Source organism: Gavia stellata, chromosome 4, assembly GCF_030936135.1.
Source record: "Gavia stellata isolate bGavSte3 chromosome 4, bGavSte3.hap2, whole genome shotgun sequence".
Taxonomy (NCBI): domain Eukaryota; kingdom Metazoa; phylum Chordata; class Aves; order Gaviiformes; family Gaviidae; genus Gavia; species Gavia stellata.
The window spans coordinates 77,188,134-77,332,312 of NC_082597.1; the positions used below are offsets into that span (position 1 = coordinate 77,188,134).

General features: G+C 40.1%; 2 protein-coding genes across 2 annotated transcripts in view; one reads left to right on the forward strand and one right to left on the reverse strand.

Annotated features, from left to right (window-relative positions):
* Positions 1–8,609: 8,609 nt before the first annotated feature.
* On the forward strand, positions 8,610–56,867 carry MPPED1 (metallophosphoesterase domain containing 1). Its single transcript, XM_009818161.2, has 6 exons — positions 8,610–8,776; positions 13,941–14,122; positions 29,630–29,855; positions 47,964–48,079; positions 52,776–52,889; positions 56,749–56,867. Exons 1-6 carry the CDS (start codon positions 8,625–8,627, stop codon positions 56,865–56,867), a joined length of 909 nt encoding a protein of 302 aa, XP_009816463.1. The 5' UTR covers positions 8,610–8,624.
* A 19,410-nt stretch (positions 56,868–76,277) lies between these two features.
* Positions 76,278–144,179, reverse strand: part of EFCAB6 (EF-hand calcium binding domain 6) — a 113,510-nt gene continuing 45,608 nt past the window's right edge. Inside the window, 19 exon segments of the mRNA XM_059816720.1 lie at positions 76,278–76,400; positions 78,424–78,573; positions 81,087–81,271; positions 82,119–82,293; positions 83,902–84,129; positions 87,568–87,780; positions 97,007–97,195; positions 98,774–98,842; positions 100,013–100,208; positions 103,649–103,804; positions 113,436–113,663; positions 115,250–115,368; positions 116,393–116,489; positions 117,476–117,708; positions 118,959–119,165; positions 120,302–120,435; positions 123,360–123,474; positions 128,500–128,562; positions 141,278–141,393. Coding sequence (XP_059672703.1) covers positions 76,278–76,400; positions 78,424–78,573; positions 81,087–81,271; positions 82,119–82,293; positions 83,902–84,129; positions 87,568–87,780; positions 97,007–97,195; positions 98,774–98,842; positions 100,013–100,208; positions 103,649–103,804; positions 113,436–113,663; positions 115,250–115,368; positions 116,393–116,489; positions 117,476–117,708; positions 118,959–119,165; positions 120,302–120,435; positions 123,360–123,474; positions 128,500–128,562; positions 141,278–141,393 — 2,996 coding nt within the window.

Sequence of the window (144,179 nt, forward strand, 5' to 3'; positions counted from 1 at the left end):
TGTGTATGAAGCAGCAGCTCCCAGCTCCTGCTAGACTCCGAGCAGGGGGGTTGATGCTTCTGCTGCTGGCTGTTCCAGGGGTGCTGTGTGCCATTCACCTCCCTCCCGAGCCACCCTGGCACCTCTGCTGTACTTTGCCGACCCACAGGCTAACACTGCTGGTGACCACACCGATTTTGAATGCTTACGTGAAAACTACTTGAACTGTACTAAAAGAATCCTCTGCACAGTATTAGGCTTTGACATATTCTGATGTAATTTTGGCATCGGAGCAAACACACTAAACGAGATGGGATGTATTCTGCCCTCTGATATGCATGAATGATCAAATCGGTCAAACTCTGTGCATTTATACACAATTTCCATTGAAACTGGTTTGAATAAAGTATGCGTTGCAGGCAAGTGGGGCTTGACCCAGTGGGGCTTGTACAGAAGAAGACCAGGAAATGAGTGTGAGGCCAGTTGTTGCAAAAGGGTGAAGAAAAAGAACATTCTTCAGTTAAAAATTAAACCAAACTGTTTCTTAAATATATAATGCTTCAGGACTTACATAGTCTTCTTCTCAGTAAATAATATTGTAAGAGATTCAGGAGCTTAATCAGATGACATGCCCAAATTGCAGACTGAAATGTAGAATCAAATCCCTGCAACCCTAGTTTACTCCTGTTGGAATGTCCATTTTTGATCATTTGCCCACCTGCATTTTTAGCTGTTTTCCCTTAGAATGAGTATTATCATTTTGGGACTTGAAATTTGTTTTCTATGAATGTGTACTCATGATTTTCAGTAATGTAGATTTTGAAATACTACCAGAGATGAAGGCAAATTTTTTAGAGTGAGGAATCAGTTTTGTGGCTTTTAGATATTTATTTAAAATTTCCTTCCCTGGAGGTAATTACTTAAATAGATTAGCTACCTCTGCAGGTATTTTGGAATAAATACAGGTAATATTGAGCCAAACCAGTATATTTTTCAGGGACAAGATTTGGTTTTCCTTAAGAAAAATGTATCCATTTAAATATTTTATCCAAATATGATAATGTTTTATACATTCAGGCAAGATCGTATGTACGATTACAATAATGCATTGAGCCTTGACATGTTCAGTCTATTTGTAAATCTTAGAGTATTGCAGTATTTAAATCTAAAATATATTGGATATATTGTAAAGTGGAAGTTTAAGGTGAAAACAAAGCAATATTATTAGGTTGTGTTTATTTTTTAAATTGAATAAATGAACAGTTATTTGTATGGATGAGAATTTGAAAATGATACTGCTGATGAGCCAAAATAAAATCAAATCTTCATAAATGGAATATTCATTTACTGTAGTTTTGGGAACCTAGGTAGGGAAATGAGAAAAAGTAATTTAAAATCATACAATCATAATTCAAAGTAAGACTATCTAAGAAGGTTTATAAGTGGTAACTGCTTTAAATAAATAAAGAATTAGATTTCGTAGGCAAATGTGCAATTTTTGTGTTTTCTGAACTCATTCATCTCTCTCTTTCTCTGGATGCCAGGTCAGAACTTTAGCATATAGTAGGTACAGTATATTTTTGGAGGGAACTCTACAGAAGTGTATGTTAGGGCATAGTTCCAAAAGACAAATAATTTATCTTATTTCCTACTTGCTGTGTCTATATAATCTTTTTTGTGACAGTTAAAGCTAAGAAGTACATTAGTGTTCTTTCTAAATAAAGTAATGAGAGAAAGACGTACAGTATTTGTGTTTGAGAGCAAAGAAAGAAAGCTAATTTGAAAAAAAAAGTAACTTCAGTGAAGAATTTTGTCATACTGTATTTGACAGGTCATTATAATCAGCAAAGGAGAACAATGATGTGTGTTTGAGCATGGTGAGAAATATCTTGGGGGATTTTGGTTTTTTTCTAATGCAGGTTAAGGTAATTGTAATTACAGAGAAATAAGAGGATTTATTTAAGTTGCTGAATTTTTTTCACGTTAGAAAACAGATCGCTCAGCGCCCTGTAGATCTGCAGTTAACAAATATGTGATCTATATGATGAGGCACTGAAGTATTCATTGATAAGTGAAATAGGAGATGCTAAGCAGAAGAGGATAGATCTTTCATTTCTTCTCGTTGAAGTCAGTAGGATTTTGAGGCATACGAGTAACTCAGAATTATGCCCCCTGGTTTTAGTTATATGGGTGGGAATAGCTCTGACTTCCGGGGAAAAGATATGTCACAGAACTGAGTATTATTTGACTGGTAACAGTTAACAAATTTAGATTCCCTGGCACAGAAAACTGTCTCAGACATGTTTTAAAAAGACCACCCAAAGAGTCCCCTTAATAAATCATGGGGATGGTGTAACTTCTTTCAGCAGAAGCCACTGAAGAGAGCAGAGACTGAAAAACGGGATGTGTAAGATCTCTTTCAATTAACGATACGCCATCGGCAAAGGTTTTTGAAAATACCATAGTGGGTATATGTGCTGTAGTTACCAGATGAGGATTGTGGAATCCAGGGTAAGAGCCATGGTAAAGAGGCATATGTAAAGGTTTTATTCCAATTTTTGACCTTAAGACAGCTTTACAAACTCGCACAGCAATATAACTACATGTTATGCCCCGAGGAGCAGATGGAGCACTCTATGTTGCCACCTCACGGTACTCAAAGAATGGATCGGTGAGCGCGTTCCGTTTTTTTTTTGCGGAGGTAAACCGGCATTCCAAAACTCACCCTCATTCGTACATTTATTTGCTGCTTAAAACTGGGGATTTCTTAGCCTGTGTGGATGTGAAGTTAGAGCTGCCCTTCAGCGGTGGTCTCTGCAGCGGAGGCCCAAGGGCGGGCTGGGGCAGCACGCCAAGCCTGGCGCGGGTGCCAGCCCCTCTGTGCTGGGGATGGAGGGCTGCAGGCTTGAAGGCTGTCACCCTGGCACGTTTCACCACCGCTAAACTGGCATTTAGAAAAACTAACGCTTTCAAATGCCGTACTGCTTCTGTAGCTGAAGTAGGGTTAGGTTTCCTGGCGGGATTTCTAGCTCGCTGCGTTCATCGTGAAGAACTCTGGGAGGTTTGTAAGGGTGGTAAACGCCTTAAATGGCACCACAGGTTATGAGATTGTAACTCAGATATCCTCGAGGAGGATGTTTGTTTTTTAACGCTGCTGTTTAGTTCTCGTTGACACAAATTGCAGGTACATAAAGTGTTTGCTTTGGCAAAAGGGCTTATAAGTGCGTATTTCATTTCAATACATTGCAGTTCTGTTTATTTTTTAAATGCAATGGGAAATGTTTCTGTCTATGACAAATCATATTCATTTAGAAAGCTTAATGATTCCATCTATAGAAATGTGCATGATGGACCTTAAAATCTACAACTGTCTCAATGACATTTGATTATGCTGCCTTCACTTTAAAGTCCTCATTTGTCAAGTGAGTCCAAACCAGTCTGCTAAGGGGAGACTTGGTGGTTTTGGTTTGCCAGGACTTGCGTCCTGTTTCAGAAAATGAAGAGGAGGAATAGGAGATTGTATCTCTTTGGAAAAGCTTCCATATGCAGAGTCATTTGCCCGGCTCATCCTTTCCCACAGAATAATGTCTTTTTAGGATTATTTCAGTATTAACTTCCCAATGGCAGAACTGAAGATAGCAGACTAATTCCATTGATTGGCTTCTATCTAGAGTATCGGAAATGGGTATTTTAGACGGCAAAAAACTTGCAGCATTTTCAGCCTATTTCTCATAGAAAGTGATTGCTTTACTGGTTCCAGTATGTTCGCTTATTGCTGGTCAGTCTGTAACAAGCTTTTTGGGGGGGAGGGGGTTAAAACAAAAATGGTAATTTGTGATAATGAAGCCAATCGCTAGTGGTTAATAGGAATGTTACTATGACAATTGGGACCATTGCTGCAGAACACTCTGTAGCACTTTTTTTGGGTTTAAATAAAGGGTCTGCTTCCCCGTGTAAAGGATGACCTGACAGTTCATGAAGAGCATTGTAGTGCAGTATAGGGGAAGACCTGAACCCTTGATGAAGCTCTTGGAAGGGTTTCTGGTTAAGAGTATCCAAGATTTGCACAAGAAGCAAGTGTGTCACTATGTGGTCTATCACAAATTCTCCCACGCTTCTTTAAGGTATTTTACTGCTGTTGTCTTACTGGCTTTCCCTGAAAAAATACGGCTTTGATGTTTTATAGTTGCATGAAAATGCCTTTTTTTTTTTTTTTTTTTTGATACTACGTTTCGGTTCTTCATTGCCTCCCCAAATCCCAGCTTGTCAGACTCTCTGAACAAAACTAACATGTTTTCTGTAGCTACCTCTTTGCCACTGATCTTGGTACTGCCTAGAGTCCCAGCTTCCTCTTCTTTCTTTATGTTATCTCACTGTTATTAGTGCAAAATCTGGCAGCTGCCCCTCTTCAACTTTTGCCGGGGTGTGCTATAGCCATGTTGTGCTTCTTGACCTCCAAATTTTCTGTAACAGCAAAGTTCATTGCTCAGCAGATAACTCCTTCACAGTTTTCTCTCTTAAGTGATAACTTCTTTTTTATTATCATTATCATTATCATCATTATTATTTTATCTTGGTTTCTAATTATTACTTCAGTGACATCTGCTTGAGCCATGTTGTTTTCAAGTCTAGATTCATATTTTATGTTGCTGGAATAATTTTCGAGAAGTCTCAATGTTGTTTTTAGGCTTGAGACAAAGGGTAGATGATGGTGGTAACAGTGGGAACAATAGAACGAGATATGGCGAGAGACAGTGGACGTGAGAGTGAATTGAAGGGTGAACACAGAATAAAGCAGAATCTGTGAGTGAAGAAGTGAGATTAAAATAAAACATTGGCTTGAAATGGAAAAAAAGAGAAATAGGATGCATAAAAAGGCTGGAAAATTCATGTGAAAGAGGGAAATAATTATGCCAGCTATACAAGAAGGCTGTGAGATGAAAATACCAGAAATTTCAGGCTGAAAAAGTAAAAAAAAACTTAAAGTTTTGTTTGAGGACCTCATCAAAGGACTTAAATATACATCTGGGTTCAAGCACCTGCCTAGTCCAGTAATTCCTCAGGAGAGATGTTGCAATACACATAGTTTATGGCCTGATGCAAAGCCTTCTGAAGATGATGGAGCAGTGTCCGTTGTACACAGTGGGCTTTGGGACAGAGCTCTGTGAACATTTAAACATGTGGTGGAGAAAGCAGCAGAAAAATAATGTGTGGAGAACATTCCTTCCATCAGTAAGAAGATGGCTTAGCTGATTTAATAGCTTTTTCTCAGTCTGTGATTCTAACAGTCAGGTTTGTGATATTTATTTTAGTATGCATGTTCTTGCAGTCCTTTTTACATTTCTCTGTTTTTCCCTGGCACACATCCCGCAGCTCCATAAGTCTGGGGGAAGAGGATGGTTAGCATGTTGTTGCTGTGGGGATTTGAGTCTTAATGCTCTGTGTTGGTAATGCTGGACATATAATTTTAAAACTTGCATGCTATAGAAGCAGATAATTATTTCGTTACTGCATTTTATACTCTGGTTTGGGAAAGGAAGAAATTTCAGAATATTAAAAGAAAGAGAAAGTTACAATTTGGGGGACTATTGGAAATGGAAACAGAGAGAGGGGAGTAATGGATGTCAGTCTGGTTATCAGTCAAGCTGGAAAGAGACAGCTTGTTCTGTCGAACACCAAGAATGTTAGTAGTCAGCCAACCACTTATGCAGGAAGAAAACCCTAGACTGAAAGGTAAGGTTCAAAGACATCTGTGTATGTTTCTGAAATGAGCTTGGATTAAGCTTGCTATTGAATTATGCTTACTGATTATGTGTGTTACATATCTCATTTTTGTTTAGCACAGGCTGTTCATATGATTGCTAGTTATTTTATTTTTATTGCAGAATCTGGCTCTTTCTTTTTTCTCCAGTCTTGGACGCTTTTTATGTGTCCAGGGTTGACGTTGGGTGGCTGTCATTTGGCAGAAGGCTTAGCAGTGTGGTGGCATCTCTTTCTTTTTTTTTTCCATAAGTGAAATATGTTGTCTTCTCGTTTTCTGCATGTTTGTATGGTGAACTTCTGGCTGAATGTCTGTGGCTAGCATCCTCTCAAGCTGGCCTAATAGTGCAATTCACACACTCTCCCATGTGCAAGGATTGATTCCCTGCCTAAAAGAACTCTTCAGCACTGAAGGGTGTATCAGCGGTGTGCTGGCTGTGGTTTGTTTCTGTTTGCAAACAAATTTGTTCTTTTGAGTTGGTTTGTGTTGCTAAGTGCTATTTTTCACTTACCCAGAAAGAGGAAGCAGAGCTTAAGAGCAGATATTGGGGTACCTGCATACATCTGCTGTTTCTGCAGCACATTTGATGTATAACTTGAGAGAAGCATAAAAGACAGGACCCAAAGAAAAGCCTGACAGAAGCCGTTTTCTCAGCTGCTGTGAGCTCCTGAGAACTTAGTAAGGCCAAAGGGAGATTCTAGGTCCCTAAGGCAGTGCCTTAACTCCTTTGTAACTGCAGTTCAGTTGTGTGTAAAGCGGCCATAATCCCTGAATTATAAAATAAAGACTGTGTTTTTCAGGTGGTTTGAAATCCTTATGTAAAGCTGTGGAATCATAAATTATTAATCTTACTGGAGAATATTTCTGGAGGTCACCAGTTCTAATAGTTTCTTTCAAACAGAAGTAGGTTCACTTAGAACAGTTTGCCCCCTATAAAATCTCTGACCTTGCCTATTCAAACTTCTTTACAAATGCATCATTTAATACAGGAAGCTCCTCAGGGAGGGTTCTTCACATCTGCCATCATAATTTCTTATTTTCTAAATGCAGCAATTTGTACTTGATTATTCTTACAAGGATCGTGCCTCCCTTCCCTCCCCCTGCTCTGGCACATTCCTTTGTGCTGCTGCTTGTTCCGTAGCCTGAACACGGCATCTGAGAGTGTTTAAAATCCAAAATTTTCTTTGTTGTTATTCTACCATTTCCTTACCACTCAATTCTAGGGGAGGGCATGAAGGAATCTGCTGTTTTATTCTCAGACTGTTTTCCTGCGGGTTGTTAGTGACAGCAAGTTGTCATCATTTTACAGCCATTCAGCAAGTAACAAAACTGAGCCGAATCTCTCATTTCAGTTTCCTAAGGACAAGATTTCCCAAAACAAAAATACATACCACTTCTTGGAGCACTTAACATCTGTAGTAGTTAAGCAAAGGACTGATGCCCAGATTTTTAAAGATGCTTAGGTGCTTGACTGCCACTAGAACTGAATTGGACCTAAGTACCTGTAAATAGCTTTAAAAATTTGAGTGACTATGAAGACCTCCCTCATCTATCACTCTTGGCAGTGGTCCCTTCAGAATGGAAGTAAGGCACATCAGCAAGGTCACATAAAATACTTGTAGTCCTCCTTTCCAGAAACTGCACATATTAAGTGAATTGCTGCATTCTAGCGTGGCTTTTCATGAAATATATCTTCTGAAGCACATTACTTATATTCCCTAGAAGAAAAGAGCCCTTGCTCGCATGAAAGTAAATATTTAAGACAGACAACTTTTAAAAAGGATGCAAAATTATACTGTAAAAACACCCACCTTTATAGCTTATAATCCATTTTTTATTAAAACTCAGAAATAAAAGTAAAATTCACATTTAAATTACTTTCTGCTGTTTCTAGGGGATACTCTTTGCATTCCAGTCGGTTTTGCTTTGCTGTTTCTCTACCCATTTTCAGTGCTGCTGTTCTAGACTTGCATAACCTTCAGGGAAAAATTTATTCCCAAACATAAAACCTGTATGGATTTTACTTTTTTTAATATTTAAGAATATTTAACTGTGTGTTAGCCTTTGAATCACTTTCTTTTCCAGTGAATCCAGAAAGTTGGGCTGGTGCTGACTGAGAAGAGAATGTGTTTGAAGGGGGAGCCCTTCATATCTGTGTCAGGATATGTGTCAGTATCTTCAGTGATACTATAAAACCAGGAGCATTTGCACAGAAGGCCATTTGCTCTGTTCCTTAGGATGTAAAGAAACAACCCCTTGCAATGCTTCCCCATAATAAATGGCGCAGACTTTCTGAAGAATTGGTTAAACTGATTCTTGTTTAATTAACTTGCATTTTAGTTGTGCACGGTTGTGTATTCAGTTTCAGGTTTGGTGGTTTTTTTTGTGAAGGAGGATGGGGAATAAACGTTGAGCAATGCAGTAAAAAAAGAAAGGCGAGTAAATGATCGTGTTGAAGAAACATTATTATTTGACGCACCATTCTGAAGAATGACTGCCTTGTCTTTTAGGTTTGTATTAAATGCCTGAAATATTTGAGCAAGTTGCCCCGGTGTTCTTTAGCAAGTTTACTTCCACTTCCTGCTTCCCACCCCCAACTAAAGTATGTTCATCAAATTGCTGAGTTGCAAAGTTTTGTGACGAGTTCTTTGAGCTGTGTGTCTTCGTCCCTCCATATCCCCCCTTCATCTTCATCTCATATTAAAAAAAGCAAATTCCAAACAGATTAACTGTCAAACAGTTACGCTTCATCTCTTCAATCTGCTTTTAGGTTTTTCGAAGAGGAGTGTGCTGATTAGGTAAGGAGATGTCATGGTCTTCTTCCATCGATGTAGGAAGATAGCAGATATGATTGCCTGAAAAAGCCGAGCTACACAGTGCAAGCATGGCTTTCGCCCAGTCGCACATTATGGCAGCTAGAAGGCATCAGCACAGTAGACTCATAATTGAAGTGGATGAGTACAGCTCCAACCCCACACAGGCTTTCACGTTCTACAACATTAACCAGGGACGTTTTCAGCCCCCACATGTGCAAATGTAAGTATTATAGTTTTGTTACTGCTCTAGCACAGCATTCTGAATTGTTATTGCCTTGTCGATGTGGTATTTGATGGACCAGTCAAAAAGAATTCAAAGAACACTGTTTTGCTGCCTTTCTAATAATAATTACTATAATGATACAAAATCAGTCCATTTGGAAGGTACAAGTACTTTGTTAAAAGATGGGAGAAAGATCACTCCACTAGCATAACTTTAATACATAATACTTAAGTATTAAAAAGAGAAATAAACAACAAGCAGTGGCAATAAGAGATGCTACAAGGATGATACTTTCTGCAGTCTTAATAACGTTTGTTTGCATTGTGCACTTGCTTATTGATGTAAATAGTTGTTGAAAATACCAAGCCTGAATCTATACAACACATACTGTTTGGATAGCTATATTACAGCTACATACAAGGGAAAAATCACATCAATAAATAAAATAGTGTGGGCACCCATCCGACAACTTACTTTCATACCGATGTGCTGAAGATGCCAAGTGCTTAAAGAGTAATTAAAATAATGTGTTTGTTTCTGACTTCTTATATAATGACAACATCAGTAAAATTAACTGCTCTAAATGATTTACTTGTAATGTAAAGTGGAGAATTATAATTACAAAATGAAACCTGCCATAAAGTTTAAAGCCAGAAGGAAGAGCAAAACAGTAAAGCTATTACGAATAAATTAAGTATAAAATTCTACTGTAAAATATTTTTATAGGGAATAAAAATGTCTGCACCATTTTATTGTGTTTATTAAAGAGAGAAGCAGCCTTATCTTTAGATCAGAAGGCTGGTTTTCAATTTTTAAAAGGAAACTTTTGTTCCTTTAGGAAGACTGAATAAATAATCACCTCATTCCCATTTTTGGTATTCAATATGATTTGGTAATTTACAAACATAGGCCATGATTTCTGCAGTTAAAAAACTCAGCAATTATGACTGGTTGAATGCTATGTGTATATTTAGTGAATGCTTACATACATTCTTTGGCATAAATTAGGTATTATTTTAACAAAAATCTGAAGACTAACAGATATACCAGGGTGGTGAGCAAACACTCAGTTTTTGGGGGCAGTGTATTAGCTTATGGTCTGTGTTGGGGGTTTCTGGGTACTATTGAAATGCAAACAGTAAAATGACTTGAGCGTTAGCACTGGGAAACATCTTTTGTTTATAGAGCTGGCAAATGGTAGCAAAAGTACAAACAAACAAATGTGGGTTCAGAAATACTTTTACAAATGAAAATGCCAAATGCAGGTTGCTTTATTTGTCGAGGCTTAGCCATTCTTCGAGAATATTCAGACAGTTCCTGAGCACTCATGAATTTGTTCACTGGTCTTAAAAACTGAATGTTTTTTAGTGGGCTGAAAAGAAGTTATTTATTAGTATCCACTTGGTACTCAACAATATGTTGTTTAAACTTCTTAGCAGTAACAAATCATATTACTAGACTGCTTAGACAATCAACTGCATGATAGGAGTTAAGCACCTAAGTAAGTAGTTGAAAGTAAGCTATCCTTAGAAAATGGTTCCTCAGAAGAGTTTAGCAATCTTTCATGAATGATTAATACTACTGAAAAAGCTTGTGCAAATAGAAAAACAGGCTAAATCAATTGAAACATTTGCCACAATCTGACCTACTCTTTCTCTTGGTACAGAAGTTGTAAATAATGTTTCTGAATACCAGCAGGATTGCTTTTACCTCCTACTAATGAATAGAATAGTAACAAAGAAGGGAAAAGTAGACATAAAAAGTGTAACAAAAGCACCTTTTATTTACATGATTGTTATGGGGGAAATCCTAGCCCTGCTTTAGTCCATGAAAGTTTTGTCGTTAACTTCAGGGAGGTAAGGGCTTTGCCTTGGCTTTGTGTATAGTTCAAAATAGCTAGATTAGTGATGTTGCAGGCAATCATAAACAGGTTTCACATAGACCTGTTAACATTTGAACTTGTAGTAAACTACTTTAATCACAGGGGTTTTTTTGTGCTCCTTCTGTATTAAATCTTGCAGCTCTTCCTTGGTCCTCCATTCAGTTTTGTATTTCTTGTTTCACTTTTTAGCATCCATAACATGCTGACAGCCCTTTCCTAGCCCCGTCTTAGTCTGTCATCCCTGTGCTTGTGAGATGACTGAGTTGCCACTGACAAGAAGGGTTATAAATTCTGACAGCGTTTTCAAGTCCATCAGTAGTTTCTGGGAAGTTCCTGTCTTGCTCCTTTGTGAAACCACTGAAATCTAGTGTATAAACTAACCTCTGGTATGGTTTTGCTCTGAGATTTTTTAACTTGCTTTTCAATTTCTCGGCAAGTTTTCATACTGGTTTAAAGAAAACCAAAAGCATTTGCACAAAAATAATCAGCAGATCTTTATTCCTCTGCTCACGCTGCAAGCAGTGCATTGGGTGTTGGTGTGACAGCTGCTGTGGGAATGCGTTACACAAGAATATGAGGATGGAGCATTCAGAAATTATTTCCAGTAATACAACTTAGATGTGTTTGTGAAACTTGACATATGTTTTTACCTATATCCGGCCTCAGTGTGTGCATATCACTTCAACGTGAAAATCTGCATCTCATTTATTTTGTTTTTTTGTATTGATGCCTTTTTCCCATGAAGATTCTCTGGCCCATTGCACAGGATTTAAAAGTTACACATACCTCAGCAACCAGGAAAATGCTGTCCACATCTTCCCCGTCCCTATCCAAACTATAAGAAAAAGCATATGTATTATGTGCTGTCTGGGTTGCCATGGTAAGTCTGTTGTTTCTTCCATTCAGCTTCAGAGGAGCAACATGTGAAATGCATGCTACTCCCCAACACCCAACTTACTGCTGTGCTGAGCTCTAAAAGATCTCTGAAGGAGAAGCAGCACCTGCTTTAAAGGCTACTCTACCATGAAAAGTCAAAAAGTGGTGTTTTAGACCAGTCCATATCCTTATGTTGTGCCAGGGTAGTATGCATAATTTAAACCTCGCTTACTAATATGACCTGTAACTCACTTTGGGAAGTGCTGGGCAGGGAGACCAATAATCAGAAATCTGTTTACTGAATTGATGTTTAATCTACTTATCTTAAATGGCTACAATGATAGCCAGGGTCAGCTCTGCCTCATTTTTATCCAGCCATCCCGGTTCATTTTGAGGAGGAAGTCCATGAACTGAATGCATTGCCCTTCACACAGCTCGCACCTTATGACAAGCTGCACTCACTAGTCTAAACCCCACCATTCACCATTCATATTCCTTTGCACCCATGCTACCTCCACTCGCCACCCATGGAGCTCTCTCTGTGGCAGCTGTCTTCCCTCCAAAACAGAGGCATTTTTAACATGCAATGGCAGGCATGCAGCTGCATTGTTTGAGGTTGTGACCTCCTATGCCTAACTTCCCCTGCATCTACCTCTTTCTTTTCGTCTGCCCTTCTACATGTGCCAGTGGTCCTCTCGCAACAGACACGCTCCCTCAGCCCTACACACACAGCTGCTGTCTCTCAGGGTCCAGACGTTCCACTCTTTGTCAGCCAAGTTATACAATTTTCAGTACGTGCTTGCTTACATATCCCACTAGCGTGTACATACTGCTGGGTATTCATTAGGTATGATTTGATCACAGCTGGTTTTACTCCTTACCTCATGTTTAGTTACTTTCTGCTCAAAAACGAACTTCAGAAAGACGACTACAAGGTACTTACTTATACTAAAAGGCTGTTTCTCCAGTACTGCTGTAAAAACCCCAACGTTTCTTCTTACTAAAAAGGTATAGGAAAGACGGGTACAAACTGTTTTGTTCATCCTCCAGTTTTGTAGTTACATTGTAGAAAATGCTAAGAACTTTTACTGTATTTAACAAGATTTGAATGTTTTCGGTTTATTCCTCACTCTCACTAATCTTGTGAAGTTGTCAAAACGACCTCAGTTTACCCACCTATAAATTTCATAGAATTCTTCTTTAACTTAAAGAAAAGATTGCATGATTAAAGATAATTATTGTATGTCTTTCAAGCAATAAAATTTCTGAAAATTTACCCAGTAAACAGGGGTAGTATTATTAATAGCAAAGATTTCTAACTTTTTTCCTGAGTTTATTTGTATAAAAGTAAGCTCCTGAATTGAAGCACAACCAGCAAGGGATAGAAATATATATTATATACTGTAACAGTGAACAAAACTAATTTTATTTGTCCTTTCAGAATAAATGTTGTAAAAGTAAAATAATTCATAACAATTCTGTGTATCTCTCTGGTTTCTGGTGACATAAATAAAACTCTTGCATCTCTGGCTACTCCACCAGAATTCCCTAACTGGAATAGCAGATACAGTATAGCTGCATATAGATACATTTGCTTCTCTATATTCTAACAAAATATGGATTGAGGGTAAAAAGATTGAGTTGAAAATAAGTATTCCTCATATAGCAGAGAGGTGTTCTCTGCTTTCCTCTTCTAAATCATAAGTAAGTCTCATCAAACTGGGTCAGATCTTTTTGTTTCCTCAGTTTTGAGTATTGAGATTGGGCTCTGAACAATGCAGCCTCACCCCTCACAGCATCTGATTTCATTTAGTATAATTAAGCCCAGAAAGTTGCCACATTTGTCCTGACAATAGTCAGGCTTGAACGTACATTTACAGCTGTTGTCAGGAGACTTCTTATCTTACTTTGCATTAACACACTGAAACATATCTCCAAAATGTGTTAATTAAATTTGCTGGAATTATATAACTTGCAGAAAAAAGTTATAATTAGAAAAAATGCATTTAAATGTATTTATGTATCTAAAAGAAATCTTTTCCCTGTGTACCGTGTAATTATATTTAAACAATGAAACGGGGTAGTACTGTTCCTTTGAAACTGCCAATGCGTTTGATTTATTTGTATTTGTTTCGGAGTTACTGCCATAGTTCAATCTCTTTTCCTTAATCTCTTTAAATTAATCCATCTACCCAACAAATACTGAAAATGTTGTGATGTGAACATCAAGAATTTTTACACCTCCCATTAGTGTTAGGTTTGTTTTAATAAATCCCTTCCATCAGACAGATCTAGAAGTCTGTGTAATCTTTTGTAAAGGTAAAAAAGAGTATTAGAATTGCAAAGTAGACACTAAGAAGTACATAAGTACTTTATAACCTTGTTATGATGCATTTCCTGCAGGGTTGATCCAGTGCCCCATGATGCTCCCAAACCTCCAGGATATACAAGATTTGTCTGTATTTCTGATACTCACTCAAGAACTGATCCCATCCAAATGCCATATGGAGATGTGTTAATACATGCTGGTGATTTTACTGAGCTGGGACTTCCTAGTGAAGTAAAAAAATTCAACGAGTGGCTAGGTAGGTATTGAATTCTGTGTGGATTTGAAAATAAATTTGTTTACTGATTGTGTCTGCCCCTTCTGCCTCCCAATATAAACCATCATGCACTCAGAAATGATGAATATTAATTTGACTTTTAAATTTGAATGGCAATGAGCAGGAATCAGATTTTTTTCCCTTTTCTTTTTTTTACAAATATTTTTGCATTTTTCCAACTGAGCAAATAAGATTTGTGAGACTATTCATCTGTTCTGCCTTCACACTCTCAAGTGTACATTAAGCAACTTCTTGGTGTTAGCAACAATTTAAGTCAGTAGGCCTTTAATGATTTACATAAAACCTCTTACATACATTGTTATGGCTTTGCTTCCCAGCAAAAAAAGTTGTTGTGACTGAAAACATTTGTCTGTTTAACCCCGGAGGCTCATAGTTTTTTTATCTGAGGCTCAGCTGCACCACAGTGATGAATTCCAAACAAAGCAAAACGTGTGCCTGTGGTTGCTGTCTTGGATGTAGCAGACCAGATGTAGATGCCTTCTGTAGGCAACTGTTGGCATTGGTAACTGAAATTCTGTTCCACTGGGCAAGACAGTGGTGATTTACATGTCCTTCTGCAACGTTTTGTATATGCTAAAAAAAAAAGACAGTGAAAATTGGAAAGCATACACTGTATCCAGACAAAAACCCTGATCGGTATTGTTCCTGCAGCAGTGTGGATACCTTAATTTAGAATAAAAATGGATTCTGGATTCTGATACTTTATCAAACAAAGGGTGAGAGGAAATGAAGAAGGAGGAGAGAGAAAGGACACAGTTTAAGGGTGATGGATTTCAGTTTTTAGGTTGATTTTCTTTCCTGTAGTTGATATTTTTGCATTTTTCCTGTCTTTTTTTGCTACATATTACAGCATTCCACACTGGAAAGGCACAGAGCAGACAGATGCATGTAGGCTGAAATGGAATACAAAAAAAAGTCAGGACTTCACAATTTAAACAAATATTTACTAGCAAATAATTATCAGCAAGGCTGATAAATATTTATTTAAGCTTGGTAACCCAATAATGTGCCCCACATGGACCAATTGCATTGTTCTATGAGTGTTAAGGTCGGGACAGCATGTGGAAGTAACATACTCTGTTATAGTGCTCTCACCTCTGTCTCTGTACACAAATGGAACAGGTTGGTTGTAAAACAGAAAGCAAATTTTAATCCTATTTCGTAGGTCTCTAACATGTGTGGTAATAATATACTGAAAATAGCATATAAAGATTATACAAACCATATGGTTATCCCTTCTAAATAATGCCCATTTTACTTATCTGCTAGTGTGGGAAGAAAAGTGCTTTGGGATATTGCTAGCAAGCAAGGATGGGGGCTACACACATTACTTGCTACACAGTTTTTGTCTCCCTGGTTCTCCATCTGCCTCCCGGCTGGTCACAGCTGTACAGTGTTCTGAGGAAGTCCTTAAGCTGAAAGCCTCTCAGTATGGTAGGGAGATTTCCCAAGGCATTTCTGTGATGGTCTTTTCATCATTTTTATTCCAAGAGAAGGCTTAATTTTCTGACTTTTCAGGCATGCTTCCAATGTCATGGTATTGTACGGTTTGGGAAAAGGTGATCTTTGTGGTTTGAGTTATATTTTTGCAAGAGCACCTGTGAGATATGCAAATTTAGCAAGTTAAATTTTTTTTTTAGTTTCTTGGCAATTTGAAAAAATGCAAAATTTCACTTAATTTTTTAATTCATACTGGAAAATCCAATAGAAAAATAATTTGGGGTCACTACATAGGTTTTATTCAGCTATCCTGTAAAGTTTTGTTCCAGTTCAAAATCAATGAGATTGCAAAATGGAAACTTCAGCTTTTTTTGAAAGTTTTTTTTTGTTTTAAATTAACAATTTATCAACTCTTGAATACCTTGAGTGTTTGCAAAATCTATAGTAAATGGTAGAATGGTTAAAAGTGTTCTCTTTGAGAAGAAGAAATTTCAGAAGTTTTTGCTGGTTGTCCATTTTGTTGTGAAAGGCATTGGTCTCCAACAGTTCTGATTTTTCTAGATAGCTGCTTCCAGTACCTGCCATGATTTTCCAACCGCCACAGCCTACCCAACCTTCTCCTTCTTCCTTGTCTTAACATTTTACTAGTTTCTTGAGAAAGTAATTGACAGACTCTGGAATGGACTTTTACCTTCACCATCATTCTTACTTGCTGCCACCAAATTTCCCTCTCCCTTCATCCCATAGCAGAGGGCTCACCTTCCCACTTTGTTCTGTGTCATATCTATGTCTTCTTCCATTATCAGACTTTAACTTTGTTTATGCCTTGGAATAAACACTAGAATATTTGTTTGTTACACCTTCCCTTGATCTCAGCTTCCTTTTAGGTACTAGATACATATCCTACTCCTGCTTTTGCACCGTATCTTTATGTGCTTTTTAGCCTTCTGTTCTGTCACATCCTCTTGGGTCTGTGCCACTCTGGTTTATCGGCCTATTTCATCTTTTCAGGAGGCCCTTCGGCAAGTTCAGATTTTATCTTTCTGCTCTACATAAAATTTCTGTGCCTGTCTGGTGCAAAGTATATTTTACATTAACATCATTAACTTCCATGGACCTTATGGTTATATCAAGCACATGCTCAAGTGTTGTGCTAATAGAGGCACGTTGGCTTGCTGAGTCATACCCTAAAATATGTTCTCTCTTTTTTAGGCTGACTGTATGAGGGTACACAGGAAGGCCTGTACCAGCTCCGATAATATGTCTCTCTAGCCCAGTATCGTCTTTGACTGTGGCTAGCAGCCAAGGTGCTCTGCTTTGTTTGCCCCTTAGTCACCTAGCTTTGTACTTTTTATCCTCTGACCCCTAAAGCCCTCCACTTCATTTCATTTCACTTCATTCTTTTTGGTAATTAGTTGTTTTCTTTCACTTTTCTTTTTCTCAAAGCCCTGTCCCCGCTTCCCGTTGAGGGATTTGGGGTTTTACTAGGGCTAGGTTGATGCTGGTGATAACTGGCTGTTAACTGAAAGCTCTCAGCTTTCTCTGGTAGGCAGTCCAAGAACTTCCTGAGCCACAGCATTACGTTGTATTTGATATATAGGTTTTTCTTCTCTGAGTTTTTTAACTGACTTTTGGATCTATGCAAATTTTGAGTGCCGACACAATCTTGCATCAGAGTTCCACAATGTGATACGGATTGTGTGAAGAACTTTGCTTATTTTGAACCTGTCACCTACTAGTTTCATTTAGTATTTCCTAATACTGGAAGAGGCAAATGAACAATTTCATTCTTCATTCTGCTTAAGAATTTATAGGCTCTTCCCATATCTGCCCTTAAGATGTTTTTCAGGCTGAAGACTCTAGAAGTCCTTAAATGCCTTTGATCATCTATGTCACTCTTTGTACCTCTTTGTTCTATGTCCGTTTAAAAATGGTGAGACCAAAACTGCACATGATCTGAGAACACCACCGATTTATCCCCTGGCATAATGAAATTTCCTAGTTTGTTCGCTTTTCCTTCCTAGTGTTGTGGATTATTCTGTTTTTATTTTTGACTGTGACTGAACAATGAGATGGCATTTTCTTAAAATTGCCTGTTATAACTCTATGAACTCTTTCCTGAATGGTATTATCTAGTTCAGAACCCATCAATGTGTATCTATAGTTGGTATATTTTTTCAAGCACTTGAATTATTCTGCATAAATTTATATTCAGTTTCATCTGTCCTTTTATTGCCCAGTCATGCAGTATCATCATGTACTTTTGCAAGTCAGATTTCTATTTTGCTACCTTTATTCAGGGTAGCTTAGAAAAAGAGGGAAAAAGGGATGAATAGTTAGTTTACAAAGCTTGCCAATGGTGCTAACCTGGTCATTTCCGTCCCTTCTTTTCCCGAATTGACCTTTCTCCTGTTTTTATATTTCGTCTTTTCCTTTTTCAACCTAGTTTCTTCTCTGACTGTATTTTTCTTCCAAATTTGAAAATCCAATTTTGGAGAACCAGGAAAAATGAAGTACAAAATATGTATTATGGTAAATGGAAGGCCATGAGGCCAGTGAAACTTTCTAATAACATTATAAGGATGCATGGTATGACGGCTTTGAACATATGCTAATTTTCCATTATGTCCAGGAGATTTTAATGACATCACTTTAAACGGACAAAAATAATTCAGGGAAATTGTTTCTAAATACATGGACCTGTTAGAGTAGGTCCAGAGGAGGGCCATGAAAACGATCTGAGGGATGGAACACCTGTGAAGAAAGACAGGGAGAGTTGGGGTTCAGCCTGGAGAAGAGAAGGCTCCGGGGAGACCTTATTGCAGCCTTTCAATATATAAAGGGGGCTTATAAAAAAGATGAAGAAAGACTTTTTACCAGGGCCTGTAGTGACAGGACAAGGGGCAGTGGTTTTAAACTGAAAGAGGGTAGATTTAGGTTGGATATAAGGAAATAATTTTTTACAATGAGGGTGGTGAGACACGGAACAGGTTGCCCAGAGAGGTTATGGATGTCCCATCATTGAAAATGTTCAAAGTCAGGTTGGATGAGTTTTTGAGCAACCTGCTCTAGTGAAAAATGTCCGTGCCTATGGCAGGGGGGTTGGACTAGATGATCTTTAAATACCCCTTCCAACTCAAATCATTCTGTGATTCTATGTAATCAAGGCTAGATAAGGTAGATTATATCATAAGATATATCAAACTCACTAAGCACTGTAGCTGTCCTTGTCCTCAGCTTTTTAATTTTTTTGTTATTTATTCCCTACCTGCATATAAATCAAATGTGTTGTAGGACAAATACAAAGACACATATCCTGCCTTAGTGCACTCATCAAATAATGACTCCAAAACCATCTCTATTTTTTATCTCCCTTATTGTTGGCACTGGAAATTGCCTGCTTGGCTCAGTTGCTCTTGTAATTCCCCTTGCTTAAGTCTGTAATAGCATTTCCAAATTGTGTATGCTCCAGGACCCACTGTCACTTTGAGCTTGTGGGTTACTTTCCTGGAAACTTAACTAAATAACCGATCTGTGATATAAGCTGCAACACATACTTCCATATTCTCTCTGAGAATTCTCTTCTGTGCATGGATTGGAAAGATTACTTAAACTAACACATTTTCTAATATCCATTGTTTCAGTGTGTTTGCTTGAGATTTTCCAATGTCAAAGACAGTCTTCCTGTTTGAAATTCAAGTTCAAGCTAAATTTGAAATAAAAAAATAGAAGGTGGCTTTGCATGGTAGTGGAAAACAATAATTAGCTCTTCAGAGCATTTTCCTGCAAATGTTAATCTTACTTGCATATCGTACACCCACACAAAAAAAAATGGATAAAATTATTTGACATGCACTTCAGGAATTGACCTGGCCACATTCAGCTCAAAGGATAATATTTTTATTTCAGACTAAAAAGTATTTTAGAGTGACAATGCCTTCCCAGCTATAGTAACCAGCACTACTAGAATTACCTGTTTCTAGTATTAGATTGTAGAACAAAATCAGCTAATTTTGGTTACTAAACATCATCCCTACTTTTAAGTTCTTGATAAAAAATAAAAGATCTTCAGAAAAGCCTGAAACACTAGGCTTAGCTTTACTTTTGCTTTACTGTTCAATCTTGCAAAATGATGGTAGGTAGTTATTTTTCTTCCTCTCTTAACAGGTATTTTATATTTTTAGGTTCAATAATACTCACATTTAAAACAGATTAAAATTGTGTTGAAGAAGAAAGAAAATCAGCTTCAGAGCAGCAAAAGAAATTAGAATTTATAAATTGTAGTCATGCCATTTTGACCATCGGTAATTACACTATTTTTATGTTAATGTAGAAACCCCTTGAAAGAAGTATTTAAGCACTAATTATCTATTTACAAAAGAATGGCTTTGGAAACGCAGTGAAAAACATTGAGTTGTGTAGGGATTTAGAACAGATGTCATTTTTAAAAGACTGGGCATACTAAAAAAAGTGTTGGTTTTTATTGCATTTCTTAAATGTGTGATGGCTCATATCCATTTGTACATCTAAGGCTCAGACAGTACAGCACAGAAAAGTGCACTGTAACACACTCTTCCAGTATTTGTCCAGTTCTTGGGTGTTAGTATGTCCTGAAGACTTCTGAGCGTTAAACTGACTGCCAGGAGTCTCAGGGAATATTTAAGCTACATCCCTGTATTGGGAAGATGATCCAGAAAAACTGCTTTCCAGGTATTCCTCCCGTGCTCGTCGTGAGAAGCTGTAGAAGCTATAAGAGCAGTAGGTGCTAAAGGATTTTTCCTTCATTCCCTCCTTCCAAACACATGTGTGCTTTTGGGGATTTCTTGTACTTTGTACTAATACTGAGGTTGCTTCTTTCCACTGATGGAGTGGAAAGTAGCCAGACTTCAAGATTCTGAGTCTCTGACTCACCTAAAAACATCCTATGATTTTCATAAATATTGAGAACCTTGACCCCCAAAATAAGCAAGTGAGTAATACCCAGCCTTACTCCAGACTAGAAGAAAAATGTAGCTTTAGGAAAACAGTGTGGTCCAGAAGTGCAGAGATATTTGAAAGAGCCTGAGGAAGACAGGCAACCAAATTCTAGTTAGTCCTCTTCAGATTTGACAGCCTCTTTATTGTTCCCCCTTGCAAAATTGCGAAAATGATGCTTGATCCACCTACCACATGAATGTGTTGGAGGATTAATTATTCTCAGTACAGCACTTTGAACACCTATTGCAAAGCACTATACACAAACATTAAACATTGTTATTAGTGCTGTGCACCCTCGCCCGCTGACACGACACACAGCTCTTTGTAGTCTTCCCTTCTAGCAGGTGACAGCTGGAAGATACTGAAAGCACCTTTGTGGGACCTGAAGATCTGAACAGGAATCTGTATCAGTGTGCAGAGATATCCATGTAGGAAGTCTAAAATATTTTTTAATTGTTACTTTTTAATACAGTTCTCTATCTCCTTTGCTTTCATTGTCCCCTGATACGTGTTGTAAACCAAAACTAGAATATTCTAAAGGGCAGAAAAGCTGTTGTAGAAATTTATCTCCTCAGAAAGGTGTATTATTTAAGACTATAACTATTCCAGGAAGTAAAAAAGAAAAACTATTTATTAAAATGGACCCTATGGCTTACGTAGTTGGGGATTCTCAAACCATTAATTGCCATAATCTAAGGGTACATATCAAAGGAAGGTTCAATCTAGGCAAACCTTGCAGTTGTACAATTTTCTTGGCGTCTGTTACTGACCACTAGTGGAGAGAAGGTACAGAGCTACATAATCTTTTAGTTTGACTCACTACAGCTACTCTAATGGCCTAGTTTGCAGCATGCATTGGGTTGGTTCTGCATAATTACAGGGTAATTAAATAAACCAGGGTGAAAGAAACCCACTTTTCCTTAGAAGTAATTTGGGCCAATTATTATACATTTGTGTGGGTGCGTATAAAACATGATATCAAAGAGCCTAAGTTGGACTGTTATAAGATATTTTTTAGTTTGATTTGCCTTTATCTATTTATTTTTAAAAAATCCTGTTTTGCAAATGTGAGTAGTATTGTATGTGTTTGCTGTTTTAGTGTTTGATATAATTACTGGCTTTTACAATGCAAGAATGTCTAGAGCTAGCAGGTTACAGATGACTTAGGAGGGAGTGTTCATTTACAATGTTATTCCAGATTACACACCATACAAAAAGTATGTTAATGTGAATTTCCCAGACATCAGCCCCAGTGTTTAAACACAGAACTGTCAAGGAGATGCTAAAAAAGCAATCTGAGACAGTTACGCAGTCTTTTTACTATATCACTCACTGCTGTATTCTAAAAGGTTGAAATGAGAGGGAAAAAGCATTAAGTGGGCACTTACATGATTGTCACTGCTTTTAATGAATACTGAAAATTCTGCTCAGTACAATACCAGGAGAGAAGCAAAGCACATCTGCTTCTACAAGTTTGCATTTATCTTGGTGAAGTTGCAAGTTGATAACAATTGTAAGCTGCAAAGGAGGTCACTGGTCGATAAAGATGACTAACATCTTAGTACAAGAGGAGCCTGGAGTATAAACATCATGCATTTGCTTTTGAATTATTTGCAGTGTCGATCTAGTTTACGGAGGAGAAGACTTGCTGATAGAACGGGATGAACCTTTAAGCACACAGAATTTTACTTTGAACAAACTCAGATGCAGAGAAAATAAAAGGCACATTGTTCAGTGCTTTGCATGATGCAGTTTGTAGTTCAACAAATGGTTCCCCAGCATTTCAAGTTATTTTGTAAAAATTATGTTCACCATAAAAAGGACCTACTATAGTTTAGAAGTTAAGAATTGCTGTAATTATTTTGTAATTGGTGCATAAACATGCAAAAAATTAGATGTTCAGTTGATTTTCTTAATTAGCAATCTACAGTAATGAAAGGAATAAACAAAGATGTTACTAGCTAAACAATATATATATACTCTTATACACATTATATTACCAGAACTACTAGCAGATTCTTACACTAAGCAAACAAAGGCTAAGAAACTTTTGAGGAGGGCTTGCCACAACTGACAAAAACTCCATGTATCTAGTTAAAGAATTTAGTAAGATGATAATATCATCTGGCTATATATTATCTAAATATGATATTCTAGGCTTCTTGATGGTAAAATAATCTCAAAGAATAATAAATTACCTTGATTTAGGAGATTTAGGGCAGAATTTTTTGTGTGATGAGTTGTTATGGGAGCAGAACCACTGCTGCCTGACTTCTTGGATTTTGTCTTGTTAGACCTTCTGTGGGTTCTTAGGTGTCTCATTCCTTTGAAGCCTCTTCTTCAGACTGGGCATTAGTCGTCTTAGACACTTTCAGGAAATTCAAAGGAACATAATTATCTTTGGGGCCTTTACTCGTCTGCTGAATATAGTAAATGACTTTTGAATCTGTTGGACATTTTCAGAGGGATATGGAGAGACAAGCCTACAGAAGTGTAAAGCATCGTACTTCTACAAGTTTTGTTTCTGTGAGAAAAAGATACTCTTTGCTAAAACTGCTAAATTAAGTGCAATATAATGTGTCTCCAGCATTTTTCTGCATACAGGGGGAGACTACAAAAAGGAAAGGAGAGGGAAAAATGAGGCTGGAAAGGTGAAGAACCATGTAGCAGAGAAGAAGGAAAAGGAAGGGAAAAGTCTTCTCATCCCATATTAAGATAGAGGCTGAAAGAGTGGATGGTGGCTTGGAGCCCCATTCCAAATTGGCAGAAGGCAAAAGCTGGATGCAGCCTGAAAGAGAAAGCCCTGAAGCCTGGGACAGAATTGGAGCCAGTGTGTTTCTGACAGAATTTTGATGTGTAAACATTTCTGTTGATTTCAAATCCAAATAGGATGAAGTAGCTAGAGGTTGGTTATGGAGGAAAATAATTTTAATTTCTTGCAAGTTATATATTATGGGAGGAGAAAAAAATTTTGCTTAGAAATGAAATTTTTATTCACCCCAAAATATTTTAAACTGACACTTTGCTTCATTTTGTTTCCTTGGTAATGTCAGAATCACTACATGAATTTCCAAATATATCCCATTCCATCCAAGTGGTATTTTAATAATTTTAATACAGAAAACTGTTTAGGTAAAATTTTTCCAACCAATTCTAGTTGTAGTTCATCTCCGGGTTATAAGGATGTTTTAGCAGAAACTTTTAAGGTGCCGTGAACGGGGGCATCCCTGGTCTTTGGGCAAAAACACTTGTCTTGTTATGGCTAGTCAAAATAAGGATTCAGAAAAAACCCCAAAACTTTCCCCCAAATTCAAAACTTTTCCTTTTTTTAGTTTGAAAATATATCTTTGACTCCCATAGCATATGTTCTTGTATGTGTTTCTTGGCACTCCTGAAGGGCAGATCTATTTCTTACGTGCTTGCTGCCTTAATTTTACTGGGGAATTAATTTTGTCCTGGGTATGTGTGCAGAATTCCTGTGACAGCCATAAATTTTCTTTAGTATCTTTGTATACATAGAGCTTCTGTATTAATACTAAGTTTGCTACCTGCCCACCAGCAGAGCCATATGCTAGCATCAAATGTTAATTGGCTATCAGTTGGGTATTTAGTCCTACTCATCTGCTAAATGGGTAGTATGAGAAACTTATACCAAAGTTAATGGAACATAATCTCTAGTCCTGTTAAATTGCTTGTCTACCATAGATTTGTTCCATTAGAATCAGAACACAAGATGAGTTTTTAATTTTTTTCAGCATTGCAGGCTTTTAAAAATTCTTGTTTGTTTTCCAGTGCAGACTTGCAGAAACACAGGATGGAGGGGACCTCTGGAGGTCATTGAGTCCAACCTCCTGTTCAAAGCAGGTCTAGTTAGAGCAGGCTGCTCAGAACCTTGTCCAGTTGAATTTTGAGTACCTCCAAGAATGGAGATTTCACAGCTGCTCTGGGCACCTATTGCACTTTTTGACCATCCTCATGGTAAAATTCTTCCCTTATACCATGTTCCCACTTGGCGTCTGTTGCCTCTTGTCGTATCTGTGTGCACCTTTGAGAAGAACCTAGCTCTGCCTTCTCTTTGTCCTGAGATCAGGTAGTTGCAGACAGCAGTAAAGATCTTCTCTTCATCTTCTTGAAGCTGAACAGACTCAGATCTCAGCCGCTCCCCATATTCCATGTTCCCCAACCATCATGGCAGCCCTCTGCTGGACTTGCTTCAGTTTGTCAGTATTTTTCTTGTACTGAGGAGCCCAGAACTGGTCACCACACTCCAGATGCAGTCTCAACAAGTGCTAGACAGAGGAGGAAGATCACTCACCTTGTTCAGCTGGTTTCGCTGTTACTAATACCGGCCAGCTGTGGTCAAAGACACACTGCTGAGTCTTGTTGGATGAAGTTACTCCATCCTAGGTGCAGGAGTTTGCATTTGCTTTTGATGAAGTTTATGAGGTTCCTGTCAGCCCATTTTTCCAGCCTTTGGAGGTTCCTCTGAATAGCAGGCGTGCCCTCCAGAGTGAGTCGGCAGATCCCCACCCCTAATTTGGTGTTGTCTGCAAACTTGCTGAAAGTGCATTCCATCAGATCATCCAGACTGATAGTAAAGATGGGAAGCAGTATTGGCCCCAACATCACGAGCTGAGGGATACCTCTAGTGACTGACTGACAGATGGACTTTGTACCACAGATTCTAGCCCTTTGAGCTCAGTATTCCAGGCAATATTCGACCCGCTTTATCATCTATTCTTATCTCATCAGTTTGGCTATAAGGATACTATGGGAGATTGTGTCAAAGGCTAAAATCAAGGCAAACAACATCCAGTATTCTCCCTTATCCACAAAGCCATTCATCTCCTCATAGAAGGCAACTGCATTAGGCAGGTATGATTTACCCAAGTTAAATCAATGATGGTTGTTCCAAATCACTTTCCTGACCTTCACGTGCTTGGAAAATTACTTTGTGGGAGATTTGTTCCATAATTTTCCCAGGCCTGATGTGAGGCTTGATGGCCTGTAGTTCCCCAGATTCCCCTTCTTGCCTTTCTTAAGGACGGATGGGGCATTTGCCTTGTTCCATCCATTGGGAACTTCTCCAATCCTTTTCAAAGGTGATAGACCTGTGATAGACAGGTGATAGGCCTGCATTCATTCATTGCAGCACTCCAGTCAGGTGAGCTATCCCACCATGTCTCCATAATCTCAGAGATGTCACAGCTCTCCACTGTGCATGGACTTCTCCTTCCTCCTGGTTGTACACCACGCTGTGCTTGTGTGCATACAGGTACCTGAAAGGAGCCCCATTGAGGCTGCTTTTACAATGCAAGAGCCTTCATCATCCTATTGTCCCCTAGCTGCTTCCTCACTGCCTCCATGCTGGCGCTTCACTTCACAGCATGACAATCCTTCCCCAACACACCTAATGTAAAACTCTTGCCACTGTATTAGTGAACCTGTTGGCAAAGACACTCTTGCCCCAGGTTGCCAGGGGAGTGCCATCCCTGCACAACAGTCCCTGTTCTTCACAAAGGGTCCTGTGGTCATAGAAGTTGGAGCCCTGCTTGCAGCACCAGCCACGCAGCATCGTGTTGACGGTGGGATGCATCCACTCCCACCTGAGCTGTGAGCCCCATCACTGGGAGAACTGAGGAGGTACCACCAGGGTCGCATCCCCCTCACTGTTATCTCAGGGCTGTCAGTCACCCTTGATATGATCAAGGTTGCTGTAGCGGTACCATTGGTGCCCACATCGATGAGCAGTCCGGGAACTTAATGTTTAGCATATGACTATTTTGGAAAAGAAGAAGAAATAAAAAAAAGGAAAACAGCTTAGCAAATGAAAATGTTAGCCAGTGCCTTTACTAAGGCTTGTTTTCGTGGAGTTTGTAAATGGAAGACAAAAGGAACCCACTGCAATGGGTACATTGTAGCCACTGCTGTCTTTGGTAGGAATATTTCTTAGGAAAATGCAATTGTTATAAGAAGTCATGAAAACCTGCATGAGTGGGAATTCGACATTCTTAGCTCAGTTTGTTTAAGAAGGGACAGGAAATGTGCCTGATGTCTTTTCTATGCAGCTTGTCCTTAGCACCCACTAGCAGGTGTGGGAATAAACTGGTCAACCTGGAAGTGTTTGAATTATCTCTGATCAAAAGCCGGTGCCACAAAAAATAATGGATGGAAAAGTGGTTGTTCTAAAGCTATGGACACATGTAGAAACACAGTCATACAACAGCTATTAGGCTATGTGCTCTTGGGGAGGTCTTAGCCCTATCCAGCAACCGAGCCAGGGCTACAAATTGTGCAGTATGTGCCTAGGGATGGAAAACCATGTATTTGTGTTGGAATGACATAATGGAATAAGAAAATACAGAATAATTCTAATAATAACATATAAAAAGGAAAAGTAAGGAGTTGGAGGTCAGAAGTAGGAAAGAGTTGCTACTTTAAGGTAGTTTTCAGGTAAATATTGATTAAATATTGCGGTTTGGTGGATCTTAGTGCTATAAAAGGCACTTGAAACATTCAGCATTTCTCAGGATTGTGCTGACACGCCATGTTGGACTGTGGTCCTGCTGCAGTAAGGTGGTGTTTGTCCCTCTGAGGTCAGTGGTAGGAGGACCATCCCTTTAGTGCAAAGAGATGTTTAGCATTCAGTGTTGACTTCTGCATGAGGACTAGAGTGAGCATTGGTAAGTATGGATCATACTGGAAGCAGGAAAGATGGGGAAATGTGTAATCAATGTTGTGGTCTGATAGCTGAGGGTCCTCATCTGCAGCCACTCAGCTGGCATCTTATATATATAGTTCATGACAGTGGTGCCCAGCCAAGAACAAAGTTTCCAAGATTTATACCTAAGGTTGACTTTGCACTTTGAGAGCACTTGGGGTAAAAAGTGAAGCATGTTCATAAGTCTTCTAAGAAACAAAGTTTAAACAAAATATTGTTAAATTTGTGTATAAGCAACGAAAAATGCCTGTGTTAGACAAAAAAATAAGATTTAAAGGGTAAAGAGGACTTGTGGAGACAAAGAGAGGGAAATAGGTTTAGCAAGTTGCCGCCTGAATGAAAGGAAAAAAACCTGAGCTGCAAACTCATCAAAAACACAGTTGTTAATTGAAAAGCTGACAGACCTGTAACTACAGCAGCGCTTCTGGCCGCCACTATAATAAATGTAACTGTACATTTAGAGTAATTTGCTAATTTGCCTAAGTAACACCCACAGACAGCAACATGACATAAATACATTAGTGGAAGCAACAACTATAACCAGCTCATACAGTTTCTTGGCTGCTGGATGGATGGATCAGATGAGCTGGAAAAGATTTACAAAACAAAATAGAAATGGAATTGTTAACAATATTGCGGTATACAGGATTTCTTTATTTTCCTGTTTCCCAAGAATGCTTTAAGGCCTGTAGGTGCCTGTACATATTGTAGCATGTAAGTAACATTTTTAACTTGCGTGTGCATGTGTGAACACACCTGGAAAACTTGCAGAGGTGGAGTACGCATCTGCAAAATGCTAAGCATTTCAGAAGCAAAAATGACAAAATTTACATTTCCAGTAGTCTTTCAGGTAAATAATTGAATCTCCAAGACTCAATGTGTAATTATAAATATCTGAAAAGAGTTTCTGTCAATAAATATTCTAAAGGCACATATGCATTGGGTCCACAGGAGAGAGTGGAACCTGTACGATTATTTTTCCTAATACAGGTGTTACAAGTGTCTGAAATTTATACTTCAGAGTTATCCAGATCTTTTCATTTGGCAAATAATGAGTTCAGCCATGTGGCACCTCTTCTGGGCTAGCACTGTTGTCTGTCTCCTGTTGCCGTAACTCTGAATCATGCTGTTGCATTTTATTCTGAAGTCCTACTCATGCCAACTTTTGCCACTGCATATTGACTGGTGTTTCATGTTCTCTAAACACCCTACCTCTAGGTTAGGCTTGAGATCATCACTAAAGATTTCTATGTCATTAACAATACATTTTTAAAATAAAAAATGACAAGATTGCTGCTCTGCAAGGTGGGTCTCATTTTCAATAAAATACTTGTATTTCCTCCCAATCTCCTGTTCTGACTGTCTTCATCCTGATGCAGATTAAGAGTGCAGAAGCAAAGCTAATGAATGCAGCTTTACACAGTTTCTGTCTTTGTTTCCTCTCAGATATACTTAGAAGGTTTCTGTTGAGTTTTTTGAGACAGGTGATGCCTGCTTTCAAGGGCAGAATCCAGTTGATAACTGAATGTGGAGTCAGGTGGAAAGTTTCTGTTGCAGTGCTGCTCTCAGGAAGAACCCATGTGTGTGGGCATATATATTCTTGCCTTCAGCAGGAGGCTGTTGTAAGGTTTTTCACTAAATACGGGTTGTAAAATATTCTTGAACATGAGTCACTTTAAATTATAGTCCATGGATCTAAGGAAGTCACTGAGAAAATGGAGCAGGATAAAACATGGGATAGAGGCAAACAGTGAGACTTCTCTGTGGAATGTGGAGTTTTGACAGCTAAACCCAATCCCTGTCTTGCTTGAAGGCTTGATCTTAATGTCAGGGCGAAGAGGGCAGCAGACCCCTCTGGCTGACCCAAGTCCTGACTCTGTAAGACCTCCTCAGTACAAGCTGATAAAGACCACAGCTCTGCGAGAAGAGAGCTGACACTATTTTATGAAGTGTTACGGCCAGTCGTCTTTGAACCCTAATTTCTGTCAGAGAGTTATCATCACTGTCACAGTAAGTGATACTTGCAGCACAAATGGCGATTAACTGGAAGTAAATAGTAGAGCAGAAGTCTGCAGACTGGTTTTTAAGGTTGATGAGTTGAAAGTAGTTTCAACACATTAATGCTAAGCATGCTAAATCATAGTGTGCCCTGAAAAAGACAGTAATGTCATTCACCCGAAATCACCAGGAATTACAGTAACGTGTAGTAGTTCGGTTGGTTCAAATGTGTGAGCATATTATAGGCATTGATAATAGTTTGTGAGTCTGTCTGTTCTCTTTTATCAGATTTTCCATAAAACAAGTAATTTGTTTGTTTTTCACTGTTTTAGGTAGCCTGCCCTATGAATACAAGATTGTGATAGCAGGAAATCATGAATTGACCTTTGACCAGGAATTCATGGCTGACTTAATCAAGCAGGACTTTTACTATTTCCCCTCTGTTTCTAAGCTGAAGCCAGAGAGCTATGAAAATGTACAGTCTCTTCTAACAAACTGCATCTATCTTCAAGACTCTGAAGTGACGGTGAGGGGATTCAGAATATATGGCTCCCCTTGGTAAGCCGGTTCTTAAGCATACATAAAAAAAATATTGTTGATTGCTATCACATCAGCCATTTCGTATGCATCAGCTATATTTGGATTGCTGTGTTAGGAATAAAAGTAATACTCGGTTTGATAAAGTTTTTTTATTTTCTTGTAATGAATTATTCCTGTGACAAAATAATGTACTTGTACTATGGGTATTGTTAACCAAATAATGATGGGAAAAAGGTAGTGTGCTCTTTAAACTCTCAGCCAGAAGCAGTTCTCTAACATAGTCCACGTAGGGGGTTTTTGTGTCCTAAAATATGTTTTCTATACTTAGTGAGTTTGTATAATTACAGGTTAATTTTATTGCAAGGATACATTCTTTTGACAATTTCCGTCCTACAGATAATACTTAAGGTTCATTAGTGTATACAGTAGTCATTTAACTCAGCAAGCTTGTTTCAGTATTTGTTTAGGCAATTTTTTTTATTATCCCTCAGAATCTTACTTTCTTTTATACAGTAATAGCTTTCCTCAAGGTATAGTTGAGCTTCTAAAGTCAACAAATCAGTGGCAACCTAGTATTTCATGGATTTTGCTCTACTGCATAGAGTGAACACTTAGAACTCCTTGACAGTACTGGAGACAGATGGGTTTTGGCTTCCTGACCTCCACCTTGGACCTCGTATGTGCTGCTTCTGTGTCTCTTACTTATGTTACTTTGTTATTTCCGCTAACAGGACTGTAAATTGGGTCTTTTATGATCATTCGGTATACATGTAAAATCAGTAAAAATTTATTTTAAAAGGCAGGTTTTTAAGGGAATCTGTTATTCTTCCTTTTAAAATCACATCAGGCTGGAATGTAGCAAACAAGTTGTCAAACCTGGTGTATATACCCCAATGTGAATTTTCAGTGTGAATAAACTGTGAAATCTCTTGGAATTTTTTTTTAATGAAAATTGGCATTTTCCCATTTGGTTACTTGAGATGGGTGTTAATTTTGTCTGAGCTTATTATTCTACATTTGTCTACATTAAATAGCTTCCCTCTTAAATGCACCCTTCTCTCTCTCCCTCTTAGATCTCCAGTTCTTCCTGGGTATTTTCAACCTACCCACCTGCTGTGTTGTAGTTCATCTTCCTCTTGTGTCTACTGTGTATTCAATCAAAGTACAATTTACTTCATTTTCCAAATTATTAGGGAAGATATTAGATGGTATCAGTCCCAATATTAACTTCTGAGAAATGCCACTTGGCATCTCTTCCCATTTTGATGTTCAACTGTAAATACTGTAATTATGCTCTGTTTACAATATGTCTGGCAACTTCATATCTTCATTGCAATATTCGTAACCAGGCACCATATTTCCAGTGTCAGTAATAATTTTCTAGGCAATAAAGTACCAAAAGTCTCATTAAAGCCTAGATAAATTAAATTAAAGCAAAACACTATCTATAAAGTAGCACTAAGTAGAGGCTAAAGGAAACCATTTGAACTTTCTGTGTATGATTAGATCTGTAAAAATCTGTTGAGAGAACTTTTGTCCACCCACTAACCCATAAATAATGTTTCTGTAAAATCAGATCTGCTGCATTCCCTTTATGCGCTAATCCTGTCATTTTGCACAAGTTGTCTAAGCTATCTGGCATGACCTATTCTTCATGAAAAAAGATTGCTTTCCATCTTTTACGCATCTTCAGGTTATATCTAAACTTCCACACTACATGTTTCACAGTGTTGCTGACTCATTTCCCACCCCTTTATGGTCCTGGAAGATGAGTGTTGTAGGGTCCTTTGAAGATCTTTGCTTACTCCATATGGGAAAAAGTCTTGATGAAAGTCTTCCAACCAAACTGTTTTTTTTCCTTGTTATTATGCAATGCTGAATGAAGTTTCCATGCTAATTGATGTCATGTCCAGTGGAAACAGCAACAACAACAGTAGCAATAATAAGTCGCTCTTCATTAGTTTATCAGAAGACCAGATGCAGAAGGAACAAAGTCACATCAGCCAGCCCACCAGTCAGAAAACTCAGGAAGAGAAACAGCTATTTTGTGTGGGTTAAACTAGCTGCCTGCTAGATGGAAGGCTGTAGTACAAGTCTGTGCCTACTGATCACCACTGTTCTTTAACATTTATTTTTGTTTCTATACTTCATTCACCCTGAAAAGAGAGGTTTGTCATAGCCTCTCTGGGAAATCAATCTCAGTTTCTTTGTACATCGTAGTAATGTAATCTCTAAAAACCTACAGAACTTTGGTGAACTTTCCATGGTGAATCTTTTTTTGCCCTTGCATCATGAAGCCAGTCCTTTAGAAAATGCTTATGAACCTAGTCAAGACTTCAAGATTTAGAGTTCTTTAAGATCTCAGAACTCAATGAGAAAGCTAAATTTCATGCAGTTGCTTGTTTAGTGTCCTAAAATAATTTTCTCTTCCAGCCTTGAAAATAGGCATCTAGCTTTTTGAAGGGACTTGTTTAATTGGAGAACTACCAATTATGCTTATGTTTGTTGTCCATACATGGCTCTATTTAATGAGAAGGTGAGCTATCTAGAAATTAAAAGACTGGGGCCCCAGATCCTACCTTTCCATTTCTGGTTACAGCCCTGCCCTTCTGTCTTACTTCACCTTTTGTAAAAATAAGCGCAAGCTAGAGATATCCCTCCTTTATAAAACAAGTTAATCAATAGTTGCAAAGTACTTAGAGAATGCTGGAGTAAGGTCTGAGTGAATGCCAACCAGTATTAACGTAGTGTGTTTACCTGTAGCCATCTGCATTTTTATTTATGACCTGTACACAATTAGATTGTACTTCCGCTTAAGATGTTTTAGTTGCAAAGTAAACCATGAGAGCTTGATCGGTTTGCGTAACATGCCAGTCTCTAAGGCCTTTTAAATATGTACCATTTGTGTGTGGTTAAATATTTTCAATAGCACTTGGGTATTTTGACCTCTATTATTATCTAGAACTCAGTGGTTATTTTGAATTACATAGAAGAAATGGGACACTGTTTTGTCTCAGAAACCCATGCTCTAACTCTCCTGGGCTCCAAGGGCAAGATTTCAAGAGCCAAGTTGAGCCTCTACTCACTAACAAAAATTTAACTGCCTTAAATGTTAATTACACTGGTATTATCATCAAGCAGGGAGCATCCATTTTGAAATGCAAGCTGCAAAGCACAGAAGCTGCTATTTAGGAATTAGTATTTGCAACACCGGTATCTTGGACCATGGATTATCAGTATAGATGATGAGGGAGAGGAGTAGAAAAACATTAGGTGCTTCATGAGAAATTTGGGAATACCAAGATGTTAAATGTGTCCAGAGCAATCTTGAATTTTAAGGGTGGCTGTGTTTGGCCTGGGGGGCTGATGCTTTTGACAGTGCACCATACGGTGTTGGTTGCCAGATCTGGATGAGCAGGGCATCAGTGAGAATGCAACGTACTTCCTTCTAGTGTAGCCCAGACACTGGGAACCATTGGGGGTTTTTTCCATATAAAGGCTGGACACCGTGATTTTTTTCATAAAAAGCTAGGCACAGGAAGATGCACTCTGGTTTCACCCCAGCAAAACCCTGGACATGGCCAGAACATATTCACAGTCCTGGAAGCAATCTTGTGTAAAGAATAGCCATAGTTGCTATGAATGTAAAACAAAGACCTTGGTTCCTCAATAGCATTTATTGTAAATTGGAAAGCTTCTGGATGGAAAGTACTTTTAAACACCCCAATTTATTCTGGGCTGCTATGAGAAAAGTCAAACTGGCAGATAGAATAACCCAAATAATTCTTTATAATGATTCTATATAATGTACTTTTGACTGCTAAGCCTCCCCAAAGATGAAGCCATTTTCCAGAGGGGTTTAATTTGTTTTTCAGTAACATACAAAATCATAACATAGAAGTAAAAATACAGCAAGCAAGAACAGCAGAGGGGTGTCAGAGAATCCATCCTTAGATGTTTTCAAGACTTGGCTAGACAGTCGTGACTGACCAGATCTACTGGTGGTGAGTGGTAGGGAGTGGTAGGTTGGACTAAAGATCTCCAAAGGTCCTTTTCGAGCAATGCTTCTGTGATTCTGTCAGTCCCAATATGGAGCTAGAGCTAGGTGTCAGTGTTGGTACCTGAAATGAACAGGTATCAACGAAGTCCCTACAATAGGGAGCTCTGCTGTTGATATCAAACTCCCTACAAGCAGTAGATGGTCCCGATAGGTGGTTTGGAAGTCAGGAAGCTGGGATAATAGTGGAAATTTGAATTTGGATTTGAAGGAGAAGGTCTTTTCTGTGTCATCAGACTGGATATTATCTCTATGATGACATCATTCATGCAACGATTTTAATAAATAATTAGTGAGTGTTTCAGTTATAGATTTTCAGCCTTCTATTATAGTTCATTACCCCCACAATGTGTTATTATTTTTCAGGTAAGAGTTTTAGTGTTCGCTACAGCTGGAATGAAGATAGGCTATACAGTCCACTTGTGCCTCTGCACTGCTAAAGATTTTAATTGCACAATTACACACTGTGTTTGCACAAAAACCCCTGATGCATTCAGTGAGTAAGATCTGCTGTGCTTGCTGAATGAGTCAACTATATATTATTCCTTTTATAGTCATTATTCAGAATTGCCATGTAGAAATAAACGCCTATAAAGGTGCATGTACATTTTTGTATCAACATGAGAACACCTCTCTGAGGTTCATACTTGCATGTATGATCCTGAGTGTTGCTACATCTGCTTTTCTGCTGCACAAGGTTCCAATAATGGACTCTGCCCTACTACGTGTTTTTTCCACTGAGATTTTTACAACTCAAGGAGTAAGTTGGCCCTCTGTTCTCCTGTTGCATGCAATAACTAACGATAAGACCTGAAGACTAGTGAATTGACCCCTGATGAATAATCAGAAGCTGTTTGTGTCTGGCAAATGTTATACTGGCTGTTCCCCCAATGTCTAATGTTGCACCCCTGCCTCAAATTTATAGAAAAGATGTGCATCTGCAGAAGAACAGGTATTCTGTGTTATCCTCTGATCTTGTGGAAAATGGCAGGAATTCCAGTGGCATTTTCTATTAAAAGGTGGATTATTGTGCATTAATGGCATGGTAAGAGTACACATTTTACTTGACATAGCGAGAGAAACGCAAGTGGCAGAAGGAAAACATCTTCTCCATAGCCACTGAATTTCCATAATGCTTCTAAGCAGCTGTACACAACTGCAAGAGAAACTTTAGTCCTCCTGCTTTCAAACAGGCATACAAGGTGGCAGGAGAGCATTTTATCTCTTTCAGTGCTTTTTTTCATTTTCCACAATGTGGGAAAGGAAGGGACAATCAAAGCCCTCTTGCCAAACTTATGACAATTTCATTATTCTAAATGACGTATTGGCCTGGATAGCTTAAAGAAGCCCTTTAGTATGAGATTGCCTCCAGACTCATTACCCAGAGACTGGCTTTTTGCTTGGCTTTGATTATCTGGAGGGATCTATTCCTGTGAAACAGAACCTCATTTTTCTTTTTGCAGAATCACAGGTTTTTCTAGTGTCTATGTATTCTCATTTCCGCCTTCATTCTTTTGTTATAGGCCATCTGGAACTTAGAAACTTTCATTTCCCAGTCAGGGAAAATGGGAGAGCAAAGATTAATATCAGCCTAGAAAGACATTTGTGACCATTTTTCCTGAAGTGACAGATGCCCAGACTGGACTCCTGGGTTTTTGTAGCTTTTCTCCAATGGAATGTTGATTAGATGTGGCGCCCGCATGTTTACACACGGGCCAACAGCTCTCGTACAACACTGTTGTTTAGATAATGGGAACTGAGTGAAGAAAGTTAGGGGTGTGTATGTGGGGAATGTTTTTTTTCTGTTCAAGTATTGTTTTTACTGATCAGCTTTCTGGGTCAGGGCCATTCAGTGAGCTCTGGCTATGTCAGAGAAGATGGTGGAATTCCTTCTGGTGTAAGACATCAACCTGTAGGTTGCATTAGTGAGTATCAGCCACCAGCTCAGCCCAAAGCAACCTTGACAGGGGGCTTATTCTCCAAATCATCATCCCACTTTGGTGTGAGGGCTGGAAATTTGTTTGAACCTATTGGCCCTTTTCCTGGTGCACTGCAGCTACCTGTACTGTTCCAGTATGCAGCCAAGTGTCTTCACTTCAGCTGCATAGTCCAGTGTGATCAGTAGTGCTTAGCTATCGGTGTGTAACTCTCATCTGATTTGTTATTTTCTTGTCTGATTTCTTTTTTCATCACAAAGTAGGTGACTGTGTTATGCTCCTTCGCAAATGTTCTCTCTCTCATGTGTGTGCGCACGCACACATGTGTGTACTTTGGATAGAAAGACTGGTAACTTCCATGTGTAATTGAGGTAGTTTCAAAGAGCACGCAAAGGGCAAAATGAGGCAGACTTAATTTTTGTTTCACACTGACTCTAGGCCACCCATATCCTAGGTCTCCGTTTCAGTGCCTTCCTCCTCCATCTTTTCAAGAACAGCTATAATAGTCTCTTTCATTCCTCACTGAACTCAGTTTCCATCAGTAAAATAATGTAACAAAGATTTATAGATTCATTTCATGAGAGGGACACGCTTTCATTTTGCCAGTGATGAATCATCTAATGTTTACTTTCCCAGACCTTGTACAAATCTTTACAGTCATTGAGGTGAACATCAATTAAAATGAAATTGTATTAAAATAAAGTATTGACTTCATTTAACATAATATACCTCCCAAGTTGGGAGTGTGGCTTCCAGATAGAGCAGAGCAGTAGCAGCAGTGCAAGATGTTGTATTGCAGGTTTCATTCCCTGTAAAATTCTGCCTCAGAGTGACCACTCTGATTCTTAGTTCTTATGCCCCCTTTCAAATCTGAAAAAAAACTATTCAGTACCTTGCACATGACTAAAATAATAGGAACTCAAAAATTTACGTTACTGGACAAAACCATACTAGACGTTTTTCTAAGTAAAATAGCTGATCCTGCTGTGTTCTCTTCTTTCTGCACCCTCACTTCGTCAAAATATAAAAATACAAATAATTAAAGTGCAATTGCTTCTGTACTGTTTTCTAAAGCATAAAATACCACTCTAAAATTCTTGCAAACCTCAGATTAAGTAGAGTTTTGAGCAGGTGGCTCGTTTTCATGTCTAGCTCTGTCAGTGCTACAGTTTTGTGTGGATGGATGTGGAAATGCTGGATGTGGATATATCACAGAGTGCTGGGCTTTGGTTGCTCAGAAATATGTTTTAAAAATGGTAGATGTTCCCTGATTTTTAAAGTTGGGCACTATTTGAATTTTTTTTGATTAGTGACTTTGAGGCAGGCAACATAAACGAGTAATTTAGGTAGACTGGCATGGTTCTTGAAGAAAATGAAAATCATCAGTGGGAGTAATAGACTCCACTCATTATTTAGAATTGAGGCATCTCAAGTTTCAGAAATTTTGGGGAGAAGGTTGGCATCTAAGCCTACCTGATGTGGCTGCATTACTATGGTTAGAATGCTAAAGATGTTTTATTTCAGGCATTCAGTAAAAGGTAGGTAAGATGTGACAGATGTGTGAGAAATAGCATGTGTTTAGAAGAGAGAAAGCAAAATTCATCATCCTGTTAAAATACATTAATTAACAGTCTGAGGCACATAGATACAGGCTTACTTGTATTTTAGTAGAATGCTGGAGTGATATTTTTATTTTCTCTTCCATACTTATCAGAAACTATTTCCCATTTTGGAAAGTGCTGCTTCTAAAAACACTTAAACCCACAATACACTGTAGTTTAGTTTGCAGCATACGGAAGATCGTAAGAATGGTTTTTCCTGCAAAATTATTTTGATCTATTAAATTCAGCTGTTCAGGGAAGGTGGTGGGGAGAAATGTAAGATACTGAACTCCTGAAGTGTGAAAGGTTTTCCAGTGGCAGAAAGCGAGACTAAAGAGTGCATTCTGGCTGTTCTAACATCAGAAACAGATCACTGGGTCGTTTTTCTCCTCATTTTTTCTTTTTTTTTTACTGATGACACTTTGCTAAAATTGGTGCATTTCGTGTGATAAACATGTCTTGGAAAGCGTTTTTTTTACATGACTTGGAAATACAGGAAATGTGAGTCTCATTCAGTAGGCACTAGGTATACAGGTGCTATTGCTCCTGTGAGCAATCACAGTGAATTCAGGAGAGGTCTTTTTAATGAGAACTGCAGTACAAATTAAGTGACTGAAATGAATTAGCAAGAATTATTAACATTGCTGAAAAAAATGTGTATGGAACAAAATAAAAATTTCACAGACTCCAAGAATTTTCTATAGCATGTTAATGGAATGTAGTTGTTATTAACTAATTAAACTCTGCAATAGGGCGAATGAAAATGTAAACTGAACTACACCTAGTGTAGCCCATAAATATCATCAAAGTCAGACCAATGTGATAAATTCTAGTTATTATGTGCTCCTGAGAAATTTTATTTTTCCTGCTCCTGTGAAATTTTATTTTTCCATTTCCTACAAGATTTTTTTAAAGTCACAGCAGTTTAGAATATCCCTTTTTTCTTTTCTTGTTAACAAACGTTCCAGAAGATGTTTTCTCTCAAATAAAATTCCTTCCCAGCATTGCCCAGGGCTGAGAAGTCCGGAACAGTTCAATCCTAGAATAGTCACAATAGAGGAAAACCAGTAAGTCAAACAGCTTTGCATGCTACTTAGTTGTACGTGTTTGCATTTTAGGGATATGGATCAATTCTCTAACACATTTCACAGTGACCTCTTGCAGAGTGAGCTTAATCAGTTCCTGAAGCCAAAGATGCTTTGCATCCACTTTGCAGTTGTGTTCCTCCACTGTGTCTGTACAACTGTGCAGGACATTACACTGCCCATGTGTGCGTGTACGCTCAATATAGACCAGAAGTTATGTTGATTTCACATAACATTTTTGGGCAGGTTCTGTTACTTGTAATGTCTGAACACATTGTGTGGCTTTATATTTCTGTATCTGAGTGGGGATTTGCATTTGCTTGTTTTGTTGCAAATGTTTCTGGCTTTAGTTAAATTTGAGAGCTGTCGAAAAATACATTGCTTTAGTTTAATTAGCTTGGTAGAAAAAAGTCCTTTCTCGGGCAGTAATTATTAGTTGTATATTATTAAAAGGAAGTAGTTCACATTCAGTTACTTAGCAGAAATAATTGAATCTTCTGATCCAGTAAACTAGCTCACTTTGGATTCAGCTGGTTTTTAATTTAAGACCTATAGAAGAGGAGACCTGTAATCTCACTACAGGGAATTGGCTTCACTTTCCTGCAGTTCATAAACCACAAGAGTGAAATTGCAATCCCCCACAGCAGTTTTCTCTTTATTTTTCACATTTGCTTGAAAGTTTAATTTTATGAGACAGAGCTGATTTTAAAGTTTAAAGTGCTTTTTTTTGTTGTTTTGGTGCATTTTTCCCATTTTTTTCTTGAACAAAAGGACTACCAGCTCTATCTGTAGTCTGGGCTGTAGTCTCAGACAGCAGCAATTTCAGGATGTTTCAAAGATGTAAACACAGTTGGGTACTGCAATGAGCCCTTTGGCGATATTCCAAGAGAAACACAAATAGCTAACTAGTTTGGAGCGGATCTACAAGGAGCTGATTCTCAGCTGGAGTAAACTGGCAGAGCTCCACTGGCTTTTGAGCCCTTTACACCTGGTGAGAATCAGCCTCCCTACTTCACAGTAGCTTGTGTGTATGCATTTTCCCTCGGTTTTTACATGGGAGACGGGTTACTACATCAAGAAGTAGATGGTGACTTTACATTATGCTCTATGTGAAGAACTGTAAGTAGAGCCACCACCACAGGAACTAATTGTAACACAGTTATCTAAGTTCTTTCTCTTTTCCCAGACCAGATTTTGAGGGGAAAAGTAATTTACCACTTGTTGTGAAGCTGTTTAACATCAGAACACTTCCTTTGGATTTGTTGTTCATAAATTAATTTTATTTAATAAATTAGCATCGTTTAATATGAATTAATATGGGGATTTTCTTCCCCAGTAAGAAATGAGAATAAATTGGAACCAATATTAAAACAGAGGGCTGCACCTGTGTGTATCAAATATTTCTAATTACATCATTTACAACAGATAAGTATATGATTGTTTTTAAGGTTATCTCAGAATTCCTAGCTAGCTGGATGAGCATCCAGGTGTTAAAGCTGTACCTTTTTGGTATAGAAAGTTATATTGCAGCAGTTGGTTTCCACCACTGCACTGTGGGGTGAATTTAGGACTGCAGGAAAACAGGAATTTGGAATTTAGGATTGCTTGGATGTTGTTTGCTTCAGGTAGAAACATGGCATATGAAGTATCAGTATGTGCTTTTCTAAACAAGAAGTGAGTTCATCTGTTGCTAAATTGAAAATGTTAAAAATAATACACTTCATGCATATATGCACACATGCTGTATTAATTTATTAGTTTTGGAAGCATTTTTATACTTGTTTAACTCAAAATGGCTTTGAATTTTCTAAGGAAAAGAAGGTAAAAAAACAAAAAGGAAAGGAAAAGGAAAGAACTGGCAGACAGTTAGTCCATATGGCCTAATTACTCCTGGTATTTGGAGTAAAGAATGTAAACCTGGTGAGTTACTAAACTGAGAAGTGGCTACTATGAGGGCCTTTTTTATCGATTCTCCGTGCACCTATTACACATCCTACATATTTTAGTCACGTTTCATCTGGGAGAGTCCCTCCAGGAGCTGCATCATAAAAAACCCCAGAAGTATAGCGTCTCCATTTGAAGGGATATTCCGTCTCCTCAGTTAGCAAACTTCTGCAAAGTCTTAGAGGACTACAGTAAGCACTAACTAGCTGGATATGTGGACGAACATTCTTTTTCTTTAGCTGTCTGGTCATCTGATAGTGAAAAACTGTGAAGATGCCATGCGTAGATGGGCCTCAAGTTATTTTTCCTTACTGATTGGCCCATTCATGGCAAGTTTCACATTTAAAATGAGATGATGACTGTACTGTGGACAGAGGGGCTGTTAACTCCTCCTCCCTGTTAACCCTTCTTTCTGTGACTATCAGCTCTCAGTATCTGAAGTACAGTCTGGATAACCTATTTTTACATATTGAGAATCAGAGAGACTGAGGGAACAGGCTCACACATCAGGATCTCAAGACCTTAGCCTTGCATTAAATTCATAAGACTGTACTGAAAGTCTGTACCCTCAGTATTGAATCTCTTGGCTAATTATTCCAAATTAGCTTGTACGTTTGTTTGTTGGGTTTATTTTATTATTTTAAAAAAAATATCAGATGGGATATTATCATTTGGCTCCCAGCAGAATGAAATAAACTGTTTGCATTTGGTGTTAGCATGTTTTAAATTCAGTCTTTCATTAATTTTTCTCCTTACCTGTTATCTTCTGTTTTCTTCTTATGAAGATTAAGTAATTTAATTTTATTTTTCATTGTTTTATAACAGATTAATATTTAGAAATGATCGGTTCCTGTTAGTCGCAGCTCATTCTTTCTTCTTTCCAGTCAGAGATGTATGAAATCCTTTACTAAATAAAAGAGGAATGATTTCATGTGTAACTCATATTGCAAAAGAAATAGTTACTGACAAACGGCCATATTCTGATTTTCACCCTCCTTTCCCTTTGTGAAAACAATAATTTAATTTGGTTCAGAGTTTCAAGGATGACAACCTTGGGTGCAAAGCAAGTAAGGCAAACAAAGAAGAGCACAGCAAACTTGCCCATGGAAGAAATGTTGTCTGTTGTGGCCAACAGACTCATAAAAGATCTGAGTTCAATTTGCTGCTCAGTACAGCCTCCTGAACTAACGCTGTGTAAGCCATCTCGTGTCCTAGCACCTACATTCCCTTCCCTTCTGCTTTCTCCTTTCCACCTGCTGAGCTCTACTTCGTGGCCGTGTGTTCCAAGGGATAATCTTATATGAGATTAACCATCATTTGCATTTATTAGTTTTAAGTATAAGGCCTTAGCTTTCATTAAAAAAGCCCTGGTTCCTATATTATGAATGAGTGAATCTAAGTTTCTTTTTTGCGTAATTTAATTCTTTTTGTATACTGCTTTTATACCTCTTCTCTAAAATTATACCACCCTGTCTCTCTCGCATGGAAGTTAGTCATAAGTCTCCTCATACTCCTCAAAATTTCTGAAACCTGTTTTTCTTTAAATCTCAGTTGTGCTGTTACAATCCTCAGATGCCAAGATGTTGAACTGTATTTCAAAGCCTGTAAACAAACAGTGCCCTGCCAGTCCTTCTTGGCACTAATGGCCTAATAGCTAGTTTCCTGCCTGCTTTGGATAGTCCTCTTGAATGAGAGGAAGAAAAGACAGAAAGATGAGTATTACTTCACAACTGCTTTAGATATAGAAACAGCCAATACCTCACAAAAAAAAAAAAAAAAAGGTGAACTTTTATGAATCCTTCCTTGGAGAGAAAATTGAGTGAAAAGCAGTAGAAATACTCAGTGAACCGGGTAGTTACTTACTGAGGAAAGGCTAAAAAGGCAATTACAGAGATTGAGTAAATTTGACTAATGCACTGATGGGGAATGTAAAAATATGAACACCCGAAGGATGTGAACACCAGGCAGACAAGGAAGGTGTACAGTGTATATAGTACTGTATACCCATGCTCACAGGACTGTAGCTAGTTATAATAGTAAGATTAAATCAATACCAGGAAAAATTAGACTTAAATGTCCAACAGTGAGATTTCTTGGGCTGTGAATCAGGATGTGTTGGAGTTTTGCCTGTGATTGCCAGTGCTGAACCTAACTGCTTTTTGGTGCTCCATGGCCCTCGACCGCTCACTTGTACCAGTATGGCTTTCAGCATGCACAGTCCAATCTTCTAAATATTGAATATGTGCAGCTCTGCGATTGTCAGGAAGGAGAGCAGGAATGAGAAGACTGATACGGTCCCTTCTTTTCCCACAGAGCTTCTTTACAGGCACCGGCCAATATCTGTTTAATTTCTGGGAGGAGAAAAATGGCAGCTGTTGTGGAGGAAAGACTGGAGCAAGTTATGTGTGTTTGTGAACCTTTGAAATTTATTTTGTAAGCAAAGGAATTCTAGTAGGAGAACCTGCCTTTCAGCTGCAAAAAAGATTTCTTTAGGAAACTTTCTAGAAATGAGGAGGTACAATGATCTCTGCATTGTGTTTTAGTTCTGTATTTTTTGCTACTAAGGTGTTTGCAAGATGCTGCCCACCAATCCCTTTGATACGCTAATGGCTATTCAGTCAGTTACCACCCATAGCTCTCCGCGGGTATTGGACTGTGCGAGGGAGTTTTCCCTTGAAGTCAAAGAGAGTAATTGCGTGCCTACTGGTGGCAGGATTTGTCTTATTCAACTGGACAACCCAGATGCAGCTGATGCAGTAAATCTCGCAGTCCTGAAGTTCTTGTGGTAGCTGACACCCCACAAGCACTACGGGCAGTGCTGTGGTGGGAATATTTCTTTGCCTGCCTGCTGGCTGCCTGCCGTGTTCATCTATAGCCGATGACCAACTACTGTGGAGGGTCCCCTTGAGCTGGTAAGTATTCAGAGAGGAAGGAATCCGTTCTTTAAGTTAAAAAATTTAAATTGAACCAAGGTAATGGAGAATCAGATTTCACTCTCTCATTGCTTGTAATAGAAAAATCCATGCACATGGATGGTTTTCCCTAGTCAAGCATCCTGTTTTTTTGTGTCCCCTTTTTGTATGTCTGCTGAGCAGATTGAGATGTGTACCAGTGGTTTGAAAATTTGAAACCAGTGGTTTGAAAAACCTTCGATTTTCACATAAATTACAGGTCAAATCTGTGTAGTGCATCACCACCCTTTACAGTAAATCACACGTAAAACTAAGTTATGCCCCATTTAAATGACAAAAGAATTCTTGGACTACATGGTAGCTCTTTGCAGTAGTAGCCGAATAAAAGAAGAAAAACTAATAAATAATTAAGGTGGTAATATGTTTGACCACTTTTTTTTTTAGCATGACTTTTTTCTGTTATTATTGTAACAGAAATGCTCCTTTCAAAGACAACTAAGGCACTAATGATAGCTAAGAAGGTCATTCCTAGGAGGTTAAACTGGTTTAATTAGAATTTATGAGAAGGTTACTATAAGAGTGCAGAAAGATGTTAAGGGGTTAACCTATAAGAGATTACATTGTAGTCAGTGTTCTGTTAAAGTTTGAATTAATTTTTCCCATGGGTTTTTCACATTCTAATTTTCAACTAAATGAGACATCTGTTTCAGAAAAGGAAAATTTGCTATGGTTGTCATAGCAACTATCATTCTGTAAGAAAATTATTCCAATGGTTACTTTAGAACAGAAAGACAGAAATTCAGTACATAAAGCAACATCCGATTGCTAGCACAAATTCTGATAATTCAGCCCTTTTTGTATGGTAGATTATTTGACCTGCAAAACTTGTTCATATGTTTTTAACATAAGGTTAATTGTGCTGTAAACAAATTCACTTCCAATATATTTTCCCCCTAGAGTCTTATATGTAGACAATCATTATTCTTACCATAATAATAATACCGTTGAATTTCAGTAGTATGTGGAGAGACTCAAACTGTTCGCTTTAAGAAGATAAGACTTAAATCAAAGTACATTTCTACACATGAGCGCTTCACTTCAGAGGTGAAATACATTCATGATGTATGTCTTTAATTGCCAAATAAATTTTTCTTGGGTTTTTTTTTGAGAACAGCAGATTTTTCTCTTCTAGAACATACATGACAGTATTTTCTTTGTAAAACCATAAAATATTATTGAAAAGTAATTTACAAAAAAAATTTACACTTTTCCTGAGCAAGCAGTAACTGGGGATCCAGAAATTTGGTGCTTGATATGAAGACTTTAACTTTGCTTTCAGGTTCCATTGTAAATGGAAATTTTAGTCAAAGTTGTCTTTGCATGATATCCATGTTACAGACTTGATAGTGGGTATTAGAGAAGGGTTTTTTTTCCCTACTTGGGAACTTTGATGGCTGTTTTGCAATAAATTTTCAGAAGAAGGGACTTGGGGATTTATAAAATCCCTGTGTGCTTATAAAGACGGTTTTGCTTTGGGGGTGGGGGCACTGAAGTGTATGATTTGTCTTTCTTCTCTCAGATGTAAAGCACACCAACATCCTCCGCGGAATCCTTTCTTGGACTTCAGATTTTTTTTTGCCAGAAATATTCCAGACATTTCTTTCGATCTCGGGATTGTCACAAAAGACAGCATAATGGCAAATCACACAAGTTGTAACATCTCCCCTTCACAAAAGAACAGCTCCAGCATGCATAACTTACCAGCCCTGCGCTCAGGCAGCTATGCGCTGCAGTCACCACAAAGGGAGGGAGGGAGGGAGGGAGGGACGGGGAAAGTGCTTCTTGTCTTAATACGCAGATCATGCCTATTCATAAGGGGAAACGGGCTTTTTAAGAAGTGGCCACTTACAGGCTAGCCCTCGTAGAGGCAGGCAGAGACTCTCACAGCTGCATATGTCATCCGTGGTCATTTGGATTTCAGCAGGATTAAGCTGACTTCTGGCGAGACCTGTGACAGTCACGATTATTTCTCTTTATAAATGCTTCCTTGTATCCTTAAAATAATTATTCCATACATTTTTGACCTTTTCTTCTTGGACAAATACTGATCTTGCCCCTCGGTTTCTTTCTCGGGGCACGGAGTGACCGTGGCCCATTCTGCTGTGTCTGGCACACCTGCAGGGTGCAGGATGGCTCCTTGCCTCGCTTCCCACCAGGAACATGGGGACAATCCTGTCCATGCCCAGCAGCACCGGGGCGAGCGACGGGTGGCAGCAGGGGCCTGTATTCACTGTATCTGTTGGTGTCTTTAAAAGCGTGGTTTACTATGTCTACACTTCATTTGCCTCCTAGTTGCCCTTGCAAATATTTTTGTTGGGGAGATTTTGTTCCTGGAAAACTTGCTCTGGGCCTAAAGACAATTTGCCCAACAGTTGAATATTTTCATCTTGGTGAAGAAGGATACTTGGCATGTAAGGTGTGGAACGTAATCCCAAGGCAGGGTTGGATGGAGCATTTAGAAAAAGCCTAACCTCTATATTTTTATAAAGCCTCCCACTTCTGTAATATTTGAGCACCTCACAGACTTCAGTTTATTTATTCTCAGGGCATTCCTGTGAGATAAAAATACTCCCATTCTGTCAATGGTGAGCTGAACATAAAGACGGGCTGATCAAACTCCACAGGCTGTGGTTTGGTTCCGCGTGACAGTGTTACACAGGAACGTCTCTGCTAGTTTACCGAAAAATAAGCCAGTAACTAGACCGTGAGTTAACCACCCCAGCGGCAGGAAGGTGAGAAGTCATGTACTTGTGAGCCAAGTGCTGTTCTTCCTGTGAGGAAAGGCTGCTAGGAGATGAACAGGTAACCAGAAAAGCGTGATTTCATATCCCTGATATAGGGATAGGTCTTTTTCTCAGCCAGCTGCCCTGGTCTGAGCAACCTGACTCAGAACCAGGTTTCTACTTCATTGCTACGGCTGTTAGCATCTCTTCTTCACCCACCTTTTTCACCTCCCTCATCACAGCTTCTGGAGGCTGGGTTGTATTTCTGGTCCCAGTGGCAGATGTACAAAGTTTCACCTTTTTTTTTTTTCCCCTGGGACACCTGTTTATCCGGACCCTGGTTATCCAGGGCACTGTGTGAAGAAGAGCTAGGAGATGAGCTCTTAGCTGTAGACACAGAAAGTCCTTCAGTCATCTGTCGAGAAAAGTTGAGGGTTTTTTTACCTGTGGAAGAAAGGCAGGAAACATTCTGCAAAGCCCCCTTCTTCTTTTCCTTGTAGCAGAATTTTCTTTTCTTCCCTCAGGTAAGCCACATCCCTTTATATTTTAGCAAGCTCTATTTTTTAAGCTGTTTTCAATAGACATGTGCTTTACAGCATTTCGAAAGGAAAAGTGGGAAATACATCATCATGAAGATTGCAGACGTGCTAATTTTTGAAATGTTAGTCAAGCATCAGTAATGGAAGAGGGTGAATAATAACTTTATGGGCATTTTCTTTTGTCTTTGCCATACATGATGTAAAGTAAAGTTCAGAGAATTTGTTTGAAAGAATTCTTTCTGTCTTTTGATGCAGTGAGGGAGTGTAAAGCTTTTCTCAACAAAGTAACATCTCAAAGGGAACTCTGGTTGATGTGTACGTATTTATAAACACTAAGGCTGCAATTATCATAAACCTTATTAAATCACAGCAGCCTATTTGTTGTTCTCCAAGTATGGATATGGCCAGAACACATCAGTCAAAAAATTATAAAAAAATTCCAACCTAAAACTAACCCCTCGATTTTATGACCTAGAATTAGAGCATAGTCAGCAAGACATAATTTACCACTGTGATATAATTGCTGTGAAATGTAGTTTTTAATCAATGGGATAGCGAGATACGGATAAATTGTGTTCTGACTGGCAGTGTTACAGTCCCACTGCTCCATGATGAGCTGCTCCATAAATATGTTTTAAAAAATGTAAATGCCCGTCTGATAAGAAATCCTGAATATGGAAAGCCTTAACATAAAAGCAAGTCAACACACCAGAGGACAGAAGAAAATTACATGTAAGAAAAGAAGCAGTATTCTTGTTCTGATGGGATGCTTCCAGTTAGGGAAACAAAACAGCATAGATGATGTCTCCAACTTTGGAGTGGGATCTGTCGTTGTGCCAGGGTCTGTCCTTGCCCAGCTGGTCATAGGCTAAGGGCCAAAAGTGACGGGAGCCAACGTGAAATATATATCCACACCTAGGTATCTGAGACGGGTGTTCTTCTAGATGTGGGAGTCCAGCATGCTAATCCACACACGGAGATCTTGGTATCCAGGTCTTGTAAGAGTTACTTTTCACCTAGTTAGAGAAATACTATGAATGTTTTACTGTATGCTGCCAGCTGAAGGTCGTAAGGACTGCACTGATTTGCCACACAAGTTAAATAACACTGGTTGTATGGAAAGAGGGTTTTACTGTGCACACAAAGAAGAAAATGAATGCTATTTGTGTTTCCAAATTCCATGCTAGTAGAGAGTCAAGCTCCGTATTTTAATTAGATAACCAGTACATGGAAGTAGCACTGAAGACATTCTCCTCCTCTCTTGGCAGGCAACCTTGGTTTTATGGCTGGGGCTTTAATCTTCCACGAGGCCAAGCACTATTAGAGAAATGGAACCTTATTCCAGATGGAATAGATATTCTTATAACACATGGACCACCTCTCGGTAAGAAAATACTAGTGCTCTTAGCTGTGTATTTCAGATGATTATACAGTAACTGATGGCTCTCCTTAGACAGTGCAATCCGGACTTATAAAAGTCGAAAGTAACATCTGTACTGATTTCAGCAGCACCAGGACTTCAGCTCAGGTTTATGTTTCGTGGTTACCTATGCTCAATGGTAGGGAATTAAATAATGGCTTAAAAAATAAAGCCTTAACACATAAAGCATTAATAGGCTTTATAAATAAGCCAGGTCTAGTTTTCCTATGCATCCATCCACTCTGCCACTGGTGAAATTAGTAGATTTAAAGCATGGAGCCTGCTTGAAGAGAAATGCAGGATTGGGGTCTTACTTTTTTAGCACTGTCTTTCTCCTTCACTTGCAGTAGCATTCCCCTACCAACAAGTACCCAGAGTCTGTATTGTTCCTCGACGTGCTGACCTGGTGCATCTTCTGCCTTACAAACCCAAGTGCTGCCATTGTTTGCTTGTTCTTTGGACAGCATGGGTGAATTGCTTATCTTTAATACAATCTGGCAACACTAACAGACCAACAAGAGATAGTTTTGCATTTGTGTTTTACAAATATTAATATACATGATATAAAAACCAGGAGAGATTTCTTTTATTCCTAGATAATAGTGAAATTATCTGTGTTACGGAAATAATATAATGGCAGAAACTTGTCCAGATTCACTAAAGGCTTACGGCTTTTAACATGTTTTTCAACGTATTGGACGTATAGCAAGCTATATTTAATGCAACCATGTGTTTAATTCTCGCTAATTTAATAAATGGACACAATCGTGAAGCATGTATTTAAGTGTTCTGCTGAGTCTTACTGCGGAGGAGTGCTTTGTGTGAAATGAAGGCAGTTGGTTTCTTTAAATCTTTAGATTCCCCAATTTCCTGAAGCTAAAACCCTCTTGTCTTCCACCCTTTCTTCTCCTCTTTCAGAGCTTGGAGGAGAAAGTATATAAAGGGTTTGTGTTTTGTTGTTTTCTTTAGAAAGACATATTTGCATTCCACTGCTCATTAATCTTGGGGGAAATGGCTTCTTTGTGAGCATGGTTCCTCACAGTGAGGGCGTGTGTTTTGATACTTCACCTAAGTGGAGTCTCATGCCGTGCCGTAGACTGATTTTAATATGGACCTGTATTGTAAAAGTTGATGGCAGAAATTAATTGTTTAGACCTTGAGATACCAGCTCCAAACGGTTAGTACGGGGGATAATCGCTGTTAGGATCCAAGGCATGATGCTGGGTCTTTGAGACAGTTTTGTTTATAAGTCATATTTAAAACTTTTTCAGAAGTTTTTTCAGCACTTTTAAGGCCATTTTTAAAAACAGCTGATCAGCTGTAAAGAAATCCAACCTTCAGCTGATCCAAAGAATATCCCTGTATCTAGCACTTGAAATCCAGTGTTGGAAGGTGGGAGAGAGAGGTTTGCACCACCCAGCTTCTGTCACCTTCCTAACTGAGCCACCGGGCCCCTCCAGGCAGCCTCTGGGATCAGCAGAGGGAGGAGAACCTCTAGAGAGCACTGCAGAGCTGGCACTCAACAGGCATGCTTTCATAATAAATTTAACAGTAAATGTAATAATTGAGAAGTAGTTTAATAATTGTAGTAATTCTGAGGAAGAGCCGCCCATCTCCACTGACTGTAATGGGATAACGTGTATTCCCCCCATCTCCATGTCTCAGTATTTGTTCGCTTTTTTTTTAATTCTTAAGCTTCAACTGTCCTCCAAGGATTTTCTTTTTTAAAAGTTCCCGTTTCTTTGTCTTTTTCTTATTGATGCATTAATAGATGGCACAGGCACAGAACCCTCTGCCTGAGGGCATCAGCTGTTGGTCTCTGTGACACCCGTGGCAACAAATATATGACACTTCAAAAGAAATGAGCACTCTGCCTAACTTACAGAACCTCCTTATTGTGTATCTCTGTCCACAGACATTTTGGGAGACAGGATCCTCCTTGACCCTCCCAGGCAATTATTTTAACCAGAAAGCTGATTACTGTTGTTCTGATCTTGGACAGCATCACTAGAGCTGTTCCTAATGATCATAAATAGCAATCAGTGCTCTTGCAAATTCCTCTTTTTTCTCCAGCATGGCTGCCTAAATTCTGTCCATCATCCATTTTCTGTGCTGCTTTCTCATTCCCTCACTTCAAAAGAGTGCACATCCTCCTAAACTAATTAATACTACATTATTAGATAGATTTAAAATTGCCTGCATGATCTAGATGCAGAAGCACCATTAGGAGTTAATGGACTTTGTGTTTCTAAGTCAGTTAGGCACGTAAGAAAAATCTGAGTAATTTTTTTTTCTGTTCTAGAGTAGTGCTTTGGGATGAAACCAGGGCAGGGATACACAGGAGGTTTACACAGGATGAGAAAACAAAGGTTAAAACAGCTATTATTGACCATTTTATTAGTAACCTGTTTATTATTAATAAAAACATGCCATATATTTCATAGCTTATGAAATACAGTATTCATGATTATGGGATCAGTGCTAATGCTCATTTCTATATGGGCATATTTTTGTTACTTTTATGTATAGTATAACTTTTAAACTCTTTTCCTGATTCCTAAAGATCTGCATTTATGATTCTTCTATTTCTCTTCAAAAAGTTCACTGTTCTTTTCTTTGTTTGTTTTTAATTTAATTTCACCTTTAAGTCTTCATTTGTAGCTGTCTGCTTGATTGTCTATGACAAAGATTTATACTTTCCTGACAGCTGCAGAAACCTGTTTCAAGTAACCAAACATTAAAAAACCCCTAAGATGAACTCTAATTGTTAGCTAGGTGTAATCAATTATTCTTAGTTTGTGTAGTCAGGTGTACATAATAAGCTGCAAACATATGGGAAAGCTTCAGAAGGGTGATAATGCATGTAAACAAAAACATGTTCAACATAAATAATGCTTAATTTAATGGAGAAGTTAATTTTATGGATTTTTGTTTGTGAAGTTTTTGAAGTGGAAATACTTTTGGCTTTATGTTCACCACAGACATTTTGACAATTAACTGTTTCAAATCATTAAAGTAACAAAACCTATGGTTATAACACGTTTGCTCTGAAAAAAGCATGACTGGATTCCAGAGGAGTTGCTGGCCGCACTTTGACATCTTAAATATGTATTTCCTACAGTGAATTTTGACCTGCGTCGGGTACCAAGAGCGGCTGGTAAAATCAATGACCAGAACTGAGCATTGCTCTGCTCTGTCTGTAATTCAGCGGGGCTTTCTCTTTGTACATCCCCCCGACAGGAGCCAAGCAGTGTCTTCAGAGGCGTCTGAATGAATTAGGAGTCTATGGCCATTATCAGAACTTCCTCTTTTTGATGCTTCGGATGCCACATTCCCAACTCATCTCTGAAAATTGGACTTCGCTCTCAGAGTAACCATGATACAAGGGCAAATTTTTACTGTTTTCATAAATCCCCACAGTATACTGAGCCCAGTTTTCAAGCGCTGGCATCTAAAGGGGTATTTCTCAATGTGTGAATCTACCCTGAAGCTCTAGCAAATCTGAGAGCTTTTCCAAGAGCTTGAATACCACAGTTCTGGTCTTTTAAGCCAGTTGGTTAGCTGCTATTTAGCCATGCTTGAGTGGACATCAAAAGTAAACATATGAAAACTAGGTCCAGTCTCTGTACCTCTCTGGCTGACTACCGTTTTCTCAAAGGCACAATATATTCACTCTGTTGCAGCCATCTAAGAGATGCAAAGCTATGACAGGCACACAGTGAAAGTACCAGAACAACTAAAGAAAACCAGAATGATTATATCTTTTAGGTTTCCAAATTTGAGCCTGATGAAAATGGCAGAACAGTAGAAAGAAAACAAGATTGGTTATTGCACACCCTCTAATACAACAACATCCTCCTTACACTACTACTTTGAAGAAAACACGAGATTCAGTTGGCAGTAAGCATCCCCCTGCAGTATGTTTTTAGACATATAAGCAAGTTGGTGTACATTTTTGTCTGTATTCATAAAAAATGCATTTTTATACAAATTTCATGCAAGTAAATATAGCACTTACTTAAAAATATCTACTGTGGGCTGAGTTTCTCTTCCTATCTGAGGACCATAGATTTCGGCTAGTGGGGCTTGCTGGGTCATGAAGTGCTTAAACCAGTTTTACTTGAGGATGTTGTTTTTAGGCATGCTGTGGGTTCCTCACCTGAGTTCCACTACTGTAAGATTCAATGCAATAACAATATAGTTTTATTATTAGCAACACAGATTCCATTGCATCAGATAAAGTGTGCAATTTTAAAAAATAGATCCCAGGACTAGAATGAAATGTTGATTTAGATTCTTTGGACATAGTGCTCTTTACACCTCTCTCTCTTAAAGGAAGAAGAACAGATGAAGCATTGAGTTTTCCCATTAACAGCAGTGCAAAAATGTTTTAATTGCAGTGATTTTTTTTTCCTTGGACAAACAACTGGCAAGAGTTATCATAGTCCTTTTTCTTTGGATGAGCTTTTATTGTTTTTCTCAAGTATTTTTTCCTTCCTTCCTCTTCTACTTACCAAGGCAAACACTGTTTTTTCCATGTCAATTCTTCTATGGCTGCTTATGAAAAGCCACGAGACATGAAATCTCAGAAATAACTGTATAGCAGTACAGCTTTGCAGATAACCTGTCTTCTTTTAAAGGTTTCCTTTCTTTTCCAAAGGTTTTCTAGACTGGGTTCCTAAGAAAATGCAGCGGGTAGGATGTGTTGAGCTGCTGAACACAGTCCAGAGACGAATACAGCCAAGGCTTCATGTTTTTGGACATATCCATGAAGGTCAGAACACATTTCTTTCTATATATATTTAAAAACCACAAACACAGAAGTTGTCTGGTTTAACTAGCATTTTCAAACTTGAATGTCTGAAATGAAGCACTTATGGAATTCAGATACTTATTCAGCCACGTATATAGAGATGAAAATGGCTGATAACTCACGTTTTAATATTTGTACTTCAGCTTCTCTTTCAGTTTCTACATCTATAAAACACGGTGATGCCTCCTTCACAGAGAGGATTACTGTGAATTTTAAAATAAGAACATGAGTCCAGTAGTTACAGAAAGTAACTAAATATTAGGATTGATGGATTGTATTTTCCTCTGCTGAATCTTTGTGACTTAAGATAATTCAATAGGACAAGAGGAAATGGCCGCAAGTTGCAAGACTGGGTATTAGGAAAAACTTCACTGAAAGGATTGTCAGACATTAGAACAGGCTGCCCAGGAAGGTGGTTGAGTCACCATCCCTGGAGGTATTTAAAAGACGTGTGGATAAGGCGCTTAGGGACATGGTTTAGTGGTGGACTTAGCATGGTTAGGTTTATGGTTGGACTTGGTGATCTTAAATTTTCCAACCTAAATGATTCTATGATTTTATGTAAGCTCTTTGCGTCTCAGTTTCTGTGTTTGTAAAATGGGTAAGAATGCTTTGGGCGTTGCTTCTAAGGCTTAATCTTCAAGATTGTACAATAAAGGTTCTCTCCCCATCATTGCATATATGAAGTTAAAATCAAGAGGGATGTCACGACTGACTTGTGTGGAAGTTCAAGATACTTATTCATGTATTTATTTGCTTTGGCAAGGGAAAAATTTTGTACCCAGACAAAACAAAGCGATTCTTTTGACTATTTGATTTTTAACTGGAAAAACATTAGTTCCTTTCACATAAATCAGTAAATGGTGACAAATACGCTCCACTGAACTCAGTGACAGTAGGATTTCATCTCCAGGCAAAGGGAAAGGTAGATGCTGTCTGCTATAGAGAAGTCTCTCCTGTTCACATATGGCAGCAAGACTTCAAGCAGTGCCCCTACCAAAAGAAACCACTGGGCTGTGCCGAAATGTACCATTGGCATGTAAGCGTGTATTATCAGCTGCTTAGTTCTTGGCAATGTTAACTTACTGGCAGGAAAAAGTGCTCCACAACGGCCAGTTTTCTGCTTCTGGGACTGCTCCAGCCTTCGAAGGGTATCTGTGGGTCTCACCAGTGTAGAAATGAACAAATGGAAAAACTGGAGTAGCTGGCACTCAGATATTTCTGTTTTGGTGAAGAATTATTACCCTTCCCAAGAAATCCCACTCTGACTTGCTGCTGGGCGCTTTCACCATGCTAGGTTAGGAGTGACATTGGTGAGAGGGGTGCTGGTGTAAAATCGATGGAGAAGACATTCAGATCATTATTTTACATCTCAGGGATTAAGTCCAATCTCCTCATGCGGCTCATCTGCATTGACCTGTTAATGCCTAGTTAATGTCCAAGGTGCTACTACATCACAGAGTAAACAAACAACTCATAGACAGCATTTTTTCCTAACCCTTTGCTATTATAGCAGTCTTTAAGATTCCATACAAGAGAGCTGGTGAATACAGTTCAAACTCACTGTCTTTTCAGAAATCATAAGCCAAGTGGGTTGTGGGGGATACAAGCAAACACTTAGCAAGCCGTGAACCTTCAGGCAGGTAAAAAAAATCACATCTGCTAAGACCAAGCCCAACTTTGGCTCCCAAGGGAAAAGAATGGCACCTCCACAGAATGGTAAATCTTGTGAATTCATACAGTTGGCACAGTAGGTATCAGAACACAGAAACAAGGTACTCTTCTTGTTAACTATCATAATTTAGAGAAAACAAATGGGGAACTGCATAGCCTGTTTTGCAGTGGGATGCTAAATCTCTGCAGAGGAGAATTCCCATTGCAGACAGCCTGTGCAAATGAAGCTGCTCTTTGTAGAGAGAATGCATGATTTGAACAGATGAGTTCCTCCCCTGACTGAGCATAGCTACATCTGCAGCAGTCATTTACTGAACATCCGGGAGGAAGAGATGCTTAGAAGAGATGTTTCTTCCCTATTCCCCCTCTGCACTGCTGTCTCTGCCAAAAAATACCTCTACACATGGGCTTGCTGCTGATCGACCCATGGAAGTGACAAGCAGCATGGCAGGGACTCCAGCTAAAATCCTGATTTGCCCATTACAGCCAGTACTTGGCTGAGGTCGTGGCCCAGAAAACTCTGTTGGCAGTAGGGTAGGAGTGAAAACTGTAGCATTAGGCATCTTCCAGCAAAAAGAGCGTATTAGCAAGCTGATTCTGTTCTCTCCAAACGTGTAGCTGAGGAGACAGAAAGTCCCAGCAGCAATGCTTACTGTCCTCTGTGCAGTTTGTGTTTTACACAGAACAATTGTTCTGTGGCAAACAGCAAATGATTTAAAGAAATGTCTGTGACAGGAACCTGACAGAGTTTTCTTCCCTCCCTAGTCCCTAATTATAGTGTGGTTTTTCCATGGGGAGTCCAGGAGGCCCTGCATTATTCAGGGTATTTTAAGGAACAAAAAAGAAAGGAATTTAGCTACTGTTTCTTTGTTTGTAAATTATGCAACTATCAATGCTTCTGTAAGACATGAAATTGCACTCAGAAAAATTGTGGGATCCTAGGTCTCTAGCATTTGAATAGCTGGAATTCAGTGTATGTAGCAACGAATAGGTTTCGCTATTAAATTCATTAATGGTGAGATTGAATCTTAGTACAAATGCTTTCTACTGGGTGATTTCCCCCAAATCATATGTTTCTGGTTGTGAATGCATTTCTTCATATTGATCATAATATTTCAATGCAAGTTTCCATCATTAAGCTTTTAGTTTTAGTGTAATCAAGCTTATTTTTTTCCTAGTCATTCATGAAAAGATTTTTGACAATGGAGAGTGTGTCTACTTTTTCATAACACTAGGGCAGTTAGAGGGCTTCTTCACTCTCTGAAACAGCATTTCACTGTATTTCTAGAGGCATTAAAGCAGGAAGTTTGATTTTATGCAGATTTACTTCTGGAATTGTTTGGCTTGGGTGTCTAGTCAGACATGAGATGTAGTTAAAGCTTTTTTGCCACTGGTGAGTCATACAGAAGGGTGTTTTCTTCCATGGAAATACTGCGGTGTCTTAGGGTGTGAATTCACCTTGTCTGTCAGGGAATGCATTAATAAAGCCATTTCTTCTCTGCCTGGCCAGGCATTTTAGTGTCTTTCCCTCAAATTTGATTGAAATTGGTCAACATGTTCAAACACATGGGAAGAAGAGGTTCCTATTAGACAAATCCCGCCCACGTGCAAATGCACACATACTCCCCGTAGTCAGGCAATGCTTTTTCTTCATTGGGTGCTTAAAAGATATACAACCCAGGACAAAAAAAGAGGTGGAAAGATGAAAATTGCCTAAAGTTTGCTGCACTGATGACTGCAAACCTAAATGATCAGAAGTATGGTTTTTTCAATGCTGTAATTGCCTAAGCTCTGTCTTCTCATCCTTTCCAAAACTGAGAAGGTTTTAAGAAAAAAGCTTTGCAGAGAAAAATGTCTGTCTTTCCAAGGAGGTTTGGCTAGCTGGCTGCCAGAGATTATAGCCACTAGCTAGTAAATAAGGGTCCATTTTGCTTTTCTTAGACAATTGAAAAGATGACAAAAAGTTCTGCTGTAGGACAAAGATGGTATTAATTCAGGAGACCTTTAAGTTTTGCACGAAAGGAATTTTTAAATTCCTTCTGCATAATAAATGTGGCACTTATCGTTGTGTGATAAAGGTGAATGATTAAAAAAAAAAGACAATAATAATGAATAATGAGAGTAACCAGTTTTTCTTTCTTCGTAGGTTATGGTGTCATGGCTGATGGAACGACTACCTATGTGAATGCATCTGTGTGCACTGTGAATTACCAGCCACTTAATCCACCTATAGTTATTGACTTACCTACTCCAAGGAACACATGATTATAATGAGGATTTAAAGTTGTGCCCAACATATTAGCAACTTTATATTGCTGTCTGAGAATCCCAATAGGGAACCATTCAACAAAAAAGCAAAAACCTTCTTCTTTTTTCCCTGCTAGCTCTTCACAGATAAATTTTGAGTGACAAAAGTGGATGAGGAACAAAGACATTTTGGTGCCAGAAACAGATTAAAGACTTCAACATTTCACCATTAAAATATTTGTGAACACAGAAAAGTGAATGCATTCCACATATATATATATACATATACATATATATATCTCTCAAGTAGGGACTTTTGTATATACCGTACATTATATTGAACTTCTTATTAAAAGAACAATGTCTTTCAAAGGAGTGTTTCTTTAAGAAAGTTTGCAGTTTAAACTTAAGTGTTTAGACTAGGATTTCCTCATTTCAGATGTTTCCCAGTGAGCTCTTGGTAAAAGAAAAATGATGGTAAAGATGTTTTCCCTTAATTAACATGGCAAATATAAAAGACGGTGCATGAATGACCAGTCACAGGAGGAAAGCTATTACTTCAAGTCCTCCAGGTCTAAGTCTTTGCATCTATTCAAAACCAATGCAATAGAGGCCCTAATTCACTGTACTGAAATGAAGTTTTACTACATCTGGCATTACAGATGGTAAGGGAAATGGTGCATATTGCCAGCATGCTGTAAACGACTCAACATTCAAGAAGGGAGACTGTGTTAAGTGCAGTATAAACTCAGGAATTTGTAACCTGGCCTCGCCTGTGAAAAAAAGGATGACATTTCCCTTAAAAAAAAAAAAGAAGAAAAAATATAACTGTTTTCATATGGTAAGGCGATATGTGATTGTATGTAAAAAGCAAAAAAAAACCCACAAAAACCCCACCCAATGTTCAGTAGTGGTATTTTAAATAAAACCCACTGGAACTATTTGTTTAGAACCTGTTAATGGGACATGCAGCCAATGATGAGATCACTGGTTTGAATTTGGCCCAAGTCAGAAGTGATTAAATGTCATTGTGATAATTTTGTCCTTGGGGAACGCTATGAATGTCAAGGGGAAGGGGTCGTTGTCCCAAGGTGGAGTTTGGGCATTCACTTTTGGGTAGCTATGTAGTAGCGTAAGTGCGATGAGTGACGAGTACACGCCAATGAGTACAGAGCAGGGTCACCTCAAAAAACCTGTCCTCGTTGTTTGCCCGTTCATGGACACTGCTGTGAGAGGCCCAAGACAAATCCATCAACCGAGTTGAAATCCATCTGTCGTGTTGCATGTGACGCCAGGCAAAGCAGGGGACGTGTCAGGAGCTGGTTGGGATGGCCAACGCTAGTACTACCCATGCAGCTTTCCTGCAGGTTCACAGGTGTTGGAAGCTGCTGGGATTTCCGTCCCGTCCTAGGCAGAAGCTTGAGAATTGATTACAAACCCACCAAAAAAAAAGTGCTTCAAACGTGCCCTACAAGAAAAGGGTTTCTGCCTTGAACTAATAAACTTCTCCATGCTCAAAGAGCAGCCTTTTTGCCTTGATGGAGATAATGTAACTGCTGTATTCTGAACGTGGAGATCCTGAATTTGGGGCTGATGGCATCTAGACATTAATGTTGTTCGCACACATTGGGCAGATCATCGCACTACCCATACAGGGTTGTGAGCAGGTCTGTGCATAGCCCACATCTGCACATACGCAGTGGATAATTGTGTATGTTACTTTTTGCCTGATACATGGATGTAAATGTGAGCTTCACGTAGCGGCTGCATGTACATTATATGCATACACAATTTAAAATACCTGTGTCGCAAAACCAGGCTGTGTCAGCCTCAGCCTCAACTCTAAGCGAGGTAGGCAGAAACATTGCATTTCACTGGCTTCCCACGGGCAGCAGCTCTTCCAACTGCTGCTGGGAGCAGTGATATTCGAGTCCAGTCACTAACTTGTGCTGGGGACCCACCAGAAACCACCAGACCACCAGAAAACATGACAAGTCACGGCTGTGTCATTTCTTGTAAGCTGTTGGGTGACTTGAGTCTAAACTAATGTGCTGCTTTTTCCTGAAATGAAACCCAGAACAATTGTCAGTGTCCTGCAACTGTTTTTTGGGTGAGTAGTTGGCAAGCTCATGAGCATTCTGCCATGCATTCAGATGGGGCCAGAAATTGCAGTATCAGCTCCTAAATCAGCAAGTACTGAAATTCGTAGTTGAATATGAACTCCCGCCATCACTGGGAAGATGAGCAATAGAGTGTCGTTAGAATAAAAGTGTCGTAGCTAGTCACAATTCAAGTGGTTTGAAACAAATGGGGCAGGAAATTGGCTGTATGTTAAAGAAGTCCAAAATGTTTACATTCACTCATGGCACTGAAGAGACTAAAATATTAAAGTGGGGGGAAGAGGTCCTTTTATTAGCCTCAACAAAATTTCTATGTCGACCATAAACTATTCTCTTAAAAATAATTTTTCCTAAGGTATCTTCAAAATACTGTGTATTTTTATGTGAAAAGGATACGAAAGCAGCTGTTACTTCAAAATATCATTTAAAGTACTTGAGGTATGAAAGCCTAAAGGTTATTTAATCATTTTGGCATAACTTGATTGTTGTTGTAATTTTTGGTCAAGCATGTTAGACAAATAAAGTCTTAAAAAAAAAACAACAAAAAATTAAGGCCTCTTTATATCCACCTCATGCATTCAGCTCCGTGTGGGAAAGGCTGCCTGTCTTCTCCAGGTGTAGGAGCCAGCCTGTGGGACATGGAAGTTGTTACCGTGACGGGCTGCGGATCGGCTGGGGGGGCAGCTGGCAGAGGCGCGGGGGGCGATGGGCAGAAGGTGCCCTGCTCCCTCTGCTAGCTTCAGGCCGCCACATCTCCTGCAGAAGGTAGCAAGCTGGAAGTTGAGGTTGCAGAGGGGAAAACGGCAACCACTTCCTCTAACTGATGGGTTTTGGTGGGGGAATACGCCAGATGTGCCTGCGAGGCAGGGAAAAGCTAACGTGAGCGAGTGCTGCAACGGAGCTGTGAAGCAGTTGGGAACTGGGACGCCATCCTCTGGGAATGGGCAGCAGTCGGGGGAAGGATGGTTCGTGCTCTGAGTTGAGTGTAAGGACACGAACTTCACAGAGAGGGAGATGAAGGTGAGGTGACTCTTATTTTTATTTTAACTTTGTGGCCACAGTCAAGGCCTGGGCTTCTTGCCTCAAATCTGATCTAACTCAGATTAGGGAGGCCACAAAAAGGAAGGTTTCCACAAATGCGGTTTTGCAATTGTCGGCTCTGTTTAAATTCACGGATGCTCTCTCAAGTCATTTCCCGCCCCACCTCCCCACTGCTGACCTTCACTGATATTTATCCAGGTAGCATCGCTCCCGAAGGTGTACTGATGTGTATCACTAATACGTGCGTTCCCATCACCAGGCAGAACTGTTACCGAGATTAATTTCAGTTCATTTCGATGACGAATAGGGGAGATATCCCTGCATGTCAATGAAAAAAAAGACAAGATTTTACTTCCCTCAGTCACATATGGCTGAGGATGTGAGATGTTCCTTGGCTACAAGGAACGAGCGAGCTGGGACTCGGTACTCGCCTGAGCAGCTGCCTTTTCCCAGGCAGCCCCCACCCACCGCAGCTGCACCCCGGCCTGCGGAACGGGGTTTAGGCTTTCAGACTATGCTATTTGGTAGCCCCTGAAGCCGGAGACCCCAAAACTACGACAGTCTTCAAGGAGGTCGCTGCAGGGAGCGAGGCTGGTGGCAGCAGCATGCCCTGCCGGGTGCTCCGCCAGCGAGGTGGCTGTGGGGAGGGAAGGTGAAAGTCCCCATCTCGGGGCGATGCACAGGGACAGAGCGGGTGGGAAGGTGCTCGGGCCATGCTGCGGGAGGGAGCCAGAGGGGATCAGGAGAAGCAGTTCGTCTTCTTCAGTCGCTGATTGGCACCAATAGTTGATGTAAATGCTTCAGAGGAAGGAGGAATAAGACATTCCCTGAAAGGCAATTTTTGGACTAATCTGCCCATGGGGATCTTTGCCCCCCTCCCATTTATTCTTGCTTGTATGAGAATTTCTCTCTTAAAACCCCATATTATTGCTCACTGCTAATGTAACTCACATATAGCAAATATAACCGCAAATGTTCTTTTCTTTCAGGTACATTCCTGCCCCTTTCTTGAAAGTCTCTCTGCATCTGCGGTTTTAGCGATATTTTGGAACAGTGAGCTCCCCGGGTGATTGTGCACAGTGCATTAGAACAACAGCATTTCGCTTATCCTTGTACGTGTGCTGCCGTTCGGGTTTATTGACTGTCCCTTTGTTCTCTTTTTATGCAAAAAGTATAAATAGGAGTACTTATATGTACCTTCCTTGTGCCATTTGTTATTTTGTATACTGCCATTATGTTGCTTTTTACTCACTTTGTCTAGAAATTAAAATAATTTAAATTCTAGCTAGACACTACTTCTAACCCTCTTAGTCTTCCATCTCAGAAACACTCCCCTCCTCTCTTTTTAATGTGTCCTTTAGGAGTTGGTGAGAGGCAGCGATGCCAGAAGAGGACCTCCTCTTCCTTCCTGTCTGAGCATTTGGACACAGTTCCCTGCGACTCTCTCTCCTGATCTTTATCCAATTCTGTTCTTCGTTTGTTTAGGATTTTGGGGGTAATAACGTATATATGCAGCCCTCGGAGGAGGACTATGGTGAGCTGCCCATGGCTCTAGCTGGGTTTTCTCTTTGAGAGGTGACAGCTGATCTGGACTTCCCTGGTTTTCACAACCATCACCCCCTTCCTCCCAGGGAGCCCTGCCCAGGCTGCATCCATGGGGGAAGAATCCTTTTCCCCCGCTCTGGCCTGTTCCCCCGGCTTTGGTGGTGCTCTTGGCAATCCTTGTCACCCCCAATCAGGTTGTGCTGTCGGGGGCACCTCGTCTGCCATGTGTGGTGAGCAGCCCCAGAGCTGGGGGTGCTGCTGGGTGGGGTATGGAGCCATGTGGCATTTGCCTGGTCCTCATCCTGCTTTTGGGGCTTTTGTTTCTTGGCTAGTGCCTAACCCACGACCCTTCTTTGCCTCTCCAGAATAGCTCTCTCACAAAGGTCTTTATCAAAACCTTTGCAAGTGTCCACACCAATTATATCGGAGTATCTTTTCTTGCCAGGACTTTGATGTACAAAAAGATTTCAAACAGATTAAAGGAACAGGCTTTTCTCTTCCACAAACCGGTCGGCTTTGTTTCCCCCCCGCCCAGTGAAGTGTATTGCCCCTCTAGAGCACGATGGGCTAAAACCGAGCAGAGTAATTAATCTCGTTACCTGCCACCAGGCCAGCGCACAACATGCACTCGGAATCTTGCCGTTTGCTCCGACTCAGTGCAATCCGGGCCTGATTAGCAGACAAATCACTTCCCGCCACCGGAGAAGAGAGCTGGAGCGAACCCAGTAGTGTGGCTGCTTCTTCCGTGGTTTTGCCCGGGGAGCACCGCTGCACGGTGAGGTTGTGCTGCCGGCTCGCAGCAAGCCTCAGGGGAGCGGGGGGACAGCCATAGGCAACAACGACCCAGACGGGTTTCCCTTTTCGCTTATTCTCATTACACTTTTCTTTTAATGCTTTCTGCTTTCTGGATGGGATGAGCAGCTTGGGGAGGGCCAGATGGGAAAATGCTGGATGCTATAAACATGCTGCAATGGCTTACGGTAGCGTTAAACTGCAAAATCAGGGTAAGGAAAATGCTCTGCCCCACCAGCTGAGCCACCCAATACCCAGGAAAGGCAGGGCAGAGTCGAAGGTGACATTGAAGTGCCCTCCCACCAGCTCAGCCCCAACTCCCCCTTTCCCACCACCATTGGAGCCAGGGCGCGGGCTCACTGCCGGTCCGGGCTGGACGCGGGGCTGGTCCCACTCCCTGATGAGTGCAGATAGGGAATATAAGAGGCTCTTGGGGTTGGTGGTACGACCCTTTCCACAGAGGCCTCCGGAGCGGTGGGAAGGAGTCACAGAGGGTCCTGGGGTACCTTCCCCCAACAAGTGCCCCCTTGTTTGTGGGGGAACAGCTGGGGACACCGCAGCGTGTGCCCCGGCAGGGACTCTTCTTGCAGGTGCATGGGGACCGAAGCCAATGGCGTGGGATAGGTGACTCCGTCTGCACCTCTGCACGGCGCAGAGCTAGGTGGCCCCAGTGACGTGTGCTGTGGATTTCGGAGAGAGGCTTGCCCCTGTCCTTTTGGGTTTCCATTTCAGCCTGCCCCTCCACCGAGACACAAGGGACGTGAAGAAGCGATGGTCGGGTTCCCAGCTGCACGGTGCTGCGCCTCGCCTCCATCGTGCTGACGGAGGGCTTTGTGCAGGCAGAAATACTCTCATCTGCGTGGTGTAATAACCCACCCTGGCAGGCTGCTGCTGCTGCTGCAGTGGGAAATTCCATAGCCTCCTCCAAACTTTACCTCCCACCATAATCGCCTGGGCCAAATTTTCTAGAAATAATGAAGTTATGCAGGATAAAGCAATTTAAGTGGAGTGGGCAATTAAACCCGTATTTATATTTCTTCTACTGTTTTATAAGGCTGTTGCACAGTACAGCCATTCTGATTGCATCTGTTACCTGCTATTTTAAAATGAAGGGAGAGCTGCTTCACACAGACGTGTGTCGGCTGCCGATTACCTTTCCTTTGTCACTGACTCCTCCGCTTCCTACAGTCGGTCCTGTCAGTCCCTGCCACTTCATGCCACTCGTGGTGGGGCTCCCAGAGCAGCTTCTTGCCATGGGCACCCCCACTCTGGATACCTCTATGGTCTCCCCAGGGATGATGTGTGAGCCTTAACCCATCCTGGTCTTGGTTTTGAGCCCACAGACAAATCCCACTGCCTTCCCCAGCAGCGCCAGTTCCAAGGACCTGCAACAAGCCGAGAGCGGTGTAGGACATGGGGGCAGGTCCTTCTGCTTGGGGTGAGCCTAGGGACATCTCCCAGCATCACCCTGAGTCTCTCCAGGTGAGTGGGTACCCCGCTACGGGGCGGGTTCACTCTGTGGCAAGGGAAGAGCCCTGCTCCGTTGGGTACAAATGCCAACACCAGACAGAGCAAAGGCGGCTCCTCACCAGGGCAGCCAAGCTGAAGCACAGCAGAGCAGGGCAGGCTTCCAGAGATGTGTGCCCAGCAGGGTTCCCCAGCCTCCCGGCACTGGGATCCCGTCCGATTGGGAAAGTGCAAAGGTTTGGCACCACCGTAATCTCATGGTCTGCCCGTGACACTCTGATGGGGATTTCCACCCCTCATTCACGTGCCATGCAGCACCTCTGCCCTAGCTTGCAGTCCTCTGTAGCCACGTACACAGGAAAAACAAAGCCGCTGTGAAGCTACCAAGGAGTCAAGTGAAGTAACTGCTTCGAACATGCCGCCCCATCGTTTCAGCCGATGCCCTCTGGGTTTTGTGCTGGGCAAGCTGGAGAGCGATGGTTTACCCACACACATTCAAAAGCACCTTCTTTCCCCACCTGTTATGCTTGTAACACAGTGTGTTCATAATTATGTTTATTGCTTGTTCAGAAAGAAATAATAGCTCCGAAGTGTTACCTATTGGGTTCGTTTCTGCGGCTGCCCATAACAATAATTAATCATACGTACTAACATGCGGTCAAGAGACTTGTCAAAACTGGAGCTCTCGAGCAGTAAACAGAGCTCACGCAATTAGCAGTCCCTGCTCTGAAAACGCTTGGATTGATTCATTGTTCCTCCCAACACCTAAGAAAGTCAGGGAAGTGATAAATCATGAAAATACAGACAAGGCACTCAGCAAACTATGATGAAGACACTTCATCAGCTGCCTTCAGCTCTGTGTCAGTGCGTTGCGCTAGAGTTGACGCTGGCTGAGCGGGGTGCACGGCAGCTGTAACCAGTGAGCGCCCACTAACACTGCACTAAACTTGAAAATACTATGCTCTCTTCTAAGTTAAAAGTAGAGGATTTCTTAATTGCTTTTAATTCACCTGCTACCGAGCATATGCCATCTCTTAAAATAAAGATATATGAATTTTTAGTGCACAGATTTTAATCTAAAGTGTAGGACCTTCTCTGCTGAGCCCCCAAGGTTGGGTAGACCAGAGGGGCAAAGGGTGCAGCTGCCTTTGCTGGTCAGGAAAGGGTCCTTCCACCCCTCCACGAGCTCAGGATGCTGCAGCGTGAGACACTCGGCTCTCCTGGATCCTGGGCGTGCTTTGTTAAAGCAGCTCCTTTTAACTTGCAAAGAAAAATCAACATTTGCTAAAGGAATAAAAGAAAAAAGGACAACAGCAGCAGAAGAGGAACGGTTTCTCCAACCTTTGAAGCTGGTGTTATCTATTAAAAACAACAAAAGGAACTCAAAGCCAGGAGATGGGAAGCAACAAAATGTATAAAAGCAAATGACTTGAATGGGGCTCTCAGAAGTGATGGTGATGTTTCGTCCTCCCTATTGGCTTCATTTCTGTTTCTGAGCAAAAAAGGAGAGTGTCCTTTAAAGAACAGTGTTGTCTTGGTAGTCTCCGCACTGGTGTTAATAACAGCAGTTGTGTTCTGCAATTGTGCTGTTGGTCTAAAAATCGTCAGGAAATCACAGCTCACATGTAGAGTTGAAATAGGAAGGCGGTATGTTGCTTTTTAATTTTTTTATTTTTAAATAAAGGAAAAAAAGACAGCTTTTACTCTTTAGAAATTCCTTATAGATGTAAAAGGCAGTTACTTCTCTTGCCTCCTCGGTGGCTTCACAGTGTCTTTTCCTTTCCTGCGTACGTGGCTACAGAGGACTGCAAAGCCGTTCCCACAAGAAGAGGGTGCTGATACCAGTGGGAGTGCAGAGCTGAGCTGAATCCGTGCAAGACTGTGCCAGAAGCCCAAGGTCCGTTGAATCTGGAAACCAACTTACTCTGTGAGGAGCAAAATGACCCAAGTCTGGTTTCCGAGTCGCTCAGGTTGGAGGAATTCTGGCGGTACCCAGCCCAACCTCCCGCTCGGAGCCTGTCCAGGCAGGTGGGCTGCTCAGGGCTCCGCCGGCCGAGTTTTGAGTCTCTCCAAAGATGGAGAGCTCATCACCCCTCTGGGCATCTGTGCAGGTGCTTGACCACACACATGGTGTAAAAAGCTCCTCCTTACGGAAGGGAAAGCTCGTGTTCTGCGTTCCTAAGGGAACCCACCTGCACTGCTCCCCGTCCCCAGTGCCTCCCAGCCCACGTGGCCATGCAGTGATGTCTTTCTCGGTGACATCCTGTGCGGTGGCTGGCTCAGAGCTGGCACGTGGCCTCCAGGCAGCCGGCACGTCCGTCTGGCTGCCCCAGCCACTCCAAAACATAATGTACGTGGGGAGCCACAGCAAAACCCTGGAGCCTCCTGCTTTTCTTTCTTGTGCTCTGATGTCTTCAGTGCAACAACTTGATTTGCTTCGGTTGTTTTGGGAGAGTAGAAAGCAAACCTGCTCTGAAGAAATACGTGCTGGAAAATGTCTTGGTCCTATTGAAGTCAGCAGAAGTATGAGCACTGACCTCAGCAAAATGAGCATCTAAATAAGTTTGAGCCAAGAGCATCCTAATATGACCACACCCTAAGGCTTATGCAGTTTTTCAGAACGTTTTCAAGAGCAGCCATGTTTATCTCCGCACGGTGCCCTTTTCTAGCTGAGCTGGAGTCAGTGAGAAAGATACCCTCCGTGCTGGACCTTCACTTCACCTGGCCACATGAGAGCAGCCTCCTTTCCAGGGGAAGCACTCTGATCGGGTTTTGATGAAAGATTGTGCTCATTATGCCTGAATTTACAACCCACTTGCACTTTATTTTTGTGACTGTTTTCCAAGGGATATTTCAGCTTTTCAAGGGAATACATCTGCAAAGCAGAACAGCTCATCAGCAGGGCGCAGATACATGCCCCGGCATCACTGCAGTTTTATCCCTGTAGGAGTCAGACACTTGGCGTGCCGGGCTATGCAGTTATTTGCAAACTGTGGGGGTTTGGTTCAGGTTTAGCTGGGATATGAGACTTCAAATGCAGGAACTTGAGCTATAGCAAGCAAGAAGGTTTGTGCTTTGGGGAAGGATTTTTCTTTAGAAGTTTTTCAACTGATGATTGTCTTTGATAAGTAAATATGGTGCACAGCCTTTACTATTTTCACAAGACAAGTCTAAGAAATTTTGTATACTGGGACAGTGAAATGCAGAGAGCATCCCTGCACTGGGTACCGGGAAGAAGCAGAAAAGGACAAAATGAGGGAGGCAGATTGACTCCCGTTGCATGGAGAAGAGGAAGAAGCATTCTCCAAGGGAAAGGCTGACACCAGAGTGATGAACTGACACAAAGAGTCACAGCACAAAGGATGACACTTCATGAAATCAGAAGTCACTGCTGCACTGATTCATGATCCAGCTTAGTAAAAATTACATTCCAAAAGGTGCTGAGGGAGAGGGATGTCTGAGGTATCCTCTTGGAGGAAAATGAAGGAAATCAGAAGATGCAAGGACCTGACAGTGAAAATGCTGCTTAACTAGGAGGTATAAGTTGAAGAATTTGGGCTTCTAGGATACCAGAACAACTGCACAGTTTGGAAGAGCTCCGCTTCTGCAGAAGACCAGGCTGGCTGGAGCTGTAAGGAGGGGTTTCAATTAACAGAAGTGTGTGAAAAGAAGGGACCACCAAACCCTCAGACCGTACAAAATCTTTGTGTTGGCAATGTATAGCAGAGACAAAGACTGTGCTGTGCAGAAATTCCTAAATTGATTATGTATCAAGATTAGAAACCCAGGTAATAAATGCAAGAAATAGAAATTGCTTGTTTAGAAACATGCGTTTGAACTAGCTGATATTAATGAACCCTAATAGGATGACACATGACAGGAATGTTGATTAAGTTGTTTATAATTTCTTTCGAAAAGATCAACTTGGAAAAAGGGAAATAAAAGTGGCTTACAGTATAAAATGGTGAAGCTGGCAAATATGAAGTCAGTCAGCTGGAATATTTATTCATCCACTGGACCTAAGAAGTAAAGCTTGTGGTGTCCCTCCAGGTGATAATCACTTGACACTATAAAATTCAATTGAGCTTTATGAGTCATCCCCACAGAGGATGACTACTACTTAAACACGTATCAATAGTGTTTGCAACATACTTCACAATCATCGTCGTGAGGCAGTTCATTCTGAATGGTATAAATTGGAGATTTCTGTCTTCCAGAATTTCTAAAGTCCCCAAACGACAATTTTCTGACAAAAAGGCTACCTCCAGCAGGAACAACATCTATATCACATCTCATCTTGATGGACGAGGAGAACTGGTTCACGGAACGAGGATGCTGAAGCAGCCTGAGGTATCAGCAACCTTGACTTCAATCACATCCACTGTGTGAACGTAAAATAGGGAGATAGAACAAGTCAGATAAACTCTTTGTCTTTCAAAAAAGGGGAATTTCACAAAGCCGAAAAGTAACACATCAGTTGGGAGGAAAAAACATTTAAACAGGAAAACATAGATGGTATTTGCAAACTGTTTAAGAAAGTTTGCCAAAGAACAATCCCAGAATCCAGGAAGACCCAAACTGGTTTTAAAAAAACCGCACCCTGTTTTTCAGGGTAAATAAAAGCAGACTAAAAAAAACAAAGATGTATAACAAACTGATGAAGGAAGAAATCTGTGTTAAAAAATGATGAGGAAAGCAAACATGCGCAGGGAGTATCAATGGCTTGAAATGGTAATGATAAGAATACAAAAGCAAATGGGAATGGGAGATTCATCAACAGTATTATTAAAAAGGTGGAATTTTTAAGTAAATATCTTTGCTGTGTGCAGACAGAAAGGCCAGGTGGTAGCGGGACATTACACAGTGGTGGTGACCAAGTACTTTTCAGCCCAGCAGTCCTTAAACAGCATGTTAAACAGCAATTGCCAAATTTTTTGAATGGGGAACCTTGTACCTGAGAATTCAGCTGAGGAGCTTTTTAAACCGCTAATAATGAATTTTCAGACATGTTAGGACATGAGAAAAGTCTCAGCAGTCCAGAGAGAGCTGAATTTGTGCCAATATTTTTAAAAGGGAAAGAGGATGGCCAAAGTGAGAAAGTGTTAGCCTGACTTTGATCCCCGGAAAAAAGCAGCGATGGGATTGATTGCGCAAGGCTTAAGTAATAAAGAATTAGAGGGGCTAATAAAATTAAATGCTAATCAAGGTGGGTTTAAGTAAAATGGATCTTCTCAAACTAATTTGATATCTTTTTATGAGATTACAAGTTTGGATGACAAATGAAATAGTGTTAAGGTAATAGACTTCTGTAAGGCACATGACTTGGCACCATTGCCTAGTATTTTGAGGAGGAAACGGGAATGATATAATTTCAACATGGCACACGTTAAATGAATTAAAAACCACCTGACCGATGTAATTAAATGAGGAATCACCTTTAAGAGGCTATATGTTTTGTAGGGTCCTCCAGGCAGTGGTTCCTGTCCCGACATGATTTAACTGCTAGATCTTGACCTGGAAACCTTCCTCTCCCCCCAAAAAAGGTGTTACTGAAACTTTTTCTTGATGAACCAAGTGTTGGACTGCAGGAAATACTGAATAGGACGGCTCAGAGGTACACTCTGATACAGATTTTTTTTTAGAAAATGAGGTACAGCAAATTGGTCTACATTTCAGTATGGCCACGTATAAAGTTGTATCCATAAACACAAGGACATGGGCCAGAGTGACTTTGCCTCAGGGAGAAAAGCTCTAAAAAAAAGGACTCGGCTATGGGTCTGGCTGGCAGAAAGCACCTGGTGTACCCAGCCAGTGCCGCGGCCAGAAGAGCAAATACAGCAGTCGAGTGGGCAAAGCCGGCAGAAGGAGATTACATGTCCTCTGCGCTTGGCATCTCTACGGCTGAGATTTGAAAATGTCCCAGTTCGGACATCTCTGACTCTAGCATGGTCTTGGGAAGTTGGCATCGACACCAGGAGGACCTGTGGAAATGGGAAAAAGATGGGAAAATTTGCCCTAAGAGGTGTAAATCTGGGGAGCTTACTCTGTCTTGCTGAAAAAAGAAGAGTTTCAGGATGATTTCATCGTGACCTTTGTGTAACTGCAGGGTGCACAAGCTGGACGCTGCACAGAGGCAAATTCATAACTGAAATAACATAATCTTAAAAATACATATATATGTATTCATATGGTGTTTTCTTTACAAAGAGAGTAATTAGCCACTAAAACAACCTTCAAATGATTGCACTGATTCTTTGCAATTGGCAATTTTAAAATCAAGATCTGATGTGTACCTTCAGAAAGAAATTAATTATGGGAGTCCCATTCATTAAAAATAAATAAACAAACACCCACGTGAACCCTTTCAGCCTAACTTATTGGGCTTTGGATCAGGCCCTGCCTTAATTATGGGGAATGCTGCGAAATGACCAGTGGCCAGGGTGCCCCCGTCGCCTTGCTGGGACTGTGCAAACCACTGGAACTAAGAAAAACGCTCCTTTACCCAGACATGTCATTTCACACCCTGGCAGGCAATTAAAATGCAAATTAAAAATGTTAATTAGAACTGTTTCAACATCTATTCTAATGCACAGGATGGGAATTCTGTACCGTGTATGGAGAAGGATGCATTGTTCCTCAGGCAAAACCCTCCCACCACTCTTGCCCTGGAATGAGCAGAAATAGCTGCTACTTTTTTGAAAACCTGATTGCAGGGGAAAAAAAAAAAAGAAAAGAAAGTGCCAAGGTCTGATCCTGTTCTCAAATGCTGGGATAAATCCATCAAAGCCAGGGGAGTCGTGGTATGTTATTGATTTAACAAGATCAGATTCAAGCCCTGTAAAAATACTTACACTGAAAGAAGGTGCAAAAGGATATCCACCCCACAATGAAACGCCTGTGTTATACTGTTTTTACTATTTCCCACCCCCTTTTTTTTTAAATCACAGCCAATTTACGTGTAGTGATAAAGACAGACACTAGCTAACGTAAGGCTCAAACGCACTGGACGGCAGCTTGGGGACAACCTGGTTTCGGTGGGGGTTTGGGAGGGAAGGAGGAGCTCAGCCTCCGTGGCACTCAGCCCCCATAGCTCTGCCTGCACAGTACCAGAACCGTGTTTTTATAACGACAACAGCTCTGTAAATGCGTGCCGGCAGGTCTCCTTTCCACGTTAAATATGCAGTTGCTCCACTAGGGCTCATCCCAATACACCCTGATGTTTAAGACAACTTTCTTCCCCTTCCTACTTAAAATCTACCTACATCAAAGATGAAATCTGGATGCTCCCAGAGCTGTGATGAGGTTGTTTTTACAGCTATTTGAGCAGCATGTTATACCTGCTTATTTGAAGATGATGATATTTGTATTGTTGCTAAGAATTCATGCCAAGCATAATTTTGGGGCGTTGTGAAGATATCATATTTGCATATTTTAAGTATTGATACAATACAAAATTCTTTTTATGACTCTTTTCACAGCATAATAATGCTCTTTCCATTGCATGACAGCCTTTAGCATAGAAAAATTCAAAAACAGAAGAAAATTATTTTTTAGAAAATGGATTTTTTTTCAATCTGATTTTCATTTTCCCATGTTTGGAGCATCCCTTACTGCTCATGACCTGCTGCATATCATCCAGATAAAAACAGTAATTGCATAGAGATATAGGCACTTCACACAGTAATGCCTTAATCAAACAAATGACTGCATTCTGAAGAAGTTAAGGATTTTTTTTCTAAAGTGCACTCTATTTCTAGCCTTGCAGGCTTTATGCCAGTTGCCGATGCAGAGGATGGCCCATATGAATCTCTTCCTTCTTTTCTTTCTCTTCTGTCCCTTTGCCTAGCCTCAGCCCTCTCTCTGCCCTTCCCTACTTCTTCATCCTTTGAGCACAGACTCTATTTCTGCTCTCGCAGGCTCCACGCAAAGCCCTAGGACAGAAATAGCTGGTACAGAGTCTACAAACCTCTTCTTCCTTCCCTCCTCTGACTGATTCCCATCTTTCATTTCCCTCGTCCTGCTTCCTCATGCTTATAGCAAACACCTTTTGTGCCTTAGCCTGTCTGCCCTGCTCCAAAAGGGCTCTCCCGGAGCTGCCCCCTCCCCGAAACCAGCCCTTGCTTCTCGGCAGTAGCAGCTAGCTGGCCTCAGAGCAGGGGATTTGGAGAGGCCAAGTAGCTCAGGTGGGCTTGAGGATGTGCTAATGAGCAGCACATGTTACTGATGAGCGCCCATATTTACAGGGGCTTCGAAGTGAGAAAAACCTGAGAGGGGGAGGAAGAAAACCCAGTGAAAGACATGATCTCCTTTTTTGTGGTCTGCTTATACACGGAATTCACCTTCTGTACGGTGAGCAGTATTTATATTGTATTTTAATTGCCTGGAAGCCTTGGCTGGTGTGAGCTTTCCTGCCGTGCAGGCTCATGCTGGGGGTGACCTGTTCCTCTGGGCCCACTGCTGCTCTGAGGGGCTTCTCCCCGTGCTGGTGACCAGTATGTCTTTGTGGTGTTTTCTTTCTGTAAATGACTTTCTGAACAGTCAGGGCATGTGATTTGGCAGCGGCGCGCTGGAGAGGCCTGCTCACCAGCCCCCTGATAGAGGTGCCATGTGTGAGCAGCTGCTTTGCTGAGGGACGTAGCAATGAGCAAAACTTGGAGGTGCAGGTGGGGAAACGAGGGGCCCGGTGGGTGGGTGACCTGGCAGCTTTGTGAGGCTCCTGTGCAGCAGCAGACTTGTTAGTGACTTCAGTCTCTTTCAATTAGCTTATTCTGCCCTGGCCTGAAGGAAACCAAACCTGTAACGATGTTAAAGCACTGCTGAAGGACCCACTTTCCTTTAGCCGCAGCAAACCTTTTGTCTCCAGCCCAGAAGAGGCACATAAGCAGTCACAGGGACTGCTGGTTTCAGGGACAGGGCAGCAGGGAAATGCTGAGGGTGGCTGGAGGGGCCTGGTGCTGCTCTGGAAGGGAGCAGGTTGTTGCCCACAGCTGAGTTAACCCCTGGGGATCCTCGTCTGCTGTTCTCCAGGCTTTGCTGGAGAGGCTGCTGAAGGTGGATGTTTCCCCTGGTTACGGGGTGTCCTTGGCCTCCCTTCACGCCCCGCGGGATACCTGACAGCATTAAGCTTGATTAGCCCGGTCAGGTGCTTGATGGCAGCCCACTGCAAAGCCAAGTGCAAGGGCCGGGCTGCAGCCAGGAGGCCATGCCTCAGCTCCTGTGCGCGAGGGCCAACGCTTCCCTTCCCAACACCCGCGGTAGGACCCTCGGGGAGGGCTGGGAGAGACCTTGCTTAAGGGCTTTGCTCTACCGAGCCCATAAGAGGCGTATCTGGAGGGAACGGCCAGCAATGGCTCCCTACTGTTTGATGGCTGGCGAGGGGCAGGGATGAGGCCGTCACTTGCTGCTGCTGCCTTTCGGGGGTAGCAGATGCCGCCTCTCGGGGAGCGCTGGCAGGGACCCGTGCTGCCAAAATCCCTCCGAGGCCCTGCGCTCCTCCGCTCCCGCCCCAGGCGGCAGCCCTGCGGGTTGAGGGCAGCGCGGTGGCAGCCAGGCCGGTGTCCCTGTGCCCACGCTGCTGCTCTAGGGACGGCAGAGAAAATGGCCACCCTGAGCAGGCACGGGATCAATGTCCTCTGTTGGAAATGAAATTTCTTAGCTTTGCATTGATGTTTTTATTTTCATAACCACCTCAGCTTTGCCGCAGCGTTTACATACAGCAGCGGGAGACCATTACCCTGGGATAATGCTCAATCCCACTGACATTACCTGCCTGGCAGCGGGATCTCTGCCAGCCCCTCCTGGCTGACCCTTGGCTAGGGGCAATGGCTGCAAAAATATAAAGCCCTCTTCTGTTACAAAGTTTATCCATCCAGCAGTTTTTGATTTTTAATATGAAAAAATACCTTGGTTATTTCAAAATGCTGGCAGTTGAAATTCAGGTTGGGGGGTTTTTTGAGGTTGGATAAACAGTTGTTAAGTGCCATCCCTGCCTTTAAGAACTCACTAAAAAAACCAGCATGATTTGATTTGTTTGTACAGAGAAAAGATTGTTCTTTAATCCCTTTGGAGTTGTTGGATTTGATACTCCTGCCAGTCGAACTAATGAAAAATCCTCTGGCAGGATGTGTCAGGAAACCCAGCGATGCCCCCTCGCCTCTCCTGAAGACAGTGGGTATCTTGAAAATGGCGGAGCAAGGGACACAGCTCCTGCATCCCTTTGTGAAACACAGGAGCCACGCTCCATGCCAGAAAGCAGCATGGGAATGGAGGTTTTACTGTATTTGATATAAAATTGGACCCAATTATCAAACAGGAGGTATAGGGGATTTTGGAAAAAAAAAAAAACCCACCACAACCAAAAAACCCCAAAACACCAGACAAAAAAACCGAACAACACTGCACAACAATCACTTAAGTAGTTTATTTTTTTCTCCTTGGTTAGATCAGTACAGTGAAATCCAATATTTTAAAAATAATTAATGTAATATTTGTGTTATAATAGTAGGTATTCCAAATAATCATTCATATCCATTAAAGAATTAATTACTAATTCAGTACATAAACTGTATGAAGTAACAGAAATTATATCAGGCATGTTGCATCTGGCTGGGGAGGAGGAAAGAAGTTGCGATTAAGGAAGAGAGCAGTTTGAGGCTTCACACCAGTTACAAGGATAAAATTGGACAAAAAGAGGCTAATTGGATCTTAAGGGGGGTAAACTGAACCCCTCTTGGGCTCAGCTCAGTTGCTGAAGCACTGCAGTTTGAGACGGCTTCTGACGCTGGAGACGTCACCATGGGGCTGGATGGTTTTAACACAGGACCTACTGGGGAGGCCAGGTGGGGATAGCTAACTCACGCCTGTGTTTTGTTAATGAAACTAGGAATTTTTGTATTGATTAAGGATAGAAGAATATCCTTAAATACCAGTAGTTTCAGTGTCCTCTGTTAAACAAATAGCTAAGCAGCAATTTCAGGGACTTGCAGATAGCCATCAGTTTTGGAAAAAAGTCTAGCAAGCATTTTTTTGTTACTATTTCAAATATATCCAATTCCAAACGTATTTATTTTATAGTAGAGTATATATTACACAAATCTTTGAAGCTAAAAGAGAAATAATAGAGACCATCCAACCTGAAACCTCCCCAATGCTTTTTACTCAGTATTCAAAATATCTCCTGAAAAGCTCTAAATGCAAAGATACGCTTTCTCAGAAAAAACATGCGTTAGTGTTCTGCACTGGGAATCTTTCAGATTCACCGCAATGGTTCACACATTCACTAGAAATAATAAGAAAAACAGGATTATGTTCCTCTACCCTTTCCCATTCCAAAGATTTCCCCTGAGATATGTATGTGTGTGTGTGCATGTGTGTTTGTACACCCATAACTTGCTCTTTTTTTGTTTTATTAACTTTTGTTGACTTATCTTTGTATGTTACTTGGGAGAAAGAAAGATACCAAATAATTTCAGGTGGTGTGGACAGGGCTCTTCAGTGTACTGATGAAAACTAATTCAGGAACCTGATGGTGAAATACCTGCTCTGAAGAATTGTTAGATATGTAAGTGTTTAATTGTTGATATAATCCCAGAAAGCAGGCTCAGATGATTGTATTATCCTTTAATTATCACAGGAGTTCAACAGTCCAACAATTATCTTTTGATTTCCTTACAAGATCCAAGTACCTCACAAGATGTTCAAACAGAATTTTTCTAGACCTGGGAAATCTAACCAGAGGTTTTACTTGCAGTTTACTGTATTAAAAAAAAAAAAAAAAAATCCTTAAAAAAATAAACCTCATGGCTAACACTGGGAATATTTCTCTGCAGTTAAGAAGCCAATGATTATTGGTAAAGTAGCTTCTCTTCTAAACTGTGCTGGAGGACGCAGAAGAACAGTTTTAACAGAGAAAAGTGTGGTGTCCACACACAGCTGGCATCTGCTCAGATTTCAATGGCCAGTCCATATTAATCTGCCTTTCACAGTACACATATGGCACTGCAAGTAGAGGAAAAAAATGCACCGAGAAATGGGATTATTTTTTTGAATAATGAAGGCTAATATATTAAAAGTAATAGATCTGGAAAATGACAATTGAGGAAATTCAATAGTATGTCTTGTAAACCTTTTTACTAAAGTTAAGAGTATGTCATGAATAAAATGCGTAAAAATTTTAAAAATAATTTCCTTAAATGAATTGCTTTTGGAGATGTCTTAGGAAGCATTATTTTGACAATGTTAATTGTTGTCTTTTTCTTTTTTGATAAATGGATTATGCAAAATTAATTCCCTCACTATGTAGATTCAATACACAACACAGGACCACTGTCAGAATTTAAAAGTATTTTGAGTTTCCTAATGAATAGATACAAAAAAGCCATACTCAATTAATTTATTAGTTTGAAATTTGAAATTATAAATCAGTCACTGTCTTTATCTACAGTTTCCTGCATTTGACCAAATCCTACTGTATGAACGCACGGAGAAAATCATTATAGGATATTTTTGAAGACAAAGTTTTATCGTAATATTCCAAAATGTTGAATAACTCCTCTTCAGTTAGGTCAATGCTGTACTCATGAAGAACCTACAAAAGACAGAGACAACTTTGAAATTATTCAAGTGCTTTGGGTGAGCAAGAAGTAAAAACATTACTTTATCTTGCTGAAATTTCTTTACAAAATAACTTGATGATTCAGCTCCACTCTGTCTTAGCTTTCTCAGATTAGAAAATCAAACTGTGCCTTATTATCTCTTACTCTTCCCATGCCAATACTGGCTCCCTGGGATGCACATCTGAAAACCTGCATACGCAGGGGTTTGTCCACTAGCCCAACTAACGCTTGCCTGAGGGAGCATTGGGAAATGGGTAGCACCCATGTGCGTAGAAGCTGATTTACAAAAAGTACGTGTTTAAAAGACTTTCGCTGCTATCTGGAGATGAGATGAAGAGGTGGAATATCTTCTTTTCTATCCTCCTGGGGTGATCTGCAGCCTTTGCATAATCCGGTCACTCAAACTGTGAAAACCCCTATGTATATAATAATGCCCATGATGCACTCAGTGCTTTTAATTTCCATGGAACAAATGCTCAGCCTGTAAGCATGCCTTCCTAACACTTCAGTGAGAACCCAACTTGAACAGGATGCATCTGTTTCACCTGATGCTAAAAGCCACCTTAGATGCCTGCATCTTTCAAATATTTCACCCAGTGCATTTTTTCAGCACTTCAACAGCTTTAAATGTTCTCAATGTCCTAACATGAAAGAAAATAATGCATTAATTTCTAAGGATTACATCTGGTTTTAGATGCACTTGGGAATTTAAACCCTGAAAGTGACCAGCAACATGGTGTGTCCTTGTGTGCTATGCCCGTTGTCATCAGTTTTCTGGCGAACTCAGATTAGTCTGCCCCATTCCCTCTTAACAGCTCAGCATCAGAAATCGCTAATGACCCCTTGCAGATAGTGTAGCCATAAATAGTACTGTTACTGAAGTTAGTAGAGAGCTAATTTCCCTGTCCATAAATAGTAGTGTTACTGAAGCTAGTACAGAGCTCATTTCTCTGTTTCAGTAAACTAAGTTACCTAGGACATAAAGGGATCTGTACCTCCACAAACAGCAGATTAACACCTTTGTAGCAGGATTTTGGAATCGGGGATTGCTTCTTGATCTAGATCCACGAGGAGTTAGGTTTTTTGGTTGTGGGTTTGTTGGTGTTTGTGGGGTTTTTTTGGTTGTGTGGTTTTCTTTTTTTTTTTTTTTTTTTTGCTTAGCTTATATCATGATTTGAAAGTTGTTGACATTGCTTTAACTATAAATGGTAATCATCACATGTCCTAGAGGAACATGACAGATTAAAATCAAATGCAAAGGAGTCTGATCTTCACTCCTTCTCTCTTGAGCCTGGTCTGCTGAGGCAGTGCCCAGGCAGTCAGAAAGCTGCAGTGATAGACAGGGAGCTTCAGGGATGACGTACATACAGCCCAATTGATACATCTTGCTCCTCAGCCTTTGTAGAGGAGCAGGCAGGGACTTAGGTTTCAGCTACATGGCAGTGCCAGAACATATCACATTCCCACCAGTCCTAAATCAGTAAAGATTTAAAAGAGCACTTCTGTGACTGGTATAATCGACCAGGTTTATAGTCTACCAGGCAAGAAGCTGGCTTTCTGCAGCTCCAGGGGAAGGGGAGCATCAGAAGCACACCTTTTCGTTGCTTATTGCAGCCCAGAATTTGCCTACTGTGATTAAGCAACTCATCCCCTAGTTGATCACTTCTTTGAAGCAGTAGTGATACCAAGGGGTGTCCTAATATCTATTTCCTTCCCACATGTTTGTGAAAGATACATATTTAAACTTTGTATAGGGGCTATAGTTTTTCTCTCTTTTGTCTATTCAGGACCCCACTAAGACCTCAGACCTCAAGCAAGTGTAATCACATGTGGAGAAAGATTACCATGAGTAATGGTCAGAGCTAAAGTCACAAAGAGGGGCCAGGATGAGTTTATGCATTCTGGTTCAGCACCATTTTTCAGAAAACTTTCAGTCAGGAAGCTCAGATCAGACTGCTGTAATTTTCTGACTATTAATTGCTATATGCAACTTACTTGTCTGAAATCTGCAATATGTAACAGTCCAGTATGACTTTCATCATAGGATTTAAAAGTTCGCTTCATTGGTCTCCAGCAGTACAAGATCTGGGGCTGAATTCTCAGCATTGCGCAGAAGAACGGTGTGGTTTGTGGTCCAGGACTCATCTAACAAAGTTGGATGAGAAGGACTCGCATTTACTAATATCATTGTGAACACAACTGGGCACAACTATAATGCAGAATGAAAAGGTGTTGGACTGTAGTGCTGCCTTAATCTGTGACTGGCTGCTTAATACTTGCTTACAAATTATTGCAAGATACTGTTTACACAAGATTATTTTAACCTACAACATTTTGATATTCTTGGGAAGTGCAGATGGTATATTTACTTAATCCCTGTCAAAGCCCTAACTTTTTATTATTTGAAACTGATTCTGAAGTCAGTGTTACTTCTGCTCAGATCTCAGTGTTTTCACATGTATTATGCTTGTCCTTGTTTCAACTCCCTCTTTCAGTCATTTTTAATTCTCTGCAGTGTTCATTTTTCAGAGTGAAATTTTTGCTTAAGTGACTGAATGCATAAGCCAACTGTGTGAGCAGTACAATATTTAAGAAAAAACAAAACCCTACTGTACACTTTTCCTAGTACATAAAATACCTTGTAACCAGCTTTTGAAGCTTTCTGCAGTTCAACAGCTGGACCATAGGGTTAATTTTCCTTGGGACATGTTGTAGCCTGTTGTTTTAGCCTGGCTAAACTTGTTCCATTGGTGTACCCTGAACACATGTGAACTGCAGAACTATTCATTAAGGCAAAAATAATTTCACTTGTACAAATCTTTAACGCTGGAGTAGTGAGTAAGGGACTTTAGGAGAAGTCAGCAAGCCCCAATCCACATGTAGGGTGTGGATCTGCTCTACTAATTTCTTAAAATACAGCTCCATCTCAGCTTTCCCCTACACTCTTCTGGTATTTATTATTGTAATTGGGTAAGTCGATAGTGCCCTGTTTGTGCCAGTTGCACATGCCACTGGAGTCTCTACAAGCATCTCCTTGTGAAGGAAGTGCATGGTTGGCTTTGTACATCTACTATGTGGACCTGGAGGCTGTGCTGCACCTAGACGAGTTGTAAGGGGCCTGGGGGGGGGCAGCTGCACCTTCTTTCTGTGCTCTTGGGGTATTATTCCTCCTTCAGACTATGTAGCTGAGGAAAGGGTGCGTACATGAATAATGCAGTTTCCAACGCAAAGTACTGAGTATCTTTGTGGGCTGAAGGGAGGGAAGGGGCACTTTACAATTACTTCAACTTGGGTTGTTTTCATTGCTCAGAGCCTGGGTGCTTCCATGAAGCCCTAGGCCATTGATTCTCTCAGGCTTTTGAGAAAGAGAAGGAATTGTGCCTGCCACAAAAAAAAAGGTTTTATTTGTTTTTTTATTTTTCCTTTTGATGTGTATCTGTATGTACACTTACTAGGTGGAATGGGCTGAGAAATCTATGAGGAAATTTCACTTTGAATATTACTTTATATAAAGGTGATCAGAACATAGACTGAGACCTTTGTTATTCTTTCTGAATAGAATAAATAAAAATTATTTGAGACAACTACATAGGCACTTAAAAATTACTACTTCATCCATTCCGGAATACTGTGATGGAATTTTACAGCATAAAATTTGTGTATAAAAGAAACCTTATGTAAGATAATGAAGTTCTTTGATGCAAACCTTAATAGTTTTACCTTACTCTCCCTAGTGGTAGTGAATACTTGATAATTCCTAATGATACTCTCTGCATACTTTGGTAACAATCTGTTCCTTCCACATCTGAAAACAGTTCGGTAATGTAATTTCTCTATAAAATGCTGCCACTAACCATATCTAAACTAATTAGGCACAGTGAGAAACAGCCTAAAAATGTAGCAGGCTCGCTGAATGAGCAGATTTGGAATTTGGCACTCTTCCTACTACATAACTTGATTGGGATGCTATTACTGATGCCTTCCTTTCTGGGCCACAAGAGCCAGATTTCTGTGTCTCTTCTGATCTTTTCTGCCCTAGAGCAGTACTGTGGGCAGAGGGGAACAGCCCGTGTGTAGCTGCCTTGCTGGGACTCTTTTACCTCTTCACCACAGCTTGGGAAGCAGGTATGTGTGGCAAGGAGAGCTGCAGGGGCAAAATGTGTGCTGACCAGTCCTGCCTACTAGAAGTTCTTAGTGACTATTAACAGCAGTGCAAGTGAGAGCTTCCTCTGGGCTTTTCTTACAGTGCTGGGTGTGGAGCAGAGGCACAGCTTGCTGACAAGATCTCTAGTCAGGGCCACCCTAAGACATATCCAATGCACTTTTTATTTGTAGCTTGATTTTTATTTTGTTCAACAAAAGTTCTTAAACTGTCAGCTCCCGTGTCTTCTATTTGGAATTATTATCTGAGTTTTAGCAAATTTAGCCAATTTACCATATCACCTGGATACATAGAGCATGATCCCAAGGAGTTAAATCCTCCGACTGAAGGAGATACTAAATGAATACTGGGCAATTAACATCATGGAATTAAATAAGAGAATGCTGGAAAGTACCTGCATAAAGTGACTATAGAAACAGGCCATGAAATATCCTGTCCATACAGCAGAAACTGAAAAGAAGATAGTAATCTTAATCTTTATAAGCTTTGTACCTACTGGCTTTTGTGGCTTCTGTATAATTATCCTCTGTAGCAGTGAGCTTTCCTGTGGTTTTAACAACAAGATACAACTCTGAAGGAAGTCATAGTATGCAAATCTTCCATTTTTCTTTAAATCATATTTTGTTGTTATTTGGTTAATTTCCCCTTTACTTAAATCCAAACTGAACTTCTCTGCTATATCTGAAATGCAAAGTAAGAATATTCATTTTGTCATTCTTATAAATAGCCAATCGTTGTCCTGTGTTCACAAGTTTTAACAGGGATATGTTGACAGGCCATCAGTTGCAGTGACTGCTGCATAAGTGCGTTATGCAGTTCTTGCTATATGCAGATATATGCATATGCCTATACTTATGGGGTGGCAGTTTGCATTTTACAGGGTTTCAAGGGACTGATAGCATGTCATTTTGATTTTAAATGCACAAGAAGTACTCCTTGACATTACCTGAGGTAAAAGATCTGATAAGCTAACATGTTCTTATAGCCAGGACTTTACATTCAATTATACAGCTGCACACTGTCTTATCACACATGCAAATGTCCTAACAAAGGCACAGAAAATCTTTTCTCCAGAAGAGAACTCAACAGAAGAGCAGCATAGCTCAGCTCTTCTAAGAGTAAAATTCAGGGTCCTTTCAAATCAGCAGGCATTCAGCCATCATGACCCAGTGCAACCAGAAGCACACACAAGGAAAAGACTGGTGAATCTATTTATTCAAATATCCCCAGGCACAGAAAGGGTGGTGTATTGGGAAGGTGACGAGAAACTTGTGTACATGCTGTAAGTACCCATAAGCAAAGCCACATGCTTCTTTTCGAAGGAGCAGCTAATTCTGAATAGGGATGTGAATGTATTGCACCCAAGGCTACTGTAAGCTACTCTGCTTTGCAATAGCAGGGTGGTACCTGGAGCAATCATGCAGTGGATACCACTTACTTGAGGCTAGGTGTTCCTATGGCTGGGACACCAGAAAGAAAACAGAATGCATCTGAGCATGAATAAAGCACTTTTCAGATGGTAACAAACCTAGGAAGTCTGACACTGGGATTTCTCCTAGCTTGTTGACATCCTTCTCTTGGCACACTTTCAGTATGCCTCTCCAGGAATGTTGGATGTTCTTTCTCATCTTATTTTCTATTGCTTCACAGTTAAGGATAGGTGCAGAACAAGTTGTTGTCTGAGGATGACTGGATGTTGATATCTAAAAGCAAGATATAATAGTAATTTGTTTCTACTGAGTTTTACTGCTTGTGTAGACAAACCACTAGATGACAAACCCAGTTTCTGGTCTCCCAGACCTGAGGTTAATGTACCATTTGAGCCACTTCTAAGTCTGATTTGAATTGTGTCTGCAAAACTGTAGGTAAAAATGTGAGAACACTCTTAGTGTCAAAATGTTGCTATTCATTTAATGGGCCTTGAGCACTTTTTCTTTATTTGGCTTAATTTGTAAATAATTTATAGTTTCTCCAAACTGTTTGCTATTAAAGGACAGATACCGTGTTCAAAACAAATCTATGTAGTGCCATCTTAGAACAAAGAAACAAACCAGTGCAAAGACACTGAATTATGAAATAACATTGCTTTGATTTGTTACTGGGAGAACTCCTGGTTCTATGCAGAGCCACAGAAGCAGTAATGTGAGAGGATCCCAGTGCTCAGTGTCTTTTTGATTGCTGCTTCAGCAGTACCGTGGGTGAGCTGGAAGCAAAGTCTCAGCCTACCACTGTACAATACGTGCACAAGCAGTGTTTATGCTTCTAGATCCGATGTATAATCTCATATTCAGTGAGATTTCCCAGAGCTCACTTGAGGGTCTCGCTGGTGCAGACTTGTTGAGGCCTCGCACACATTTCCATGCAATGAACGCTGCAGGAACATTCATCCTGATCAGTGTTCAGGCTAGTTGGGCTCTTTCCAACAGCCGTAAGTTTGGGGAGACTTAAGTTCCCTTCCTATTGTCTTATATTGCCCAATTTAGCATTCACAGACAGTAACGAGGAATTTTCCATCGCTTTCTCTGGGAACTGGATCAAAGCATGAAGGATGCATGTAGCTAATTGTCTGGGCTTTTCAAGAAATAACCTATAGCTAATGCAATAATTGAGCTAGCAGTGGGCCAATGTTTAGGTTTACCAGCCCTGACAAGTTGTTTGCATCTATAATTTGCTCAATCTGTTATTTCTTTTTCAGTAGCTAAACATCTCCATGTAGAAGTAGTCAGAAAATCCAAGCATGTTCCAAGGCACTGAATAATTCTAAATAGTTTATTTTTCTGTTGTAGGTTTGGTTGTAGCCAAAGAACATAGAATAGGTAGGTGCAGCTCCACAAGCGGGATATTTAATTTTTCTGCCTGTAATGATTTCCTCACCTTTCTGTGAACTCTAGCACTAGGGTAAGAGGCCAGCATGGCAGTGGAGAGGACCAAAGTGCATTATTGACATGAAGTTTAGGTATGGATGCAAAAATGAAGCAAAACTACTGCATTCCTAATCCACCTCTCTTAACTCTCTCAGATCACTGGCCTTCATGGCAAGTCAGTCAGACTATCTGGCATTAACAGCTGTAATTTGGCATCTACCAGAATGCAGGCAAGGCCACCAGAATGTTTTTGGATAGGCCAGCAAACACCAGTTAGAAAAGTGCAGCTGTCAATCCTGCCTAGCTTTGTCAGATGACCACAGATAAGCCATCTGTCTCATTTCATGGGCAATCAATAGGAATACCTTCACTGAGTTCTACCAGTATTATTTTCAGCCTATGCACAGAAATGAAAATCCAGAAAATGCATAAAACAACCACACTTACACTCTTTTGCCCTACTAGAGAAGATGATGTCTTGGGACATTCAGGCTGAGAAGACACACGTGGCTCCAGCACAGCACGGGTAGCTGGCTTGGTAGAAGTTGCAGAACTAATTGCACTGGGAGTGCTTGATGGCATTGTTACAAGTTCTGAGCTGAACTTCTTCAAAAAGTCCTGATACCCCAACTGTCCACCGGTGCTGATATCCACTGTGTTCCAAAGATTTCCAAACTAATGAAAAAGCAAAAGATGACTTTTGTAAATGCTAGTTTTACGACAACAGAATCCCCTTATGTACTAAGGATATCACAAAATGTATCAAAAAGAAAGGGAGAGGATGTCTTGTAATAGAAGGAATCCTAGGGCCCATCTTATTAAAAAAAAAAAACCAAACCAAAACAAAAAACCACAGCTTCTCTGCAGAAGCCTGCAGAGAAGGCTGGGAAAACAATGAAAAAAGGATTTCGGCAGGACATTTTTTAATTGAATTGGATCCTTAGTGTGCTGTTTAAACTACTAAACCCTGTGATTAGACACAGTGATTGAGCTGAGGTATAGAAGACTAATGCTTTAGCATGAGATGTAAATCAAATGCATGGTGCACTTGCATCCTGGCTAAGTACCATTGAGGTGAATTTCTCATGCTATCAGGTGCACCTAAGTTATACCACCATCTCAGGAGGCCATTAAGGTTCCTCAGTTATTGTATTTGCATCAACAAGTTATTTCACCCTGAGAGCAAAAATGAATCAGCACAAAAGAACATAGCAGAAAATCTTTACAACTTTTAGAATTACATAGTTACAATGTATGGCCAGGACCTGTTCCTCTACAATACAGAAGTATTCTTCTGCACCCTGCAGCAGACCTGGGTGCAGCTGCTGCTAGCCTTGTTTCTGCTGCCTGTGGAGGTCTGTGTGGCTTCTTGGCCCAACATAGGGCAGGTAGCTCACCCTCTGGGCTACGTATGGAATTGTAAGGATGAGGCTGAGCTGATTTGCCACTGAACAGCACTTTATTCAGTAAGTAGCTGCACTAAATTAAATGGGACTACTCATGATATAAGCTACTAATCAAAGCAAGGATTATCACAGCCTGCCCTTAAAAAAGCTGCACTCATTTTGCGAGTGTTTCAAGAGTCATCAGTATGCCTTTTTAGGGTCTTCATTATTGATTTTTAATAGAAATCGAATTGGGAACCTCAGATTGCTTTTGATTTGATCTTTTTTGGCAGAGACTTAAACCCTAAAGGAAACTAGTCACCTCTTTGATGCATGTGCCAAGTTGCAGTCAAACTTCAAAGGCCAAAGGATACGTTTTGAATTTCCTTTCAACTTTCCCCCATTGGCCTGGCTGCTACCATATTATGAATTATAAACAATTCTATTTTGCGCTTGTGATTATACTTCACACTTCATACGAGGATCTCAAAGTGTATTACAAACTTCAATTAAATAGAACAATACCCTGATGAGCTGGGTTAGCTATAGTTAGCAACTATTTCAACACCCAATGAAGTTCAGCCATTTGGGGGATTGCAGACAGTTCAAGCAAGTCAAGGGAGCTCAAGCAGAGAGGAGAAAAGCGCCTGTGATAAAAAGGGGGATGTCAGTCAGCAAGATATTAATCAACACCTTGCTTGCAGCATGTTTATCATCCTTAGCCTTTTATGAAAAAGGTCACAGCATCAGAAATTCAGAAGACCAAGAAGCCAAATTTCAGGAAGAAATTCTTCATCCACTACTCGATACAGATTCCAGCTGAGCCTTGCTAATAGCAAACAGTAAGAGGCCATCATCCAGAAAAGGATAAAAGAAGACATTTTCTGTGAAGTCATCCAGACTATGACTATTAGTAACACTTCTGTAACAACTCTGAGCAGCAATAACAGCCTGAACGACAGGGGTTTGGATTAGCCATGGCAAACCCTGTACCCAGATTGGAAGGCTCTCCTGGGGTATCTTCATATAGATATATGTAGGCATATCTTTGAGAGGCCTGCCAAAATTAAAATATCTCTGGAGATACAGGGTTTGAGTCTCACTCACACAGAGGCTGCTGCTTATATAAATGAGGCTCCTCAGGCCTGCTTCTCGTTGCTATTATGGATGACAGTTTCTATCAAGATTTTTTTTCTTCACTTGTCTGAAGTTCTTTAAAGTATAAAATAGCTCCTGTGTCCCTTCACCACTTCTGGAGTGTAAAGTAGACAGGATCTAGTCTGGAGGACTCTTCAGCTGGAGATGCTTGCCTTACTGCTTTTGAAAAAAGAAAAAAACCAAGAGTTTTTTCACAGCTCAGGAAGGTGTGCCTTCTCCTGCCTTGGTCAGGGCTCAGCTGCGAGCTCACCTCAGTGCTTCTGCTCAGCGGTTCACAGGAATAAGGAAGGAGTATCACCACGTTTTCACTTTCGCTTTCACCTGGTGTTGAGGCACTTGTACTTTGTACCTCACCAGATTGTGGCTACTAGGAGTAGAGCGCAAAGGCCATTGGGGTGTTTTCTGCTATTTTCTGAGGGGAAGTGGAAAATATTTCGATTTTTTTCAGTGCTTTCATCTGCAACTTTACACATGCATAGCAGCACCTGATAACACGGCAAACTGTGCAATATCTTTGCTGTAATTACAAGCAGGCCCCACTCCTGTCTGCAATTTATAGTCAGAAATGTTGATGGGAGGTACAAGGCCAAGAAATCAGAGGATATGTCTGACTAAGCAAAGTACCAAAATAATTTTTTGTAGCGCAGACATGCATACGAGTTTGGAGGCTCTGCATCTTGTCTTTCAGTTTGCTGCCAAATGGCATTGAAGCATTCATGAGCATGAAGGTTAGAGTGCTGTTAAGTAAAATCTGAAATCTTTTAGTGAAGGTTCCCGCTGTTTTCTTATTCACCTAGTATTTGGACTAGGAAAAATCACATTGAACCAGCATTAGCAAAGATAAAAAATGGCTTTTTTCATTTTAAGTTCAGCAGAAGCAGAATCTTATGAAAGACTGGCCTTTCAGGTTCCCCTGAGATTAGCACAGGGCTAATCGGATGGTTTGTACTGCCAGATACATGCTATGACTTCAGTCACTCAAGCTAAATTCAAGGTTACATAAACTCTGCTGATGTTAATCTGGGGGAATCTTTAACCCAGAAAAGTATCTGAGAGGTGGCCGGGAAATGTCAAATGCTTGCCCCTTTCTTTGTCCAAAGCGGGCAGGACAAAATAGCTGCTGAGAAAAAGGAATTTGCATTAGCTCCCCATGGAAGTATTTTTCATTCCATGCTGAGAAGGGTTTTTTTCCCCCGTCAACTGGGGGACTTAAAACTGAAAAAAGAAACTTTTAAAATAGCAAATATACAGTTAAAGAGCTACTGAAAGAGAACTGCTATGCTTTAAATTCACACCTTCACTATTAGCAATAGCATCTCTGTGACTTTGCTTTAGAAAGCCTACGATTATTATAGTTCATAACCATACTCAGAGATAAGGAAAGAAAATAATCTCCCACAAATGTAGCAACAAATGTTCATTGAATGATAGTCTTAAAACATTTTAATTTCATCTAGGTTTTTAAACTACTTGCTATACACAACAGTATGCAAATGCATCTCTCTAGCCAAAGCCAATTTACCTAGTCGTACACTTAAATTAACAAGAGACAATAATATAGTTTTCTTACTTGTTCTTCAGTCAGACGCTGAAAACATTGGTTATGTATATCCCAGAACTCCTCTTTTGACACTGTATTATCTTTTGAAGAGTCAATATCTTTAAACTCTTGTGCAATTGTGTTAAAACCAGCAGTCACTACTTCTTGTATCTGTGAGAGGATGCCTCTCACTGATAGCTCCCAAGAAGACTTAGGCAGAATGACTTTTTGCCCTTCCTCAGACTAGACAAAAAACATACAGAGAATCAGTAATGGATCCACTGAATAAATTATAAATTGCACTGTGGCATTCAGCCAGTCATGAGCTGAGGGAAATGTTCATGGAGAAGGCGGCCTTCGAGATCCCGCAGGCAGTAAAACCTGCTTCCAGGAATTCTGGCTTGCACCACAAAAGAGAAAAGGGGCTATGCAAATAGTTAAGGGAAAAATAGACTCTCTATAAATGGGATCCAACTGGTGACAGGCCAACAAAAGCACAGGACTCCAAGACTGACCTAAACTTTTACAAAGGTCTGAAAAATTGGGTGATCTTACAAAGAGGGCTATTCTGTTAATGCAGAAAAAAGGGAAGTGAGTGCTAACTAGCCCAAATATCCCAAACGTATTCTTCTCATCTGAATAGTCTTTAGGAAGCAGTGGAAATCTCTTTGATTGAAAAGGCACTTCAGTCCTGAGATGAAAGAGAGGGCAATTATTTCCCTTTCCTTTCTCAGTTCCAGGTATATTTACGGCGGTACTTTTTAATCTGGTCATCCACAGTAGGGATACTGCAGCTAAATGATGCAGTTGAAGGCTGCAAAGGTACAGAATGTGTGCAGGGAAAGCAGAGAAGGGATTGGGTACAAGTGTGTTAAGTACAAGATGTGCACAGCCCCTTTTTGTCAGTGTGTTGCTTTCAAATCTAACACTCGTGTATGGCTTTTAAAATCTACCACTAGAGCTTATTGCTAACTAAACCCCCATTATGCATTCTGCAGGGTGGAAATCCATGCTTTGGGTAAATACAGTAGAAGGTCATATGCCAAGCAGAAATAAGAAGGAAAAAATACAGTTTGGAATAAACTGCAGAGTAAAGCACTGCTAGGTTTTGGTACGGACATACCTGAGAATACCAAAAGTCTAACTGTGCATGCAAAAAGCTACATTTCAAAGTTAAATATCAATGAAATCTATTCAACATTTACATTCTACCTCCAGAATTAGCAGTAAACTTTGGTTTTTAGGATGAAACCAAGTTTTACTTATAAAAGTAGTCTCAGGAATGGCACAATGTGAAATAATAAAAAAAAAGCAGTAACAGAATTTTGAAGAAGAAACCACTTATTTTCAGAAATGGAAGCCGGCTTTCCACCCACTGCACTGTCTAAACTAAATATGTAAAATATCTTATAGGCAAATTTTTCACAAACACAAGTGGCAGCCAGTTTTACTACAACTGTGGTAACAAGTCCTGGTAAAACAAAACAAAAACATAATCTGGTTTTGGTTCAAAGACATTTCTTTACAGCATGTTAAATGTTACTATCATATTTTATAGCCCCATGTTTAAGCATATACGCTTTGCCACCTTCTTCCTCCATGCAATATGAAATACCAAAAAAGAAACAGATGGCTTTTGGTCCTGCGCTCCTGTTTCCTTGTCACGTCTCACATGATCATTATAACTGGATGGAAAAGAAAATACACTTCTTACAGAACTGCAAGAAACCTGCCTCCTAATCAGAAAAGACTCCACTATCTTCAGATGCAAATAACACTTTTCGATATTAACCATGCTTTAATGTCTGTCCCACATGTACGTTTTATGTACAGATACATTATTATTAAGAGAAGAAATACAAGAAGCGGAATCGTGCATGCAGATGTGGAAGTGGAAGCTAGTTCGTGCCATAGTCAGGAAATGAAGATTGCTGGGCACGGTCCAGCACAGGGCACACCTTCTGCCTGCCTGACATTACCGCAACTGAAAAACACTGCTCCGCTGCTTTTAATTATTCTAATGAATCCAAAGACTGAGGGAAAGTATTACCGCCCTGCAACCTTTTAAAGAAACGTATTTTGTAAGTGTAAGCTTTCCTAATATATTTAATTTCAAGAGCTTTTTGTTTATTTCTAAGACTTAACGCACTTTCATCTTAAAATGGTTGGAGAGCCAATAAAAAAAGAAATCACTTGCTCTTCTTGCAAACTACAGATTGAAAACTAGAAAACGTTTTCTATTTGGTTACTGCACTACGCTCAGCTACCACATGCAGTTAGTGCATTTAGTGTGTATCTATGACTCCATCATCCGCTGCTAAAATAATCTCCTTTAGCTGAAATAATGGAGCTGGAGCCTAAAATCTCAGACTCCGGCCTGGGCATCTGGACATTTAAGTACCATTTCTCCATTTGAAACTAAACTTATACACAATGTGGATACATTTCTTAGGTTTGCTGTGTCTCACTTCAACCTCGAAAGGGAGCAACAGGAATGAAGGTGTCTCAGAGCTGTGCGGCATATGTCCTAGCAGTGCTTACAGACCATTTAGAGAAGAGTTTTTGTTGGATGAAAAAGGGGTTACTTCTCTTTTAGTGATTTCCTGATATTCACTGCCATGTGCTACACTCACCCCATCAAGCTCTGAATTCTGAAGTGATATACATACAGGGGCCAGGACTCTGCAGCCCACTCCTGCTTCGTAGCTTCTCAGACTACCGCACAACCTCTTGAGCAGTACCTGCCCCACACCATAGCCAAATGCCAGCTGCTGCCGTAAACTGTGAAGTCCAGATTACTTGACTGTCCCGCTCAGCTCTTCACAGGCTTTCTCAGCCTTCCTAACAGAATTTGAGCGCACCTTGGGAGGACCATGTAAATCCACTTTCACCTCCTACTTTCACCAAGAGAGGGGAGGCATTACTATGAGGCTTTTCTTATGGGCCACCCTATGTAGCTTGCTTGCTTTTCAAAGCAGGGCTCTATTTTTCTTCTTTAGAAAGTTCCTTGCACAGCCTCATGTCCTTTTCTATAAATGGCATAACTATGCTGATTAGTAATAAAAGAAGGCTCCACCACCCACACCTGCTCAGTGAAGCTCCATTGCTGCAGCTCCTTCCTGTTTCTGGAAGATGTTTCTATTAAGAGGCATCCTTAATTAGAAAGTAAATCAGTACATCAATATAAATTACAATTTCTCTGGTCCTGTTCCCTGCCCTGTCAGAAGTCTGACCTCCCTCCCTTTCTGGGAAGGCTCAGAAAGCAAAGGTCTTGGGAAACAGCTTGCACAAGAAGGCCCTTGTATCTTCACCTGAAAAAGGACGCATTTTCCTCTTTGTACATGAGGATGACCTTTGCCAGAAGTAATCATCCTTTTGACAGTTTACACAGTTTTAGAGGCTTCTGTGCTTAGCCCATGGGTCCTCCTTTACCCTAACAACACGTATCTTCAAGTTGTTTTCCATAAATGCTGTTCCCTAAAGATGTGTGGAAGCAGCAGAGTTAGTTGCCTAAGCGTGGACTGGGGTGGAAATGCATTTTCTTCTCATGATCAGATAACCAGTAATTCACCAGCCAGCCTGTGCTAGCTCGCAGATTCTCAGCACTACAGAGGCACTTGTATTTTATCCCTGAGTTACAAGTAGAGCTGTATCCTCATCTGGCAGTGATCAGTCTAGCTCCATTAACCTGAGTGCTGATTTACGCCTGCTGAGGATTTGATAGCTGGTGTGCAACAGGAGCTTGCAATAATAAACTCAGTTATAAATAAAAGATGAACACTCCATTGAGTGTCATTCTGTATTGTACCATTTTCCTTTTGACCAACTGTTTGCAACAGACAGATTCAAGTTTTAAGGTCACATTTGCAGGATAAAATACTCTTGGTAGTGTTTAGAACATGTAATTGTATATGATGGTTTGACAAAATGATTTGACACAATGAGTCAAAGGTGGCCCACATGCCAATCTCTGCCTTGTCTAGAAAAAAGCCACATTCCTCTAAATATAATTAAAATAACTATTGTATTCGATAACTCTGAAATATTAAGCCTAGGTAGAACTGGGTAAAGAAGCAGGAGCCACAGTGAGGCTTCCCTGCTCTTCTGTCTCCCCAGCAGTGTCTAGCCCGTCAGCAGTACACCTGATGGTCTAATACCATGTTGCCTACTTTCCATTATCCCTACTTTCTCCTTTTCCTGTACTCTTAGTAAATATAGAGTGAAAAGCTTCCATCCCAAGGAACAATTTGCCATTTTAAAATTCCATGAGACCCTTTTCTTCAATACTAAGAACAGAGAAGGAGAGGGAGATACGTACAGTTTTGGCAGGCATATCAGTGGGGAAAGATCCCAAAACAGATATCCCAGCACAATGAGGGACAGCACATTCTAGTCATAGAGAGGGCACTGCACAGGAGTGCAGGGCAAGGAAGGGGAATTTTCAAACCAGTTTTGCTATGAATAATGAGAAACACAGACTTAGATCATGGTGTAAGGAAAGCTTTAACGTTTCTCAGCCTGAAGCAGACATAATACGGGAAAACAGATGCAAACATGCAGGTATCCCAGAAGGGGTATTTCCCTGGAGCACAGCTGTTCTACAGGAGGACAGATAAAGTTTGTGGTGCTGCTGACCAAGGGTAGGGCCATAATCAGCAGGCCTGCTAATCTCTGCTGATGGTACAATGGGTCATGACTGATGAGTCAGTTGTCTGACCAAATCAGTGGCCCAGAACAGGAGGGCCCAGAGGTTCAACAGATAAGGACAGTGAGTAATGACTAAACCTGTAAAACTCCCACCCCCAAGACAGGGAAAAGCACCACCTCTGTAGAGCAGGTCCTTACGTATTCCTGCTGCAATTTCACAGGTAGATCATAGCAGCAAAATGAACTTCAGCTCGCCATGCCTGAACACGGTGCACAAGTGGATTAGTAACACTGCCGAATTTAGGAAGCAAGGTTGTGGAAAGACTGAGAATGTCGCTTCTCTGTTGCATGGGGTTTTTGAGCTCCGAAACGGTATGGTTACAACAGATACACTGTAGAGTTGCACTCTGTGCATTTTCATCACTTGCAGTCAAAACAGTGTTCAGGGAGTCACAGCACAGCCACCCTCCGTTCATGGAGCTGGTAAGCTGTGTCAGTGCTGTCCCCTCTGATGATTTAGGAAGAGTTTCCAAGATCACAAGGAAGCTGTTTTGTTTGCATTTTACAGGAAGGGGCTGTAGCAGCCACTGCTGAGAGCAATGTAATGCGAGAGCTTTAGCTCTGTAGACTCTCCACCAGCAACATGCCCAACAAAGCTGGAGACAGTGATGATGTACCCATGCTTTTCACTAGAGAACAGCAGAAACTAGTCCTGGACCTGGGGCCTGGAGGTACAGTTCTCACAGTGCCAGGCTTCAAGAAGAGATGTGAACTTGCTATACTGGGGGGAATCCTCTCATGGGTACTGGTCCAAGGAGAAGCAGGATGCTGTCTCTGTCAGAAAGAGCATCAAGGATGAACAAACAAGCCTGCAGTTTTGCAGGCAAGTTGATTAGACGGAATTGGCTGAAAACAAAATGCACTCAGCTGGTGAAGAAGGCACTGCAGCATGAGACAGACTGCAGAGAAACTCAGAACAGGAAGCTAAATACAAACAAAAATGGAGAATTTAGTGTGGAAACAGAAAGTTCATGACAAAGCTAAATAAAATGCCTGATTTAATATTGAAATGTTCTGCAAATTGTTCTGCAAAGAAGTCCTGTAAGTCAATCTGATTTCCAAATTTCATCACTTTAGATGAAATCACATTTTTTAAAAAAAAAGCTTTGCTGAATATATTTCTACTCACGCCAGTAATTCCCTTTGCCAGCTGAAAGACACATGTGCCAGCAAACCCCTTGTTATCTCAGTTCCTGCCCTTGAACAGGCAAGTGATGATCTGTCCCTTCTCTCTGTCCTCTCCTCCACCTGACCTGCTCTCTTTCTACTCACTGCTGGACTTGACAAGTGAAGGTTTACTAAGATTGCAGCAAATCACTCAGCACTCTCGGCTCCAGAAAGGCTAAACAACAAATCGTTTGGCCCTGATCAAAACCACTCCTTTCCCCATATACTCCCCAATATAGTGCAGCTGTGCTGATCCTATATGGACACCTTGCTGTTCTAGACCTGAGCAACATGCCCTGAACTATCGCTTTTAACACGTTCTTTACTTTTTTCCCCTTCCACATCTAAAATAGCTCACAGTGGGGAAGAACATGCAAGTACCTTTTCTTTTGGGGGGGGTCTGATTCCCAAGTGCAGGTTTCATTAGGCTGGACTGCATTAGCCACTTATTTTAATGCAGAAGAACTCCACTCAGGCCTTATTAATCACAAGACTGGCAGGTCAGTCAAGAAAAGTTCATGAGGCGTATTCCCAGCTCCAGGGTCTGGACTTTTACAAATATCCTCAGAGAGTCCACTGGTGCTTAAGAGCATCCCACCTAAGACAATGTCCTCTCTCTCTCCTTCCTCAGCTCTTCTGCAGTTGGTTAGCAACATCCAAGTTAAGAGCCATAACCCTTGGTTCTTTCTTATCTGAATATTAAGATTCAATCATATTGCTTAAAGTACTTCACATTTCTTTAATTCTATTTTTAATAGTATAGCCCTACAGCTCTACAGAGCTGTATTTCAGTGGGCATCCTGCTCATATACAGCTGCTGTAGTGCGTATTCTAGAGAGTTACTCAGAATGTAAAGCTCATCAACATATGTCAAAGCCATCAAAAGATCCACGTGACGCATAAAACATTTAGAAATAATTTCCGCAAGATTTTTTTCATCTTCCCTTGTTCAGCTGTTTTCTAAGGAAAAAAATACAACTTAAACCTGTATAGCTTTTCAGTTTGTGAATGTTTGCCTTTGTGGTTGTGGGTTTTATTTATGAGGTGCCATTTGAGACAAAAGTCATCCCAGGCTCATACTTTACTGGTTCAGTAAATTTTCCATGCTTTAATGATCAAGCTGCATACTTTACTTGTTACTTTTTAATATACTTCAGTGATCAAATTGTATAGCATAATGATCAGTTTTCCTAACATGCCTGAATGAGTTGCATACCTCATTAATTTAGATACATACTTTACAGGCCAAAACTGTAGCGTGTTTGGATGAAGTGAATAATTTAACAACCAGCCTTCTCTCAGAACCTGCACAGGAGCCCAGGAATACGTGTGAACCCAGGGTGGGATGAAATTGCAAAGGCGTAGGAAATTTTGGGTTGAACCCAAAATGAAAACATGAGATTTGAGAGCATCTGGAAGCTGAACCAGCACAGTGAACCTGGTTCGTATTTGTTTTGTCTTTTCAAAAATGTTCCCTTGTGGATTAATTTGAGATTTTAATGATGGATTTATCCCTTCTACCCCTAACACAGCACAGAAAACTGTTCAAGGTGAACGCTCAATATTGAAAATAACAGTACAGGCTCCAGTCCTGATATGGACCAAGTACCTCCTGAAAGATGTAGAGCTAGCTTACTTTTTTGCTAAGTTGAGGTGGAAAGTATTTGGGGTCTTGGAGAGAGAGTGTCTTGTTAAAGAGTCTTCATGTTAAAATGTACACTCTTGCAGAGTTTGATCCCAGGAATTGTGCAGCTTGTCAAGTTGTTAAGGAGGCTTAGCACCTACTTTGAGGATGAGAAGACATTACAGCAAAACCTTCCCTAACAAAAGCAGCTGCCTATTCTAAAGTTAGCAGGAAAGCTTGCTGGTGGGTCAATATTACAGCACACAAGTACATTCTTAAAATAATTATACAGATACGTTATATTTCATATCAGCACAAAAGCAGGAAAGGGGGAAATGTGGCATTTTCTAACCTATACAAAGTATTCCACTGTTTTACATTTGAGAACCATGTAGTCTATTGTATCTGTTAAGATTGCATTTTAATTTTAATAAGCTGAAAAAATTAATATTTTAAAATCCCCAACTATTTTTTAAATAACTATAATTAAATGTAGTCCTGCCACTAAGGACAAAGTAACAGTTGCACTACTATAAATATTAATGCTAAATTTACAGAGAGTAAAATACATTTAAGCAACCTCATAAAATTTTTAATAAAGCTACACTTATAATAAGCACTTTGGTAAAGCTATGCCTATTGGTAACTGACATGCATAGATAAAGTCTCTAACCCGCTACAAAAGCCTGTAACACATTACAAGCGTTTGGAGCTGTTCATGGGTCCTCCTTCATCCGAAACTTGTGGTCCTTCCTCCTCCTCCCCCCATGAATCACCCAAGCCCAGTGATTATTTGAAGCCTGACAGACTTTGACTCAGGACATGAAAAGGCTGAGACAGATCTCACTGGTTTTCCAGCTTCTACTTTATGACACAAGATTTAATCACTGTATAGCTCTGTACGGATTTGTTTAGCACAACATTCTATTATCGCCATGGCAATAAAGTGGTAGGCTTTTTATATGGTTTTCCATTGGGTGATGATTATTATTTTTCTCATTTTATTTGTGCTTCAAGCATATACTTTTGAAAATGAAACATAGTTACTTCTTAGAACGTAAGTTGCAAGTTAATACTTACTTTTTTTTTTTAGAACTGCTTTTTATCCAGCTAGTAACTAGCTTTCACATCCTTAGCCAAGTTCAGAAATGAACTGTAAGCTAATGTCATTTGGACTCCTGCACCCTCAGATCAACTTACACCCACTTCCCGATGGGTAAGGCAGACTAAGAGGGGAGAAACCAGAGGAAAGGGAAGGACTGTGAAATTAAAATAGGACAGAGACTTCTTTTACTTACACTTTTTGACAATGTTCCTGTTATTTACAAACATGGTAAGGATTGCTGCACTGATAAAAGGATGTGATTATGAACTGAAGGATCTGTTCCTGCAGTCTGCACCAAGTGAATGACTCCAAGTGAGACACTGTGGACACAAACCTCTGCCACAGAGAAACAGCAACTAGTTTTGTTTGAGTTGTTGCTACATGCATATTCAGAGCATCAGAAGACTTTATCCATGAATGCAGTCAAGATTTTCTCTGTTCTTGCCTAATCTCTGTGTTTGACCTTCCTGCTACATCTACACTATTATTACTGTTTGGCACCAAGAACCTGGTGGGCTTCCCACTCCACTCACTTTTCTGTCCAAGCCCCTGCCAGTCCGTCTAGACAGATCAGGGATCATTGGGCATGCTTGGATATCCCACATCCTGCGTCACCCCATTGGGGCAATCTGGCTGTATCTCTGGTCATGCTTTCAGCTTGCCACATGTACAGACCTAAATCTACGTGAGTGCAAGACTTAACTTCGGGGAGAAGTTTGTAAGGAGACAAGGGCTTCAATGGAGTTCAACTGAGATCAAGGCAAAGATATGTGAATTTTGCATGCTTAGTAAGTCAGTCAGTCCCTTCTAACACATCAGATTGCATCTTTTAAAGAAATGTATTATAGCTTGGTAGCTCTTCTTACCTCTGTGAGGTGGTTTATGTTTTTCAGGAAAACTTTCCAGTCTACTGTGGAGTCCTCACAAAGGTTAAGGTTCTTGAGAAGGTGCCTGAACTGCTTGTCTGATCATTTAAAGCGGAAATGGTCAAGTACTTGCTGAAATTCCAGTGCTTTAATTACTCCAGTGTCTTCTTTATCAAATAAAGAAGATGCCTGAGAAGCAAGAATTCAAATTATTTAAGCAAGCCTAGACATTCCAAAAGAGAAGTCTTTTTTAGCAACCATTTAGCAGTTCACATGGAAATACCTGAGACCAATATGTCTTTTGCTTGCAGGTATTTTGTACGTGAAGAAACAAAACACATTTCTCAGAACCTTACTTAGTTTGAAGCTCATCCTGAAGGTTTACTTGCTCTCTTCTTGTCTGCCCTGTTCTTTGTGGGAGTTTTCCTAAGGCTTCCCAAGGGAAACAGATTAGGTTTAGCACAGTTGCAGCAGAAGGCATGCAACAGAGTAGTCCAAATAAGTGGCAGAAATACCAAGGTCTAGAAAAATTGTGGATCATATCAACTCTCATTCTGCCTGCTTGATACTAACCTACCATGCCCCTTTGTTTTATTCTGTCCCTTATGATGCTGCACATATAAATCACTGATTCCATAAATGTAAATGAATATTACACCTTGCAAAACTTCAGGTTAAAGTCCTATTATTCTGCAAACACTATAGCATATTGGCGTAATACAGCAGGTTTTATGTTTTAGCATTAGAACTCATCTAAATGAGGGTTTAAAAATGTATATTTTAACATACATGAACCATGCCTACTGGCAAAACAAATTCTACCATATCCAAAGGACATTGGAAAGGAATCCTTTGATCACTAAAGAGGATTATGTAACTTCTTAATATAAAAGTTTCATCTTTGCTTACATACTGAGAGTCTTATGGGAAAAACAAAACATTGAGTATACAATATACATTGTACCGACTATGGTGAAAATGAATAGGAAATTATTATACTGACACAGAGGACCCACCTGAACTCTTAAACTATTTGTTATGAAACTTCAAAGGTCTGTATTCAGTTGTAGAAATGTCATGGATGGGATGTGATGGGGTTTTTTTCAACTAGCTGGACTCTAGGAACTGTGCTTTCAGATCGACCTCTTTCTAACAAAATATTTTGTTATAAGCTTATGTCGTTAGAGTTCCCCATCACATAGGTGGCAGCAACTGTTACTCAAAAAATGGCTCAGAAGAAAATGGAGAACTTCTTTCTTTTCTCATGTAAGAGAAATCAGAAAATGTTCTGCTTTTCCATAGCATGGTGGACAAAGTCTGGCTCTCCATGGAGAAAATCCCTTGGTCCCTGAAGTTATATTAATGACCAAATGGTATCCTAAAAGACTAAATGGATGATTTGTTCATGCCAATAATAATTTTCAAATCATACCCTCAGCAGGCAAGACTGTGACCTTCTCTATTCCCAACACATGCAGGGCTGAGAGGACAGATACCATCTTCTACTAAAATTTAACGAACTGATCTCTGCTATTGAATGTATCTATTTCTTATTTCAATAACGCAGAACACAGAAAGGATTTTTTTCTTCCCCTTACTATGAAAAATGTAGAGTGATTACATAACTATTTCGGTATCCTGTTCAATAGTTAGTCTATCTGGCCAAAAACGGCAATGTGGCCCCAATAAGTTTACAAACGTCACAGGAGTCTCCAAATAGCGTGAAAAGAGATTTCTGTAAAGAAACAGCATCTCCCATGGTACTACCTTTTTTCGGGTGCTTGTACCAGTGACACCACTAGTGACATCTTTGTTGGAACCCTGTGTTATTTTTAACTGCAGGACAGAGTCCACAGATTGAGATTTCAGAAATGCAGCCATTGATGACAGGGAATTTCTACCCCCATCGTCTTCTCAGCCACTGTTCCCTTCCCCTCCCTTGTGTGGGCAGCAGCTCTCCCATAGCCATGCACAACTGATCAAGCTTTTGTCAGGTTGAAGTTCCCTGACCCAGCTCATTGGGCAGGAAGACGAGTACTGGTTTTGACACAAGGCAGGTGGGAGGACCACATTACTGGGGGTATCAGGGTAGCAAGACCATCTTTGCAGGCACAAGCCTGCCTCTAAAGCCATGAGCTTAAAATGGACATGAAACTGCAGGTGCAGATGAGATGGCTCTACAGTTCTTTGTGATAGGAATGTTTCCTTCAAGGTCTTTTCGATTATTCTTTCCGATGTTTGAAAACAATCTTACTGTGGCATCAAGAATTATGTAGTCTAGAGGCTACTGCATTTCAGTAGACTCCAACACAACAGTCTAAGACTGCTTAATATACAGTGTTTTTTCATTCAGGGCTTTTAAAATTTTAGAGAGAAGTGGTTATTTTTATTGTTCTCATTTTACAGGTGGGAAAACCAGGAAACTTGCTGCTCAACAGCTAATGCACCTTATCTGTCAGAGTCAGAAATGGCCAAGAGCATAAATGTAGATAGTTGCAGAGCCCCAGCTGACAGGTGCTCACATCTGATCATATGTCTGTATCCTCAGTTGCTACATGATCCTTTCATGTCATGCTGATAAAACCATAAAGCCTGCCTGCAGTAGCACATTATATCTATGTATAAAAAATCTCAGCTTAGGAAACTCAACAGAGCTATTTGAAAGATGTGATATTTACATGCTTGGGACACAATTTACAGACAACTGGAGAAGGAAAAGAGGTTTGGGCGAGAGAGGAAGGTCCCGATAATTTGCTATTCACTTTTTCCTTTCCAATCCTTATCTTCACAAAACCTCTAGGTTTGATTTGATATGCTTGTTTTGTGGAGTTACCAGAATACAATCAATTAAAAAGTCTGCAGTTGTGAGAAGATGCTATTTCTACATAGGCCAAGGTTGTTGGTAACACTCAATAGCAGAAAAGTTTTGAAGCCTTTGGGTTAGTCCCTAGCCCGGCAGAAAAAAAATAGAGATTAAATAAGATGTGGTGACCACATGAAACTTACCTTGTACAACAAATCATAAGATGATGCAACTATTTCTTTTATCTTAATTAGGGTCTGTTCTAAGCTGAGCGCTGCAAAGCTTGCAGGTGGTGCAGCCTGCTTTTGTCTCTGTTGGTATTTAGATGCTCTGCCATCATCAATTGCTCTCAGGAAATCAAAATAAGAGAGCTTGCTGTCATGAATGCTGATTCCTAAGCTAAGGGAAAAACACAGAATGAGATATCAATGATTTTAAGTAATTATCTCACTGTTGTCTGTACTGATTAATTATTATGATGTATTATTTGTACTGCAGCAGCACTTCAGGGTATGCTTGTGCTGTCAGTGTAAAAATCCTTAGTTCCAGCCCAAGCTCCTTCTCAGGTCTAAGCCACCAATCCGATCAATTAGATGCAACCACACTCTCAGATGCAGATCCAGGCCAATCTCGAGATGCTTAAGAGGAGACCTGCTTTAGCCTGGGCGCAACTGCACAGCCTTCTAGTCCATCAACATGTGCTTTTTAAGCACAGCACAGTATTTTGATCACAACCTACTGCTAAGCTTACCATCCTCAATATGGCCAGAGGACATGTAGGTTCCCAACCTTGTCCTTGCATCTCCTTTTCGTATCACAGTGTAAACAGGGTCTAATAGACTCTGTTGAGGAGTAGATGTTCCTTGTGCTAAATGTTGGTACTTTCCCTTGACTTTCTGCTTTACAAAAATACTTTTGATTCACAGATGCTGAAGTGTTGCTTAAGCCTCCCAGTATGTCGTGATCATTACAATTCTGAGAAAAAGCAGCAGAAACACATACAGCCTGGTAAGCTGTTACCTGACACAAGCTAGGACATCCAGTGCTGCTCTGTGATGTTTCGTGGATGTACCAGCACAGGTCTATACTCACTCATGATTTCTCTACCACATGGGAGGAAACCAAAGCAGGTTCCATACAATGCTTCTCCTTATCACAGGATCACTACGGTTGGAAAAGACCTGCAAGATCATCAAGTCCAACCATCAGCCCAACACCACCATGCCCATTAAACCGTGTCCCACAATGCCACATCCACACGTTCCTTGAACACCTCCAGTGATGGTGACTCCACCACCTCCCTGGGCAGTTTATTCCAGTGTTTCACCACTCTCTCAGTAAAGAAATTTTTCCTAATATCCAGCCTGAACCTCCCTTGGTGCAACTTGAGGCCATTTCCTCTTGTCCTGTCACTAGTCACTTGGGAGAAGAGACCAACACCCACCTCTCTGCAACCTCCTTTCAGGTAATTGTAGTATGTTTGTGGTAGAAGGGCTTACCTTCCCTCTCAACCTGTACTTTACTCTGCATGGTTTGGCAGGCCACTAGAGAACTATTTTACAGGTTCTTGGCAGGACTCAGCCTCACTGTGTCTCAGGCACTGGCCCTCCCTCCTTTGGTATGTCGACTGAGCTGCACAGAGGGCTGGCACATTTGGCCCAGCAGCTGCTGCCATTGACTCGTGGTGTGCTATGTCCAGTGAGGGTTTCTCTTCTGATCACTTGTGGCCAGGCTGTACCTGGGAGTCCAGCCCACGGGCTCTGCAGGCTGCACTCACAACTTGCCGAATTTCTGTCTGTCAGCTGAAACATCTGCTGGATCAGAGACACTGGGGAATTTCATGTTCTGTCACATTGGAAATTCAGCGGGTTACAGAGCTGACTACAGATAGCTCCAGGTAAAAACAGTGAATATATTTTTGCATCAAATATCAGCATGGGGAAAGATGAGCTCTTGCATATGATTTGGGGAATTTTTTTTTGCAGAGGACTTTGTTACCAAACTAAATTAATTTTTATTAAAAGATGTTTTACCATAAAAAGACTGGAATTAAGGCAAGCTTCACATATGCAGAAAATACATGAAAATAAAAGTTATTTAGCATGAAAGACTAAGACGAGATGAATAGCACTAACCATTACATGAAAAGCTATTTTCCTCCACTGTCCTGTGACTTGTGACCACTTAAAGAAAAGACACCTGGTATATTTTAAACAAGGACTTCAAACCTGTCTAATGAGCCTGTCGAGTTCATCACCACAAAGGATACAACAGCAGGGGCCTGCTCTGCTCTCACTTACCCAGTATAAAGCCAGTGCAGTCAGTTTATGGAATTTCCTACCATTGAAAGACAACCAGAGAGTCTCCAGACTACAGTATACGTTGGGTGTTTTTCATACAGATCCATTGGCTCCCATGGAATTATTCCAGATTGACCTTACGGTTACCATCTATGGAGAGGTTTTTAATAGACTTTAATAATTTTATAGCCAATTATCAGAACTATAGATTCTTTACACGCATGTATTATGTAGACAATTCCTATGCTGCAGGGGAAAGGCTGAACTTTTTTTAGTGTTGTATTCAGCTTTTTTGTTAGAATTATGGTCAAGGTAACTCCTAGAAAGCCAAGGCTTGACAGAGGAGATGGCCCCACTACACAACCCTGATTTTCTTGTTTAAAACTGAATTACTGTAATGTACTTTTATCATCTGTTTTCACAGTAAATCCCTGGGGACCAATGCCTCAGCTACCAATCACCAGAATATCCAGTTACAAGAATGCCTAATTAATGGGGAGAGCCAGTAAAACAAAGAGGAAGCTTTATAAAACAGGCTGGAAAAGAAATTAACTATAGACCCCATATCTGCTGGTAAGAAAAAAAATATTCAAGAGCCCTGATTTTGCATCTTGCAGCTGCACAGCACTCCCACATACTACCCGTGTCAAGCTGGCTCCAATATTGGAGACAGCGTGTGGAAAAGGAAATAATCAACACCATTTCAGCAGAGAAATAAATTGCCAAGTGGGCATTAAAATTTTAGTAATAAAACTAAATGCATATGCTAATCTACTCTGTATTATTTAGAAAAGACTATTTTGGATCAAGAAAGGAATAATCTGCACAAAATTACAATGAATGGAGGTGTTTATCATCAAGAGGTCTTTGAGAAAGAAACAAGCAGCAGATTCCTATTAAGGTTTCGATTCATAAAAAGTTGATCACCCAATTAAAGGTGAACTGTGAAAAGACTTTGTTAATTTTATTTCAAAAAAGAGCCTGGTCTGGCAGGCTCCAGAGAACAAAAGCCAGTGCTGCCAGGCATATGACCTTTGGTGGACTGTTTGGTGCAGAGAACCCCAGCTACCTAATGTTGGAGCAGGTCCTTTGTGTTCTTCAGCCTCTACAAAAGATATTTTTCTTCATACTCATGTTAACACAGAGAATTAAAAGCATAGTTTGTTTTTGCATGACGGCAGCAGCATTGGATCATTTGAAAATTATTGCTATTTTATAACCTGATTTAATTCTGTTTCTATTTTGAACAGGATCTGTTTCACACACTTGCTCTATTAAATTGAAATTAAATAAATAAAACAAACTACCAAACAAATACACATACTCAAAGCACACTTTTTTATGTAAGAAGCCATTTCACTCTCATTACCTGCAGAATCAATACATTACCTAAAAAGACTTTTCACTCATATGCAGTTTGAAGAATATAGGTATCTCCATCAGTTTTAACAGAGCTTTTTATATGCTTAACACTAAGTAGAAGCTTATAGGCTTTGCTGGGTGTGACCAAATAGGTGTTTAGGAGATAATCATACAAACCTGTTTAGAAGACTATTGAACTGATCGTGATCAAGGTAATAGCTGAATTTTGGTAGTAGCCTGTGCAGGTTGCATACTGTTACATAGCCATCTCTATTTTTATCCACTTTATGAAAGGCCTTATTGAAATCTTGGAAGTAATCCCTAAATTTATCCCTGAAAGAGAGCAGATGTTTATTTTAGCTCCTTTGTTAAATCAGATAAAAAGGATACAAACAAATATAAAAAATAGGGGTGGAGGGGCAGAGAAAGATTTTGGGCTTATTTGTGTGTGGTAAGTTCATATAATTTATTCAAAGACTGCCAAATTGTTCACAAATAAATCTCAAACCCAACATCCCCCCCCCCCCCCCGTTTTAATTTGCACATGGAATTGTATGGCTCAAGCCTCACATTGTAAATAAAGGCTCCTTGGGTGATTAACTGGTTACTCTTCCCATTCAGAACTGCAGCTACAAAACATAGTGCTCTCTTTTAAAGCCTGTACAGATTGGAGTTACAAAGTATTTAGTACAACTGTTAAAATGATAAGGGTTTGGTAGGATACTTTCTGCAATTTGAGGCTCCTGAAACTTTGACATAGTAAGAAGTATTTCAACAAAAACACCTGAGCAAGATCTGGAGTAGCGCAGGGCCTGATCCACTACCAAGGGAAGAAGTGCGGAGCTTCCAATGACTTACGTGGACTTCAGATCAGCACCTTAAAACCTCTCTGAGATATTTAGAATTTCTTACACATGATCAAATTTAGGCCTCAAAATCTTGACTCTTCCTCCCACTTTATTTTGTCACTTATAGTTCATTGACATCAAGGACCTTTTAATCAAACTTTGGAAACCCAAGCAATATCCTTCTTTGCCTCTTGATTCAACAAAACCCTCTCTGCATTTTGGCTCAAGAGGGCGAGGCAGGCACAAACATCTCTCCTTACTGCATGTCTTCAACTAGCTAAGTCACTTAAGATTAATGTAAGTTAAAATAGTTGTGAATTACCTCTTCATGCAGATTACCAAGTATACATAAGCTATCTACATATATTCAGCACTTACAAGATGATAACCTTACGGCAAAACCAACAAGGTTGGATCTGGGTTAATACCTATAGCTGCATTGCATTTGCTCTGGGATTGCTCTTTCTGACAGCCCTAGGGTACAGAGCATGGGGGCTGGGTTTGTTAGAGAGTCAGGATTTGTAGTATAAAAGGCTTATTACAGTCATAACACAATTCAACAGTGTAACTGACGTAATCAAGCATGATTCATTGCCTCAGCCTCTCACCAAGTCTGTCTGTGGATCTAACAGCTCAGACCAGTTCACACTGCTCTTTGTTAAGCCACTGTCAACCAGCCAGCACCTGAGCCTTGCATTTTGTCCTTCGTAGGAATAGAACCATAGAATCATACAAGTTGGAAGGGTTGGAAGGGACCTTTAAAGGTTATCTAGTCCAACCTCCTTCCAATAAGCAGAGACAGCTTCAACTAGATCAGGTTGCTCAAAGTCCTGTCCAACCTGACCTTGAATGTTTCCAGGCATGGGACATCTACCACCTCTCTGGGCAACATGTTCCAGTGTTTCACCACCCTCATTGTAAAAAAAATGTCTTCCTTGTATCTAGTCTAAATCTACCCTCTTTTAGTTTAAAAACATTACCCCTTGTCCTATCGCTACAGTATTTATAAGGCTAACACAGGACATGCTAAATCTCATATGCTTTTTAGCAATAGTTAGTAAGTTGTTTCACTGCTCTGCAGACTCTCATGGATCTCCTCAGAGGCATTTGGTCTCAGCTGCTGTTACTGGTGCTGTCTTTCCTCTCACAGCATTGCAGAATTCTTGGTTTTCCATTTGTCTTCAAGAAGCTGTAAGTGCAGTACAGCCTTTACAAGAACAACACATTTTCCTTGCCAATTGTTTCTCCTAAGAATCTGTCCTTTTGGACTTCGCATTTCATATGAACAAAGAGCAATTTCCCCACAGCCCTCAGGGTCCAGGAAACACCACTGTATATGCAAACAGCATCACCTACCTTAAAAAAATCTGAATTATGATATGACTTAGGTTGGTTGTTAGCAACTTATTATATGCTTCAGACCCATTTTACCTTCTACTGTCATATGGACTAAATTGGGAGTTCTGGGACTCTGCTTAACCAAGTTTCAGCTGGCGAGAATCCATTTTTCAATGAGATTCCTCTCAAATGCAGTGAAAGTAGGGATCGCTTCACAGCTTGCTGGAACCATCTTTTAGCAGTTTTAACTGAGCTCACCATTTTATTCAGGATATCTGGATATCTTTCATTCCTTACAAATAATTTCAGGTCTGAGCTGCTGAACAGGGCACCATTACTAGAAAAAAATTCTGGGACTTCATACCCAAACAAATAGAACATTAGTGTATGCCATAACATGTTCTGATGTTATATTCAATCCAAATGCAATTTCAGGTTAATGCCCAAGTCAGATACTTACAACAGGTTCAGATGAATCAACATATGGTCTTATCTTTCACATTTTTCAACAGCTTTGTGAGTGTCCTGTACTCTGTGAGGCACATCAGATCATAACACATTGACATCACTATGCTGTTACCTCTAAAGCATATGCTGCTGAACACAGAAAACTGCTCTGAATTGGTCATACAGGCTTGGTGTGCAATGCCTTCGCTGACCAACAGGTGGTAACCTTCATGACTTTCTGCGTTGTGTCATACTCTGTACAGCCTCACCAAACCTAGCCCACTTTCTGCTGAAGTAGGATAACACTTTTTAAAAATTGTATTTCCAGGTGTTATGCCATTCTCTGTGTTGTTTTGAAGAGCAGACTCCTTAGATGCTCTAGAAAATATGTCTTTGATCAGTAATTATTTCTCCAACTTAAACTTTATTGTCAAATTGAATGGTTTTACTTAAAAAAACCCCAACACTAAAAAGGCACACTGTTTTTATATTCTGGAAGCTGGTCTTTCTTTTGCCTACAAAGTGGTTTGTCTCAGCTCTGACCATAACAGATTGATAAACAAATATGTGACATGTCTTACAATCAGAGTCTGTGCCTCAAATTGTGGAGTTGACAAGCACCCTAGAAACACAGGCCACACATTTCCATTGATTTTTTTTTCAACAATACTGCCTGTAAGCCATATTTTGAAGACTTTGTCTGTCCTCTAGTCCCAATATACGTAAGACCAGGAGTTGTCTTTATTAATGCCTTTAATTTGGGAATTCTGTTCCTGGATTTACAGCCCAGTGTGTGCATTTTGTGTAGTAACTCAGAAGGTACTTGCACAGATTGCCCGCGTGATATGAACTCTCATGTAACATTCACGTGCTAACAGGCCTCTGGACACCCTTGTTATCTTTGTGGCTGGCATGTTTCTAATGACTCTATTTTATCTTGTCGACAGTTAATCTTTTATGTTATTTCTCTGCCCTTACATTTGCATTTCTGTCTAATCCTACTTCTCAGGCCCTCTTGGATACTTTTTTCAAATTCCCTACTGGTTTTCTCTCTACTTGACATCTTCAGTATCTATTTAAGCAGCCACAGTTGTTTCAAGTGAATGGCTTTTCCTACACTTCCCTGTGAAAACTCAAGGATGGACTTTAAGCCTAAAGGAAGTCTTTGAAAGAAGAATCTTCTGTACAGTGGTCTAAAAATGCATATTGTTAAACTCCTGACATGCAAGGAAGTTTGCTTGGATCCAGCAGAAGAATATGAATTTGTAATTTCTGTAAACATTGATTAATATTTGTAAAAAACATATCCAGTCCTTTTACCTGAAAATATCCTTTATAGGACAATGTCTGTCCTGAAACATATACTTAGCCCCATTGGATGTAAGGACAATCTCAGGGACTTGTCTTTTGATTTTCCTGTTGCTAATTGGCCCTTCCATTTTTAAACTTCCTACCACTACTCCTACATAATCTAGCTCCTTTACGAGCTTCTCTCTCACAACCAAAGGAATGTTCCTAGCAGCACACATTGCTGTGAAAATACAGCTCTATATTCTGTGTCTACTTTATCTCTGACACTAAAGATTTCTGGGTACTGATCTGTGTTTATGGTTCCTTCATCAGACTCACTGTTTTAACCAAGCCCAGGGCTAGGCATATTTTAGACGAAATATTAGCTCTTTCTGCCTATAAACTTGAACTACTCTATTTATCTTCACTTTTCAATTTAAGTTCATACAATCCTTTAGTAGAAATTAGATTCTCAGTAGATGCTCTCGGTTTCAATAGTCTTTCTTCATATGTAGAGATTCCTGAGCCAGATTTGTACAGTGTATTTGGAGGTAACATTGACTGAACACCAGTTTTTAATTTAGAGGTGTTTATTCTTAGTCTGCAGCCCCCTTGTGCAGCTTTTGCACAGAATCTCTATGTGGTATTTTGTTGTATTGTTAGTTTGTGCACCATCATAGATCTGGGGATATGGAGGGTATTCTCTTTTGCTTCTGCTTTTCCAGTTGCAATGTCTCGCAAAATAACTGTATTTCTTATAGCTGCTGCAGAATTTCTAAACTCCTGGACATAATGTGAATCTGTGAATTCTCATATATTTCACTTTGTCTACTTCTTGCAGATAGCTCTGGAGAGTCTCTTCCCAACTTCTAGTTTCCTTTCCAGACAGACAGCATGTCCTGCTGCCCTTCTGATATTTCCATATTGTCCCTTATGACCATGTCCTAGCTTGACTAAACAGATTCTTCTATCCTTTTATTTTTTTCAGATCCTACCTTCCTGGGATCTTTTCTGTATCTTTGGATCTTTGATGCCAATCACTATCTGATCCCTTAAAATGGAATCTGAAAATGTCATAGCTACTTGACTGATCTGTTATTTTAAGATCAGCTAAAAATTCTTCAAAGGATTCCTCCTTCTGCATTCTCATATGAAACCTGTGTCTTTCAAAAGTTCAAGTTTCCTTGGGAGTGCAATATTCCTTCAACTTACTTTCTATAGCTGCATGGATTGCCCTCTCACCCTGGCTTGGTTTCATGCCATTAAAAACTTTGATAGCTCCTGTAATATTCCAGAAAATAGGTGTGAGCTTCCTTATGATGAATCTAGCCACAGTATATAGGTTTCAAAGCATGATGTGAATCTTTTCAGAGAAACTGCAATATTGCCAGTGTGGTTTGGAGTCTCTAAAAGCCCCTAAAGAGCAATCACCTTTTCTTTCACTTTCAAATCTCTTTTTTCTAGTTAATTCCTTCATCTTTTTCACATTCTGCTCCTGTTACCATGTGATACTTGGTTTAGAGTCAAAGCAAGACTTGTATTGGAAAAAGCATAGAAGTATGCTGCAGAGGGTGCACATCAGTCAGAGTGCACTTGCACTGCACTCAAGCTGGCTTCACCGTCTTGAATCTCCATGTGTCTAATTACTGACTAACCAGCTCAGACTCCTTCAACCTATTCTTAGATATGAGACCCTAGAGATCCAACATCTGCTAATTACATCTCTGATGTAATTTAACTTTTATTATGTTCAGAAGCCTACAGACTTACCAGCAGAGACACAAATCTAAAATCTCCTGACAGAGGGTTTGCTTTTTTTAAGTTACTGTAATGTGCCACAGCTTAAAAACCATGGTTTTACAGCAATTACAAAGGGGCAATGGTGGAGGTGGATGGGTGCTGAGGCCCAGCAAGAGACCAAGAAAGTCACACCTAGAAAGCAGGATACAGCAGCCTAAAAGCCAAAACCAGCTGACTACCCTAAGGGTAGTTTGTGATTTCACTGAGAGATTGATTTCTTCCAGCCCCAGAAGACTATTTAGCATTGCTTCTTCCATCTTGCAAGGGGGTGCTTTGAAGGTGTGATATGGCCCACATTATACCCTCATTGCAGAAAATTTCTGGAACCCTTTTCAACTGTATGTTACGTTCAGTGCCACTCTTCATCACCACTATCATCTTCCACTTAAATCTTCCCAATGAAAGTAAAGGCTGAAGTAAAATCAAAACAGTTTTTTAGATTCATATTTTTGGGAAATTGAGGCATTCAACATTTTTGGACTGATAAAAGACTTCTAAGCAGTAATTATTCCACTCACAGCGGTAAATATGTGCATAGAGAAAACGAGGATTAAAACCATACATCAAGCTACATTGCCAAAAAATAATATTTTCTTGCAAACGTTTTGTATTTTTCTTGAAGAGCTGGAGAGCCACTGTTCAATGTCTGTTTCTAATTTGGGCGATTTGTTCCTGTGAGTTACAACAAAAGGAAAAAAAGTGCACAGCAGTATGTTTTGAATTGTAAGATGTCCAGAGCTTTTGTCTGCCTCACAGTGTGTAATCACAGGGCACTGAAACTGCTCCAAAGCTGTTAGGGTGAGGTTCACAGCCCTTGCAGAAAGCCAGAAGAAAGGGCACAGGCTGGATGCAGCCACTGTGCAAATAGAAATGAGAGGGTTTAAGCAAGATCACGGAAGGGGGAGTGGGTGCTGCTCCCAGGGGTGCTGAAGTGGGTCATATAACCAGCAAATTCACACCTCAGGCAAATACTTCCTCCCAGTCCAAATTTGACAGGTGAAAGGAATCAGTTTTCCAACTCATTGAGAATGAAGTGGGGGCTGATACCCACGTGGATCAACAGGCTTAGGTTTTGCAGCCACTGCATCTGTTTTCCTGACCAAGAGCAGATCTCCTTACATTGACCTTTACGGTAGAAGGGCATGGTGCCCAGCTGTGCATCCCGTATCTCGGCTGTCTTATGTGGTCCTGGAGCGGAAGGCTGACACTCAGCTGGATCTCTGCCTTCACAGCCACCACGCGGATGGATTTCATCTGTCAGACAATGACTCTGGCTTAAGAGTAATTTATGGCTTTCCAGGGCCTTACGTGAAATCTGAGGAGTTCAGAGGCCTGGATTCAACTCCTCTTGCACTTCCAGCTTTCTGAGAGAGAAAACCAGACAGGAACTGCTACCACAGGACTGCTCCCACTGGCCAGGAGGTGGGTGAGGAAGTGTGGGAGATGAGAAGAGAACATTCAGAGGAACTGAAAGGTGGCAATAATCGGTAACAAGACATACTTTTGCAGACCACAAGCGATTAAGCTGTGAACTCATTCCCAAAGGAAGCTGCAGATGCCAGAAATTTCAAAAGACTAAGATCAGAACTGGATGTCTTTCATAAATAAATCAAAAAAAGCCAGAATCTAACAAACAATTAGAACATAGTTTTTGAAAGGGATATAAAAGTCCCATCTGCAGGCTTAAACCAAACTCCATCATTGCCCAGGATGAGACAGCCCCAATGCAGGGGGCAGAATATTCCATGTCCATCTATTAGGAGGCTGCTCCACCTCAACCAGAAACATCTGGCTCTGGTTGCTAGCAGGTAACTGAATCAAGTTATACTTGACCCAGTCTGCCAATTTCTGTTTGCCTCCAAATTACGGTTAAGCAATTGCTATGCACTCGAATATACGTTTTGAGGTGTTCAAGGAACGTGTGGATGTGGCATTGTGGGACATGGTTTAGTGGGCATGGTGGTGTTGGGTTGATGGTTGGACTTGATGATCTTACAGGTCTTTTCCAACCTTAGTGATTCTGTGATTCGTGTGTCTGGTTGACATATACATAGTTCTATACATAGTTGTTGTTATGGTAGGTTCTCAAAAGTAAATAATTCTAAATGATGTGGACCTGCCAGCATGTCACATAATGACTATTTTATTTTTACCCTGCATGTCTTCCCCATTGATTTAATTACTCTCCAGCTGCTTCAGGATGAGTATTTGCATCTTTGAGCCACACTGCATAATTTCTGCTTGCAGCACAGCATCTTCCCTACTTGCAGAGCAGCTTCTTATTTATAGCAGGGCTGCCTTGCACTTGGCATTGCACTAACAGGAAGGAAATAGAAGATTCCTCACCAAAAGAGCTCTTCATCCAAGTGTAAGACCAGAGACAACTGTCTGGTACAACAAATGGAGCGGAAGAGCCCAGTGTGAGACAGTTAGGCCCTAAGTTTCACATCAGACAGTTACAAATACAGTAATAAGCAATGCTTACAACACGGCAACTGCCTAACCATCTCTGTTGTGTATTATGCAATGTTTTACAGGTGGAATGCTCGTTGATACTTGTGGGTATCATAAGTGCAGTTTATGCCAGAGAGCTGCAATGCAGGTGGGAGAGTTTGTGATGCTGAAAAGAAAGGACAGTTTTGCCTTTGAATCCTTCAGTCTATTTGGGATACTGAAAAACAGAATTTAAAAAAGCAGGGTAAAAAGGCAAAAGCCTTAGCTTACAGGCTTCTCTCTGTGTTTTCTGTTTTTTTTTGTCTAATGATTTCCCAAGCTGCCTCTTTATCTGCAAGACAAGGCTGCTCTTCTTTGTTTATGAGTGTATCACCTTTACCAACAATGTCATGGGGAATTATGATTCTTAGCAATAATAATTTATTAGTTCCTACAACTTCCAGACACTTTCCAAGCACAGAAGAAAGCAAATCTGTGCTCTGGGGGGTATATTTTTACATGTTATTTGTTCCTGACGGTTTATACTCCTAAAAAAAAAAAAAAAAAAAAAAAAAAAAAAGAACAGTTCAGGAGAAGAGTGAAACCACAAGCAGAAAACACGATAAGCATCCAGGTGTGTCTATCCACAACCTGGAAATATAAAGTTTTAATAGCACTGTACTGGGGCAGAGGATTCTCCTGCTGCCTCAGTCTGCTGGCAGGTGCAGGAATCCTACGGCAGCAGCAGGCTAATGACTGCTGACTCACTAGGGCAAGCATGGATCATTAGACTCCACTCTGAGTAGGGTATCATTTTGTCATTTGTTTGTCAAATGCTCTTCTCAGGAGCAATGACCTATTAACTCTGTGAGTGTTGATTTTGTTTGAGGCAGAGGCTCCTCTTGCTTGGAGACAAGATGCTTATTTCTGTCATAGGGAGCCAGGGTCCATCCTTGTCAAGGCTGTCTTTTTCTGTATCTACAAAGCCATTTACTAACAATTTAACTAGCTGCTAGAGGGATGTGAAAACAACTGTGATTGTTACTTGTCCCTCATCCAAGGGAGAGGGTAGGATATGCATGTCAGTGTCCTACACGCCCAGCCATTCCAGCTGCAAGAAAAACCCCTGTGGAGTGTAATCAGGCAGATCTAAGCCTACGTTGCCCAAAGCAGTTTGAGAAGAAGAGACCTGCAGGGTGACAAAACTGCACTTGCTCTTCTCCCTCAATCTGAGCTGATAGCAATGTCAGGACTGGAACCACAAGCTGAGACGATACCAATAAACAGGCCAGGGAGTGCTCCGGGCACGGAGGCCAGCTGGCATATCTCTGCTAGTGAACCTTCTTAGCCGCCAAAAGGGAGCAGCTGCCTGCAAACTGCCTGTTAGGAACGGTCCTTGAAGCATTCTTGCTCCCAAATGGTGCTGGGAGTCATCAAGGAAAACATTAGCTGACACAGGCCAAACCATGATGAAGACTGTTTTGGCAGTCTAGCAGCATAGATGACTGAGTCTGGGAATGTGTCTGGACATTCTGATTTGTCAGTATAGATGCTGCCATAAAGTCTGTAAAATAAGTAATATAAGCCATGGAGAATATCTACAAAAAAAGTTTCACAATGCACACTGAGTTAGACTTATCTCTAGCAAATCAAGGGAATAACACTACGTATAAGCTTGGTCCAGTACCTTCTGAGACTCCTTTTCAGAGCATTTTATGGTAAAATTACATTTGTATTCTACACAGTGTCATTTTAACAAACTAAACACAAACACAGAAAGTTATATGCTAAGCTCATAAATAACTTACTTGATCGGCTTTTTAATTTCTCTTACATGCAGAGCTTTAGTTTGCTGTTCCTGCTGCTCTTCCAGATTCGAATGCTTCTTTTGTTGATTATTATAATGTGCTTGTGATTGTGCATAGCTGTATTTTGTGATGTGTCTGCAGAGCCCTGTGTCAGCAGGTGCAAACTCTATCCCCAGTTTCTGTAAAAATTCTTGGTGAGTAAGATATCCTTTCACATCTATATCATACCTTGAAAAAGAAATGCTCTTTTTAAATATTCATGTGTTCCTCATAGAAAGGCATTACAGATGTCCTTAAGTGACTTAACAGCTTAAATCTCACTGACTTCCCTTCCTCACAGAGGTGCCATATCACACTGAGAACGAGTGAGTGACTTTATATGAGACTCGAAAGATAGGGCTTATGCATTGTAATCAGAGTCAATTCTGAAAATACTGCCCTGAGGACCGAATTGTCAGGAGTATTATCCAACTCTCAGTATGGCTGCTTTTCAGTGTCTGGCTTGAGATGCAGAGAACTGGACTCCTAAAAAAAAAAATTCAGCCTCAAATCTCTCAAACTGGTCACACAAGTCTGAGATGCTTGGAATTGTAATCATCCTTCAGAAATATAAGTTTGGCTTCATAAACACTTTTCATATTTTCTTAGGTATAAACCCTTCCATGGGTTTTTTTCCCCTGCAGTTTCTCCCCCTGCTAGTGCTCCGATGCATGGTAATGCCTAATTTAGCCTCAGCTTCACTCTAATTCCTTTATTCAAGTTACAGACATAGCAGACACGTAAGAGAGTCTAGCTATTCTATAAAAGGAGTGGCTGATGGGAATGAAGTTGTTCAGCAGATAACTGCATGAAAAGGATACTCTTCAATGTGCCATGGCATCCATAAGGAATAAGAATGGAAAGTAAAATCTAATGGAGTAGAAAATAATTCAGAGATGAATCAGTGCTAAGAAAAAACTATATCGTTAATGCAGTTTGAAACCAAAACGCAATACATTCAGGTTCTATATATTAGAGTGATTATTTTTTTAAACAGACCTGTAACGAAGGTAGCTTTTTTATATAATGTCACATACAGCTGACATCTGTGCCATTTCAAACACAGTTTATAGCACAGCTCCTCTTTGTTGAAGGCAGACAAGTATTTTCCCCCACTTCACAACAAATTACTTGTCTATGAAAACATTTCATGATATTACTTGCCATCTTTACACAGCATGAAATTACCTTACTTTCTTTTGTTAGGTATTTGGTATGTAGCATTTTTCTTTTGACTGAACCACTTTTATTTAGGTTGAAAATATTGTAAGTAAATTTAGTGCTCTGAAAAAGAGAAACTGGTAGCACTGCCTTCAGACAGGTATGCAATGCAGACTGTCCACAGAGCTCCTTGATGGAAGCTTTGTCTGCAGTTCCCACCTGACCCAAGACACCTGGAACTGACTTCCACCCATCACAAACCGAGGTAGACATTTGTGTGTATAAACAAAATTGATGAAAACCAAGTTAATTTAACCAGTGACCTAAGGTGCCATCCAAGAAGAAAATGTATGTTAAATTAAAGGGATCAGTAATACTGAAGCCACGGGAAAGTCCTGTCTTTGAATTCATTTGAAATTGATAGATCTAATTGTATTCTTGAGCTTAGTATGATAAGACATAGCCTCCTGTAACACAGTGTCGTGCTCTGAGGTCACAATCATAACAAAATAAAAGATTTCTTGTGCAGTGTAATCTATTGTCATTCACTGCACTATACTAGGCTCTGTAATCCTATAAAAGATGCAAGAACTAATCATTTAGAGTTGTCATACCTTGCCCAAAGCTGCTTAAATTCTTCCAGGGTGATTGGAATGCCAAATCGGTACAAGACTTTCTTCAAGTCCCTTGGCTGTATAATGCCATTTCCTTCACTGTCAAATTCCTGAAAATTCTGGAATGTAAAAGAAACCATCACTAACAAGAACCAACAAGTTTGACAAAATCTCTGTAAGCTTAATGAATAATGGGAATTGAGAAAGAAATGGAAAATCATGCACGTCTGAATTTCATCTTTTAATGTTTTTTCATTTGATTTTTACTGTTTCCTACTTTCCGCTATGGATATACAACTCTCAAAAGCTTGAATCGGGATTGACATCGCAGGTGGTTAGGTGATGTACTCTGTGTGGAAAGTTTCTTACTGATGGCAAACACAGGGGATACGAGCATGAGAAGCGTGCATGCAGCTGTGGGTATGCCCACTGCTGAAAGATGCCAGTGGAAGATGAAAACGCTGGCAAATGGCAGACCTGCAGATTTTCTCCCCAACTTGTTCTATACCTAATATGAATTAGATTTTGCTTTGGTTGGTTGGTTTTGTTGGGTTTTTTACCATTCATCTTACAAACTCAGACTACCAGTATTATTGTCTGATTTACACAATCATTTAATGAAAAAATTATATTCATTTTTACTTGTGCTACTCTTTTGTCCAAATATTGCAACCATTCAACAAGTTAAAAAAGATAAAAAGGTGGAAATAATTTTTATAGGACAGTTTTGTGAGAGTCTCTTTGGATGGTGGAAGCATCGCAGTCAATGCTTCACTCTGCTGGGCAACACTGGTGCCAGCATATGAGAAGGTGTGTGTTTGTGCACAGCACGTAGTCAAACAGGCCTCAGATGAAGCCCATTACTACTGTTAAAACAGAAACATTAAGTAAAACCAACAAAAGTAAAATATGAAGAAAGGTTTAGAAATAACTGTAATAGCATCTGCTACATAATCAACATTACAAAAATTGAATATTATTCAAACTGTTGATTTTTTTTTAATCACATAGTAAGTTTTTATCATTAATGAGCTATTTTGCAAGGGTCTCTTTGAATATTTATAGAATTTGAAGATCAACATTGCATAATGTTCTGAAATCTATTAGTGCTGCTTATTTATTTAAAGAAAACATTCTTCTTACCCTTGCTAGGTCATGCCATCTGGTTCTTGCTTTGATAACAAGGTAGTAATGAGCGTGATCACAAGCTAGCTCTGTATCCATTATCATCTGTTTTTTTCTCAGAAAAGAAAAAAAATAAAATAACAACTAACTATGCTCTACATTAGTGGGATCTTTAATCTCCACAAGTTTCCTTCCCTTTTTTTGTTCTTCATGATAGTGGTGGTTTTGTTTCCTAGTTTCTAAGATACCCATTAAAGACTGTTACTTCACATCTGTGTAAACTTAATTCTTTAAATACTGCCTTATTTCCCTAGCTGCAGGTTAGCGAAGATGTTTTAAATTTTCTAATTCCCTATTTATTTTCAAATCAATATTGTTCAAGTCTCCCTCAAACTCAAGAGCCAGCATGGATCATTTATACGCATAGAAGGAAATGTTAATTATCTCAGAAACAATTATATCCTGGAGCGACTCCAGGAAGATTATCCTTGATTTACATCAATAACGTAGATCAAAACTATCTCTGTGAGTCACCAAGGCATGGCTCGTAAATCTGGGGAGTAAGACCCACATTTGCAAATTCAGCCACCGTTACAAGTGCCTAACTTTTGGAGCCTGGTGCTCCTGGTTGAATCCAATCATGGAGAGGAATAAGGGTGCCTCAGATTAGGATCCAGCATAGCTATCGCCCTATACAGAAAGCTGACTAAATCCATGTGCTACGCAAGGGTACACCTACCTGAGAACCGAGGAGACCTTACATCTCACCATTCTTTGAAATAGTGCACCTTCCTTCACCTGAGAAGAGCAGCCTTTCTTTTGGTGCCCAATTGTCTTTAGCTTTTCTAGGCACTTCCAGTTAGAAAACCAAGGAAAGGCTGGTCATTTCTCTTAACACACAGCTGTCCACCTCATGCTACATCCTAATACCCACTTCTCCTCTAGCTATTGCTTTGTAAGGAAATGCTGCAGACATACGTCTTCAGAGCCTGGTTCAGCCGTGCTCCAGGAATACGCTCCCGGACCAAGATTCTCAAATGAGAGGCAGAGGAACGTTGGGTGTGCAGACCAGGTGAGATGTGCTAACCACATCTGACCTACCCACTGAGTTCCTGTACCACCCATGGCACGCGCAGACCAGAACTTAGGTCCTGGAGAACTGCAACACTGCAAACTCGGCCGATTCTGAGCTCCCAGGGATCTGGGCCTTGACAGCCTTTGCTGAGGGCTCCATTTGGATTTAGAAACATGAATGCCACATTAATCTCTTTTAGGTGCCCGGGAACCTTCTGAGTTATGCCCACTCCCACTGCTTGAGAGAAGATTCCATAAGCCTAAACAATCGACCAACAAAAAAAAAAAAAACTTAGCTGGGAAAATGCAAGTGCTCTTAAGGCTTTCAATCACTATATTTTGTTTGCTGGGCTTCTGAAACAGTAATAGTATTTGAAAAAAGGAAATTCTGGAGCTAAATTCAAAGAGTTTCAATTTCTCGCTAAGTCCAAACTGAAACAGAAATGAGAGTGTGACAGTAATTGGTCTCAGACTCCAACTGTTAGCAAGATTCAATCATCAGTTTCCTTTCTTGTTTTAGACTGATGTCCTTGATTCCCTCAGTTGTCCAATTCAGGAAAAAAGAAAAACAAACGAGGCAGATAAATATTAATAACATCAGACCCAACAGTAATGCTGTAAGAGACAAATAAAAACTGGGAAATAAGCCTATGTGTATATATCGCATCTTCACTGCCACAGCAGAGATGAGTTGCTGATCAGGAGCTTTTTCAGTCCTGGTGTATCTTGTCATTATTTTTTATGAATTTATCTCTGTTTGCATAGCTAAACAGAGTTTCACACTGAGTTTTTAGAATTAATTTTTTAGTGCCTAAATGCTATTCATCATTAAAGTTAAGCTCAAACTTTAAAATTCCAGATGTTTTAAGCAGCATCACTCCGTGCAGGAAGGGAGGCTGCAGCACTATTCTCCCTGTCCTCCACTCACTCCACAGTGTCTCAGTGCTTCTGCGCACCTCACCTGATCTTGTCTCCTCTCAGTGCCCTGGTGGCATAAAGGACTGGAGCATGAGGCTTCGGGCTACTGTAATGTACACTGACAACAATGTTAGTCTCAGAACTGACAGACACTGTGCCAGACAGGTAATACCCTGGCTGCTCCTCAATCCAAAATGACATCTGATTCCCAAACCATGTCCCCAGTTCTGCATGCTTGCAAGACACAGCAAAGTCGTCCAGTTTGGAGGCTAGCTCAGCTCTAAGGCTCCAACTCAGGTACCAGTATATATGTCTGACCTTACAGATTTAAGCAGTCCCCAGGGATGGTTTTGGCATTTTAACTTAGTGGTAGATTCAATATCTGATTTAATGGAGTTATAAATCACTGAGAACTTGGTAAAGCTACCCAACTTCAGCTTGATAATCACATATGTTAATACTATCTTTTTTCAATTATACTCAATACAAATTTTCACACAGCATATTCATTTCTGTAAACACATCAGATTACTGTAGGTGCTACACAACTTTTTCTTTCTTACTTGTGAGATGGCACGAGCCAAGGAGGTACTGCCTTAGTTTCTTGGGTGTGGAACAGTTGACAGAATTCTTGGTAATTTAACGTGGAGGTCAGGTTCATTCCCAACAAACCAAGTAGGTGCAGGAATTCCTCATCTCTAAGATGAAGCTGAAAGCTGTCCAAGAATTGCCAAAATTCAGGCATGTTGATGATACCGTCATGGTTATTGTCTGTTTCATGGAAGGCAGAATAGGTGTCCTAACAAGGAATATTTAACTAAATATATTTAACAGGTCAACTACTTTTTTTTTTTAAACATAAATAACAAATGTTTGCTCTAGACTTGTTTTGACAACAGGCAAATATTTTAACGCAGTTTAGGAATACAAAGCATTTATAGTACTGCCTTACTAAATACTTGGGATAGTCCACAGTAAACTGCAGTCTTATTGCTTTCATCTCAAGCATGTACAGAACTGAGCAAAAGTAGGGAGCATCAAAAAGCCACTCCCAAACAAATTTACAAATGAACCTCCACTTCCCATCAGTACTATACTGAGAGGTACCTCATTTCTACCCTCACCACACCCTTAGGAAACCTGTAATGAACAGAGACTTTACACCAGTTGATCTACCAGCTGAACAGCTTCTCCCATTAAAACAGATGCAAAATGTTCAAACACCTTTAAAATGGTGCAGTTCTTCAGAAATCTGAAGTAATGCTGATCAATATGATCAGTGTTGCTAGGGGTGTCCAAGCTGGTTTGAACAGAGGATCCCTTTCCTGAATGCTGATATTTCTACTTCTCCAAGGAAACAGGGATGGGGTGAGATGAACTGAGCAAAAAGGTAACTGCAGCTTTTCTCCTTTGTAAAACGTGATATCTCTTACTCTGTGCATATCCATGGTGGGAATTCAAGGAGTACATTCTAATGGTAACTACAAAAAATAATAAGCAAATGTAGAAAAGCTGGAAAACAACTCTTGATTAAGATCACTGTGTTGCAAACTTTAGGGACTAAGAACATCATCTTGAAAGATCATTCTCATGAATAGATGGACTGTTCCATGAATGAGTAGTACAGAGTTATTCTTTTCTAATTGCAGAATCTTTAATAGCTACGCTCACAAAAGGATGGGAAAAAATAACTCGGATCTTATTTTCCTGGCAGAGGCTGCAGAGAAGACAATTAGGAAAAAAAGAAGTTTTTGCCTTGAAAACTGAATGTATTTGAACTAGAAGTTTCTGAGAACATAGAAGACATTAAATCCAACATAATTTTTAGAGTCAATTTCCTGACAGCTCCTCCAAACCAACTCTTAAAACAAATGTTTGTATCAAAATAACAACCAGCTTCACTGCCAAAAGCAAACCATCGCTCGATGTATTTACCCCATAGAATTCCGTCAGCTTATCATTAAGTTGATTGAGACATTCTTCAGCAGTCATGTAGTGAAATTTAACATCATTTACTCTGTGGTTTGGGCTGTTACATAATGTAGCTCCTGGCCCATTCAATCTGGCATCTGCAATAATGAAATCGAAGTATAGCAAACATTGAAAAGATGATATTAAATGTATCTGATAGATAGCACGGTAATATAACATAAACAAAACAAGAAACCCTGCAATCGTATTCTTTACAGCCCAAACATGGCAAAGTCCAATAGCTGTATGCAGTATTAGTGGTGTCTACCCAATTTACAGTAATGGCCTCAGCTGCTATGGTTTTTCCCAGCACAAGGTGAAGATAATCTCAACTGAAGAAAGCACAGCTGAGACAAGCTCTTTTTCTTTTGCCTTGGCCTTCTCTGGTGCCTGGTTGCTTTGAGGAAGAGAGGTAACAGACTGGAGGAGGAGAAAAGGAGAACTGTGAAAGCCATGACTTGCTGTCATACTGCCCGTCTGTCTCAGTGAGGGAACACAGGGATGCAGACAGTGTCAGAGAAAGTAATTTGTTACATCTTTGACTGCGTAGCACAAGTGCTGCATGCTAGACCATCTCCCCTGGAGCAATTCTATCCTGGCTAAGTCCTTCTCCGGTTTGAACCTACGTGAGCTATTGCAGGAGATCTGCCATCAAAACACCCCTTACTTAACAGAGCATCACCCCTGAAACTATTTCGCCTGATGTTCTGTTCTGGCAAGACTCAGTCTTGCATAAACAGCAGCTTCATATTGTCACAAGTTTATTATCCCACAGCCCAGCAGGATCAGGAAAGGGCGACAGCCAGCTTCCCAGCAGGGCACCCAGGTACTTCCAGTCCTGAAGGGCTAAGGTACTTTTAGGCCATAGAAAAGCTATTTTGGTCACTGTTCCAGATCTGATTCCTTCTACTCATTGTGCAGTGATATTCTAGGAACCTATTTTGCCTTGCTTCTGGGGAAAAAGAGACTAAGCATCTTTTGTAGCCACTTGACCATTTTAGAATTTTTCTGCAACATATGAGCCTTGTAGAGGAGTAAAGTAATTCACATCAGATTTTAAAATGGGAAAAACTTGCAAAGAAAAACATACACACTGACATTTCACTACACCCTACTCCTGATTGATAAGAAAAGCGCTAAGTTAATGGTCTGTTGTAGAGGAACATTTCTTTTTAAAAGATTTACATACACCGACACATAAGAACCTGTACAACTACTCCAAAGAATCACTAAATAGTATTCACTGCATCATTTTAACTTCTCCTGATTTTACCCTTTAAATCCTACTCCCCACTACAGACATGCACTATCCTTCCCTTTTTTCAATTCCAGTTTCTACTGAAGTCTAGTCAAGAAAAATTGTAGTCATGTTATCTTCCCACTAAAGCTTATAAGAGGAAAATCAGGTCTCTCTTTCTTTAACTAGACTACCCTCCACCCCAGTGAATCACAAATCACGGAAAAATAAAGGTTAGGAGGGGTTTTTCTTTGCTTCTGCTTTCTGAGACTTTGTGTTAAATGTTAGTTTACAACTATGAGATATAGTAACGTATGGAAAGAAAAACTGTGATTCTCATAATTGGCAAAAGCAAAAACTTTAAATACAGACAAAACACTGTTGATTCTTGATTTAAATCAAAAAGCTGGCACACTCATTTTCCCCAAGGTTAACCTGTTTCAAACATCTTCTATTAGGCTACTGGATGAAGGTGCACATATTTTAGTGGACAGATGACTAGCTGGCTATATTCACAAACTTCTAAACTTATAGGCCCGAATTAAGAAAAACCTGAATATTATGTCAGCCAGCCACAAGTCAGCTCTCCCTCTTGCCTTAGTTCTAAAGGAGAAATAAGGACAGCAGAAAATAATAGTAACAGTGTGAAAAAGTAAATGCGCACCTCTGAGAAAAATAACAGAGGCGTAATATGGAAATTAAAACAGGCCTTGAAACTAATGGCAAAACTGCCGTTGACTTCAGTGGCATCAGAATTTTACCCACAAAATCTAAACTTGAAGCATAAGTATAAAGGAAATGAGAAATTAATAATTGCTTACTAGCTTTAGCTTGCACTCAGGGTTCCATCTTAAGAAATCGGTTCAGATTCCATCAGCTTCATTTTTAAGAGTTGAAAATCAAAACCCTTACCTACAGTGCCTTGAAATCAGTGAAATTACTGATGGGGTAAGGCAAGTAGCTGAGGCGAAAACACGTGCTCCCAAATTACGAATATATTCCTCTGCTATTTATTTGTCAGCAACAGGAAATCAATGAAGAACACATCCTCATTGTATGGGTGGACAATACATCTATATCTACACAAAGAGTAAACCTTGCTCTCTCACTGGGATGCTTGATACTTTAATAGAACTATCAATTACATTATAGAAAACCGCATTTAGCATTCTCTAGTAGCAATGTCCCTTAACAGCTTTAACATTCAAAAGCAGTACTTTAAATTAAAACCATAAACCAATAAGTAACCAGATCACACCACAGAGCTCCAGTTGTATATATTGCCACTAAAACTCATCATTAGTGGCTTACTAACAGATCTTTCTTTCCTGAAAGGACTAGTTACTGTCTTCTGGCTTTTTACACAGAACAGAAAAAGTTGCTGGACATCACTACTGTAAAATCATCCAATGTGATTTAGGATACAACATAATTCCAAGACTGTGAATAAGAGTTAGAAATGCTGAAGACAAGGACCTACTCAAGGCAGAGCAATCAGTCAGTTACTTTTTGCAATCTGTTAGTGACAACTCCATGGCACCTTTCTGTGGATCTTTAGTTAGTTCACATCCCACATGTTCCAGTTTCCCTCTTGTCCTGAGTTAGGTACTCAGCAGCTTAGCTGGATCAGGAGTCAAAGAACTACAGACAGAAAGGTCATCCTTGTGCTCAAAATCGTATCACTGATCTCTTAATTTCACCAATAGCCTTTCCTTGAAAAAGAAAATTTCTGGATCTTCCAGGAAAGATCTGTTCCATACTTTATTGCTATTAAAATTCCTTTACCTTCCAGTATTGCCACAAAATCCAGATAACTCAACCCTCCATCTGGTAACCCTAGCTTTTCTGTTAGTAGATTAAATTGACTGTCATCCATTGGCATGCCATGATCTTCCAACACCTGTTAGAAGAGAAATAAAATAAGTTATATAATGACCTATTTTCTCGCTTAATATGCCATTTTGAATGGGTGGGTGAATATCTGGATGTTTTATCCTAATGCTCAACTTGAAATTACTCTGAAAATTAATGTCTCTTCCTTACATTTACAGTAATCCATTTAAATATAGATCTATTCTGTACAACTTCAATTCTATACAGGAAGAGACTGAGAGCACAATTTGACTGTATTTTTGAGACTGGCATTTTAAGCAAGAGCACCGAGTGACAGGCTAAGATTAAACTTCACCTGGAAAGCAAAAAGTGCCAGAAAAAATGATGTTAGCTCATTTAGCAGACTGGAGGAAAACTGTCATTTGTAGAATTTGCTGCTACCTCTTTTCCCCACAAGCCTGCCACAACTACCTCCTGGACAAGAAATGCTGCGGAGTGGATTCAGGCCCCTGAATGACATACAGCTGCAGCGAGGTGGAAGGCATGCTTCCTTCTGCATTGCTGCTCTTCAAAGCAGATTTGGGGATGCATTTTAGGTAATCTATTTCAGCAAGGAACTTCCTGATCTTCCTACATTCCTCCCATGTCCCCTTTTCTTTTTATTTTGCAGACCCTTTACCTCTCTACATTTAAGAGGTGCAGCAGTCCAGAGCAGTGGCAGTCTCCCATTGCGCCCCTCTTAATGTTACCTGGCAGTTGACTGTGGAGGGGTCCCTGGTTTTCTTCTACTTTTCCTACCTCCTGTTTCCCTGAAAAGTTGTAGTTGCAGCCCCTGCTGCTGCTGAGGGCTTTCTCCAAAACCTTTCATTTCCTTCAGCTGCTTTGTTACTCCTGATTTGGGTGTATTTCTTTATAACTAGCCTGCACAGCTCTGTCCTGACTTCCCAAGTGTTCCCACAGCGATTACTCTTGCCATTATGTTTTAGTTAATGGTACAGATTGAAAGAAAAAATTCATTAAATAGCTGAACAGCATAAAGAGTGTTAAAAAAATGAGAATAATTAGCAAATTATCATTCCTTTCTATTAATGTAAAGCTTCTGGGTAAGTAAGCACATTTTATGTTCAGTTGAACAAGTATTTACCATCAGATCAAATGCTTAATAGTAGCGATAAGGAAATCTGGCCGCACAAATCCAATCAAAGCTGGAGAGAATCAGTCACAATAGTAATGTTGGTGACTACAGTCTCAACTATTAGCACTTCCATCTAAAGAAAAAAAAAAGTGATAAAACTCTGCCAAAACTGCATACAAGATTAAGTCGTATTAAATTGTATGACTAGGTCATTGTCCTGTGCAGAATGGCTCACAAAAGGTATAGTTTCTAAGTCTTATTTAAAGGAAGAGGATTGATGACAACCTTACAGGGAGGAGATACTGTAATCCTTCACAAAAGTGAAGGGCACGCATACAAATTGTCAGGACCCCTGACAGAGCTTCAGTTACCATCTTTCTGATTTTGAACTATATTAAAAATTAGACAAGCCCAAAGGTGCAAAGGCAGGGTCTGTGCCTGCTTCCCCAGTTTGTAGGAGAGCCAGGCCAGCGAAGGCAGAGGTACTACGTTACTCTTTGGTAAAGGAGGTGGAGTTTGGCATCCCCCTTCACTAACCTGCCTCACACCTTTGGTACTCCACAGGCAAGCAGCTAAAAGGTGTCCTTATGCTGTAAGCTGTGAAGAAAAGCACAGAGAACTAACAGTGTTGGTATAACCCTGCAAAGGTTAACTGGTGATTTTATGTCTGCATTTTTGGGTTATTCAGGCATACTAAGGTCAACTACCCTTCAGCGGAATGTAAGGGTGACTTCTGCCCACTCCCTTAATGCTGCTGTAATATAATGTTATACAAATAAACAGAGCTTATCCACTTCTAAGTTGGGCAGACAGCTTTTGCCCACTTCTATGGCTTGGCCTGGAATAACAAATCAGAAAACAAGTATGCTTTTGTGTTTATCACTACTACACTATGCTATTACTGTTTGAGTAACCTGTTCCACCTCTGAGGACAAGCAGCTCTGCCCAGCTGTACACTGGCTGCCTGACTGCTCTAAATGAAGCTGCGGATCAGAGTAGCAGTTTCAAACGTGCCAATAAGGTGGGCAATGGCGTTGGCATACCTGCCCAGCTACAGAGTCAGGATCCAGTCAAAGAACAGCATACCACTGTAGATCAGCTTCAGTGGCACCCCAAAATGCTCCACAACCTATGCACCTAATTGCACTTGGGACATGTCATATTGCCTCCACCATTTGCAATAACCTAATGTATCCAAAACATCTCTGTGCAGCTGGCAGATGTGATACAGTGTCCTACATCCTTCTGAAGCAGCAGTTGGAGGCCAGGGGAGATTCCCCACAATGCCTACAATGGTGCTAGACACCCATTTCTAGATGTTCTTCATCTACCACTGAAAATCCACGAGCTCTGGGATGAAAGGCAGCTGTGCTCCCAGGGCAGGGATTGATGAACATCTTGGTAGAAGTGTCAGGGAAATTAAAGCAGGAAGAATGTGAAAACTCCCAGTTCGAATTCTACCTAGATGGTGAGGTGGAAAAACCCTTTTTTTTGCAAAAGGTGCAGAGATCTTTAAAGACCACAAGTGATGGAGAATCAGTTTCAGTCTGCATTTCACCTGAAAACACACATGCCCAGGCAGTTCCCAGAGACATAAGGTAGTCTGTCACTTCAGTTCTGACAAGGAATTCCTTTTAATCACCCTTATTCGCACAGAGTTCTCATCCTCATTCATTCCAGGGTAGGCTTATTTCACTCAGCACAAGGCAGGGCAGAACAAGACTATTACAGGGAAGCATGTCCCTTTTGAATGATCATAATCAGCAGCAGTCGGGCAGAGTTCCTGGGCAATATTCCACCCAGCTGGACTCTGCTGAGCTTGCTGGGTCCAGGAACATCACAGTGCAGTGATGCATATACCTGGCTGCAGGTACATGATGATTTTTTTATCCTTTGTGCATTGCCAAACCTTGAGAAATGCATCATCCATAGTGTAATAAAAGAACAATGAAATCACAAAGACTAACTGTTCAATAGCTTCTGGTGCCATACAAATATCTTAAATGTGAGCTATACACAGACAGCCAATGCAGACGAAAAAGCAGCAGGTAGAATGAGTTTGTTCTGCCTAACAGTGACAAAACGCACGTTATTGCATTAGCTGCAGGCAACATATAAGCCTCTTAGGTATGACATTGTAGTGTAAATCACAGCAACCAAAGCCAATGTCCCAAAGGCATGTGCCACAGATGTCAGATCTGTATGAGAGGAAGGGTTGCAGCTTAAGACATTTTTAATAAGTGTATTATTAACAAGAAAATATTAAGAAAAACGGAAAATGTTTTATGGGTTTTGTCCCCCTTCTTTCCCTCCCCTTCATTTCGAAGCAATTTCACTTCCTGCACGCAACTGCAGAAAGATATCCACCTGAGGGTAAGAAGATGCGCGGCTGAATGCAGCTACAGTGTTCATGGGGGAAGGCTCTGTAGTAACAGCCTTTGTCCTGCCATATGATGCGGAGCACATAACTCATGGGTCTATGTTGAGAAGGGGAGAAAGGAAGGCAACAGCTTGTCACCCACTTAGAGTCAGTACATTTGGCCCCGCAACAATAGCTGGTGAAAACATGTACAGTCCATGGTACACGGATGGGAAGATGATGTTTATTACTGAACCAGAGTAAAAACAGATTGGGACAAACTTTCTCAAGGGACTATGCAGGTCATTTTCAAAGGTACAGTTCTGGTTTAACCCTTGTTGACTCTTACCTTACTTCAGCACCCAGACAAAGGCATTACTGTCATGACACTATTCAGCAGCAGCTCTTGCTTAAACCTAGGTAGACCAGGGAAATATTACTGTCATCATGTCTCTTTTCCTGCCCAGTGTCAACTTTCAGCAAAGCATTTTGCTTTGAAATGTGAAAAGAAATAAATGTACAGCTGGTGCCATCAGCATCACAGCTACAATCCCAAATCTATGACCTCACAAGTCTGTCCAAAGCACAGCATGCAGTCAGATAAGCCATCAAGGCTGTGATGGGCCCTGGGAACACCATAGAAAACCCTACCTCAAAAAAGGCACCTACAAAATTCAATTGGAAGTCTTGGCAAGTAAAAACTATACAATTTCAATACATTCATATTATCATGGATCCTCTCACCACTGAGATGCTGTACCCAAATCAGCTAACCCGGTATCAAAAGCCACTCAACATCAAATAATTACATTGGAAATTTACAACATGATGAAGTCCACTGAATTCAAATAAGAGCTACAGAAATGTCCTCCTTTCCTGTTGGGGACCAGTCTATGCCCTGAAATGCTACTAGACATCCGGAGGAGATTTCTCTGACACAATCACTGCAGGCTCCTTTGAAAGTAGAGCAAGAGTGAGCAAGGAAGAGAGCCGGGGACCCCAGGGGGTGCCCCCTAGTCCCAGCACGATTACGAGCCACACTGCAGTCCAAGAGTGGTTCAGAGGAAGCTGAGGCTCGGAAATCTGGAAGATGGTATAAAATTAGCTTAGGTCATTCTCCCTGAAGTGTCATGCTGTATCTGTCAAGAATCTTGTTCTTCACCTACCTATGTCCAGTTCCTACCAGCCACCACTGTGGAGTTGCAAAGAGGGCTTAAGGTCTCTGAATTAAGGCTTAGGTGACTCTTTAAGGTATGCCCACTCACTTCACGTAAGAGGCGTGGTTTTGGTTGACGTTAGACTTCCAAGTCCCAACTCTGTCTTGCCAGTCCCAGTCCATACATGTTCTTTTAGACAGCTGGGAGCAGTTGAAGCTTTCAAGGTGTACTGCTGCTACAGGATGACAATTTTATGTCTTTAAAGACTAGTTGAGATTCTTTCTCATACAATAACCTGCATGAGACCTGTTTAGCTCATCAGTAACTGAAACAGTCCTGGAGGATTTAACTCCAGCTGTGTGAGCAGGCACATTGCTAAGACAGTAAGTATCTTTCTGGGAGAAGTACAGGAGAGAGAAAAATAGCTAATATTTTTCCTACCTTCTGAAAACCAGCTTTATTAATTTTCCCATGTGATTGCCTGTTGTAGGCAAAAAAAGCTGTCTTTAATAGTTGCTGCCTGTTGTATCACTCTGTCCTTCGGCCTTTTAATTACTTCATCAACAGTTCTATTCTGGGCGTATTTGTTAGCTTGATCTTCAATCTGTTTGATTCTAAAATTGGAAGATTGTGCATGAAGACAAGTCGCTTATTTTCTGTAGTTTCAAACATTTGATTCAGCAATAATGAACAAGACTGCTTTAATGACAAACAAGACATAGACATGGAAGAAGCTTCTTTGATGCAAAACAAAATGATAGGTTGATGAAGTTAGAGCACACGTTGATTCCAAGCCCTATATTGTGCAAATATTTCTTATGTATAGCTTGCTTTATAGAAAAGAGAAAAAAAAACCCACAACAAAATTGACTGATACTGCTCTGAAGTATTTCTTTTGCAAATGGAGATCCTAGACCTCCAAATCACAGGCTTAGTTTCTAATGAGCCCAAGTTTCTACATCAGGTAAGGAGCCACCTTTATCCTTTAATACCTCCTCAGTTAAAATGAGATGGCTAAGCTAACATTAAAGAAACTAATGAAAGTCTTTTCATTGATTTTAAAAGAAAAAAATATCTCTTATGACGTTTTCTCTCTTCCTGGATCCTAAGTAAATCACTTCCATGCTTTAGAGGAATGGCCAGAATACCTTTCTTTCTCAGGCCCTATAAGAAAGTCTATAGGTATGGACTACATACTCTCCTTGCTGAAATACCACAACCTTCATTAATAAGCTGTTACAATAAATAACAATTAATTATTTAATAACTTTTAAAGACAGAAAAGAAATTAAATTAAAGGGTATGTAATGTGTCCCACTTGTACCTATTTTACATCCGTTATGGATTTACTATAACCCATGAAAAGGAAAGTTAGAACAATTATTTTTGTTAAATTTTAGAGCATGTATTTCCATATAAGCAAAATGCAGAAATATTAAGCAGTCTTATTTTATAGATTTATTAAGTGTGTTTTATAGTATTCCCTAAACTTGAAGATAATCTTAACATTTTATCTCTTATTCTAAAAATATGCTAATAAAAGAGTTTTACTTTGATCTGAGCAGCACACAGATGATTAACTCTAAGCCTCCCAAAAGGGATCAAAAGATGACAGTGACTGGTGACTCCCTTCTGAGGATCTCAGATGGATTCATCTGCTGAAGGCACCTGGTCTTCTGAGATATCTGCTACCTTGCCTGAATGCAACATGTTGCCAAAACATTACCAACTTTACCTGCCCCATCCCACTGATTATTATATTCTTCTGCCTATCAACATAGGCTTGCCATAAATGACCCTGAGAAAATGAAAAAGTAATTACAGCACAGGTGATGAAGGTAAACTCAAATGTTCTTTATACCCTTCCTCCTTATTGAAGTTAAAGACTGAGGCAAAGGATGGATGTGTCCTGGAAATAAATGAATGATTACTTGCAGGATGTCATCTAAAAGACCATCTTCCCTGTCAGGGGCTTATTCACAAAAAACTCTCTTTATCTACTAGCTTTATAACCTAGTAGGAAAGCCTTAGACTAGATTGAAGAAAGGACCTGACATAAAAGCTCACAGGAAGGTATTAAGCATAGCCACTTAGCTGAGGACCTAAAACTACTTGGAAAAGGGTTATACATTACAGTGTCATAAAAGAGACAAAACCAGACAGAATGGATCAAGCATGCTGGTTGTCAGCACATAAATATAAGAAACGTGGTGTAAAGAAGGGGGCCTGGAAGTCCTTCTGGTTCTTGGAAGATCATGGAATCTTACAGTTCAGTAAATTAAACCTTATTTAGAGTTCTACTGATTAAAACCTATGAGAGTATGAGTGCTACAATGGTAGGATGCCTACTATACATCACCAACAGGGAAAACTGGATTTAGATTTGAAGCTTTTGGAGTTTTGGAGATTTTTTTCTGAGAGAAAAAAAAAAAAAAGGTAAAATCATCCAGGGTCAAAGAGCTGGTTGTAATTAGTTGGGTAACGATTACAGCAAAACACAGGTTGTCCAGCAGATTATCAGAATGTGTCAGTGACATGCTGTTGATGCTGCAAAATCTAGTGAAGGGCAAGTCTTTCTAAATTTTATCCTAATTAACACAGAGAAACTGCTTGAAAGGAGAAATACAGCTTAGGCGGGAATGATGAGGGAATGACAGAGTTTATGACACTTGTAAAAGGAAGGCAGGAGAATAGTGAAACAAAGTAGATTTCTACCTTCTCAAGGAACTGAAGTCTCAGGAGAAACGGGTCTAAAGGGAAAATAAGTTAAGGAGAGCTGGCGGTGCATCAGTGAAACACGCCATCACAGTATAAGAGAGAAACATGAGTATATACGACCAAAATCTGAAAGGCCACAACACAATGTGAGATTCAATATAAAAAATATCAAGAGTAATGAGAACTCACTCTGTAAATGCTTCAGTGAAATAAGAGGGATCAAGAAAAAATTTGGCTTTCTATGCAACAGGGAAAGAAAACTACCAACAGATTGCGTTAAGGGGATGAAGCACTTAAAGCCTCTTTTTGGACTGGTCTTCGATAGAGTCAAATATAAGCAGGCTGCTTGAACAAAGAATACTAATAACAAATAAGGAAAGAACAAATTACAGAATATTGCTATGTATTCATATTGGTTCTTAAAGAACTGGCTAAAATTGTCTCCCAAATTTATGCAGAAAAGAAAACACACTACCTAGCTTTAATAAGAGGGAAAGAGAAGAACTGGAGAGTTACTGACATATTTCTAAGAAATCTATTCCTGCTTTCAGGCAGTAATTACAGAGTCACAAAGAGTTCAAAGCCTGTTGAGACACAAGAGCCACTAGGGATCCTTGAGATCTACCCTGATTTCAGGCAAGCTTATATTTTAAATTATACTCCCCTCCAACCAGCACCATTTTCACCTTGGTTTCCTAGGGACATAGGAATAATGCAATCAGCCTTTTCATCCACATCTGTCAGCCTTTCCCCTAAATTTGGAGTCCATCTACCAATTTCAGTCAAAATTGGGAGGAGTAGGGGTCTTCAGACACAGCGGTTACATGTTTTGTGAAATTGACAGTCATGAAAAGGAGAGAGACTGTTTGGTCTCCTAGCTGGGAAGGCAGGGACATTATTTTTTCCATTCATTAGCAGCTAGCCAAGCAATCAGCATATGTGCTTCTCTGGGCTAGCCATGTCTCTTGCCCTGCTGCCAGCTTGAAGTACTCAGTGAGGAGTATGTTCTTTTTCTACGTTCAAGTAATAAGCCACAAGTACATTTACCAACTGTGTGAGACACCAAGCCCTACTTCCTGCACATTCCCCTCTCACTGGGGCTGGGTCTCAAAGCTCTTCATTCAGGCCTGACAAACCTAACCTAACCGTCTACCCTAACACATCAGTTCTGAGTACCAGAATGCTTGCTGAAGGTATGGATAAAGCTCCAGATGGTGGCTCAGCAGAAGTTAGGGACAGAGATATTTATTAGTGAGGCCACTGATGTATCTTGAGTTTAGCGTACTGTGTCTATTGACAGAACTGTATTCCATGTTGGTGAGTCATCTGCGTGTTTTTTATCTTGCCAGCTCTCTGCTTTGACAGTCTTCCAGTAGAAATGGCATTGGACGTCAGTAAAAATAACTTAGGGCAATTTCTGAAAGATCTTCTGACCTCAAGAACAGGAGGGACAAACTCAGCTTGCAGAAAACAAACAGGTTGATTTCCCGACTGAAGTACGGCTCATATTCTGCTTTGGGGACAATCTTGGAATGTATCTGCAGGAACACTCTGTTCCCAAAAAAAACTATTACACAGAAGGAGCCAACCATAAGGTCTTAAGTATTTCCTAGTGTCTTGCAAAAGCAAATTAGGAAAGAATTTCAGGGATAGAGGCAGTCTGCTAAAAGTTCTGAGGATTAAGATGAATGCCATTGTGGAACAGGATCTTTCACAGGTAGGGACACTTTAACCACCCCAACCTGTTGAAGAGCTTACAGTGGAAAGATGTGGAAATATCAAGATTCCACCCTTTGCAGACTGTTCGTCCAAAATCATCACTTCGGTAAGAAAGAGGCCTGGCTTGTTTTCCTAGAGATTTCATGTAATACTTCTTTTCCATTACTGGTCACGAATTCTCACTGAAGAGAGAAGCAGACATAATTTGGCAAATGAGAGCCACACAGCACCCATTATATAACAAGGAAAGAGGTAACATTAAGATTCATAAGGATACTGAAGTTTCATTTTAACAATTTCAGGAGGAGGAACAGAAGCCTTGAACTCCAGGCTAGAAGGCTTAGAAGGTGTTGGTACCAGAATTGACTTGGCCACCACAGAACATCACTGGGACAAGAGGAACTGAAGAGAAGATATCAACCACTGCATATACTTACAGAGGAGCAACTCATCTGACATAGCTCCAAGACACTGACCAATTCAGGAACCGAACATCCAAAGGATCGGTTTTAAACTTGTCAGAATGACTAAACCAACAGTTCTTGTCAATGTCATAAATAAAAGGTCAGACTTGGTATGTTTGCAGCATGGTCCCAGCCTTCTGCAGAAGGGATTGACTCACTCCTGTGCAGGCCTGACGTAGTAAAATGACTCAAGCCATGTGTGTAAGGACTTCTCTCACATGAACTGCTGGCAGGTAGCTGGGTAACACTTCCAAACAGTTGACATCCTCCCAACAGCCAGCGACAGACCACACTGTATAAATCTGTTCAAGGGCCTCATAGCCAACAGTCACCTTAGCAAGAAGGTAAAGGAGATTGTAGTCTTTTTAAAAATATCCCAGAAAGCTTGTATCATCCCAAGACCTTGCTACGAGAGACAGAAGGATGTCCCAGTGCCTGAGAGGCCTTCAGAAGATGGATAGCATGCTCCTCCTCTGCTTTGCCTTTCTACAGTAGAGCTTGGCAAAGAGTGGTAAGTGAATTCCGGTGAGTGCAAGCTGACCTTCGGCAGGGTCCTTTGGCAGGCATTTGAATCCTCATATTGCCTATTCAAATGCCAAATATCCGCTGCCAATTTCTCTATGTTCATGACAGAAACATGAAGGTCCTGGTGGGCCTACAAACCATTTTGTGAGAGCTTTACTGCAGCTTGCATTAAGAGTGGCACTGGAATTGGTATTCAGGGTAGAGCTCAGAGGCCATTGTCTATACCTATGTTTGGTGTCCCTGCAACATCTGGCCTCCTTTGAGAAGTGTGTGGAGATCCTGTGGCAAGTCTCTGAGACAACCGAAAAGAGACAACAGAAATGGGCTTTTTGAGCCATAGGAATAAGCTGCCAGTTCTGACATGTGAATTGCACAGACAAGGCAATCCCTAGAGCTGCTCTGAAGGGTATTCAGATGGGGAATTAAGAAAAGACCAAAAGGTCAGATCATTGAAGAGGAAGCAAAGAAGTCTGAGGAGAATCTGGGGTAAGACAGGCCATACTTCTGTTTTCAGAGCTGTTAACAGAAATGCAAGCTTTGCATAGGAAATTCTGTTTTATGGAATACCAGCCTAAAAATGAGGGAAGATAGGCAGTGAGCATGCCTCCATGGACATATTAGAGTAAAGCATTATCTGGGTTCAAGTGAAAGGAAATACATGTGTCCCAGGTCTGACCGTACATGTAGATTATCATGCAAATACAAGAAAAAAAATAGTTTTAAGAGAAGCTCATTCCATTACAAGGGAAAGTTTGTTGGTTTCCCCCCAGATTATGCAGGCATTTTCATATATTCAAAAGTAAAAATTGAGAAGAATCAATAGGTCATACATCTTTGTAACCTGGATGCCAATATCAACGATGCTGGTTCAGTTGGAGGCTGTAGCTATGGCCTGCAGTAGTCACAGCCATCAGATGTGCCAGAGTTCCTGATCCTCTGATCATGTTCAAATCCAGTTCCTGAATAATGAGCCGCACTGATTCAACAGAGGATCACAAGCTTACTCTTCAGACATTATCTAGAGGGCAAAACCCTGATTTTTGAATGATGCAGTGAGAGATAATCCTTGTGGACCCTGTAAAGTGAGCTCAACCATTTTTACCTGAATCCTACTCTTTGATGAATGATCCCTGTGTTTGCTCTGCTGATGCAATGCTTTGAGTGGTGTACAATTTTGAATATATCTCTGCGAAATGAGAGATCAGCCCAGCAGACTACTTACCATTAGAAAAACAACATGTATCCTCAGTCTATCTGAAAGTCTCCTTTCTATACATATTTTTTCTTTACATTAAATACAAATTTGTCTGTAATAACAGTACCTTTTTGAAAACTGTTTGCCTTTTTTCTTCTCTTTGTTGTTTTTCCTCCGATATATGTGAGCTGATATCATTTAAGTCACCAGAAAGAACAGCAACTTTTAAGTTATCCAAAAGCATCTTGTAAAAAATTCCATCAGAAGAGTTATCCTTGTATTTATAGCATAACCTGGATAAAATAAAAATTTAAAATAATTTGGGAGGTTGAGAACAATGCATAATACAAACGTCTTAAGGCAAAGACGATCAAAGTAACATTTCGTTTCCATATACAGTTAAGGGCATTTTTCAGAAGGCTATCCTTAGGTATTGGAAACTAGCCTTCCCAGGCTCCTTCTGTAGCCTACAGAGAAAGCAGGAACCTAACTTAAACACTGTATCATTACCTGGAAGAGCTCCATTGGCTCTTGAAGGAGCCTAGGGACACAAGCCTTCCCTACCCACAGTTACCCTTTGCGAATACCCTGCATAATTAATGCTTCAATTATATGGTGGACACTTGGAAGAAACTTGGCTCACCCAACACTGACCTGTCAAATTCAGCTGCATTGGTGGAAGAGGGAGCTACGATCACAGCCACTGCACAACTAAATCTGTCAGAAATCATGAATGAAAACCCTTGTTTACCTTAACTTGCTGTCTGGCATATGAATATAAAATGAAATCACTACTGGCCTAAGTTAATACTCCTGGATGTGAACCTTAGCAGCCCAGGAGCAGACACACTGTTTGTTCAGCTCCTGTTATTCTGAGGATAACTTCCAGTGAAGAGGTCAAGTTGGTAGTTCCCTGGGCCTGTTAAATTACACTCTTAAATCACTGCCATATAAATTAGCGGAGCTCATGAATCAGAGCCCTTGTCATCACTGCGTTGCTGCTTCACTGAGCTGTTCAGCCTTCCAGGATTTCATTCACATTCATAAAGATTTGGGGCATTCCTGGATGAAAGCAGAAGGCTCCCGTCCTTGTGCTGGGGATGCATGGCATCCTCTGCACTCCACTTATCCCAAGTGCCTGTTCTATTTAGAATGACTCTAAAAAAATACCTGTGCTAAAAAACACTTGTAACTTAACATACCAAGAGCCTCAATGCCTTCCTTCTGGGGGAAAAAAAAAATAAATAAATCAAAGCTTTCATTTCTTTTGAGAAATCTAATCCACACTATATACACTGTAGGGGAGAAAGTGTTGGGGGGGTGAGAAGGAGGGGAAAGAGTCTCCATTTTCTAGTATTTGTGAAGCCCTGCTTAACTAAAACAAGTGTAGCCTTCACACAGAAAATGGCTGTGAACACTACAGAGCAACATCTGCTTTGTGAGTGTAATCCATAAAAGGCTTCCAAATGCCCTTAAAAATTGTTCCCTCTTTTCCCCAGTCTGAATGTCATCTCACAGGAAGCCATCTGGGACAAGCATGCCAGCTATTCTGCTGCAGTGATAGCAGTATTGTCCTCAAGTGCCTCAGGATGAGTCACATCAATGCAAAAGTCCAATTACAGTAGAAGCCCCCCAAAGCAGAAGTATCATTTCAAATAAATAAGACTGATGTAGCTGAACCACTGGAATTCAGAATATAATTCACTCACTTCATCACCTTTTACTCAAAAACCCTGTATCCCTTAAAGCACCCATACTAAATCCCCAATCTGGTTATGACATTCCCAGCACAGATGTGGTAGTCTTAAGCCCAGTGTGTATGCATTTAGAGGAGTCAATTACTTTTTTTTGTTGTTTATTATTTTAAAATACAGCCTTTTTAAACCTGGCATTTCTTACCGCTTTAGAGCAGCGAATGAACAGTGCCATCCACTGTTTCTCTGCATAATCCACAACATTTTCCTAGGATAGTCTTAAATAAAATTTACCATAAAAACTAATGCCACATTTGAAACAAAGAAATACAGATTGGTAAAATGGTGCAAGTGAAAACAGATTTTTAAGGAGTCAGGCTAAATCATAGAATGACAACTCTAAAAGTAGATTACAACAAAGGAAATTTTTCAAAATATCTCCTTACCTGTGGATGAGCCATTCTAACTTAATTAGCTGTATTGTTACTCGTTTATGCTAAAACCAAATACTTCTCCAACCAAGCAGGCCATCTATTGCATTGTTGAGTGTAAATTCTCTCTTAATCTTATTATAAGAATTACATTTCTTCTCCAATGTTGTCATCAGCTTTCTAGAACATGACCCTGATGAATGATACTGCTAAGAACGGGTGCCTTTAGAAATGTTTACTACTGAAGAATGAATAATATGGTATGAATGAGACCCTGTTTCATGGACTAAACATGGGCAATGCAAGACTATATGTCCCTGAATGTCTTTGACAATGGAATCCAAACCGTATCTTTTAGATGTATATTTTAGATGTTATTCCTATAAAAAGATTCCAAACTCATCCCGTCTATGGTGTTGCACATCTTGCTTTGCTAAACACAGATACCTGCACTTTTTGACAATGCCACAGTTCAATAATGCAAATACAGACATGTTCTCAATGTTCACAGTAACAGAAATCCTAGAAGTATTATACCCACGCCTTCCTGTGCTTTGATAGAACACCACCTCAGTGTTCAGCATTTTGCTAGACTGATCTCACAAGGCCTATCTTGCATCCTTTTAAAACAAGCGCAAAACAGCCATTGACCACAATGATGAATGAATTAAACCTTAACAGTTTGCCTCTCATTGCTTTGCTCTCTATTATTTTCTTATAGGGAATGTTTAGAATTTCTAGTAAAGACCACTTTCCAATTCAAAGTGGCTGTAATTCCTGACTTTTCTTATAGTACAGATCTTTCATTGACACAAATAATGGTAGAAACATTATTTAGAAAATTGTATAACTGCTGAGTCCCAGGTAATTCAAAGGATAATTACTTGTTCATGATCAATGACCACTGATTATATACTACAAAACACAGAGCTATAAAACTGACAGATGATGAAAGCATATAGTTATAACACACTGTGCTGGGAACATGACTTTTATGAACCCAATGTGTAGCACCCAAAGTTTTCTCTAAGACATTTATAGAAAGGAAAATGCATACAGTAGAATTGGTTTTACTGATCACGCTCATGCTCATTCATATTTCAGGATCAAAGATTATTTTCCAAAAGCCATTTCCTATTGATGCTGTTGTGTTTGCTCCTCACACACAATGATCAGCAGGACACTGGGTTGTAAAGGTCAGACTGGAACTGATTTCTTTGATTTTCCTATTATGTTTTCAAAGGTAGGAAAGAATTCCACATCTTTCTGAAAGTCACTGGCTGTAAGCAGAGAAAACTAGAACTCCTGAGAGAGTAGATTATACCCGATTATAACCTGACTGAAATGTTATTGCAATAAAATGCTTAATACAGTTCCCTCTTCTTTGGACAAAGATATTTTGACCCCATGCTCGTAGCTCTTTTGACTCCACACTTTGGGGAGCCTGCTTGTATTGAAAACGAGATTTCATGTTGACAATATTAAATTTCAATTCCTTGTTCTTTACAATAGTCTACTGAGGAAAGACATAACATTAACTTAATTAATTTTGTGTTACTTTGTGTTTGGAAATACTAAATAATGTTTGATAACGTCTTGGGTAATGTCTCTAGCATATCAGTTGTTCCTTTTTAGAAAAGGCTTGTCTCACCTTTGAAATGCTGAAATAAAGTCAAACTCACAAGAATTTCCAACATGGAATTGCTATGAAAATAAATAAGGGATTTACGTGAGGAATGGGGCATGTCTTCCACCAACCTTTTCTTTTCTGTATGCTTAAGGCAAACCAAAATACTTAATGCCTCCAGCTATAGCTGTCATATTAAAAGACAGGAAGAAAGATATGGTAAGAAAAGAAATTACATTGAATCTGTTACAACTCACACATCATCAACTTACTTCATAAATTGTTGATCTGACAAAGAGGGACAACACAGCTGTAGGACTTTTCTTAGATAACTTCTGTTAATAGTGCCAGTACACTGAGGATCATAGGACTGCAAAGCCTTATGAAAATCTCTCCAATTTTCTGTGATTTTATCTGAAAGGATCTCCTCCACCTAACAATCAAATGAATTAGTAATGCAGGAAAGAAAAAAAAAAAAAAAGCGTCCCTGAGGTTAAACTATGATAGCGTTACGGCATGAAAAAATGTACTAAAATGACAAGTCTAATGTTGGAAGACCAACACTTATTGAAAATGAACCATGTTATCACTTACAGTATTACAAGCTAGAACAAGAAGCGCAGGCTTCTTTATTTGGTTTATTCCATTAAGCTAGTCGTGAACCATCTAGTTTAACACAAAGTTATGTTCAACTCAATTTCAGTGTACTAATTTCAAAGCATGATGCAACATCAGGCCCAAAGTTCACCCTTGAAAATGTTCATTCTGAAAACTGACTGAAAAGTGACTGCAAGAAAGCATTACACTTCACAGATCTGCTTCTTTAAGTGACTGAAGAGGCATGTCTACTGACTGATAACAACGCAGAGCTTTTACTGTTGTTTCTCCCCTCAGTCCTGTAAAACAAAATCCACTAGGACTGAATGAATTGCAAGTGGCACTCAACTTACTCAGGGCATAATTTGAAAACAATGGGCTTGCATAGGGGACAAAATGACAAAATCTGCCTTACTGAACCTGCTTTAGGATCTGTCTGTAGCGCTGGCAGTTAGAATAAAAGTGTTTTTCACTTGTAAATTGAGTACATTAAAACCAGAAGGTTCTGAGAAGAAACAAACACAGGATCACATTTTGACAGAAATCTCAGCATAATTGCAGATCTGACCAAGTACTGTACTATGCAAAATTTCTGGTGAAAGGAAGGTGGTGGAGATGCCCCTTGGGTTGTCTTAGTTGGCTGGGGGCCTAGATTGGTTCCAGGTCCTGGTTCTGCCCATTGTTGCTTTTAAGATTCCTCTGACCAAATAATTTCTGAGAAATTACAAAAATTAAGAGATTTCTTGAAAAAGTGGTCCTTTTTCATTTGTACAACCTGTAATCTGCCTTTTCTACAGGATGAGCCACATTGATGGAGCTGGCATCACCGCTCAGGACACAAAACAAAAGGATTCCCAGACACTCAGGCTTCCTTGCAACTGCTTTTCATCAAGAGCTGGGAACAAACGCAGCCACAGAGTCCAGAACAGACCGACTCCTTGGGACACAATCACTCTCAGAGTATGAAACCACAGCCACCAGGGTCATGCGTGGCAACTGTGTCATCCGTGGTGGTATTTCATCCCAAGGTGACAATGGTCTGTAATGTTTAACATTTCCTTTACCTGCCTTCTCTCATGCTAGCATTTACTTCATTTGGGATGCTTATTTCAAATGACAAAAATGAGTAGTTATCTGTGTACCTCTCTGATATGAGCCTAACCAGCTTAATTTGTAAATCCCACTTAGTGTGCACATCAGTTGCACACGTAGGCGCTGTCAGCATTTGCATTTTCCCCAGCATGCTAATTTTACAGCTACTAAATTTTGCCCCAGAATTTCAGCCAGACCATTATACTACTCAAAACCAGCTGGAAGGGACTTGAGCTGCTGCATCAAATGGTGCTATTGTTGGAGCCATCAGAGTGGAAAGCAGCCTGTTTCAGCTCCTAACATCAAAGTGTTTCAAAGCAATGCACACCATTCAGGGCTGTTCAATGGGACCTTCTTTTTGTGCATCAGTATCTCTCTTGGCACTACTGCTCTCCTTTGATATCTCTCAAAAACACTATCCAGACTACCTAAGACAAAGCTAAATATGGAGTTAGTCAGTTGACATACTAATGCAAACCTAAAAGAGATTTGATATTGAAAATTATGAACAGTCTCTTAGTATTAGGATGTACATTTGCAAACTGCGGCTTAGGTTATTTCTTAGAATAATGCGGTAACCAAAAAGGTATTGACTTATTTCTGTCAAAGGAAACAGACATACTGCACAGAAATATTGACTGTGGGTTTCAGGATATAACCTCTCTGTACCTTCGGTGAATGGTTCTAAAGGAAAACATTATAAGACGAATGCAAATTCAGAAGATGTCAAAGCTGTACCCAGGAAAATATGCAATGTCTGTGTAGTATATAGCATATATTTTGAACCAATGTATATTAAAAAGAATAATAGATAAAACAAGAAACAGCAAAATATCAGCAAAACAGATCTGACAACCGAAAGCTAAGAAGTACTACTGCTGTTCCTCCTCTGCTGTACACACGTGCATGAGCTAGTGACTCTGCTGGAGTTTTCCAAAACTTCCCAGTAACCATGAGATTGCTTTCCAATTGATGCTTCAGAAAGAACAGTCTAGATGTGCTGATTATAATTATTCCATTGCTGGAAAGAATGTGAACATACTAACTTAGATAAAAACTGTATGCAGAGTATGACATTTTACCAAAACACAATCCAGCATTTTGCCACAGCCATTATAAAAGAGGTTATGATTACAGAATTAAAAGTAAACACTTACTACTGATTCTTTTTCTTCAAACAAGTCTAAAAATTCATGGTAGTCAAGGTATCCAGTCTTTTCTGGATCAATTATCTCAATTAACTCCTGGAAGTCTTTAGCTTTCATTTCAAATACTAAGTTATGTAAAACATGATGAAGGTAATTTCTTGTGATCTTTCCATCTCATTTCTAAGGCAAAAAAAGAAAGCATGCAAAAAAAGAATGAACAATTACTAGAGCAATGCTGATTCCAACACGCCATTCTACGGTTCTAGACCATCCTGACTTACAATAACTCAGAGCTCTGTAGCTGTTTCTATAGTCTATGTATATTGAATCTAGTACTTTTACTGCAGTTTCCAGTGAACATACAACTGCACTATTTACTGGATGGAAGACTAAAACTATGGGAATGAAACTACAATGATCTTTCCATTACCTTGGGATAGATTATTTAGTTTGTTGGTAAACTGTACCACAAGTGAATGGATATGCAAGCTTGCTTTGCACAGACCAGCCCATTCAGGTCAGTTTATCGGCCGCGTTTCATTCGTTACCTGGTCTGGAATCAATGTTCACACAAAGTCGTGTCTGACTGAATAGTTGTTGGATTTGAGTGAACTCGACTCAGTTGAGTCAAGTTGAGTCTAAGTTGCTGTTATCATGTACTCCAACCATTGCCTTAAGTCTATGCAAAAGTCCATCAAGTGATGTCTGTTATTAGATCCTAAGGTAGCTATCAGCATATTCATAGACAGCACATGAGCCTACGTTTATCAGTGCTTACTCATCTGTAGCAGGATTTTCTTCATGATTAGCTTCAGAACAACAAGCAAAAACTCAACTAAACATTTTATGTTTAAGCACAGCTTTTTCTAGGGCTGCAGTTTTCAGATGTGGTCCATAGCCCTGATGGTCCATAAGGCCACAGTAAATGCTGTGCAAACACTTGGGTCATTACAGAGATTTCAGTTAAAGTTGCAATTATAAGTACATGGTGAGCCTTGAGAAATTCTGACTGTTGACAGCGGTGTGTTAATCCAAAACATTTGACACCTACTGTCCTTGGACTTTCTTTTCTCATGCTTCTTTTGCATCTTAGTATGCATCCTTTAAATCAGCTATGCTGCTAGGCTGTCTCTATTGGCATTCTTGACCTGGCTAATGAGGGTGAATCAGCTCTCAGGGAGAATCTTTATCCAGGGCCTCATGTCCTGTCACATTGTGTGGATGAGGCACTTAGGCACATGGTTTAGTGGTGGGCTTAGCAGTGTTAGGTTAATGGTTGGACTTGACGATCTTAAAGGTCTTTTCCAACCTAAATGATTCTATGATTCTATGATTGTCATGCCAATGGATACTCATTTGGACTGGAGGGTAATAGGCAATGGATGTGTTCGTGCAACAGAATAAGGATATTTTTATTTTACTGCACTTAAGGCATAGTTTTTCTCTCAGTTCCCATGGCAAGTAATATCCATAATTTATGTAGAGGAGTTTTAAGTATCGGTTTATACCAACTCTTTTCTATGACTGTCTATTGCATTTTATAATTTTATATTTGTTCCTGAACTTTTACTTTTTTTTTAATTGTTTCTTTATTTTCTCTAAAGAAACCTGAGGAAAGATAATGGGGGGAAAGAAGAAGAAAGAGTGGAATAAAGGCTTTGGAACAATAACAGAAAAATTAGGAGTAAATAGTTCCTTCAGTGATTCAGTTTTCCTGGCTAAGCACTAGACAAATATCTTTCTGTTCATAAAATTCACCCTAAGAAAATTCTGTTTCCCTTTAGTCCCCCACAGAGATCCAGGGTGGCAGTAATAATATAGAGGATGAGCAATTATTTACTTCATCAGTTGGTCTGGGAAATACTTTAAAGTTTTGCAATCAAAAGATAATGGTCTTGTGAAACTACTATCTGGTATTCGAATTTTCTTTAGAGACTGTTGTCACTGCATTAAATCATATGGAAGCAAAACCTGATAATATACCTACCTCCCCCAGTAAATAAGTTAGGGAGTCTGGTGCTGAAGCTACAAAGATAGCTTGTACTTCACAAGAAACAATTGTGCAGAATGACTAGGTCTTACCCATGAAGATGAAATATCTGTTACGATAAAAATAAATTACATTTTGTTCAAACCTTCGATAATATGGGAAAGTTAAGATATACTACGACAGGATTTATTAAGCAGATAGCATTTGCTTATTTGGCCGCCTTGCAAGTTTGATTTTATTTCTTAAAAAGGATTTAATTTTATTGCCCAGATCATTATCTAAGTCAGTCCAGCATCAGTGGTGTGACTGGGGAGGTACTGGTCTATTCCAACAAAAAAATCATGATGTTATGTATAAATATAAATCATTCTTACATGCATTTCTTTCACTGTGGGAGACTCTAGATGCTGGGGATTAAATAGTTCTTTCTGCAGCCTGTCTGTCCACCATCTCGAATACCTCTGCCTTTGTTAACAATTTCATTCAGCAATGCTCCAGTTCAGTAAATGAATTAAAATCATGTAGTAAAGTGCCTTACTGAATTATAGCCTGAATGCTGTAGGCGTTATTATTATCTACTGCAATGTATAAAACTGATTTCTTGTCCTACAAATTGCTAGGTGAATTCTTTCTTTTTGTGGTCATATATATATACTCATACATATATATATGCATATAGATGAAATACTGCAGAGCTAAAAAGAACAGTTTTTATGTAATTATATTAGAAAGGAATTGTGATACATCATCTATATAAAACCATCTAATAAAAAATGCCAATACTACTTTTGAGGATATGCCCAGTGCTCCTTTTGCTTGTGTCAACCAGACTGAGAGCTTTAATTTTTTCAGTCTATTATTTGCTCATTCAATTCAGAAATACAGAGTCTACAATTTAAGAAGTGCAATATGTAGCAAATC

What these genes read in the sequence shown, in the direction of transcription:
- MPPED1 (XM_009818161.2), top strand. Translation starts at nt 8,625, where the DNA reads ATGGCTTTCGCCCAGTCGCACATTATGGCAGCTAGAAGGCATCAGCAC. An exon ending in AAAATTCAACGAGTGGCTAG is followed by an intron (nt 14,123 to 29,629) that starts GTAGGTATTGAA and finishes TCACTGTTTTAG; the next exon opens with GTAGCCTGCCCTATGAATAC. An exon ending in AGAATATATGGCTCCCCTTG is followed by an intron (nt 29,856 to 47,963) that starts GTAAGCCGGTTC and finishes CTCTCTTGGCAG; the next exon opens with GCAACCTTGGTTTTATGGCT.